Genomic DNA, 144,179 nt, shown 5'->3' with positions numbered 1-144,179 from the left:
GTTCATGCAGTGCTCTTAATTCCTATACTTTGCAGAGTATTGCTGTAATCTGTGAGTGGTATTATGCTTTTCCCTTTTCACAGAAAAAGACAATTAATGTTAACTTTTCAAATGTACACACGCTTAAATTGCAAGCAAGCTGTCATCATAGTTGTCTTTTTTATCTAAAACCAGTGTAAATAATTTTCTTTCAGAGCTTCATATTTTTGTAATTCTCCATTTCATATGGAGGGAAAAAAATGTTGGGTTTTTTTCAGCAGTTGATTTAAGACAAAGACTTTCACATCATTATGCATTATAACTGAAATATAGGCCTTCTTCTTAGAATTCGTAACAGTTATCACAGCAAAAAGATTGATTACAACACAGTGATGGTGAAACACCTATTTTGTCCTAAATACCTATTTGCCAACCAAAAGATTGCTCTTTGTTGGAGCCATGGGACCTAATTTTCAATCAAAGGTTATTATTGGTAATACATTATTATTGGTTTATGAAAATTGCAACGCTATTAGCACCCACCCATTTAATTGAGGTTAGATTCTAGACTAAGCAGAACATCACTAATTCTTTTTCAAAAATTTGTGAGTAGATCCTGACTGATGGTCTCATTCAATTTGTAGCAAAACATGCACTTAATTTTGAAGTTGGTGACAATTAAATACATCTTTAAAGATATGTAATTGTTTAAATGCAATTCTTAATTTGATTGGGAATATTTTAGATTAAGTAAAATGAAGCAAAGCAAGGAGAAGCAGACCATGGCAAGACTCAGCACTATTATTTGCATTGAATGCAGCATGTGCTACATTACCTTATTATCCATTAACCTTGGTTAATCTACATGTGTACTTTACGTCAAACATCTGCTCACATGTATTTGAAGTCTAACTATAGAAATTATAGATACGCTGATCTGGCAGTTAAATCTCTAAGTTAAAATGACATTCAGTGTATAGTTTATAATTTTCAGAGGCAAATCCCTTAGAAATGTCTGAATACTGCAAAAATGCATTTGAATAAATACATTCTTCAGCACATACTGCAAGAATAAAAGTATAATTTTTGTAAACTCTCCCTTCTAAAAAAATTATACTTAGATACAGTTGATTATTCAATATGTATTTCTCTTAAATTGTATTAGTGTACAGACAGTTCTAGTGCTTCCCTAGCAGCACCTCAAAAATAACATGAATATCTTCCTATAGTTAATAACAAGGAAAAAAAGGAAGAACAAATTTTCCAGATGATTAGTTATTAGCACAGTCAGAAGATGAAACCTTTTAAATTCTTAACAGATATTTAGATACATTTGTTCAGTGTATTTCCTATCACAGCACAATTCTTCTTGAGACAAATAAAGAATTACATCAGGAAGTGTTCCTCTCTCCTATTTTCTCCCTCTCCAAAGTTTAAAATCCATTTTGTATATTTCTGCCTTTCAGCTTTTGGAAAGAAAAAAAGAGAGAGAAAGAGACTTTTTTCCCCTCTGTTTATTTCCAGAATGTAGAGAGATATTAATGACTGGTTTCATTTAAAACCAAACACATCTTCAATCTCTAGAAATCTCATTTCCTATTCTGTTCTGGTGATGCACATCTTAATGATCCCACATATCTCTTACAGCTTTACATTTGCCTGAAATCAAGAATTCAAGAGAAAATATATACATACATACTTATTTAGATATATATCTGTCTTTTACTGTCTGGAGGTAGAAACAATAGAGAATACAATTTCCTATATCTGCTAAGAAAGAGAACATGAAATTATTGAGATCTTTCCATGTGAATGAAAAGAGCTTTTGGAAGGAATCCAGCCACTGTCTTTTTTCTCTGTCTGGTGAAATCAGTTCCAACTTAAGTATATGAAGTGCAGAAAAAGTCATTTGATGTCTTTTTGAGAATTCTTATACAGTCCTAATAATCAATAATGAGTGGAGAAGCATCTGACGGAAAACTGTACCATATAGGGAGACATATAGGAAAACTTATTTGTTGCTTTAAGATACTGTGCTTTTTATTATTTCAAGCCTCCAAAAGGAAACAGCAATTCCTATGAATGTTGTCTTTTATCTGCAAACAAATTCATGCTTAAAAACAAATCTGATATTACTTTTCTTGCTTTTAAAATCTGTTAAAGGATAAAAATAGAAGAAACAGCATTTCTATTTAAAAGTCTATAAGGAATACAGATCAGACAATTCCAAAAAACTTCTAAACAGTCCTACAAACAAACACCAGACACACAGAAAAACAAGCTATGGGATCAGCCAAGGGGAATAGTCTATCATTCAAAATGTCTGTCTTTGACACATTTAACAATGTATTGTGGCTATCTGACCTTGATGTTATAATACAAAAATCATATAGTAATTACTAAACCATTCTCATAAGGAAATTACAGAGCACATGTACTGCTCTGCCTCCTTTGAGTGTAAAGGATTTTGAGGTGACTAGTTCGGCTGTAAACTATCAATGAAGTCAGGAGAGATGAGTCGCAGCTTCGGTGAATAACTGCAAACAAAAGCATCCAAGGGAAAAAAAAAAACCACACAAACCAAAACAACCCACATTATAATGTGGCATTGTGCTGACTAAGCAACACTAACAGTTACCTATTGTATTTGGGATCCTGTGACATTAATGGCAGTGGGCATGAGGTTCTGAAGTGCGTATTCACAGACACCTGAATGAATGGGGTTGGATAAATTATGATTCATATTCATAGACCATTGTTTTGAGTAAGTCCCAGAAATATGAAGTGCAATCAGATTAATTTTTTAAATTACTGTTCATTTTGCATAACTCTGAAAACATGACTGCTGTCCTCACAACACAGACTGACAATGTTACAAAGTCGTATATTATACGTCTTCCTGGTATGTTTTGTTTTCATATTTTCATTTTAAAATTATACAGAATGATGTGTGTACAAACTGCACATCACCTGATGGGATATATGGGTTTGCTTCCCCACTTTCCTTTAGCATACCAAATGGTTGAATCACTAATTAATCATTAATTAGTATCACATAGACTTTAAAACATCTGTGGAAAATTATGTATCTTTATGAAGCATTCTGTGTATGATACATCACACCTGGCTATGTCAGTACACACTGTTATACCGAATTATTGGATTGGTGTGCTTCGTTAAATTGAATTAGTTTTAAACATTCTCACCATTTTTTTCTCTATGCTCTTTTTTTAATCTTTTTTCTTGGAATGCCTCAAAAAAAATTTATTCTTTCAAGCAATTCAGAAAGGCCAGCATACCTTACTTCCAAGTTATTTTATCCCTTTTCTGTAAGCAACTTTTCTCTTAAATAGATTTAGACATTTTTCCATGGATTTGCCTTTCTGTTTTTTACCCTAACAACTCTCAAAAGATTACTGCCAGCATAAATATCTCTAGGCATGTCATCTCATTTGTAAGTTAGGAGCATATGCTATCTGTTTAATCATTGCAGAGAAATAGATGCTACTTGAGCATGACTCAGCATCAAAGCTCTGATCAGTCTGATCTGATCACTCAGAGTAGGGTACTGCTGGAAAACATAATAGTTGACTCCATATCATGCACCCGGCTTTTTTTCCCAAGGAAAACCAGATGCAGAGAAGGAGGAGATCCACATTCAGATGCCAGTGTACACACAGCTGGGGTGCCTATCTGTATGTGCAACACAGGAATAAATCCCATAATACATACGTCAGAAGTAACTTTAAAAAAACCTAAGCTATATTCCTAAACTAGATGGCATAAATATGCTTTTGTCTACTATGTCCTTCCAGGCACTCAAAGACAACATAAATATTTTATCTGTTTCTGCTGTGATTCTGAAAGAGTTTAAAGACTAATCACACTCACTCGCAGTCTGTACAAGACATATACAAACCTGTACAAAATAATGAGAGGTTGTACATGTGTACCTGAATCAGTTTTTATCACACTCAAAACTTTCTTATGGGCAAAAAGAGAACACATCTTTTCTGCAGACAGAGGTAGTCCAAGTAATATTTTAGCAGTCTAATCAAAATACAACAAGCAGCTATCGTGAATCTAATCACAATGATGTTAACCATTTTCATTCAAATTGTTAAATTATTCCCAATTCCCATTAATAATTCAGTTAAAAGCACTGTGCATATGGATTTTGTAGTATCTTCCTCTGTTCTCTGTTGCTATACTTACCTTTGTAAGCACCTGCAACCAAAGGTCAAAGGCTATTTTTTCCTACCATGGGATGCTGTGGTGGGTTGCTAGTATTCAGAGTCCTTTATCAACAGGAGTATAATGTCAGTAGTGGTTCACTTTCTTTCCTCTTCAGTCTTGCATGTGGTGTTCTTTTTCATGTTTCCAAACAGTCTGTTGTTAACACTTCTTTTTGCCTGGTGCAAAAATTTAGTTTCAATGATTATCAAATTTTGTTAAACCTCTACCATATGTGGTACAATTGCTTGGTACAGTTCTATAAAGCTAAGCTGAAGCTGCAAGCAACTTAGAAGACAGTCATCGGATTGTTGGGCAACATGGTGCTGCAGCTAAAACTAAGCTGAAAGAAAGTCAAGACCAGGCAAATGCATAAAAGCCTGAAAAGGCATTAGCCCTTTTACTGGTAAGTTAGTTGAAGAACTGTGGTGGGCTAACTGTGAAAAAACTACATTTGCTCTGGTGCAATGCTATACTTGTGTTTGTTCTTATGCGTCCTCTGAAGTCTTACAGAATCTAAGATCTCATCACTTATGCATGGCTTTTGTAACAAATTACAGTCTTCTATTTCATTATCTCACTTCTTTATTTGATGTTTTCCTTCCTACAGTGAACCTTTCTCTGAAGGTAACAGTTTCCCTTCTGCCCACAAATTCTTAACCTGCTTACCCTGCTGAATTCTCTGAATATCTAAGATTCTGTAAGTGTAATTTATTTTTTTTTATAAACTAGGCTTTAACAAGTTAGTTTTCTGAGGCTGAGCTACTCATCCAAACATGCCAGAGGTAAACAAGCACCTTTCCACTTATGTCTAAGGGCACATCCATCTAGCACTGGGTTGTAGTTAAGTACCTTTGTATTAAAAATATAAGTATTTCTTATATGTGTCAGTTTCTGTTTTTTCTCTGTGCAGTGTGTCTAAAATAATGGGAAGATTGTTTTGCAATTCAGCAGAACAGTGTTTTTACAGAATGAAAGCAAGGATATGTCTTGTATGTGTTGGGGGAAGGCACATGGGAATGCTTGAACAGGAAAAAAAAAAAACAAACCAAAAACCAGAAGCCAACACAAACATATACACAAAATGAATCCATAATGTTTATTGTTGCCAGGTTATTGTATTAGATTCTTCATAGTGTAATTCATTTGAGAGTTAAAATATTCATACAAAATACATACCTTGTAAGTAGAGATATAGAAATTCTCATTTCCTTTCAGATCTTCCATCCAAAAAAAAATCAAAACTCCAACCCCATACCTTGAGTTTCTCTTAATAAGCTTCAAAACCTGAAAACCTCTTTCTTAAAATATTAAGTTTTAAAAAAGAAATCTATACATGTCAGACTCCTAAATGCATTTTTTCTGCATATGTTTGGACACGGTGTTGAAGTATTCAACCCTACATATTCTTTTGCATTTGAGTGTTCCTATCAGTAGCGTTTTCATTGGCTTATGCTTTAAAACAGGAAAAAGAGAATCAAATCTGCCATGTAAATACCTCTCTTTTTCAGAGCTTCCTCATAACTGATATTCTTTTTTTGTATTTCCTGATCTTGCAACAGAAGTAAACTCAATTTTTTGGTAGTTTCACACTCCCTTGTGTGTCCCAGCCTGTATCTGTACATTATTGCAAATTATTAATTTATCATAATACAGAGGAGGCTATTCAACAGCTGCCAGTATTGGTCAATATGTTTCCCATTAGCTTCAGTTTAAGTGCAATTATAACAAGGCTGGTTGTGACTGTGAAAACAGCACCTGTAAAGTTTCGTTTTTGCCTTTTTAAAATAAACTCCTAGAGTGAAGTAAGTGGTCTCTACAAAAGTTTTTAAAGAAAGAAGAAATAATCTGAAAACACAAAAAATAAATTTAATAAAATCCAATATAATGTTTGAGATTCAAATGACAAAAGGGAAAATGTACAGGAAACCAGACAAAAATACTTGTTCGGGAACTTTGGGTTTGTTTGGGTTGGTTTTGTTCTTTTTTTCTCTGCATGATGCAATTTCTTTTTTTTTTTTTTTTTTTTTTATAGCACAGACTGCCACTGTAATATAAAGCCTCAGTTAGTTTTGACAGCAATAATTCAGCGATACTTCACACTTTCCTTTGGGGACAGATTCATCAAATCGTTGCTGGAGGCATTCAGACACCCGCAGTAAAAGTCACAACATTGCTAACAACAATATACAGCTTAATAATACCCTATTTTTCACTTAGAAAATTACCATACTTTACAACATAAATTTCTCCATAGGAGATTTTATTAACACTGGTGAATACAAATGCCATCAGCAGCAGCCTGAGAGCACTTGAGTAATGAAAAAGGCCACAAGACACCATCAATGATATTGGACTTCATATCATACCATGTCATAAACTCACACAGAGATACACTTCAGACTGCAGTTGAACTTCCATTATAATTCAAAGGTTTTATTTAAACTTCCTGAGTTTGCCTGACTGCAATTATTTATTTGTTTGTTTGTTTATCCTGGTAAAGCTGCATGAAATCTATTTTTCATTTTTTGTAAATTGATATGAGTTTGTTCTAGTAAATATGAAGAACTGGATTGCTTGTTGGACTGTACATAAACTGGCAGTAAAGACAGATGTAAATCACTTTTTGTTCTGCTTGTGAGCAAGAACATGCATCCAAATATATGGTATTGCTTTGAGTTGCTGACTGAGCGAGCAGCTAGAGGTCCTGGGGCAAGCCAGCAGATTTCAGCTCAGGTTTCGTCCACAGGAAGGCATGTTTTTATGTTATGGAACTGCCTAAGATGCTTTTAAAGTAACACAACTGCATATTTCTCTTGTTTTGGAGTCTATGTGAAAATCAGTTTCAATACAATTTACACTTTTGTTAAAATGGTTGAGGCTTACTTCAAATGAAAATAATGCAATCCTAATTTTAATGTGGCAAGTCCTCATGATCAGTGAATAAAGACAGATAAGTATTCTTTCCTCATGATGAGTAGATCTTTCTGATATCATTCATCATTCACATTGTTTATTCTTTCCTAATTTCTCTGTAGGATGATCATCTTATAAGAACACTGAATTCACACATCATGTATCATCTGGCTTTGTTTCCTCTTCCCTTACTAGGTGATGAAAACTTATATGCATTTATCAAACACACAACTTCTAAATGCCATGGAAACATTTCAGATCTAGTAAAAGAACTTCATGCCATTTATTTTTTCCATTGGAGAGAACAGTAATGAGATGTGCACACTGTGCCTGTGATTAATACGTAGCAGACAGAAAACCCTGCATCAGTTTTAAACACAGGAAAGGAATACTGAAAGTTCTAATGAAAGAATTGAAGACAGAGACTCAGGCTGATTAATAGAAGATTTTTCTAAGATGAATCACCATTTTATAGAAAAAAGAAGATAATAAAATGACATGATTTTTCATCATGGAATTATCAAAATAAAGCTTTTTATCTTCACTAAGCTGACTGTGCTATTAGAATTCAAACCAGGATATAATGAAGTCATCCGTTTTCTATATGGTAGATCTAGTCCATCTGTCCATAAACCTGCTTGTAAGTTTGATATTAAATTTTTTTGCTTTCATGTGCAACATCTTCCAAAGCCAAGCCAAAGGAAAATCCTCCCTCTGGATCTCCACAGTATTTGGTGTCACACAGACAGAGAACAAAAAGACTAGAAGACAATCTGTAACTAACATAGAAAACAAGAGACAACAACTGAGTGGATTCAAAAAGAATGGAAGCAAACCCAAAACAGTTATTAATTCATACTCAACACAACAATCATAGGACACCAATTGTCTAATTGTTAGCAATTGTTTTGAAGAGACTGCAACAACAGAGGAGTCTCTGGGAGAACATGAAGGAAAATAGTAAGGTACACTCCAGCTAATAGTCTTGATTGGCTAGTGCTGCGCAATGCTCTTGGAAGATGTGGCAATAAACAAGCCTAAAGAGCTTCTGTATTAATGTTAAGATTTCATAACACTAAGCAATGGGTAAGAGATTTACAGTAACAGCAATAGCAGTATTTCTAGTAGGCTTGTAATATAAATTAGCTACATTTTGTTGCCGTGTTATATAAAGATTTATTGGTACAAGTTGAACATGGTCACATAGCTCGCTCTTGACAAAGCCATAGATTACTTTCACAGTCCATCTCATGTTAAGCGTGTAATATCTGTCTCACATTACTCATCAAACACGAAGTAGGAGATACGACAATTTCAGGATATTTCAGAAGCAGTCTTCGTGCATATAAGATTAATTCTCAGCATCACGAGTCTTCAAAAAAATCTAGTAACCAAAGTGCTTTAAAAATACAACTTTGTAATGCCCAGTTTTAGCTGACTGCCCCCACTCCCCACCCCATCCCATCCCCCGGCATAATTGAAAACTTACAGCTGCAAATATATAATTTATATATGATCCAGATGTAAAATTAAACATCTCAGAACAAGATCCAACACAATTTGAATAATATATGGAGCCACTCTGAGTTAGCTAATAGACCTATGTCTCTCCTGTGACGTTTTAATAATTCTCAAGCTTCTCTGCCATCTAACGGTGAATGAGGAAGACTGATCCACCCTGTGGCAAGACTTACCTTCAAAGAGAACCTTATGTCTACATTGACTGCAGACAAACACAAATGACAACCTAGGTTATCTATGAGATGCTGAAGCTGAGTAAGATGAATCCCACTTCCTATAGTAATTGGTGAACAGAAATAGAAAGACACAATGTCTATGAAAGCACTTAGTTCCTGAGGCTTCTTGCAGACTCCGTATGGTCAAACTACTAAATCAATCTAGATCTAACAGATTTTAAGGTTGAAATATTTGATTTTCACTCAATTTGACATCCTCTTGTGTTTGTGACAGAATCTGGAATTAAATAGTCCATATTCTTCTGTTTCTTTTGATAATCCTGATTCTCCAGATCTCAACGATTATCTCATTTTATAATTGAAGAATTAAAATAGAAAGGGTGGAATTAATCTGCCTTAACCTAACTGTCTAGAAGATTTATACTGGAGACTAACATTGTCTATGCTCATTTTCTGTATTGCCAATGAAGAAAATCAGGTATTTTTCAGAGAAGAATTCAACCCTTCTCTCTCAGATCTTATTAAAAACAGAGACAGCCTAGGATAACTAAGTTAGACTTATGCATTTAACTTTTTGTGATCTAAAAATTAGGTGACATTAATCCTACTGATCAAAATGATGCAGCCTTTCCTCTCACCATTGAATGACTTCTCTAAGTTTGAAAATGCTAATGTTGCTGGTGCATATCTTATCTGCCTGGACAGTAAGCAGAGACACTCAGTAACCAGTCTTTTAAATGGTTTAATGTGTTAATGCATTGTAATGCCTCAGACTTTTTTCTCCTCTGTTCTAAGCAATGTTCACAACTTAGATTTTTCTTTATGCTTATATAACTTGATAATACTTTTTAAAAAGATTTATTTGATTAATGCATGCCATGCTATTTATTACATTTGAAGATTAGAGAAGTGGCATCCAGTCACTCTAAAATAATAGCACATCTGAAAAGCCACCTGCCCTTCCCTTTATTAGTTTTGCCTTTAAGAAATATGCTGGCCAAATGTAAAAATAAACCAAACTGCCTGAATTTGTGTCCATTTTATTTCCTAAGTGTTTGTTTCAGAAATTATATTTGGATTAGATTTTAAACAATTTGGGTCACAAAATAAAAACCTCATCTCATCTCCTAGATGAAATGAGTATCATGCCACATCTCTACTTATTTCATAAAAACAATATGGCTTTCAGAAAGACAAATTAACTGAAGGTGAAAATTTAATCTCAAAAGATCCAGTGAGTGGCTACAAACTTAAAGGAATGATCATGAACATTTTACACAATTAAAAAGTTGTAAGTAAGCTTTACAATTTGCTTATGCACACCTCAAGAAGGAGCTGTCTGCTGAAGGAATTATTTGAAAAAATTGCAAAACATCTTTTGTTTGTGTGATTGTCATGATTCTTTATGTTAATCCCCAAGTACAAGAAGGATTTAAAATTAAATATTTGGCAACTGGGACATCTAACCTTACTTATTTGTCCTAGAAATACAATTTTTAGAATGGAAAACCACCGGATTCCTTTTTTAGCTAAAAGGAGAATGTGTTTTTTTAACTAATAGGAGGGACAATGACCAGCATAATGGGCGAGTAGGTCATAAGGGATACTGGATGAGGGAAGCTTTTTTAAAAGAACTTAGTCATAGTAGCAGTTGACCTATACTATGAGAAATTTAAAAAAATGTATTACCACATAACCCTGACTTACACACACAACCTTTAGCTGAAATATGTTTTTGCACGTTAATACTGTTAATTTCAGAACAGACAACTGGCATGGCTACTCATGTCTCAAAAACTCAAAGTATTGTGAGGACAAGGGAATATCTGGCAAAGTTTAATCTTAAAAGTCTGAGTAGCAAATAAAATTCCAAAGTGGGGTAAACAACTATGCTATCAGCAGACCAGAATAGACTGGGAAGAGAACCAAAGTGAAAGAGCATTTTTCCAAAGAAGCAGTGTTTTCAGTGGAAGTGACAGATTTGCTCAACGTGTACAAAACTTAGTGCATCACATATATTCTAAGTCACATTTCCATTCAAATGAAAAATAAAAGACAATGATCAGCATTAATTAACTCCCACATATAGACAGAATGAAATTAATGAATTTAATCTCACCTTAGAAGTATGCAGCTAAGGTGGAAAAAAGAAATCCTATTCTAGTTTAAACTGAATCCCTCTGACCTTGTCAAACCCAGGACTTTCGTTTACTCATGACTGCTATTACCTAATCACTCATTTTCTTTTTTTGCCCACTAAGGACTAGTAAACTTGGGTGGCTTAAATCCTTATTTGAACTCTATATTGTGATTCCTGGGTTTAAAACCAAATCTTGCATGAACAATATTTTTCTCTGTATTTCCAGCTTAGTATCAGAATATTATGTCATGCAGAACTTTAGCACTTCAATTTGTCACAAGAATCTGGCATGGAAATTATATATGAAAAATCGAAAAGGGAAGATGGGAAATGTCACAGTTTCCTGAACATACAGAATTTTCCTGTGGAGTTTCAGTCAACATAATCTTGCATGATGCTTTTTCTCCTAAATCTTACATTTCTGGCTACTGTTGACCTCAGACCTGAAACAGTACTATGCAAATTATCAGTGAGCCTCCAAAAACACACCATAAGACTTTTTCTTGTTCAACAGATAAGATATGTCTGTACAACTAGAAGCTACAGTCCTTGATCTGTTTGCAAACCTTTTCTTCCTGTTGGATTCTACTATGTGGCCATTTTCATCTTTAGTACACAAAACCTCTGCCACCTGCTGAAAGCACAGCACAGTCCAGACTATTTCAGATGTATGAAATACAGCAACTTGCTCAACCTGCCTTTTGTTGACTTCCGTTTCCTACCTTCTAAAGATGATCTAGAAGGATCTTTATAACTTGAGGAATTAAATACAGCTTCTTCAGACTAAGCAGGCTGGCCAAGTTGTTCTGTAGTGAATCAGGAATGTTCTATGCTGACCTTTTAAGTCCGGTGTTCTGCCAACTAGCAAATTTCAAACTTTAGCAGGACTTAATTTTATTAGTCACATCTATTAGGTTTGTGGCTGCAAAACAATTCCGTGTAAAAGAAAATACTTTAAACTAGTCGAGTGAGGTAAGAAAATAAATTATGAGGTTGTTCATTGTCCCGTTACTGTATGTTGTAAAACTAATTGGTTTTGATCAGGAAACTGAGGGAAGGAGGTGCTTGTGAAAACTCTCTAAAATGTGATTTTAAACAATATCTGTGTTCCGAGTGGGTTTCTACCAAGAAGGAGAGGATGGATCTGAAAACAAGAATGTCAGGTATGTCCTTATGTAGCCATCCTTAGTTTTTTATGCTTGTACGACTTGTCGAGTTCACACCACTTTGTAGCTTTTATCACTAATAACTCTTCTGCATGGAAAAAGAAAATGAATGCTGAATGGTAATCATGGTTGCAATGTAATGCTCTAAGACAGGACCTTCATGTTAGGGACCTTAACCAAAAAAGAAAACTGTTTTTTAAACTGTTGTAATACATAAATAAATAAACAAACCATGGTAATTCCCACCCACCCTTATTCTTTCAGACATCACAGACTTGTGCTTGTTTGTTTTATGGTATGCAATAATTGCTGTTGATGGGTGAAAATACATTGTGCAGTTGGAAGCGCCTCTTTAAGTGTTACATACATACAAAATTGACAAGATTGTGCAAATCATGTACCAGAAATCAATTTCTTATAGAATATAAGCCCTCTAAGATTTAAGGGAAAGTGAAACTTCTTTTAATTTGCTAAATGCCTTTGTTGGTTGAGAAAAGAATGAATCTTGAGCCAGCCTGGAGCAGTTGATGTACATTTTCAATAACACTCTACCTGAGACTGAATGTTCATATAGGCCAACATAGTTAACCCGTGAATTTTCCCCATGTAGCAGTACATAAAGTTATAATGTTGCTAGTATTCATTGTTTGCTTTTTTGTTTACTTTTTTTTTTGTCTTTTGCTTTTTCAGCTTTCATGTCCTAGGCTAGGTTCCAGAATCCTAAATTAAGATGTTTACAGAGTTGAAGTCGCTCAGGCACAAGAGTATATAAACTCTCACTATAGGCATTGGAAAGTCAGCCTTGAGAAATACTCATCTTGCCCTGAAGGAGGTAATTATACCAAGGCATCTGGAGTCTTACACAAGATGTATAAGGAGAGGCAGAAGGAAGTGTGATTGTTCTGCTTGGAGAGAGAAAACTAAGCAGGATCTAATCTCTTCCAGCTACCTGTCTGGGGCAGACAAGGGGTGTTATAGGAAATACCAGACCAGAACCTTCTCAGAGGTGCATACCAGCAAGACAATTCTATCTAGAAGAAAGGGCAGTGTATGTGTGTGTGGATCACAGAGTTGGAAGAGGATGCCCAGAGAGGTCTACTTTCTTGGACATACTCAGACTTTTATTGGACAAGACCCTGAACTGCATGATGCAACTTTGAAGTTAACATTTGTTTGAGCAAAAATATGGACTACAAATCATTTCCAATGTCAGCTATGAATTTAAATTTTCTTGTTGAACAAAAGCCACTTACATTTAAAAAATATGAGAACCTCGGTTGCTAACATTTTCCAGTTTCTGTAACTGCATTGTGCAATAGAATCAAGTATATTGTGGAACAGCTGCTCTCAGAAATAGCTGGTGGGACAGTGAAATCTTAGTTTTGACAGGTAACATACATATATTTGACAATTTACATTTACCCAAGAATGACTTGAGTTACTGCCATGCCCTTTCCACAGAATTCAAATACTCACTATACAATACTAGTTCAGTATGAACAAATTTGCTGTATAGGTAATTTTCTACAAGCAGCTTTGATAACAAAGATAAGAATACATGGTAAGTTAAAGTATAGTTCCGCCTTCAAATGTCACTTGATGATCATATCTATAAGAAATAGCTTTTTCATCTGCTGTACACCTTAAAACTCTTGACATGGTGTCTGCCACTTAGGATGATCAAGAATTCTTCCTGATCCATAGAAATGCAGAGACGTGTAGGTTTGAATATTCTTTCTGAAGTATTGGATATTAAAAAAAGTATTCCCTCTTTAACTGTAATGACTTTTAATGACTAAACATTCATGCAAAAAACAGTTCACAAATTACACAATAGAACTTGGTTAATGTTAAATGGGCAATATTTTTAATATTTTCAGTAGGGAATACACATTTTAAAACACTTTGTTCTATTTAGTATCATCCTAAATAATGAACCAATTACCAATCATATTTAATCTCAGGATATTTATTTTCATTTTAAAAAACAGCTTTAAAGAAGTTAATTTGCAATAACAAGTGCAGCTCAGCATTTTAATGTGGAAGACTATAAAGGAAAAGTATATTTATTTGAAATTAAGTTAATTAATAGTTAATAGAAGAAGAGGATATCCACTTTAATCTTCAAAATCCTCTAGGGGAGAATATTAATGTAAATACTCATTATGATGCAAAAAAGTGCTTGCAATATTGCTGAAATGAAATTTGTGATAATCCCTTTGTGTAAGGACAGGTTTCCTAATAATCTGCGTACGTCACTAAATTAAAAAAAAAAGTATTATACAAACACATACAAAAATAGATAGATATGTGTATTAAATATTTAGTTCTTATGAGAATTAAATCTACTCTTCTTCAAGCTGGTTGCATTTTCCTAATATCTTCATATATTATATACTTTTGCTATTTATTTTCTATTTTTTACAGTGTAATTTTATTTCCTTGCTCTTCCAGTCTGAATGAAATTCAGAAATTTGTAGCAAGCGTTTTAGGAAGTAGGAATCAGTTTTGGTTCTGTTATGTTCAACTTTCAGTAATGATGGAGAATTTTGAATAGCCAAATGTAAACAGAAACTGTGACCAACAATCAAGGTGGTCTGGGGTCACTGGGGTCCAACTGTGTTTTAAAAATAAAAATCCCAAAACCCACTTAGCTGAAGTTAATGGAAGTTTGTGTGTTTCATAAGAGAAACAAAACCAAACCAAACTGATTTTCAGAGTTCTTCCTATTTAAAAAAAAATAATAAAATAATTTTTTTTTAAAAAAAAAATAATTAAATATCTTTTTTTATTTGAAAAAAAGTAGTTATGTGGTTTTGTATATCAGATTATTTCCATTCTCTTCCGTAGCATTTGTATTGAACTGTTTCCAGTATTATACATGCATGATTCTCATTTTCTTCAGATAGAAATGTTGGTATTTGTCCTTTTTTTTATAGATATATATGTTTTATAATAGAGGTTAAAAATTTTTCGTAACAAATATTTTCCTTCTGATGGTTAATCTTAATCTAACCAAACAATTATTGTTTTAAAATAATTAAATTTCAAAGAGCAAAACAAATCTTTAAAATACTGTTATTAATTGTAAAGCAGCTTTGTTTGGGGCATTTGTGGGAGTGGCCACAGTTTTACACGGTTGTGCAAAGTTGTATGTCTGTAAAGCACAGAAGCTATGGGTTACTTCTTTTTAAAAAAATCTAAAACTTAATTAAGATAAAATAATATTAAACTCACTTCTGTGTCCACACAATGAAAAATGACTGAGTCAAAAGTTCATTGATTTGGCTTAGTTCTGTACCTAATTAATGTAAAGGGTAATGTATTTTAAATAAACAAATGGAAACAATCAAAGAATTCAGAAACAACCTTCAACAACTGGACGCAGTATGGCCTCACCAGCATTGACTACAAGGAGCCAATGACTTCCTTAGTCCTGCTGGCCACACTATTTCTAATACTAGCCAGGATGCTTTTGATCTTCTTGGCCACCTGGGCACACTGATGGCTCATGTTCAGCTGGCTGTCAACCAGCAGCCCCAAGTTCTTTTCCACCAGGCAGCTTTCCAGCCATTGTTCCCCAAGCCGGTAGCGTTGCATGGGGTTGTTGTGACCCCAGTGCAGGACCCAGCACTTCTCTTTGAAGCTCATACAATTGGCCTTGGCCCATCAGTCCAGCCTGTCCAGATGCCTCTTCGGTTTGTTATTCAAAGAACATTTTCTATCTCATATTTTTCTACTCAATTTGTAAAATTTTCACAAATGTTTAACTTTCTCTGACAAGTAATTTAAAAACAAAACCAAAAAAAACCCCAGAAACAAAACAATATAAACCAAAAAAATTGTCCATTCCACAATAGTAGAATTTTTAAAAGGTATTTGCCCAGAACATTTCCACCCATTTCATTTCCCAGGTGTACTTCAAACACCCTGATATCTGCTAGGCACACACAGTCCAGGAGGTTCCGGCAGAGCACTGATGATAACTATTTGACACAGGTGGTGGAGGAGCCAACGTGTCCAGGTGTGCTTCTAGACCTTGTACTCACAAGCAAAAGGACTGGATGGCAATGTGAAGGTTGGAGGCAGGTTTGACTGCAGTGACTGTGAGATGGTGGAGTATAGGATCCTGCATGGAGAAAGCAGGGCAACACATAGGACTGCAACCCTGGACTTCATGAGAGTTAACTTCAGCCTCAAGGACCTGCTTGGAGGAATCCCATGTGTTAGGGCTCTAGAAGGTAGCAGGCTCTGAGAGAGCTGGATAATATTCAAGCATCATTTCCTCCAGGCTCAAGATAGCTGCATCCCCATGAGTAGGAAATTGAGCAAAGAGGGCAGGAGGCCTATATGGATGAGCAAGGAGCTTCTGTCAAACCTCAAACAGAAGAAGGAAGTTTATGGGATGTGGAAAAAGGGACAGGCCACTTGGGAGTAATATACGGATGTGGTCAGGACATGCAGGGATGTGACAAGGAAGGCTAAAGTCTGTTTGGAATTAAATCTGGCAAGGGATGTCAAGGACAACAAGAAGGGTTTCTTCAAGTACATCAGTAGGAAAAGGATAACTAGGAAAAATGTGGGCCCGCTGCTGAATGAGGTGTGTGCCCTGGTGATGAAGGATACAGAGAAGGACAGACTTTCCCTCGGTTGAGGAGGATCATGTTAGAGATCACTTAAGCAAACCTGACACCAGCAAATCATGGCCACCAATGGTATGTGCCACCAATGGTATGCACCACCAAATGCTCAGTGAGCTAGCAGATGTTGTTGCTAAGCCACTCTCCATCATCTTGGAAAGGTCATGGAGGACAGAAGAGGTGCCTGAGGACTGCAGAAAAGCCAATGTCATTCCAGTCTTCAAAAAGGACAAGAAAGAGGACCCAGGAAACTACAGGTCAGTCAGCCTCATCTCCATCCCTGGAAAGGTGATCGAACAGCTCATCCTGGAGGTCATCTCAAAGCATGTGGAGGAAAAGAAGGTTATCAGGAGTAGTCAACATGGATTCACCAAGGGCAAATCATGCCTGACCAACCTGATAGCCTTCTGTGATGGAATGACTGGCTGGGTAGACAAGGGAAGAGCAATGTATGTTTTCTACCTTGACCCCAGCAAGGCTTTTGACCCTGTCTCCTTAACATCCTCGTAAGTAAATTCAGGAAGCATGGGTTAATTGAGCTCTGTTCTGCTCTGGTGATACTGCATCTGGAGTACTGTGTCCAGCCTGGGCTCCCCAGTTCAAGAGAGACAGGGAGTTACTGAAGAGGGTCCAGTGGAGGGCTACTAAGATGATAAGGGGACTGGAGCACCTCCCTTATGAGAGACTGAGCGAGGTAGGCCTGTTTAGCATGGAGAAGGCTGAGAAGAAATCTTATCAATGCATATAAATATCTTCAGGGTGAGTGTCAAGAAGATGGGACCAGACTCTTTTCAGTGGTGCCCAGTGACAAGACAAGGGGCAAGGGGCACAAACTGCAGCACAGGAAGTTCCACCTGAATATGAGGAACAACTTATTTACCTTAAGGGTGACAGAACACTGGAACAGGCTGCCCAGAGAGGTTGTGGATTCTCCTTCTCTTGAGACATTCAAAACCTGCCTGGATGTGATCCTGTGCAAGTTACTGTAGGTGAACTTGCTTTAGCAGGGGTTTGGACTAGATGATCTCCAAAGGTCCCTTCCAGCCCTAACCATTCTGTGATTCTGTGATTATTCAGAAGTGAAGTGGATCAGAAAATTTCTGAAAAACTCCATGAGATATGTTTATGACAGAAATCTGACCAACAAACTTCATATACCTAAGTGTTGAATGATTATGCTCTCACAGAATTTCACAAACACTGAATATTTTAATTGTATATTTAATATCAAACAAATGTTTCTTCTGTTATGCAAGTTATAGCATCTTATATAGATGATACCGGCAGAGGATTAGTTAGTGGCTAGTATATATAACAAGACAAGGGATATATTTGGTACTGATAACTTATTTCCATCAAGTAAGTATCTGAGTTATTCAGAAGTGTACTTTTGGGGGTTTTGTTGCTTCTAACTAGTTCCATTTGCTTGATTTATCATACATTTTACATTTCCCTAGATGTACTAGAGATGAACTTAGTAGAACAGTGTTTAGATTGCTTTATTTTTGAAGATGTTTTATTGCTTATTGAAATCAATGGTATTTCCTAAAAGAATGACAATTACAATTTCACATGCATAATCTAAATTCAATATATAACATTCTTCAAAGATATAACAATCTTTACACTTTTTCTACTTTATGTTCATATAAGTTTCAGTTATATTAATTAAACAGGCTGGGCTTAATGTTCTTTTTTATTCATCTCAGCTCCTATATATGTTGTTGACTCATTCTATAATACCCTTGTTTTCTAGCTAAGGGTTTCAAAGGTATCAACAGCTACATTTGCTAATAGTCCCCTCAGCTCCTAGAAAGGTTGTTGTTATTACTTTGCTGCTGCAGCTATCATTTTCCTTTGAATAAAACATGTTTGGTGTAAACATTGCATAACTGGGACTCATTCTACACTTGTCTCTTCCTACTTTTTCAGTCAGATCTTTAATTCCAGCACTTCTTCCTTCTCTTCCTGCTCTCCATCCCACACACCCAAAATATGCACTCTTTCTTCCCTCTCTTAGTCTCTCCAAATTCACCAAACAGGCAATGGGGATTTGTTTAGGGTTGTTTGAGTTTTTTCAGGAGTGAAATTCTTTGCTGCATCGGTCTATCAATTTCAAAATAAATACACTCACTAATGCTATTAAAATCTCAGGTTTGCTTTTCAGAGTTTTGTTTTGGGGTTTTTGGCATATTAAGATTTATTTCTGAGCCTATTTATAATTAGTGTGCTAATTAGAAATTCTGACCTTCTTCCAAATGAAGAAAATATGTTTACACATTTTCCTGGCAACAGACTCATCATTTATGCAGCTCTACATAGGTAAACAAGCTTCAAAGCATGGTATGTGGACTTCACTTAATTAAATTTGTTTGGTTGTGGTTTTTTGTTGGTTTTTTTTTAATATGTAATTTTTTTAATATGTAATACATAATATTTTTTTAATATGTAATAATATATACAATGGGTTTTTCCAAAATATTTTAAAGTATTTGTTATTTTATCATATGAATCTGATTTATTTTTTGGTTCATTTTATAAAATTCTTATTAAAACAAAAGAAAGTGGATAGTATTCAATTTTTTTAAAATTATTTAGCAGACTTGGAAATAGTATATTCATTGACAGTATTAATGATATTGTAGTTATGATTAAAACATAAAAATTGAATACTGTTACTCTAAGCAACAGCATTTGAGAGAATTTTAATAATATATTTGATATCTATATTTATATTAATATATATTACGTTTCTATTAATTTCATTTGATGTTTTCTCATCCCCTTCCCACTGGCTTTGGAGAAAAAGTGAAACTTAGAACTCCCACACCACTTCCAGAAAATTTAATAGCGAAAGACAAAAAACTGATTTTTCTTTCCCAAATATTTGTCAGAGGAAAAGTTAACATTTGAAAAAGTAACAGGGTTTTTTTACATTTTTTTCATGTAAAATGGTATTTTTGTGAATCACCTTTACTGAGCAGAGTGTTTTAAAATGCTTTAAGTAAATGCAACCCAAACCTTAATAATATTAGTTTGGGTTTCTTTTCTTTAACTGAAAATGTTATTACCAGTTCTTAATTGTAAGAGTATGTAAAAAGCCTGTAGCTTCTTAAGGAAGATTATAAACCAAGGATGGCTAGGATTTTATAGGAAGCAGTTGTTTTTTTCAAAAGAAGCTGTGAAATCATAACATCCAGCAAGGCCAATGAGAAGGATTATACCAAAACACAAAGAGAATTCTTTCTTCAGAATGTAGAAAAATTAAAAGATAAATGCTTAATGTATTTGGGTAATCTTTGGTACCTGGCTCCTTCACTGAACTTCAAAATCCTGTAATTGTTATTCAGTGTGTACATTGTGTATAGGATATTTAAGCTGAACAAAATAGGACCGAAAATGGAGCAGCCTAAACAGGGATGCACAGCTTGACAACCAGGGAAACAGAGATTGTCCTGTACCATCCCACATTCTGCTTGTTTAATGCTTCAAATGGCACAGCAGAAACATTGGAACTTGCTACCCAGTGTCTGGAAGCCATAACAGAAGGCCTGTGTCTCCACTTTCAAAATGTCAGTGTAATGACAGCTTAAAGTTCCTGGGTTTTTTGTGTGACTGGACATGTAGGAAGAAAAGTTAAATTCACAGGATTGCAGAGCCCACACAGGTGTTCTGAATCCCAGGCTAATGGTCTGGTTTGCCATTCTCCTCTATAGGGTGTCTAGGGAGTCCAGCATCCTAACTTAGACATCTAAGTTAAATGCTCTAAATTTTGCAATATAAATATACTCCAGTGAACTAGTCTAGTCTCTAGTCTCTCCTCAGCTTCACTTATTCTTCAGTCCCACTAAAGTTCTCTTGTCTCCACATAACTTATAAAGCCCAAAATCTAGCATGAAGTTCTGAAGATTTTAAAGGAACTACATCAAATCATTCTATGCTCAAAAGGAAATAAAAGGAAGAAATAACAAAGATCACTGGATGCAAAGTAAAAAGTAGAATCCTTTATGATAACAAAATCACCTTGTTAGATTCTAAGTTACACTATCTTATTTCTGGGTTATTATTTTTAATGATGCATTTGTGACAGGATTTGTACCAGCCAAAGCTTTAGTCTGCTTCTGACATCAATGGAATGGATGTTCATTTTTACTAAACCAAGAGAAGACATTTATGTTTTATAATTAAATGAATCCAAACTAGTTATTTTTTTTTGTAAAAGTGAAAGAGTCTGAACATAAAAATTATCTAAACAGAAAATTAGCTTAGAGATTTCACCACAATAGCATGACATATTTCTGGATTCCATTTTTCAAAAGCATTTGTTACTCTCCTGCAGAAAATCAGATGGACACAACGAACAGGCAACCTGAACAAGAATATCTTCATTAACGAGGGTTTGGGAGTGATGATCTACATCTGGATGAGCAGCATTTTTGTAGCAGTGTTGCTTTCTGTCAGCTGTTATGTTAAGTTGCAAATTTAATGTTCCTGATACCTAAGCATTGGTGACACAAGGTACTGCTGAACTTTGTGCAACTTAAAATTTCAGCTAATGGCTGCATAGAACACTGGGGCTTGGTAATGATTACACACATTAGCCACAGATGTTTAAGATCATGTACATTTTTCCTGACCATTGTACATTTTTCCTGATAAGCAGAACTGCTAACTCTGTAAGGTCTATCGAGGCAGTATATTAAAGTCTACTGGACTAGAAAAGGCAGAATTGCTATTGTAGTAATAAGCTTTGTGCTAGTTAGCACAAAGGAGTTCCTCGAGGTTTCAGGATTAAGACTTGTCAAGCTTGCTGAACTTGGCTGGCCTGGGCTTGCCTGGAATTTTTCTTCAGCCGGTTTAGCTGCAGTATAGCTACTTCCACAATGAGCATCTGAATATTACATTTTTTCTTTTAGGGTTTTTTTTAAGTTTTTTTTGCAGGAGTGGGCTGGAAATTAGGACCATGCGTGGCAACCAGTTAGCTGAGGGGAATGTGCTTCAGCTTGTATAGACACAACCATTAACATGATGAGTCATGCTGAGAGAGCATAGGGGAGTGGGGGACGGATGGCGCCAAGGATTGCGCCAAGGAAAGGTAACACCTTGCTGTTGATTGATGGTAGTTAACCACCAATTGGAGATTGCCTAGTATGCAATGCTTAGCTCAAAAGAACCAATCTGTTTAAAAAGCGTGACTTCTGAAAGTGTATATACCCGTGTTTCTATACAATAAATTGACATTTGCTTGCATCAAGCTGCGTCCCGTCTCTCCATCGCAGCAAATTAGTGACCCCGACGTGATCCGTTTAAGGATCTAATGTGATGGTTTATGAACCGCCAGGCTGAGCGGCAGGCTGTGAGTCCCACAGAACATTGAATGAGCTGCTGAAAGGAAGCAGGAATTGAAAAAGAAGTCCCTCTGGAATTGAGAGGTGAGCTGTGGGAATCAGGTGTCTTCCCCTATGAGAGATGTATATGGACTCATAAAGGGTCTTCTAGTCAGATCCGGGAGTCCATGCCTCAGTCTCCTCAAATGGTGACCCCTATGGTGGTGTTCCGAAGCCTTGGAAGAATAAGGATGGAACTGGTCAATAAAAAAGACAGCTCGTGGAAGAGGGCTGTGTTCCGGAGGAGACTTCTTGGCTGAATGATCATCTTGCTGGCTGGACCAGGCAGACAGCCTGCATTGAGACAGGTGAGCAGACAAGAAACTTTAGAGACTTTGAAAGAAATGAAAGTGTGTTCATACAGCAGCCAATTGTATGATGCTGCCGCGGAGGGGAACTCTGTGTTGGGAATGCATTTAGCACCTTGGTGGCAAATTCTGACTACTCTTTGCCAAGTGTGGACTAATTCTACTAATGGTGCTAAACCAGAGGAAGCTGTAAATTCCACCGACAGCGCGACTCTTCTCAACACACCATCAGTGATGGTGATTCTGTCCACACCTCCTCTGCCCCCAATGCTTCTGTCACTGGTTGCAGTGACCCTCACAACACAGGACCAAACACAGGAACAGGACAACTCAGACAAGGATTCCATTAACACTGATAAACCTTTTGATCCAGGTCCTATAGATCTGGAAAAGAAGCTAGACCTTTCCGCCACCCCGGCACCCACCCCCTCTTCTCTCCTGATACATTGATTGCATTTTTGGGGAGTGTGAAAGGGGGTCTGAGGGATTGGTGGCAGGAATGCAAGTGGGAAACGTTTAAGTGAGGGGTTTGGGGAGTCGCTATGATAAACATGGTTATCTAGTGTTTAATAGGTGTCTGCATGCTTGTAGAGATATATAGCTATGTAACTACATGAATGATTTTTGCCCTGAGCCTGGTGGTGCATACAGCTGTGGTTTGTATCCAGGCTCAGAGATGTAAATATGGGCTTCTCTGTTATGGCAAAGTGTCTCTGGTTGCATAAAAACAGAGGGAATGAAGGGAATGACCCCAGAGGTATGTTCAGAGAAAGCATGCTATGTTTCGAACTTTTTGACTGAACCAGTTCTTGTTTGGTGTGCCCTTCCACCTATGTATAATGTTAATCCAAAAGAAGTTGATATTTTTTGCACTTTGAATGTCGATAATTGTCTTTCTGTAGATGCTAGTGTAGTAGGAGGCTATGATGGGAACGTATTGCAGCGGTTCTTCTCTTATCCAGAGTAACAGCAGAGAAAGCATTAGTTAAATCACCTTGTTTGGTAGGCAGTTAAGAATGTGAGTCAAAATTGCCACTGCTTTTTGTTGTTGGCTCAAGGACATGGCTGTGAGGATTTTGATGGTATGTGTTGCGTGGATTTTAGGCGACCCATTGCAGCAACATGTTCCCAAAATCTGAGATAATGTCAGCCTTTTTGGCATCCATTCACTCAATTGTCAGTATTGTTTGTTTGCTATTACCTTGGTTGCCGTCACGTTTGCAAGGGCCCTGCAGAACATGGCAAATCTGGTACTAGCTGTTCAAAAACAAAAAGGGGAAATTGTAAAATTGTACGGAACAGAGACAGTGGGTTATTTTGACACTGATAATATGTCTTAGTTGCTTTTTTTATTTGTTCTATTACGAAAACTAATGACTCGTTTGGTTTCAAAGGTTCTTTTTGTGCAACAGGAAGGGGGAGATGCAGGAGCAGGCTGGAAACTAGGACCATGCGTGGCTATCAGTTAGCAGAGGGGAATGTGCTCCAGCTTGTATAGACACAACCATTAACATGATGAGTCATGCTGAGAGAGCATAGGGGAGTGGGGGACGGATGGCGCCAAGGAAAGATAACACCTTGCTGTTGGTTGATGGTAGTTAACCACCAATCGGGGATTGCCTAGTATGCAATGCTTAGCTCAAAAGAACCGATCCGTTTAAAACGTGCGACTTCTGAAAGTATATATACCCGTGTTTCTATACAATAAATTGACATTTGCTTGCATCAAGCTGTGTCCCGTCTCTCCATCGCAGCAGTTTTTTACTGTTGTGTTGCAAACATATGATAACTTTGTCATAGATTTTAAAGTAATAGTAATGAGACTTAGTTATTCTCTGTAGCATGAACTGCCTATTATGCTACAGATCATAAAACTGCAACTTAGAGGGTGCAGATATAAGATGGATAGCAAAGGCCTTCAGAGCAGGGACATGGGATAATACCAGAGGCCTCATGCAATGAACAACTCACTAGTGGCCGATTACTGGTGTCTAAGTGAATCCAGCCTGGGGACCTTGGTAACAATGACTTTAGGGGTAACAAAGAGAACAAAGAACAAGTATTCAATATAAATAGAAACACAGAATTCATAGTATATGTGTATGTTAGGTGGAATTGCAAACCACTGAAGAGCGAAAAAGAATCAGTCTGTCAGAAAATATATTAAAATAGTCCCAAACAAATAGTATAGTAACGAGGAAGACCTCATCATCACCATTACACTCCTCTCCAAGGACTTAATATGCTGATGACCCATTAAAACTCAATACATCTTCTTGAAGACTCAAGGGTCAACCTAAGTACACAAAAGAATAATGGGAGAGTGAGCACAGCAGAGAAAATGAGTAGACAATAGAAAGCTTGTATACAATGATTTTAACTTGATGTTTATTGAGATTTTTTTTCTGTAATAGTGTTTTTTATTTTCCTGTGATAGGTGGATCTAAGCAAATTATATACATATATACACATAATTAGGCTATTAAGATTTCAATTGACTACTAATAAATTCTTGTCCTTGCATGAGGTGTGTTCCTTTGGCCCCCCTGGATGAGTAAATCTAGGCTGTTAAAATATAGCTGCAGCTATATATACTTGCATGCTGAACTGATCGTAAGTAAAAATGAGGTCATGCCAGAATATAAAAGTTCCTAATGCACCTACTTTGTGACTGTTGTGATTATTCATACCCATAATCAATAGATTAGTTAAGACCACTGGACTTCTATGTTTACTAGCATCAATACACAATAAGGCTACAGGGAACGGGTAACAGTGTCATCTCACTCTTAGGTTGTGTGGCCAAAGGAAAATTATTAAGACAAAACCTTATAATTCCTCACTGCTGCATTACAGTCTATTTGTATTTACCTTTTTTAACATATTTTTATATATGTGTATTCATTATGCTATTAATGCTAGGGCCATTACTGAAACTCCTAGATGATCATAGAGTCTAATGAATCTAATTGTGTGACAAGCTATAGACCTAGGATAAATTTTCTAGATCATTGTTTTGGTTAGTAATGATAGCAATAGTTGTAATTACAAGACTTAGTTACTACCATTCTTGGGACATTTTAAACAGCTAAATTGACACTGATGTTTGAAAGTTTTCCGTTATACTCTGATGCATAATCTTTATTTTCATACACCAATATAACATTTTAATATAACAGCATAAGATGAAAACTTGCAACAGATTTTGTCTATAATGTGCTATGAGATAGAGTTTATAATTATGAATACATTAAAAATGTTAGCCTACATTTCCCCATCCTAATCTTGTCTATGAAGAAAGGACTATCTCAGCGTGCCAGTTGTATTTCTGATGTGACCCAGGCAACACTTCTTCACTGTGAAGGACTGAGGCATTAAGCAAGAACAGAATGAAATGAGTGAATTGTGACTGCCAAGTAATAATAGGGTATTTGACTGTTCAGTAAAGCACTAGCCATTAACTAATTAGCAGGCCATCATGTCTTGAATTACATCATCTCTCCAGAGTGAATAATAATGCATACCTAAGTATTTGCACAGTTATAGGAAGAATAAATAATTTGTATAATTTACAGATAAGCAGAGAGATATTATCATTCAGTATTTATCAATAATCTGCAGGTAAACCATTCATAAAAGTTGACAAAGCATCTTCTTTCTGTCAGGGTTTCCACATCCAAAACCATTTTATTTTATACTCATTTCAGCTTAATGTTGCACTTCAGTTTCTTAAAGAGGGAAATAAAATAACTAGCAGTTGCCTGTAGTATAAGAAGACTATACATTTGTGTACATTCTTAAAGAGAGAAGTACTCTTAATGTTCAATAAAACATTTTCATGTGAAACTGAACTTATGATGATTTTTAGGTGTTTCAGTATGTGTCCCTTTAAGAGAAACACTAGCATTTATAGTACTAACTTACTGAAAAAATCTTATTTGGCTACTGATGAAGAAATATTGTGCCATTTTATACTAAATGTAATATACATAAAACATGCTATACCAAATAATACCAAGATTTACCATGGTTTTCCACACAGGCCAACAATAGCTACCTAAAAAACCCTGTAAGTATATAGTGAGTTAATTCCAGAACATTTTTCCATTACTCAGTAATTTATGATTCAGGACAGGAACCCAGACAGATTCTTTTGGAACTAACTACACCAGTAACCAGCCTTTTTTCACTGATGACATTAATTACTAACCTGCTTCTTTCAAAAGTTTCTCAGTTGTTTCGAACATTTCCTATTATCCCATAGGATTTCCCCCCACACACACACACCAAATTTCCTGGTTACCTCTAGGAATAATTCAGTTAAGATCAGTTTCAGGACTTTACCACCAGACAATGAAGCCAGTTATTGCCTTAACAGTGCTATTTTTGCATAGAAAGGGTTGAGGACAGACTAGATGGTGGAAGACCAAATACAGATGGTGATGAATCTCTGAGGAAGTATAGATATTTAGTATAGGTGGAATTTAGTATAGATACTGCTTTTCTATGGACAAAAGGTCAATCCCTATGAATATGCTTGAGCTATAAGTTTTTTTCTCATTTTGTCTAGTTTTTCTCATTTCCCTTACTTTTCTTACGCTAATGCTAGTTATCTTTTGTGTGTGTTCGCTAAAAAATAATTGTTTTATACTTTTAAGATGCACTTATCCGACTTGCTGTGTGTCTTTGTGCATAGCTAAAGACATCATAACTCAATAGGTTATTGTAATTGAGTGCTTTTCTTTCTCCCTGAAACTCAGCTAAAAACTTAAATATTCTAAATGCTGCAGTTGATAAACTGGTCCTAAAACAAATTCTTAGATGTTACATGAAAGATTTCTACCTTAAGACTGGAAATCCACATGTTAAGTCCTCTATGCTAATTACAGTTTCAGTGAATTATAGCTTTATTGAAAAGGTTTATCAGCCTTCCATTAGCTAAACCTTATGTTTATATTCGCACTAATGTAGTCTGTCCTGAATATGCTGTTAATAGCTTCTCCTGATAATAATTAGTACTTATATCTAGGGCTAACTCCTGAAAATGTCTTCAAACTTTTATGCTCACATGTAAAATTCAGGTTTTAAGTCCTTTGTAAATTTTTAATACTGGGTACAGCTGCATGGATAAACCCTTATAAAATGAGGTTGAGAATGTACATATTCAAATTTGTACCTTTTTTTTGCAGCAAGCCAGTGACAAGGCTCCCTCATGACCTTCTAAACCGGTGAGTTCTTAGATACATATAAAGTACAAATGACACACCTTTAGAAAAAAAAAAAAGTCTTCAGTGTTGTTGCACAGTTCTGGATGCAGAAAAGGTAGTGAAAGTGAATTGTTGAAATCTAAAAGGGATTCAGCATGGCATAAAATAACAGGTCTGGGTATTGATTAATGGCACTTGAGTTGATGTCAACACAAAGCTCAAATTCAATTATTTCAGGGCACACTTCATTGTTGGCATAGCATAGTTCTAGTACCTTCACTGAACAATATTGAACCATAATATCACCAAAATCAGATTTATTTACCTAAGCTTTTAACTTTCAGATTTCATTCCTGCATTGTCAAAATTCATTCCTGCATGACAGCCATAGAATAATATGATATCCATGAAACTACCAGGATAAAGCAGATCAAAGGTACCATGATCAGCATTAGTTTTATCAAGTGACACAACCTACATTGTTTTATATAAAGAAAAGTGTTAAGTGAAAGAAATACAAAATCTTATTTTTTCTTGATGTATATAAAATTGAATAATTGTTAAGATACTATTTTTATTCTACACAATACAATTTTATAAAAAGAAGATAGTCTTCTAAGATTACTTCAGGATTGAGAAAGAACAGTAATGGAAAAAACTTTTGTATTATGTCTTCAGTAGCTCCCTGAGAATAAAGTGTTTCCTTTAGGACATTTATAGCATCTGTTAACATATAATTCCAACACGGTACATTCATATAATAATCTTATACTCATTTCAGTCATGGAAATGTAAATATTGTCATGTCACATTTGGAAATGATCATGTGATGAGACCGTTCATCCATTTCTCCAGATTGCTAGCCCTAAGGTTCTTATGTGATCAAATCTAGTTTTGAAATTAAATAACCACATCCCTAAAATGTTTTAGTTTTTCATGGTAAACATCCATAGGTTTATACAAATGGTCTCCCTCATTAGAACTTTCAGAAATCTAAACTGAAAAAAAGAATCCCTTACATTCTTTTTTGAAGCCTGTTCTCCTTCCCAGCTAAGTTTAATGCTATAGGGTAGTGTAATACCAGCATAATTAGAGCATATAAAGAACCAGAGAATATAAATAACAAATTATATGTGTACCAAATGTAATTATATATGTGGCTAATATAATGGGGAAGAAAGCTGGTGCTCGTAAAGCATTAGTAAAATATGTTCAGGTATAGCAAACAAATGTGAATTATGATAATGAACAAAACATATACACAGACCAAAACTGAACATACAAGTAATATTTTGCAGTCCTTTTTCCATTGTGAGAGGACAAGGTGAATTTATTCTGCATCTAGTCATCTAAGCCCTTTGTATGTGAACTTGAGAGATGTGTACTCTAATCAAAATCAAGGAGGAAAACGTTTTCGAAGTAAACCTTACATTCTGAAAACTATTAACTAAAAAATGAAACATGAATAAAATTAAACAATTTAGTTAATAAATTTGCTTACCTAAATGTAGGAGATGGAAAAGAAAAATGACCCAGTCTCAGTAGATATGCCATTTTCTCCTCAGTCTTCACTAACAACGTCTCCCAGGCTTTTGTGATTAATGAAAGCATTTAAGGGGAGGAAAAACATCAACGGTCATGAGGATCAAGCCAGGGATTACTTGAGAAGCTTTTACTCATAAAAACCTATAGCACCTGACAGGCTGCATCCCATGGTAAGAGAGGTGGAAGATGTCCTTGTGAAGCTATTGTCTACCATCTTTGACAGGGAATGGACATTGGGGAGGTCCCTAATAATTATAAGAGAAGGACTGTTGTACCACCTTAAAAAAGGCTGAAAGAACAATCCAGAGAGCTATAGGCCAGGCATCTTCATTGTGGTCTGTGGGGAAAATCATTGAATGGCTCATCTTGGAACACATTTCTGGGCGTATGAAGGAGAAAAGCATGGTTAAGAATAGCTAAGAATAACCAGCATGGATTTACTGAGGCCAGTAAGTCAAAATGGAGTGCTCATGGTCCTTACACAAAGGACATACCTAGATATCAGACCATGATGTTTTATGACACATTTATGTTCCCCTAAGTGACCTTTTGTACTGCTAAATAGTTCCTGACACAATGTTACATTTGTTATGAAGGAAACCAGAATTTAACAGGTAAAGAAAAGAAAAAGCTGAAGAGGTGGTAAGAGAATGATGGAGAGTATGAAGGCATGCTGCATATTCAGATGTCACCCCCAAATCTCATCCACAGCATAGATTAGGAACACAGCAGGTGTATCTAGAGAAAAAAATTGAAAAATTATACCTAACTCTATGTCTGTGAATACAAACAGAAGATTATATCTTAGGTTCATAGCTGAAACAATGTTTGTAAAACAAGGTAGTAGTTTACCTAATTGCTTAAATGTGAAGGTAAGCTGAAGGTTTTGGAGCATTTGATAGTGTGAGAACCACAGTGGTCACAATAACATTGAAAATTAGTAAAGTTCAAAGAATATACATAGTGTCAGTATATATTAATATGAAAAAAGGAAAGAATTGGATCAGAAGGAGAATCAATGAATGTCTCAGACATTTGACTAAAACTTCAGATGCATAAAGTCTTTTCCTTGTACTCAGGAATGCACTCTATGTTTTCAGTGAATTTCCACAGTATCTCAGATGATTGCATTGGAATTATGGAAGCTTTTATCTGAGTCAGAGAAAAGTGAAAGAGGAAGAATGAATAGCTAACCTTTAAAAAGGTTATACATCCATTTAAAAGCTATTTATACTGCCAGTTTTACTTAGTCTGAACATAATTCACTACCCTTGTCATGTTACACACTTCTTAACCTCTCACTGAACTTTGCAGGCTTTCCTGGTCTGATAGCTACTGGTAGTCAAATAATAGAGCTCCTGCGTAAGATCACTATGCAAGTAACTGATCAGGCAGGTAGAAAGGCAAAATCAGCCCAAGGAAATTCAATGTAAATTTAAACCCTTTGTGTCAAACACTTGAAAAACACAGGTTTATAGCAATGCTCAGGCTTAGAGTACATAGGATCAAGCCTGGTGATGGGAATCAGGGTCAGAAACAGTCCCAGGGCATTCAGGCAGGACTGTAGTGATGAGGTTGGGCTAAAGTCAAGTCAGAAAAACAGTCCACAGGTCAGGATAAACAGGATCAAATACTGCTAGAGCTGAGCTAGAGATCACAAACACTGTGACGCAGCTCAGATAACAACTGAAGACCAAGGCTGAAATGGGGCTTCTGGGCCCACAGGTAGGGTGTGCAGGTAGAGGCCCCAGTTGAGTGTGATCAGGGACATTTAGGTTTCTTGGTGCCCTCAGGAAAACCGTGTTTCTCCTTTGTCTCTAACCTAAATTTTAAAATCACAGAATTTCTCAACTGGTGTGCTATACACATGGCCATATACAGCTATTATTATTTTGTGAAGGTTAATATAGATCTTCCCAAATCTATGGGGAAATAAAAAATAATAATTAAAAAAGGTTAATTTTGTTATACCCTTTATCAACAACTGTGTTAAAGAGGAAGTGCTGCCAACAACTTCAAGTACGTTTCATTAACTTTTCTTTCTTGATAAGAGTTATTAGCTGTGAACTAAAAGTCTAATTTTTCTTACATCTTATGCCAAACTAAAGAAATCAAATATGTCTAAAATGAAAATACGTTTTAATATAGTCTGCTCCTATTGGCTCTGTCTAACTGCTGTATGCAAGAGGAACAGGAATTAATCCTTAACCCTATGGAAATGGCTTGCATCCACAGCATATACGCAAACTTCAAAGCCTGCCCTTTGCAGAACAGACTGCCAGTGCCCCTATTACCACAGCAGTGCCCTAAATCCAAAATGGCTCTTTTTTGTAATTTTCCCATTTACTTCACCATCTCACCAGTAGAATGCTTAACAAGGACTCAGCAGTTGCTGAGGCAAGCAGCTTTGGTGTCGGCATGATGTGCAGTGGAGTGCTCTACATGGTGCACAGGGGAGTTCCCTGGGGAAATCTCAGGGGAGCAGAGAGAGCCCCCAGGAACCCACCATTCAACAGTGACCAATGGAACTCGGGTGGGGACAGGAGCAATGGCGACTGAGCTCCTCCCCTACCCTATAAAGAAGACCCTGAGGAGCACTGGTGACCAGAATTGCCATGACCACAGGAGGAAGACAGGGTGTAGTGCACCAAGGACTTGGCATGGCAGTTTGTGTGGCAATTCCTGCAGAAGGGCACTGAAGCTCTGCCAGCTCAACCAGGGAGCAATGGTATTCACCCAGCAGAAAGCCATGCCTACCCCAAACTCTGCACCCACCACAACTGATGCAGCTGCCCAGAGAGCTCTGGTGGGAACACGCAGCCACCCAGGTGCCGGCTGCCAGCCATGCCCTGCTCTTACGCCAGTACTGGACAGCAGCAGCGAGCACAGCTGTGGGAAGTGTGCCCGGTAGAGGAACTCCTCCGCTCAGTGACAGAGCTCCGGGAGGAGGTGAGTAGGCTGAAGAGTATCAGGGAGTCCGAGAGAGAGAGAGAGAGAGAGAGAGAGAGACTGCTGGCATTGCACCCTACCTTCCCTGGGACAGGCCTGTCAGGCAGACAGGACACATGATACAGGGGTTTCCCTATCCTCTCTGCACTTGGCAGAATGTGGTGACTTACAGGATAGGGGGCAATTGTGACAAGTTCCTGCCCAGAACAGAAGGCGTGTCTCCCCTGTGACCACCACTCTTTCCCAGATGCCCATGCTTAACAGCTGTGAGGCTTTTCAAGTGGAACTGAAAAACAATGAAGGCGTGGTTCATGTAGCTTGAAGCTGTTGCTGAGGTTAAGCCGGCCTATGTCCTGCATCAAAACCATTTCCATAAAGAAATAAAGACAGGTCATTGTCTTAGGAAGCTCTTTCCTGAGGGGAAATAGAAGGCCCAGTATACTCATTAGACCCACTTCTTAGGGATGTCTGCTGCCTCCCTGGGGCCCAGGTTAAAGATGTGAAGAGAAATCTTCCTAGCCTGGTACGTCCTTCAGATTATAATCCATTACTGATTTATCAGTATCAATAATATTACTGATTGTTCAGATAGTTGTTGCAACAGATAGAAGTTGCAACAAGAAATCCAAGGGCAATTAAAAAAGACTTCAGGGCCTTGTGACAACTGGTTGAGGGATCAAGTGCACAAGTAGTGTTCTTCTCTACCCTTCCAGTTCCAGGGAATGATGAGGGAAGAAGCAGGAAGAGCCAGCAGATCAATACCTGGCTCCAAGCCTGATGTCACTAGCAGAATTTTAGGGTTTTTGATCATAGGTCAGTTTACATGACACCAGAACTGCTGGTGACAGATGGGGTACACCTGTCTCAAAGGGGAAAAAAGGATCTTTGCACGGGAGTTAGTAGGGCTCACTGAAAAAAAATTAAACTAGATTTGAAGGGAGAAAGAGATAAACCAGGCTTCCTAAAGATACATAGGCCTGGGGGCAGCATGCCAGTGTTTGAGGACAGTGTGATAGCGAGGTCCTTTGGTCTGTCATCTCAATGGAGGCAGGGGATGGAGATCCATGCGACAGCAAAGACACTTTTTTTGATGTGTAAGAAACCATGAAATCACCTGAGAATGGTCAAGTAGGGATTAGGGCTTCCCACCCCAAAATGGTAATGGGATCAGAAGCCCAAGAGAAGTGTATCTATAACAATGCATGTAACATGGGCAACAAACGGGAGGAGATGGAATTGATTGTGAAGTTGGAAAACTATGATATAGTTGACCTCACAGAAACATGGTGGGATGACTTGCACAACTGGAGTGCTGCAATGGATGACTATAAACTCTTCAGAAAGGATAGGCTGCGAAGGAGAGACGGTGGAATAGGCCTGTGTGTTAGGAAGTGTTTTGATTGTCTAAGAGCTTGATGATGGTGATGGTTGATAGGGTTGAGTGTTTATGGGTGAGAATCAGGGGGAAGGCCAACAAGGCAGATATCATAGTGGGAATCTGTTACAGAGCCCCCAACCAGGGTGAAGAGGCAGATGAAATATTCTATACCTAGCTGGGAGAAGTCTCACAGTCACTAGCCCTTGTTCTCATAGGGGACTTCAACTTACCAGATGTCTGCTGGAAATACAGTAAGGTCAGTGAGACAACTAGGGAAGGTGCCATTGTGAACAGAAGGCTATCTTGGTCATAGTGAACATGAAAACATACTGGTTTAGATTCTTGGAGAGGTCAGGTGGGGAGTCAGCAGAACTGGTACCCTGGATTTCCAGGGGGCAGACTTTGGTCTGTTTTAGGAGCCTGGTTGACAAAGTACTTTGGGAGGCTGGCCTGAAGGGCAAAGGGGTCCAAGAAGGCTGGATGATCTTCAGGAAGGAAATCTTAAAGGCACAGAAGCAGGCCATCCCTATGTGGGAAAGATGAGATGCTGTGGAAGAAAACTGGCCTGGCTTGAACAGAGAGCTTTGGCTGGAACTCAGGAAAAAAGCGGAGAGTTTATGACCTTTGGAAGAAGGGGCAGGCAACTCAGGAGGACTACAAGGATGTCATGAAGTCATGCAGGGAGAAAATTAGAAGGGTCAAGTCTAGGTACTACTATAAAAGACAGTAAAAAATGTTCCTTACATTAGCAACAAAACAAGAGCTATGGACAATCATTGTCATTTTTTGGATGAGGGGGGAAACATAGTGATAAAGGCTGAGGAAAAGGCTGAGGTACTTAATGCTTTCTTTGCCTCAGCCTTTAATAGTAAGGCAAGTTGTCTTTGGGTACCCAGACCCCTGAGCTGGAATGACAGGGACAGGGAGCAGAATAAAGTCCCCATAATCAATGGGTAAACTGGTTAGCAACCTGCTACAGCACTTAGACATACACATGTCTGTGGGCCCAGATGGGATCCACCCAAGGATACTGATGCAGCTGGCTAAAGTGCACACCAAGCCACTTTCAATAATTTACCAGTAGTCCTGGCTCACCGGGGAGATCCGAGTTGAAATTAGTACATGTGATACCCACCTACAAGGCTGGCAGAAGGAAGCATCCAGGGAACTACAGGCTTGTCAGTCTGACCTCAGTGCCAGGGAAGGTTATGAACAGATCATCTTGAATGCCATCACATGGCACGTACAGGACATAACAGGCCCAGCCAGCAGGGGTTTATGAAAGGCAGATCCTGCTTGATAAACCTGATCTCCTTCTACGACAAGATGACCCCCTAGTGGATGAGGGAAAGGCTGTGGATGTTGTCTGCCTAGACCTTAGTAAAGCCCTTGACACTGTTACCACAGCATTCTCCTGAATAAATTGGCTGCTCATGGCTTGGATGGGTGTACCCTACACTGGGTAAAAACCTGGCTGTATAGCTGAGCCCAAAGCGTGGTGGTGAATGGAGTTAAATCCAGCTGGCACCCCAGTGGTGTTCCCCAGGGCTTAGTACTGGAGCCAGTTCTGTTTAATATCTTTATCAATGATCTGGACAAGGGGATTGAGTGCACCCTCAGTATATTTGCAGATGACACTAAATTGTGGGGGAGTGTTGATATGCTTGAGGGTAGGAAGGTTCTGCAGAGGGATCTGGACAGGCTGGATCAATGGGCTGAGGACAACTGTATGAGGTTTAACAAGGAGAAGTGCCGGGTCCTGCACTTGGACCACAACAACCCAATTCAATGCTATACAGGCTTGGGGAAGAGTGGCTGGAAAGTTGCATGAAGGAAAAGGACCTGAGGGTTTTTGTCAACAGATGGCTGAATATGAGATGTCAGTGTGCCCAGGTGGCCAAGGCGGCCAATAGCATCCTGTTTGTATCAGAAATGGTGTGGCCAGCAGGACAAGGATAGTGATTGTCCCCCTGCACTTGGCACTGGTAAGGCCTCACCTCAAATACTGGTTTCTTTTTTGGGCCCCTCACTTCAAGAATGACACTGAGGTGCTGGACTATGTCCAAAGGAGGGCAACAGAGCTGGTGAAGGCTCTGGAGCACAAGTCTCGTGAGGAGCGGCTAAGGGACCTGGGGTTGTTTAGCTTGGAGAAAAGGAGACAACGGAGACCTTATGGCTCTCTACAACTACTTTAAGGGAGGTTGTATCGAGGTGAGTGTCAGTCTAATCTTCCAAGTAATAAACAATAGGATGAGAGGAAACAGCCTTGAGTTGCACCAGGGGAAGTTCAGCCTGATATTAGGAAAAATTTCTTCACCTAAAGTGTTGCCAAGCATTGGAACAGGCTGCCCAAGGAAGTGGTTGAGTCACTATTTCTGGAGTTATTTAAAAGACATGTAGATGTAGTGCTTGGGGATCTGGTTTAGTGGGACTTGCAAGTATTAGGTTTATGGTTGGACTTCATGATCTCAAAGTTCTTTTCCAACCTAAAAGTTTCTATGATTCCATATACTAGAAAAAACTAAAAGACTGTGCATGCTTGGAAGATTAAAAATACAGGTGAATCTTCATCTAAAAATTATATGAGCTTTCAACAAAATACGTATTATTATCAAATGTCACAAATATATTATGCTGATTTCCATGGTAGTCTTCTCATGCACTTCCACACTTCCTGTCTTCATGACAGAGCTTGCTGGAAGTGGTGAGACAAATTAATGAACACCTGAATGATTATATAAAGTTCAACAAGGTGAATTCCATATTAATTGTGTAAGAAGCTGCTTCTAGTACATTATCTGCAAGACAAACACCACTGATTGGGTGATATATTTAATGCAGGTTTGGTTTGGTATTTTATTGAGTGAATAAAGTAATAGTTACTCAAGTTGTTTCAACTTTAACATAAACACATCCTAGAATGTCTGGGGAAAATAATTCTGCATGACTGATGAGAAGGAATGGCAATGAACAGTGTATAATCAATTTTAATTGTGTAGAGCCATGTTTTTCATACAAGGCAGTCCTTTGGAATATTTGTGTGGTAATATAAAAATGACAGAGGGTAATCTTGGGTTTGATCCTCCAAATGATGGTAACGTTCCAGAGTGTAACATTTAGATGTAAGATTAAACCCAGAATCGTTACTGGTTTATGTTTAATGGGCTTTATTATATAAAGGTAACAGTTTGAAACTGCCACTTTTCTTTGGGCAAGATTAGATTAGCACGGACTTCCCATCAGAAGGCTGATTTTGTTCAGATGTAGCAATCTTTAATGGCATTGTAGATCACATTATAAATCTTTTTGGCTGTTTATGTATTTTTTCCATTGTCCTAAACCTTTCCAAACATTTTCCTTTAGAAGTTTATTTTTGAAAACACATAAAAGGTATACATGTTGAAAGAATTCTAAATTATTTTATCACTTGTTTATTGTCCTACATAGAATGATGGAAGACTCTGTAGATAAAGACATTATGTACAAAATCCAAAATTCTTGTGGCATGCTGATAGCACACAGCCTTATTTTTCTACCAGATTTTAATATATATGTAATTTCTTTATAGCTCTCCCATGTATCTATTTATAATTCCAGGTCATAGCAAATAAAATGGGGAAAAATCTCTCTTTTACGCTTCCTTCTTCTCCAAGAGTAGGTAATATTTTATAGAATAGGTGGAATACTGGATCTAGACACTTTTCTACTTTTGAACTGCACATGATTTAGCATAATATCAATTCAAATGCCAAAAATTCTGCAGCAACAGCATTCTTGTTTTACTGTTTTAGCCAAATTCATTGAGCATTTACACTAAGCACAGTTCAGTATGACACGATTTTATAATTGATCTCATGCAAATCAAGAAGTACTTTAAATACAAAATAAGGCTCTTATCATCATGTATGTTCTTGAATTATTTTTAACTAATGCCTTTTTAAATCAATATCTTTTTTCAGCACTATTCAAATGAAGTTACACATTGCACAGTCAGTTCTTCTGCAATATATATTTCTGTTTATGATTTTACATAGTATCTACAAAAAAAGTGGTAGTAGTTGTTGACTTATTCTGTTTTGACAGTGAACGCACCCATAATAAGCATCAAAGGGATATTCCAACACAGATTATTTACAGTTTTAGTAGATTTTCTAGAATCAAGATTACTTTGGAGGCAGAAAATGTCATTTACATAAAGCTTATACAAGTGAAGGACAGAGAACCAGAAGAAAGCATATAGAAACTCTGCCAATTTAAGAAAAAAATCAGTTCTGAAACACTCAATGCAGGTTGTACTATATGATGGACTACTTTTTATGTTATTTTGAATTACAGGAGTTACATCAGTGGAACAGTTTCATTACCTTGTTGCTTTTATAATGTCTTGCTAACACTGATGGAGGGGGAAAAAAACAACACAGAAACCATGAATTGCCTTTTATCATGTGACTGTCACTTGCATTCTTAAATACAAAAAACAGAAATGTTTGAAACATCAGATATTGATAAAATTTCAAATTCTTCTGCATGGTTATTTATTTTGAGAGGTGCACAATAAGGTAACAACAATAAAACTAATTTTCAAAGACTGAATAAAACAGGGGTTGATGGCACACTGAAAGGTTTCTGCCTCCCTAAGGCAGGATAAGCTATACCTAACCTATATGAATTACTTCTGATGGTTGACTTAGTTTAACTTTTGAGCTTGGAGATGGTATTTGAGTCTGAGTAACATGCTTAGATTTTGAAACACCTGAGAATCAAAAGCATAGCTTAGGAGAATCTGATCAAAACATGACATGTACTTGCTACTGAAATACAAAACCAATGTTACAGATTATCATCATCAAAATATTATTTTCAGCTACTTATAAACATCAAAGAACTCTCAATATTTCTGGAATGAAGAAAAAGGAAGACTGTATCAGCTAAAAGAAAACTATACACAAAAGGAATAGCTGGTACCATCTTTGTGTATGACTCAGTAATTTTCACCAAATGCCAGTCAGAAAAGACACCACACATGAAGAATCTGTACCAAATAATCAATAGATGAGACTTTAAATCACATTATCTGCCATGTCAATAAGATGCTTCCTCACTAATACCACAAAAAGTTTATTTGCCAGGAAAACTGTTCAGTGCTTTCAAGGAAATGGTTTGGGTTTTGCCATGTCATGTTATGCATTAATATGAACTCACCTGAAGACATCTTTACTAATGTAGATTTTTTTAAAAATACCACAGGTTAGGACAGTGCCATATATAAAACAACCTAAGCATAAGTCTTTTTGATTAAGAGAACCTAAAAATTGCATGGTAACAGTAATGCTATTCTGACCTTGACTCAGATTGTGGTTTTAATGAAGTCATTTTGCTTATCTAGGCTTTCCTGTTCTTAACAAAGACAACCTATACATCACTAGAGACAGTGTTAGAATGAATATTAGGTTTCAGCTAGTAATTTAAATAGTTGTATAATCTCATTAGAACTGATATAAATTTTGTTATTTAAATTAACGTTGAATTGAGACAGAGTTGAAATATATACGCTTCTCACTGGAACAGTTTGGAATGTGGCAATGGGTGTTCTAAATGCATCCCTCAACTGTGATAAAGCAACTGATTAAAAACAAAAAGATGGAAATTAAGGCAAAATGGGCCCATAAGTTATTCATCAACAAGTTTAAGGGGAGCTGTGGAAACCAACTAAATGTAGAGAAAGATATCTGAGAAAGAAAAGTAAGAGAGAATGATATTTCTGAGTTGTTGAGTCTAAAAAAGAAAAAAAAAAAAGTGTTTTTTTGCTCACAAAGTAAAGAAGTTGAAGGATTAATGAGTCCCAGATGGAAGTGCTACAGCTGTCAGAGAATCTACTGGGTTTTCCAGTATAATTTAGTCTTCATTACCTTAAGAAAGTGAAATACAGATACTAAATGATTTTTTTAAGCAAACAAAAATATTCTTAATCTCAAAATTTTAAAATAGATGTAAAGAAATTATTTTAGGTCCTTCCATGTCACCCCCCACCCCTTAATTTCAAGGTGTCATTATGGTTCAAACATCAAAACAGGTTAGTGTTGGTGCACAACAATGGTATTTTTAAAGACCTCATTTAAACTTACAACTTGGGGTTTTTTCCCCCCCCAGTCCTTTGTAGAACATATAAGGTAGATCATTTGTATAGAAAACAAGAATGCAAAGCAAATGCAGATGGACATGAAGTTCTCGGGGAGTTTCTCAAATGTCATTGTCAAGATTTTTGTGTTTAACAGGTCTATGACTTCTGCAGTATTCTTAATTTGCTTTGATTTGTTCAGTTCAGGTATAAAAAAACCCCACAAACAAAGCACTTTCTAAATCACCTGATTATATAAACATCAGTGAAAGTATAAGCTTAGTTATGGCACAGGTTATTTGTGATGCTTAGTTAAACCTGCATTTCTCACTGTGAATGACAGTGTGATACACCAGCTGAAATTACAATAAACATGACAGAAGGTTTTATTCCTTAATGTAGACAAACCCTGGTGTTGATGCTGTTGAAAGAATTTCTGAAGCCACATGAAATCAAGAATGGAATGGTACTGAGCTGCTTGGAGTGAGTTGAAATCCTGGACATAACATTTTCAATAATGTAAATACAACAAAATGAAAATCCCATACTTACTTGTTTGATCTCCTTTCTCCTTATTCTTCATTTCATGGAACTGACCACAGTTCTGGTGCAGTTACGCTTTCCTGTAAGACTGCCTCTAGCCTCTTGGCTTCGATGTATCTGATTGCTCTCTGATTCTTCCATTCAACTGGAAATTAGCATTCACTGCATAGCAAAATGGAATCAAGAGTGAAGGGAGTGTTCAACAAAACAGGTTACTGACAGATTAAAGAATGATTGTACAGTATGTCAGTTATTCTGTGATCATTTATATGCCATTGCTAAGACACCTGGCAGCAAACTAACAAAGAAAAGATCATTCATGACTTAAGGTAAATGATAAAATTCTACAATTTCACTGATGACATACACATAAACAGCCACAATTTCATGGCAGTTTATGGCTCGGCTTTAGCTAAATATATGATATATATATTACATACAATGCATTATACAATGTTGAGTGACATTTCAGTCTTGATTCAGAGCGTTCATACCATTAGTAAGACCCAAAAAAATCAAGGACCAAAAATTATCTCAGAATGACCTTTTAACACTATAAAGGCAAAATTATGTATTTCAATGCTGTGACTAAATTGACATAATCTGAGATAGTTTTATAAGTCTCTGGAATTAATATATTTCAGTACAAGGTATTTGAGAAAGTAAGATAATATTGTCTTTGTTTTAAAGAGAACCAATGACTGTACATAAAGGAAAACAAGGATACTGATGTATAGAAGGCACATGATAATTCTGTAGTCATTGGAAAGAGGAACAGTGAAAACGGGCAAACAATTAAGAACCATAAGAACTGACAATATAAAAACATGAAGAAATAGAAGAAATAGCAATATCTATAGAGTGTGCTTAATATGCATGTTGTTATGTACATACATATTCACATGTATGTACATATATTTAAATGCTATATGTATATGCTAAGAAGATAGCTCAATCCATTTGTATGCATTCTTACATTTTACCTTTTTCTGTTTCTTCAGGAAACATGGCTGTTCCCTGAAGTGTTTTCTAGTAAAGGAATGATGTATGCTGGCATATAGGACCAAAGGACCTCTTATTTTTAGGACCACACTCAAAAACCCTAGTAAGGATTCCTCAGTCATAACCCTTTCCAGGGTTCAGCTATGTAAAAAGGAGATATTTACAAAAAAGTAAAAATGTTTTAAAAATCTGGTTTTAATTTTGTTGTACAGATGATGTAAGACTCAAGCTTCTTTATTAGACTGATCTATTTCTGTTACAGCATCTGTTTAACACCCTCACCTCCTATCCCCGCTACCACTTCCGTACCCCAGTTGTAAGTCCGAAACTGTTGGCTGTTGTAGAAGTCATTAAGGCAATTGTAGAGTAAATTTGATATTTGACAAGCAGTTGCACTGTGACTCTCCCTCAAGACTGGAGTGACACGCTAAATTGCTTAGAATGAGTTAAAATTCTGGACACAGCATTTTCAGTAATGTGCAGCTTAGGCAGTATTTTCTTAGACATCCATATAAATAAGACTGAAGCTGTTACAGTGCTTGTGGTTACTGAAGGCCAGAAGTCTCTGAAAACACTGGCCAGTTTTTTTATTTGTATTAAACTTGCAGAGTTGTGAATATTTTTACATAAAGATTTTTAAAGGTTGTTTAAAAAGTGATGTTCCATTTCAGAAAGTTTTGGAAAGAACCTTTCATATTCAGAACTTTAATCCTCCACCACTGTGTGATAAAATCTGATGGTTTTGACTGTCATAGAGGAAAGAAAACTGTGACAAGTTTTTGCCTTCAAACAGATAAAAATACTTTTATTGCTTAAAATATTTAAAATCACATTCCTGCTTGTCTTGATTTTATTGTCTAAACAGACAGGGATCTAATTTTTATTTATTTTTTCCCATCTCCTTACACACTTAAGCTCTGGAACTTAAAAAAAAAAAAAAAGCTTAGTTTTGCCTGTTTGTATAGATCATTTATCTACTGTTTCAGAGCCAATAATCATCCCTAAACTTTTTTATGATCATCTCTTCAACTACATGTCATCTCTCTAAGGCAGTCCTTGTTGTTACATTTCCCTATGGACATGCAGGGATCTCAGACTGAAGTAATGACTGCTGATAATTAGACTAAACCAATCACTAAATAGAAGAGGAATTTCTGAGAATGTTACACCTTACAAACTCTTAAAGCCCAGAGAGAATCCTCCAGTTGTCAGTTTCAAATGGACCGATTCCTCACTGTCCATCTTCACCACAATTGGAAAACTTACTTGAAGGTCCATATGTTAGCAAAAAAATGGTCTGTAAGGTCAGGAAAAATTAAGTACAATCTTGAAATGTAAGTAGGACTTCACAATGCTTCTATGTAAATTGGTTCTTTTATATTGTGACATTTTATTGGTGTGACTTCTGTGGCCTTAAATTTTTATTGTGTATCATTAGATTTTATCTTATAAAACAATGTAATTTCTGATATTTGAATAACAAGACTTGTTACAAGTAGAAATTTGAATATTTTTTAATAATTTCTCGAATGATAATAAGGCTGTGCCTTTGCACTTTTTCCTTCTAGTAATGTGAGATGATGTAATTTGGGCAATGATAAAATTAATAAACAGAGGACTGTGTAGATGAGTATGTTTTTTCTATTTTCCTCATATTAATTCTTTGATCTCTTAGTGGCATATATACCATAATTCAAAAGTACCAGAAATGAATGTGTAGCAAGAGTATAGCTTTATTGTGCAAGCATATCATCAAATAAAACCTGAGTGAAACAGAAACCTAGAACACAGGAACATATTGCAAAAAGCTTCCCAGTGTTCACTGACAATGAAGAAACTTTGAAAAGTTGCCAGAAGAACTTACTAAGTATGGCATAAATACATTTGTCCTTTACTGCAAGGCTAACACAGAAATGGCAGAAATACAATATATGTGTTAGTGAATAAATTGTCCTTGGCTAACAGAATTTTTCTAAAGATTTGCTAGAATACTTCAGAAAAGAGCAACATATGAGGAAACTGTACAACACCAACAGAGTAGCTATGTATGTAATACCAGGGGAAGATAATCATAGTCTTCCACTTAACACTTCCTATGCTCATTAATTTATACTAAAACTGCAGTTTCAGAGATGCAACAAACACCTGGGGGTTTTTTTGTTGTTGTTTGGGGGGGGAGGGTTGAGGGTTAACTGTCAACTGTTATTACAAGTATGATTTTTTCCACTTATTCTTGCTAAATGTAGCAATGTCTAATTCCATATTCTTCTTGATGGGTGTTTTAACACTCCCATTTTTATTAAGGGAGGTTGCTATTTTTGTGTCTAAAAAAGAAAGCAAAAGCAAACAAACTTATAAACAAAACCAAACAAACTATAAAATGGGTATTAACTAATTGTATCTTGTTCTCCTCATATTTTTCAGCCTGGACAAAGGAAAAAGACATGAGAGGGCACTCAGAGGACCCCTGACAGTTCATGCTGCCTCAATACAAGAAAGCTAACTAGCTTTGTTATAAAATACTGCAGCTGCCTTTCTCCAAAAAGTGCCATGTTATAGATGGGAGTAACCCAAAATAGCATAGACATAAGCCAATCAGTGCCACATGGCCTGTGAGCAGATGTCTGGACTTTTTATTTCCCATTGCAGACACAGTCTAAAGGATATTCATAATTTTTTTTTTTTTTTTTTTTGGGGGGGGGGGAAGATCTGAGCCATTAGATTTAATATTCTGGGGTAAACAAACTTACTAGTAAACATGGAAAATAATCCTTACACATAGAAAATAGAAATTGTGAAGAAAACTCCCTCTACCACCATATGAGAATAACATTTCACTAAAAGATCTTATCTACAAATCAATATAGCACCCTCCAAGCTTCAGAAGAGAAGGATTTTTCAAATGTTATGTGTCATGCAATTCTCTTGAACTGCAGAATTTGCCCCACTGTATATTCATCAGGTATACCAGAAAATCCATGCAGCCTGAATGTCTCACCAGGCTTGTAAATCAGGTATTTTTAGGTGGTGAAAAGGAAGTCCTTAATAGTTTTGAGAATGGGGAAGGGCCTTGACAGCTTCGTGCAGGAAAAAGTGATTAGTGGTAGATTTATTCCATCAAAAGACACTTTTTAAAACAAAACAAACCAACAGTGAGCTGTGGAGAAAACCATCTTTCCTTTAATAGTGCATGGGAAGCAAGTTGTTAAAATCCAGTTTGGACTATCTCTGCAGGTAAGGAGGGGAGATACATACTTCCTTATGAGTATCAGCTTTCCAAGGAAAATCTTATCTGTTTCCTTGCTACTGAGAAGATGACACTGAGGTTCTTGACTTTATATTTCTTTTTTTAATCTTTTGCTACATAAGCTTCCCTCAGCTATTTTATTTGTGCTTCATAATAGTTTTCCATTTGTCAGTCTTTATGCTAGGAGCTCCTACTCTTTTTAGAGCTTATTTAATGACCAGTATCTTTCTGTGGTGTTTCTTCAGGTACAGACACCATCTCTGTAAACCTTATTGTCAATTACTTTATCATGGCAACTCTTTGGTTGTAGAAGAGAAGAAATAGTATCATTTTAAAAGGGGAGATAAAGAGAGGTTCTAATAAAGGAGTAAGATAACGTAGGGTGGGTTATGTTAAGGGTGAAGAAGCAAAATACAGCAAAGGTGGAAAAGGATTGGGAAATTAAACATATGGTGGGTTACAGGACAGAGAAGGGTCCAATATGTGCAGCAGCACCATGAGAGGGAGATAATTTACACACTTTTTTTTATTTTTTCATGAAGTGTCATCTATAAAAACTTGAGGGGAAAAAACTTCTTTATGGATGTTTGAAATTCTAAGATAAGAAAATTCATTCATTCTGGCTGCAATACAGAGCTTATTTGTTTTTAAATCTTGAACTGGACACATTGCCATTTTAAATGCAAACTGACAAATGTCACATCATAATATAATAATAAACTTTAATTTGGGGGCATTTATGCCTGTGGGCATCTGACAATAGTAAGTTGTAAATGAAAATATAATGAAATGTACTCAGATAATATTCCTTTTTACATCAATCTTCTTATGCCTGTGAGACAAAATCTAAATCAATGTAATGGAGACAGAAATATTGCAGGATTTGATTGGATTAATCCCAGTGTTTTTAATAAGAAAACTAAATTCTGCCTGTATCACAGCATGTGTTTTGTTTTTTTGTTAAATTAAAATACAGTAATTGCACTAAATAAGAATAAACACCTAGATTTTACTCCTCCAAAATCTGTGAAATCCATAAAAAATTTTAGTCACACTGGGACTAATCTTTTATTGTACAACAAAAATACAATTAGAAGAAAACTTCAAACAACATATAATGGAAAATTTCAAACCCAAGAAATGCTTAATGTCAAGAAAAATAGTGTTGTACATTTTGCTGATGGAAAAATATCAGCATAGTGATGACTTTCTTGTCTGCTCAAATAGAAACCACAATCATTGATTCAGAGCCTCAGTTCACTATAGAACAATTATAAATAAAATACATTTATATGTCACAGCAGATGTGGTAATTATCATAGATGTTGAATAAAGCGGTTGTTCCTCAGAGCTGTTCTCAGTTTCAATTGTGAACATCTTTCAAGTAAAACCATGCCTTTCTATTTTGATTATAATAGTGCTACCACTTTACCCAAAGTATATATTTGTATAGCTGGTACTTGTATTTGTTTGCAGGCCTAATGGGATTGGTATCTGAGAAAGCTGAATTTCAGGTTTCTTAGAAAAGCAAGATGGAGTGAACAAGGTTCTCCAGAGTAAATTGAGATTAATTTTGTCAAAAGATACACGGTTCTCAAAAAAAAGAAGGTTCTATCAAACATGTATTTGCCATTCTTTCCATAAGTCTTTGTAGAAAATGAGTTGGCGTTAATTTCCCCCTTGTTTTTCAAATTCAGGATTGTTTTCTGCAGAACCTAGTGCTGCGTAAAGGATTAATCTTGAAAAGAAGAAGTCGTCCTGGGTTTGCCTTTTAGTCAATCTTAATGCTATCTAATGTTACATGAATCATGCCCCAGAGTTAAGATGGTTTTGCCCCATTGATCATAAACTGAATCTAGAATGGTGAAAGGGATTTTTTATTGTACATGATAAATACAAAAAATGCCACTCATTTTTTTTCTGTCAGGAAATGAAGCCTAAAACTTATCTTCTCACTTCCTCATATCACAGCCCAGGGGAATCTCTTCCCTATCTTTGCATGAAGGTTTGTTATTTTTATCTACAAACCTACATAAGCTCATTTTTGTACCTCATTTTCTTTTAAAATCTTCAGGCCAAAGTATGTCAGCATTTAATAAATTTTGTAAAATATTGATAATAGATACTCCTGATCTCTTTGTTTTCACATTTGTTCTGGTTTAAATATTGAAATAAAATATAGTGTTAAAGAGGTATTATCACTGGTAAAAAAAAACATTCTGTAAGAAAATTCTGGTTTTGTTTTCATTTTGGTTACACAAAAATGGGATATAGATGTTTAATATGCTACAGACAGGAGATCCCATTCTCTGAGCAGCTCTACTATACATGCTTTGGTTTATTCAATATTAAGGGTAAACGCATTTTATTATGAGCTGTTAAGAAATTTTCTTTTGTCTTTTTTAATTTGTGACAAGGGTGTAAGTATCCGATTTGCATGATAATATTTCTTTGATTTTTTTAAGAATCAGCTAATTACAAATACTAATGCAATGAAGAATGCAGTCAGGAGTTGTCTGTGCTGAAATTATCTGATTTGCATTAACTAAAGAAGCTACACGTTATAAAAAAAAAAAAAAAAAAAAAAAAAACCAAACAAATTGCACTTTCCTGACTTAAGAATGTATGTTATCTAGCCCAGGGACAGCTATAAGTAGATAGATCCAAAGATCCACAAAGTCTTCCATTTTTTTCCCATCAAAAAGTGTGTGTTTAAGGAAAGTTATAAGAACAAGACGTAAATGTAAGTTTACTTTCCCTGAAAACATCTCCTATTTTCAGAAGCCGCTGATTTAGGAGCTTCCTGTGTGGCAGCTGAGTTGAGCTGGGCCTGGCTGACGATAGTGTTAGCATACAAACTTCAGTTAATCCTATAGCATAAAGAGGTAAGCATAGAGTAGTAGCTTGAGCATAAACAACCTGTTAATCACTGTGAAAGTTGCAAACTATGGAGAAAATTCTCAATGAAGTATGTAAAGGGAACAAAAGATAGATGAAAAGTTGACCCCGTCAGAGAAAAAATTTGGAGAAGTCTCAAAGATCAAGGAGAAAATATGGAAAAGAGGTGTGAACACCTGTGAGCTACAGGCCTGAGCTGAGGAGTTAAATGAACAGATCAACAGAAAGAAGACACATCTGCCAAAGGAAGCTGCAGGCGAATCTTTCCTTCAAGAAAAGATTATTGATGACTGCTTAATGATGCTGTGGGAAACTGACATCCTGTGGTCTGGGTGCACCACTGCTGCCCAAGAAGAGGAGGGGGATGTCTGGATTTTGGCCAGGAGACTGTTGTATATTGTGGAGTTAGCGATCTACACAACAGAGAACCTGAGTAGGTGCACATCCAGTATGGCTTTCAGGCTGTGCTATGCTGCACAAATCAATTTGGCTGCAGGGTAACCTTAGCCAACTCATTGTAAAAGAGAAACCTGCAGGCAGCTCCCGTTTGGTACCAGTGATTACAACCCTCTACATGACTTTCCCTTTAAAAGAACGGCAAGAAGTTCTCATAAGAAAATCTATTAGGAATAGTTGTTTTCTTGCAATGAAGTTATATAATAGCTAAAATGACCAAAAAGGGAGAGTTTCTTTCCACAGACAGAATCTGAGCAGAACACTGTTGGAAAATCCATGGGCTGTCTAGCACCGCACATCTAGAGGATGCACATGACTGGATGAAGTCAACTTGTGCAACCACTGTATACTGTGATCCATAAGTGGAACCAGTTTAGGAGCATATCCAACCAATCAGAAGCCTTCCAGCAAGTGAGGCCAAAAGTAGTGTGGGCAACATTCTTGGCCCCTGTCTAAACTTGATGGGGTAAAAAATGTCCTCTATACCTCCTCCGAAGATAGAATCCCTGAGAATGCATGGCAAAAGAACCCTGAAGAAATCAAAGTTCAGCCACTGAGATTTTGGAGCCACAGCTATTGGGGATCAAAATTATTAGAAAAACATACATGGAAACCAAAACAAACCTATAACAAGAAAAAATATTTTTTAAAAAAATACTATTGAAAAGCTATCTAGTTAAAATGTTTTGATAACTAGGCCTATTTTATCTCCACACTGTCAATTTTAACATTAACTATGACATCCTGAACCAAAAGGTTTTGTTTTGTTTTAATGAGGTTTTATTAGTGGGGGTTTTTCTTAGGACTTTTTGTGTTTGGGGTTGTTTTGTGGGTTTTTGTTGTTTTTTTTTTGTTACTGAATAATATATAAAGGAGTGAATGTAACAAAAAAGAAAGGAACAGGAATTCCTATGACTGATAGCAACACAGCTTTTGACAAGATCAGTTGGCTCTATTAGTACAGCTGTATCAGAATTAATTGAAATTTTCTTCTGTAGCTTTTTAATCACAAATGAAATAGCCTGAATCCTAATCAGTTGGTGGAACAGAAGCTATTTTTAAAACACACTGAAATCCTTTCCCTTAACTCACAGAGGTTTGCCCAAGGACCTAGAGGCCATACATAGAGCAGTGTGGGGAAATATATATTTTTTTTAAATGATAGTAGGCAGTTCTGGATCGTGAGTTATTCATATTCTTCTCAGTATGATAGTGCGTGATACTTAGTGCAGTTTTCTTAAGAAAATAGCTAATTAATATAAAATTCAATACTATGAGGAAAAAGGTTGAAGCAATTTCAAAATCAAATAAAATCTGTATTCTGTATGTTGTTGAAAAGTTGTTTAGTCTGACATGAAAATGGAATGGACCAATTCATGCTTCTCTGTGTATAACATTTAAATCCAAAACAATTTTTACTTCTGTTTCTTCCTTCCTTATACATATAACTCATATACAAATAACCATGGTTACAACTTGCTGCAAACAGTCACAATGGAGATGTATTTCACAGAAAACAAGAAAATAAGCAATCAGGGAAATAGATTAAACCTGTGAATGAAGTGATGACATACATACTATATAGTTTCCATGAAGCTATTCTGTAAAAACTAAAATAAATTAAAAAAATTTAATTTCAACCAGTTAACTGAGAGATTTAATCTATACTGATTTGATTTAATTTTCTTTAAAATCCTGTATGCTAAAACTGCTTGACCACTTTTTTCCTTCTTTAAATGCAAAATATTAAATTATAAAAAAGTATTAGAAAGAAGATATTAGCTTACATTTCAGAGCTACATCCTGAAAATTATTAAGCTATGAAAAGCAACATTCCTTGTATTTGAAGCACAGAAATGAAACCCCACATGTGATAAAATCCAGCTGTTTACTGGAATGTAGGTGTCACATGGAGCTCTAATGAGGGTTTAATCCTGAGTCTCCAAGTAGTTTTACAAATCATTGGATAGTGAAGGATACAAATTTGCTTAATTCTATATGATTCAATCTAAAATTAGAGACTGTTTGGGTAGTAAAAATATAGCCTTGAGGAAAAGTGCTTTCATCTCCGTTAGAGTAAAATGTCAACATTAAGATTTAACAAGAATATAAAGCCTTAACTTCTGAGTAATAGCTACAGAAATTAACAGCTAACTACGAACACTGTATTTCACACACACACATGAAAATAATTTATACTTAAATTAAAAAAGCTTAAAAAGCTTTTATTAAAAAATAGAATCCCTTGTTTCATTAAACATTTTTTCAGGGGAGCTAAACTGACTCATGTCTTGATATACCTACTACTAGCACAGTGGCAGTAAAGATGCCACTCTGCAATGTTTAGGTAATCTCTGATAATATTATAGACCATATAAGCATTTGCAACCTGAATAACTACACTCAGAAGGGACTTTTTGGATGCATCCAGGAGATAAACTTGCTCCTGAATTATCTTTCTTCCTCCACATGAAAGGAAAGAACAGTACCTTTGTCCTTTTGGGAGGATTTCACTGGCCTCTTTCTCTACTAAAAAAAATTTATATTTCAGGTTTGTGGATGACACCAAGCTGATTTATGTGGTTGATTACCTAGAGGGAAGGGATGCCATCCAGAGGGACCTAGACAGGCTTGAGAGGTGAGCCTATGTGAACTCATGAAGTTCAACAAGGTCAAGTATAAGGTCCTGCACTTGTTTCAGAGCAATTCCAAACATGAGTACAGGCTGGGTGATGGGAGATTGAGAGAAGCCCTGCAGCAAAGAAAAAGCTGAATATGAGATGGCAACGTATGGTTGCGGCCTGGCCCAGACAGCCAACCACATCCTGGGCTGCATCAAAAGGAGCATGAGCAAAAGAGGTCATTCTCCCCCTCTATTCCACTCTCATGAGACTCTACCCAGAGTACTGTGTGCATCTCTGGGGCTCCCAATATAAGAAGGGCACGAACCTGCTAGAGTGAGTTCAGAAGAGGGCCATGAAGATGACCAGGGGACCGGAGTACATCTCTTATGAAGACAGGCTGAGAGAGTTGGGGTTGTTCAGCCTGGAGAAGGGAAGGCTCCAGGGAGACCTTACAGCAGACTTCCAGACTCTAAAGGGGGCCTACAAGAAAGCTGGAGAGGGACTTTTTACAAGGGCCGGTAGTGATAGGACAGAAGAGGGAAAGGCTTTAAACTGAGAGAAGGCAGATTTAGATTAGATGTTAGGCGGACATTCTTTACTGTGAGGGTGGTGAGACACTGGAACAGGTTGCCCAGAGCAGCTGTGGCTGCCTTATCCTGGGAGTGGTGAAGGCCAGGCTGGATGAGGCTTTGAGCAACCTGGTCTACTGGAAGGTGCCCATGACAAGAAGTTTGGAACTAGATGATCTTTAAGGTTCCTCCCAACCCAGACCATTCTTTCTATGAAGACAGGATTAAATTAATGAATAATCACTGAATATCTTAACCAGATTTAAAGGACAACTTCTGAAGTCATTCCTTACAGGAAATTTAGTTCAGTGGCGTGTGCATACAAGTATGAGCTGTTGTAAGTAATGGCTTGAATAGAAGAGCAATATAATAAATTATGATCATAAGATTTTTATATATATATAAATCTTCAAAATTCTACAAGCTGTCAAAAAGTGTGAGAAAAAAAATATGCTTTAAGGGGTATTTGTTGATCATCTACATGATCTCTGAACAACAGTTCATCTTAATATCAAGGTAATACATATTAATATTCAGGGGGTGAGTTTTTCCTATTGTTGGTAAACACCACGGATTCATTGGATAATTAATTATATATAAAGACTGCGGAAAGGTAGACTCATGTAACCACGTCTGTGTAATCAAGACCCATAAAATTAAAATGTAGATTCAAATGTCTAATCTCTTACAATAAAAGCATTCATGGAAAAGACTGACAACAGTAAGTCAGGGCAATCATTATAGCCAAATGAGAACATAGCATAATAGCCTCAACTATGTCTGGAGGGCTGATTTTATTTTAAAATATTAAGGTTAAGGACGTTTATTAGAGGTTTTGTAAATTTCAATCTTTAGAAAACTAGAAAGGTGATTTTAAAAACATGTCAGGATGTACTTAATTAGAATGTATGTCCAAGTTTTAAGTCCAAAAAGCTTTTTACAAAAATTATACCACATTAAATGCATTGCTAAACAGAAAAAAAAAAAAAGGCCTCCAAATGGAGATCAGTGCATGTGTCCACCAAGAATTTGACCTTATGTGGGTTTGTAATAGGATCATATACTTACATATAGTTTCATTTGCTAAATGTATTATCATAATGCAGCTGATAGCAATCTTGGAAAGAAGGATATAGTTTCTGAAGTTCCGATTTACAATACAACGCTTTCCATTGATGCATGAAAAGTATAAACTCGCATTTTCTTAGATTCAAGAACTCACCTCTAAAGTAACATTAACTTATATTTTCTTCTTCCGTAAATGTTCAGTTACTCTCTGTAAACATGTCTGTGATGCATATTAGAGATTTTGATCACTAGTTAATAAAGCATTGACAGAAGTCGACAATTACCCTTGGAATAACAAAACAATTTCATGGAATTTAGAAGTAAGATAGAGTCATCAGATGAGTCATCATGAGAATATCTGCCAAGGATGTTCATTTACTTGAAGAAAGAAACCTATGATGTAGTCATCTTTATCAGTATGAGGTCAGTCACATTTTGAGAAGTGACTTTTTCCCCTTACTATATGTACATTTAGTAAGATGAATCCTACCCCCATAGCCATAATATGGCAAAATATGCCTAAACTGAATTTGCTTTATTCCTTTGTCTTTTTGTTCATGGCAAGTCTCATGGAAAAATGTTGTTGTTTTTTTTTTTTTAAATGAATGAGATAATAGCCCAAGGCTGACATTCTCTATAAGCCAGCATTGTGCTTTCTGCAAACAATTCTTAGATGAACGAAGTATTGGTTTTACTCATGGCCTTTCTTATTGTCCTATAGAAGCAAATGCATGTCATCCTGATTTCTTCTTTTGTTTTATCACTCATTAATATTATCTGGATTAATTATATCTATATAATATAATTATAAGATATATATATTAATATAATCCTTGCTTAAGAAAAAAAAAACACACAACAAGACAAAACAAACTGCAGACTCAGATATTTTTCCAGTTAATGGCTTTTTCATTTTTCAACTTGATGATCTCATGAATAGAAATACGGTACAAAATAAAACTAGTGCATGGTCTAAACTGCTTCTTTTCATGTGTCAATGAGCAATATTTTTTTTTTTAATCCCTTGGCTCCTTCTTACTTCCCCAACAACATCCCACTGACTTTCTACTGACTTTAGCAGTTGAAGTCAAGAGTATGACTTAACACATCTAAATCAGCTCATGGAAATCTTACATATTTAATTGGATATCTATAGCTACTACATTTTAAGCTTCTTGTAATGTCAATATAGAAAAACTGACACCTCCAAATCTTGTTCATATGACTTTACAAGAGATGCTCTTAACTGTTGGCACATCAATCAACCTTCTAGGTCCCTATTACTCCTATTGATTATATGAAAAAAATAAAATCACAAGCTCAAACTTAAGTCTGAGATGACTACAGTTAGGTAAGATGAGCCTTGCATCCTGAAAGGGATTATGATCAACCCCCAACTCCCTCACCTTGATGGAAGGGGGAAGGGATGGAAAAGAACATGAACAGTTTTTAGGAAAAAGAGACACAGTGGGCTTCAGAGACAAAAAGACTGGAAAAGGCAAGCTTTTCATCTTGAGTAAAAGAAGAATCAGAGGTGAATTGGGCAGTTTTTATGTAGACGCTGCAGAGAAAAGTGATAATTTTAGAGTAATTATTTGTGGCTTAACTGAAAAAGAAACAGACAGGCAAAGCAGAAACTGATTCAAGAGAGGACTTAGCTTAGGTTTTTCTTCTTTATGACCTGTATTTCATTCTGAGAACAGAACACAAGCCAAAATGCAAACACAATTTGTTAAATTGCTTTCTTTCTTTATGCGTGAGCCTAGAAATACTGCATTCTTACATAGGCTGCTAATGGAAATTTCCTGTCTTTAATTAGAAGAGTTAGTATTCTTAATTACAGATATAACAGTCTACAACCACAATTTTATGAGTCATTAAAATATTGTAGAAACTTCCGTAATTCCCTCTTTTTGTAGCCAGGCTACAGTATACTAGGTTAATAAAACTGGTTGATCTCTTGCTCTGAGAATTCTTTCAAGCTGCATTCTATTGTGATCATCAAAGATCAGTCTTGAGACTTAATGTGCCGAGAAGTTTCAATTTTAAAAATAAGGGGATACTCTTGTGATACTGATGGAGGTATTGTCTTCTCTCGTTTTGAGGAAGTAGACTTTGAAATCTACTCAGTTATCAACTTCATTTAAAAAAGGGTAAAACTAAGTCACTAATTCTAAAGACGTTATTAAATTCTGTGATTTCTCTGAATATTAAAAGAAAAGAGAAAACGATTGATAAAGATTACCCATCTTTTCTTTTTTTTTTCTTTTTTTTTCCCCGCCTTCTTTTTGTCCCCTTAAGTTCATCTGATATGCTTTTTTGCTTTGCCTGGAAATATGTGTGTTTGCACTGATTTTCTTTGTGTCATTCCATATCTATCTTATGTCATGCATAAATTCAGTAGGCTATGCATCAGCTTCTGCAGTTACTATTTTTCTTTTTGTACACAGAAATTCCTTGTGTCCTGTAATTAAGTTTAGTTTTAAACCTTGGAGTAAGCTCATGTTTGATAAATGCCACTTGGATTCAATTCCAGATTTAGACACCTTAAGTTAAGTGTGGGCAATGTGGACAACTACATGTGAGTGAGGTATCCAATCACCCACTGTACAGAGTGAAAATAAGGGGGTGGTTCAATTAGTAGACTAGCTGAAGCACAATAGGGATTTAAGGCTTAGTCTTTTTATTCTAGTTGAGTGACTATTTGTGCAACTAGTTCTTCATTTTCAAAGCAGAAGCATAAATCCAGGCTCCTAATGGCAGTGCATCCAACCATGTTTGTACTGTATCTGTATTTTTGTACCTAGAAATACTACTTTTTCTCATAAAATGTAAAAGAGCAGAAACCTTCCTCCTCCCTCCATTTTTGTGAATTTTTTAACCTTTCATAAAAACCTTTTCCAGAAGCGCCACCATTGTGGCTGCGGGCATCAGTCATGCCCTGCAGTGGGTCTGTTTAAGCAAACTGGAAGGGGCTGTGTCTGGCATCGGACAGCCCCAGTCACTCCTCACAGAGGCTGCCCTGTAGCCCCCCTCCTACTAAAACCTTTGCACCTGCACCCAACACATTGTCACAATGGAATTTTAAACTGCTGCCCATTAAACAACACCTAATTAGAAATTTCCTGTGACAAAAGGAGTGAACAGCATATGTTATAATTAAAAAACACAAAAAAGAAAGTCTGTCACTTTCAGAAAGAAAAGAAATATTTCCTTCCCTTGTATTCCAGCTGAGGACAGTAACAGCATTTGGAGTCACGGGTGCTACAATTCACATTTACAAATTATTTACAAAAAAATTTACAAATCAGTGATCCACATTAAGGCAGGGTCACAATGTGTGAATAAATGCTGCCCACATTGAGGATTCATTCTGACTATAAAAAATGTGACAATTCTTACAATAGGCTGATACACAGTTTGGGTGTTCTATAGTCTAAACAATGTTTGACTACTTAAGAGAGCGAACAATGTGCAAGGCTGTATCCCTGTTATCTTCTATTTTTTTGCTGTTGTTGCTGAAAGGTCTCAATAAGATTTTAAATTTATGGAATTTCCTTGAGAATGTAGGACATTATTCTAGTCCTGGAAATTGGTTAATGCTCTCAGTAGGGCTAGAATATGTGCTTTCTCCCATCTGCTCCTTTAATTCTCTCTTTTTTTTAAATGTAGAAAATATTCACTCCATCTTTTACCCTTTCCAGCTGAATACAATTTTGTTCTTACTGGTGGCTTTCTTTCCAGAATGAATGATATCTGTGTAGTGTTCACATTAATAAAATATATAAAATGCTGATGATCTGAAAGTAGTCAGTGAATTTTTGGAGTTTTCTTCATACTCTTTCATTACGCGTATTTTTTGTATAGTAATCAAGGACTTGGCTTGACCTGTTTGTATGTTTGCGTTTAGCTTTTGTAACATACCTGCTGTGTTTTCCCATGTTAAAGAAATGAAGGTCAAATTGTGCACATACTCAGGCTCAGAGGTGTTGTAGTCTGTGCTGATCCTTAGCTTTTGTGGAAATGGATGTCCATCAGACACTGATGCCAGTTACCTGTCTTACATGACCTCAGCCTCCTATGTGATGTCCATGTGACCTCAGTGCTCTCTGTTCAGTACAACTGAATGTGCATTGTGAACACTTGAACATGACCTGACTATTGCAGGCGAAGAGTAAGTGCCTATTATATTCATGGTTGTCAGGTTATGCACAGTAGCATAAAAAAATTATTAAATTTTCCAGAAAGCTAAGCCCATAAAGAGGTAACTATGACTAATGCTAGTCATCATGCATTGGGATGCATCTGAATCTGTTTAGCCAGTCAGATTATACAAAATATTTATCAGGCTGTTGCTATGTTACCTCATTTTATGTACTAGTATGGAATTCAGAAATATACTCAAATTGCAGATAAAATTTATTGTGTGGGGCTTTCTGCTAAAGGAAACTGTACCAGAGCTGTAAGTTATTTTCTCTGTTCCCTAGTGCAATTCATTTTCACTTGAATTAAGTATGGAAATCTACACTGCTTTTTTTGTTGATGTTGTTCCTTCATTTTTCAAATTTCATAATTATTTGATTTCTTAGACACTTTAATTCTTAAAGACAAAATTTGACTTTGTCTAGAGAAAGAAGATTTTTAAGAAGTCCTACAAGGAAGGTCCTGTAGTAGAAATGTCTTCTATGTGTTCAGCCATGAACAATCCAGGAAAATTGAGACTGATATATTCTTTTGGTATCTCTGTCCCTTGGATATCAGGATAATGATGTCTCATGATCAGCAATATCACATGCTGCTGATATGCAAGGACAGAAGCTTACACATTTCCTGTCTTTAATTGTTCATCACTGCTACTCAATTTGTTTCTGTATCATGCTCTAATTTGAATCAAGATAGCTGAATATAAACAACCTGTAGGATTGTAGTGGTATATCTTAATGCAGAAGACAGCATCCTTCATCATAAATCAACTATTTCCAGAAAATTATTTCTTTTTGAAGAAGCTAAGACAACATCAAAAAGGCAGCAATAGATGTGAAACTTACTGATATTATTAGTGTATAATTTATCCAAGAATAAATAAAATTAGAGAAAAAAAACAAACAAAAAACTTTACGTTCTAAAAAATATCCATGCAGTGATGCAGAAAAAAGAATCATAGTGACATTTTACAATGTAAAGATAACAAACTGATGGGGGGGGGAGGGGATTTTTAAAAAATTAAAAGTAGGAAGAACTGGTAAAATCAAAAACATTGCAGTGAAAAAATAGAGTTGAGAATGCATTCAGACACAAGAAGGATTTGTCACCAAGTGTAGAAAACTGCATAGTAGATACATCTGAGGTAGTGTATTGGGTTTGGCTAGGATAGAGTTAATTTTCTTCATAGTAGCTTGTTTAGTGCTATGTTTTGGATTTGTAAAGAAAACTGTGTGGTTAACACAGCAGTGTTTTAGCTATTGCAGAGCAGTACTTACACAGCATCAAGGCCTTTTCCACTCTTCATGTCTCCCCACCAGAAAGTAGGGTAGGAAACCAGAAGTTGAGAGGGGGTAGAACTGGAACAGCTGACCTCAATTTACCAAAGGGATATCCTGTGCCATATGACAGTGTGCTCATCAATAAAAGCTGTAGGACAGAGAAGGAGTAAGGGTGGAATGGCATTTGGAGTTATGGTATTTGTCTTCTCAACTGTTACACCTGACAGAGCCCTGCTTTCCTGGAGGTAGCTGAACACCTGCTTGTCAATAGGAAGTAATGAATTAATTCCTTGCTTTGCTTTGCTTGTGTGCGCAGCTTTTGCTTTACCTATTAAACTGTTTCTACTTTAGCCCACGAGTTTTCTCACTTTTTACCCTTCTGAATCACTGGTGAGTAATTTCTCTGTCCTGGACTGGACTCGACCCTGACAATGGGGTCAAGTGTTCTTGACCCACAAGTTTTCTCATTGTATTTTTTTCCCTTATCCTGCTGATGAGGGGGAGTGAGAGAGCAGCTGGGTCTGACAGCCATCCAAGGTCAACCCACCATACAGTCACTATTACTGAGGACAAGGCAGAAATTGAAACAAAGACAACCACTGAGAACTCTCTTTAGTTCTAAAACTACTCTAGGTAAGCTTAAGACCATAATCTATTTCCTGCTAGTCAGAGTCTTGTCCTGTATCTCAAGTAAAGAATACTGAACCAAGCCTTTGTTTTTTAGGAAGGCTGACTCAGAGTTTTGAATGTTTGGAGCTGATAATATTGAATATATCAAATAGATGTGTCAGATATAAAATGGAAGCATGGGTAATATTTTTTGCCATTTTGCCATCCATTTGAAACTGAAATTTCATTGCAAAGCCCACAGTCAGTAAAATGTTTAATTTAAAGTATAGCTATTCCAATGTATTTTATTTTTCCTTTATAAGTGCTTAATTAAATTCAGCATTGTGGTTTTTGAAAGAATATGTTTTGAATGTCTGAGAATATGTAATTTTATCATCAGCTACAATATTTTTAAAAACTATATCCATTGTAACCTTCTGACAGTTGTACACACCTATCCAAAGGGAATAGCAACCAGTATTTGACTTAGAGCAGATACATTGAACTAAAAAACCCAACATTTTTTTTTTTTACAGAGCATTTCAAGATGCAGGAGATGGTAGGGTTTCCTGTCTTTTTTTATGGTCCAAAGTTTAAATTTTTTATGTATGCACAGATGTAAGTACTTAGCTTAAAAATGTTTCACTTTTCGTAAACTACTCGGTGTCAGAAAATAAGTTTTCATTTCTAAAGCTGTGTTTTCACCCATTGACATGTACATTTTAGCAGAGATAAAAATCTTCAGAAAGAAAATGGAGCTAAACAAGCATGAAAGGTTATTATTTTCTTATGCCAGTGCTAGATTATATTTACCTAAGCCATTTTAATTGTGTTTTATCTGTTCCTTAAAAGTAAAATAAAACCTTCCAAACAATCTTTTAAAACAGACCATTCCAATGCTTAACCATTATTGCTATTAAAGGTTTTACTATAATTTAGTTCTGGCTTACTGCATTTTATGTTACTAATCACTGTCCTATTCACTGTGGAGAGCAAGCTGTTTCCTGCTCCTTTGATGCATCATTTTACATATTTGAAGTCTATTATGTTGTATTCTTCTATTTCTTTTAGCCAAAATCATATTCTTTTTTTCTATTTTTAATGTATTTCCCAAAACATATCAGGGAAATAAGCCATTAAATTTTTTCTAAATATCTGTTTCTATAAGGAGGAGACCTTCATTGGTCTAGCATCGAATGGTTAGACTGGAAGAGCAAGTGTTCCAGTTCAGTAATTTAAACTTTCTATAAAACAGTGCACTACCCATATAATTCCTATTTTTATTAAGTAGTAGATTCAATTCATAATGTTATGTACAGTTCCTATCCACCTTAAAAATAATTTAAAACCTATTAGCAGAAGTTTTGGTATGGTGTTGTGGTTTAATCCTGGCCAGCAGCTAAACCCTACACAGCTGCTCACTGACTCCTCACCAAGGGGCTGCAGGAGAGAATGGGAAGAGTAGAAGTAAGGAAACTCATGTGTTAAGGTAAAGACAGTTTAATAGGTAAAACAAAAGCTGTGTGAGACAGGCAAAGCAAAATGAGGAATTCACTCACTGTTTTCCATCAGCAGGCAGGTGTTCATCCATCCCCAGGAAAGCAGAGCTCCAGCATGTGTTAGATCCCCAGAATTAATGGGAAGACAAACACAGTAATTCTGAACATCCCCTCTTCTTCCCATAGTTCTTATGGCTGAGCAGGATGTCATATGGTACAGGATATCTCTTTGGTCAGCTGGGGCCAGCTGTCCCAGCTGTGTCCCCTTCCAACTTCTTCCCCTCTCCCCTGCCTTCTTTCTGGCAGGGAAATCTGAGGAGCAGAAGAGGCCTTGGTGCTGTGCAAGCACTGCACAGCAATAACTAAAACATGGGTGTGTTACTAACAATGTTCTGATCACAAATCCGAAGCATAGCACCATACAAACCACTACGAAGAATTAAAAAAAAATTAACCCTATTCCAGCTGAAACCAGTGTATATGGCCAGGAAAACAGGGAAATGCAAATATATGCAAATAACATATAAATTTGAAGAAGTATTTTTTAGTCAACCTCTTTACGGAACTGCATAAAGTACAACTAGAGTGGTATGTTTCTAATGCTTTAATGGAAACATTAAATTAAAAGCAACTGTTCTGTATATTCAAATGCCAAAGGGAAATTAAAGCTTCATGTATGGATTTCAAAGTTTGAATGGGTGTCAGATAGGTATACACATCAATTTAGTGGCATTCTCCAGAATCTCTTCATGTTACACATTAATCAAAGGTAATCAAAAGATATTAAAATAAACAAGAAAATCTGAATGGAAATGGGTTCCTCCCTAGGAATAACTGTGAGTGAATCCCAGATATATGGGATTCAATTAATTTGACCTTTAAGGAAGAAGTTTTCCCCTTCTATTTTTGCTAGTATGTTCCATAGTTTTATTGTCATCACTTGTGAGCACAGTAAAGTAAAAGTTTCATTTTGTGATAACACGCTATCCACAGCTATTCTTTGGATCACTAGTTTCTCTCAGGTTTACACTGTTAATGTATGGTATTGGTAAACAACAACGTAACAGGAAGCCAGTCTGGAATGAGCAAGACTGCCACGAGTGAAGTAATGATTACAGTCTCTGCATCATCCTCCAAGCCTTGTTCTTGGAACATTAAATGTTGATGAGATCTTTATTGCCTTTATTCTCTGGGCACTCCCATGCTTTGGGGAATGTTGATGAGGACCAAAGTATGTATCATATGTATGTTTATGCAAGTTGTGCTATCACTTGTATGGTCACCACAGTGGAACAAACTGGTAGGTTAATAAACATTAATGTAGGTTTCACAGAAGAACGCTTGAAGCCTAGATTTCTGAAATTCCAGCTTTGGCCTTTACAGTGACAGAACCTTTATTCTCACATGTATGCTTTTGGTGTTCAGGTGCCTGTTTTCATCATTACAAATGTTGCATACAATTTACTCTGCTGAGTTTAGGCAACAGTGGAGCTTGTGTCTGATTTAGCTGAACTCTGACCACATATGACATGGACTTTGAGTATACTTTGGTTGGCTGAACACCATGTGATAAATAAGACCAAATGCAAAATCAACAAAGGTCAACAAAAGCAAATGCAAAGTCTTGCATCTGGGATAGAATAACAATCTGGTACCAACTGCATAGAAAGTACTTTTTTAGAAGATACCTGAGGTTCTTCATGGGTAACAAGTTCAGTATGAGTCAGGACGTCAGATTCCTGGGCTGTATTAGGAAGAATGTTGATAGTGAAGTTGAGGGAGGTGGTTCTTCCCCTTTACTCAGAATTGCTGAGGCCATATATGGAGAGCTGGGCCAAAGGTATGTCCTCCTCAATAAACTAAAAGTTTGATGTATGAGTGCGTCCAGCAGAGAGCTTGGTGGCCCAACTTGAACAGTGAAGCACTGGATGCACCAGGAGAAACTCAGGGAAATGGTTTACTTGGGCCTCAAAAAAAAGTATCACAGAAGATACTTATTTATCTGTTGTACAGAGAAGATGGAACTAGTATCTTTTTGGAGGTGAACAGTATAAGGACAAGAGGCAACTATAACAATGGGCATTTCAAATAGCAGGAAAAAAAATTCTGATCAAACACTAGAGAAGCTGCCCAGAGAGATTGTGTATTCTCCACTCTTGGTAAGCATGTGTTTGACCAGGTGACCTGTAAAGTGCCTCCCAACCCAAATTGTTCTATGATCCTGTGACACTTCTTGTGTAACATGATAGACAACCGTATTCCCAACAGACTCAGTTATGGGTACCTGCTGTTCTCGGCTCACTGCCTGTGATGGTAAAAGTAAGACTATCCATCCTGACAGGAATAAAAAAGCATTTTAGTTTTTTTTGTGGTGACCATACAAGCAAGCAATTAGGACAGTTGTATCTACCATACTTTCTGTACCTTCTTTCAAAGGGGGCACATACAAATGCTGGATATCCAAGAATGGACTAAATAGGACTGGAGAAAATGTAATTGTATATAAATGGCAAATGTCATAGGGTGAATAAAAGGCAATAGATTGCCAACACCTGTCTCTCTAACTTGTTCCCCCCTTCCTTTTCCCTCTTCATAACCTAATTATATTATCATTACCACTTTTTTGCACAGATGTATTGAGTGTGTGTTCCCTGGGCCTCTTTGTATTTTTTGACATTTTCTGCATAGTGGCATGTGCCTGTGTTGTGGTTTAATCCCAGATGGCAACTAAGTACCACGCAGCTGTTCACTTACTAACACCCTGCCCAGTAGGATAGAGAGGAGAATCAGAAAAAAGGTAAAACTTGTATGTTGAGATTAGAACAATTTAATAATTGAAATAAAGTAAAATATAGTAATAGCAACAACCATTGTAATGAAAAGGAGAGAGAAAGAGAGAGGAATAAAATTCAAAAGGAAAAAATGGCAAGTGGTATACAATAAAATTGCTCACCATCCTCTGACTGATACCCAGCCAGTGCCTGAGCAGCAATTGGCCAGCCCCAGCCAACCCCCCCAGCTTATATACTCAGCATGCTGTTCTATAGTATGGAATATCCCTTTGGCTAGTTGGGGTCAGCTGTCCTGGCTGTGTCCCTTCCCAGTTTCCCGTGCCCCTCCAGCCCTCTTGCTGGCAGGGCCTGAGAAACTGGAAAACCTTGACTTCCTGTAAACATTACCCAGCAACAACCAAAACCATCAATGTGTTATCAACATTATTCTCATACTAAATCCAAAACATAGCATTATACCAGCTACTGAAAAGAAAATTAACTCTATCTTAGCTGAAACCAGGGCAACCTGAAAACACTGTCTCAGCAGAAGACAGCTATCTTACCAGGACCAAGCAAGTAGCTGGGAAAAAGTGTATTAGTAAAATGTGTGCAGCATGCCAAGCAGGAGAAAGCAAGAGGGAGAATGAGGAAAGCTTTTCTTCATCTGCAGTTCTTTAGGAGGTGGTAGGAAAATATTGACATTTGACTGTCCCCTGTCTGGGGAGGCTAAAACAACTTCATAATGGCTAAAGAAACAGTTCCAGCTAATTAGGCCCTGAAGATCAGAAAGTAAGTTTTCACCACTCTTGCCAAAGAAAACAGTTTCTTCCTTGATGAAAGAAATTCTTCTGTCCTCTTTCCATTCCCTTTCCTTTACACTTCCTGTGAGAAATGATCCATTGGTCATGTACCTTAGCTTCTGGCGGAAACTCCCTATTAAGAGAAGACCACACTTTTCTACCTCACACATTCTCCTCCAAAGTCAGTTAAAAGAGGAATTTCCTCCATCCCTCCCTGCACAAGAGAAATCAGCACCTTTCCTTCCCAGATAATCTTTCTGAGACATGCTGCCGGTCCATGAAGTGTCATGAAAGCCTTGCAGTCCATGATCCCTTCTGTAGCACTCCACGCAACACACCTACTAAGAAGGCACAGGGTAACAGACAACAGTGAAAAATCTGCATTTAAATCAAAAATATGTCACACACACATGATTTACTGAGAAAGCCAAAATCACCTATAACTTCGTGAGACAAACATGGGATGGGAAAAAGAATCTAGAATTTTTGTGAAAGAAAGATATAGGAAGAGATTTCAGGGGGTGCCCAATTATCCAACACCACAAACAGGAGTGAGTGGGTGAGCAGGATCCCTGAGGGAACATAAGTAACAGATTTGCCAACATTGCCTTACTTTTGTTTCCCTCAGGACAGAGGGTGTATGGGATGAGCTCATTTTCGCTCCAGTCCATTTCTCCGAAGGACCAGTGGAGTGAAGCTCTGAAAAGAATGAACTACCAGTTACTGTGAAGTCCTATGAATGTTCAGTGTGCTGGTTTTTTTGGGGTTTTTTTGTTGTTTTTTTTAATCTCCAAACGTCATCGTTAAGAGAAGGCAGAATAGCAGAGGTTAAGTGCTCAAGTGATATGTGTGTTGGGTGAAAACTGGTGTCAAACTGAAATGGAAAAAAAAAAGTGTGCTCAAATATTAATGCTAGTTCTTTCCTTTGTTTTTGTGGGTTTTCCTGAATGGAGACCAAACAAATAATTTCTTACTCTTCCAACAGCCCAAATATACTGAATGAGACCTTGAACATAGTAGAGGCCTTTTGTCAGTATTTGTCATGATTTTCCTTCACGATATGCTACTGATGGTATTCATCATAGCATCAATGAATAATTTACATTGTAAGTGACCTCCAGAGGTCATATAGTCATCACCTTTGTGCAGTCATGAGCAAATAACTTTGTTCAAATTCCCTTCAAAGTTCCCTGTAACTTCAAACTAAAACATTACAGTCCACGAGCATTAATATATTTACTTGAGGTGATCAGTTTCTTGAAGTTTTGTACAAAGCTACAATATTTCAAAGCTGAAGAATATCTGTTTATTTTACTGCCTCACCCTTGCACTGATCCTATCGAGCTATTGACACTATACCAGAATTCTCAGACATTGTTTGTGTAGTCTTTCTGATGAAAGTTGTTACCTTCAGTCTTCAATTTTGCACAGCAAGATATTGAAAGAGTAAAGATCCTTTTTTCCTAAGACAAAAAGTATAAACACAGAAAGATGTCATTAGTTATAATTTCTAAAAGAGTGACATAGAGAATGATGAACAAAATTCCATGTTAATAAATAGATGTGTAAAGGAAGCTAAGTAGGAAAGCTTGCACCATTTAAGATTGTTGTACTTGTGTTAAGCAGATCTGTAAATTATACTAGCTGGCCTCCTTTTACTCTCCAGCAAGCAAACAAGCTTGTCACAGAATTTAGTGTATCCAGTTTTTAATCATGATGATCTTCAGAACAGATGTTCTCCCCTTGTATTCTTAACATCAGTACAATATTACTGTTCTCTTCTTCATTACTGAGAATGAATGCCATTGAACTAATCACTTGTGCACTGATTACAAAACATTTCTATTCATTCCTTATTAACCTCTATGGAACCACTGAGAAATATTGAGCTGACCTGACATATTTTTATCCTCTTTGTGGCTTGTTAGGTGCTTAATCACTAAAAGTTCTGTAGAAATTGCTTACAACTTTATCAGTGTAAGTTTTTATTTTCACATTGTTATAGCAAAACCATGAGTATTTGGAACGTTCACATGCAGGTCAAATAGAACAGAATCTTTTTTTCAGAAATGATAGTTGCAATATGGAGCAAACTGCAATGACATTAAATAGTAACACAGAAACAGAAAGTTCAGAAAGTAATCTTTTTTAGATATGGAAAATATTGGCCATGTCAGCACTGACAATATTTCAAGGAATAAATTTGTTGCTTGGGTATAATTAAATAAATTATAGCTAATTAGAGCTAACTTGAAAGAGCTAACCCGAAAGACTTAACAAGGCTTAATGCACAGTTTGCTTCACTCTCCTGAGTGTGTTCTTGTTTTCATGTCTTCTAGTTCATTTCTCCAAGATTAATTGCCCACATCTGAACCTTGTTCATAGTCAATGAAGGGAAGTTCAGGCATAATTCATCAGAGCAAAGGTATGCATCTGTCTTCGATGAATCACAGGACTACCAGACTTGACATGCAGAAAATAATTTATTAACAATTGATAACAAGTAAGATAGAAATAGAAATAACAACAAAACTATAAACACCTTCCCCTGGACCCCCTTCTTCCCAGGCTTAATTTTATTCCTGAGTCTGTCATGGTTTAACCCCAGACAGCAGCTAAGCACACACAGCTACTCGCTCAATCCCCCCACAGTGGGATGGGAGAGAGGATCAGAAGGGTTAAAGTAAGAAAACTTGTGATAAAGAACAATTTTAACAGGTAAAGCAAAAGCTGCTCACATAAGCAAAGCAAAACAAGGAATTCATTCACTGCTTCCCATGGGCAGGCAGGTGTTCAGCCATCCCCAGGGAAGCCGGGCTCCAGCACGTGTAAGGGTTACTCAGGAAGACAAACACCATAATGCCAAATGTCCCCCCTTCCTTCTTCTTCCCCCAGTTTATATACTGAGCATGATGTCATATGGTATGGAATACCTCTTTGGCTAGTTTGAGTCACCTGTCCTGGCTGTGTCCCCTCCCAGTTCCCCGTACCCCTCCAGCCCTCTCACTGGCAGGGCCCAAGGAACTGAAAGGTCCTTGACTGAATATAAATGTTACCCAGCAACAACCAAACCCATCAGTGTGCTGTCAACATTGTTCTCACACAAAAATCCAAAACACAGCACTATACCAGCTACTAAGGAGTAAAGTAACTTTAGCCCAGCTGAAACCAGGATACTCTCCTACCTCATCCTCCTCCCTGAGCATTGCAGTGAGGTAGGGAATGGGGGTTGTGGTCAGTTCATAAGGCTTTGCCTCTACCACTCCTTTCATCTCACTTTCACTGCTCCAACATGTGCTCCCTCCCAAGGTCTGCAGCTTCTTTCAGGGCACATCCACCTGCTGCACTGTGGGGTCCTCCATGGGCAGCAGTGTGGATACCTGCTCCATCGTGGTCCTACTTGGGCTGCAAGGGAATGTCTGCTGTGGTGCCTGGAAGCACCTCCTTTCCCTCCTTTATTGACCTTGGTGTCTGCAAGGCTGCTTCTCTCACATTTTCTCACTTCTCTCACACAGCTGCTGCACAGTGGTTTTTACCTTTTCTTAAATATATTATCACAGATCCACCACAAGCACCACTGACAGGTTTGGCTTTGTCCAGTGGTGAGTCCATCTTCGAGATGGCTGAAACTGGCTCTGTCTGACATGGGGGCAGCTTCTGGTCTTCTTTCACAGAAGCCACCTCTGCAGCTGCCCCCTTATCTAAACCTTGCTATGTAAACCCAATACAGAGTGATATTTCTGTCCATGTATTCCTCTATCATAAAGTATGCAAGACTGTATATAGGAGGTGACTCAGGATGCAAAGCAAGACTGCCCTTAGACAAGGGTAAACAGTTTCAGACTTTTCAAATATATTTACATTCTGTTCTTACAGAGGTAGTAGAATATTATACCTTTCCCTTTTTTTAACAGTGAATTTTAAGCCTGTTTTTAAATAAGTTTCTAACACAAGCTGTGAGGATTTTCTCAAGAAGCACACCAAAAAATATTGAACAATAATATTCTTTTATCACTATGACTGTTGGAATTGGTTATGGATAAGACTGCATTGCTTCTATTCAGATCTTCCAAACTAGTCTAATTCAGGAAGAAAAGATGGAGACAAAGCTATAGTTTATAACAAATAACAAAAAGTCCTGCATTTTCATTAGATACCATTTATTGTTATTTCTATTGAAAAAGAAACTCAGTTGAGATCTGTAAGAATACCAGAGAATAAAATTATTTTGCCCTCTATAAAGCTTGCATCCACACTTTACAGATTCAGCACAGTGAAATGATGAGAGTCTATGGCAAAAACACAGTCTCTGGCCAGAAAAAGCAGCTGAAACATAGTTCAAAGTGTCAGGTTTCTGTTGTATAAAGCCAAGTTACTGTTAGTGGATACAAATCATAGCATCACAGAATACCAGGTTGGAAGGGACCTGAAGGATCATCTGGTCCAAACTTTTTTGGCAAAAGCACAGTCCAGTCAAGATGGCCCAGCACCCTGTCCAGCTGAAGCTTAAAAGTGTCCAGTGTTGGGGAATCCACCACTTCCCTGGGGAGATTATTCCAACGGCTGATTGGTCTCATTGTGAAAAATGTTCCTCTTGTGTCCAGTCCGAATTTCCCCAGGAGTAACTTGCACCCGTAACCCCTCATCTTTTCCATGTAACTCCTTGTAAAAAGGGACTCTCCAACTTCTTTGCAGCCACGCTTTAAATGCTGGAACATGGTGATAAGGCCTTCACTAAGTCTTCTTTTCTCAAGGCTGAAGAAGCCCAGTTCTCTCAGCCTTTCCTCGGGTAGCAGGCTTCTCAATGCTTTGATCATCTTTGTGGCCCTTCACTGGACCCTCCCCAGCCTGTCCACAACTTCTTTGCATAGTAGGGACCAAAACTGAAAACAGTGTTCCAGGTGTGGCCTGGCAAGCACTGAGTAGAGTGGGATAATGACTTCTTTATCTCTGCTGGTAGTGACGTGCTGACATAACCCAGAACCCTGTTGGCTTGCTTTGCCGCAGCACCACACTGTTCACTCATATTGAGCTTGTTGTCCATCAGGGTGCCCAGGTCCCTTTCCAGAGAGCTGCTTCCCAGCCAGGTAGATCCCAGCCTGTGCTGCGCTCCTGGATTATGTTCTCCCAAGTGCAAGGTCTTACACTTGTCATTGTTGAACTTCATAAGGTTCTTTTTAGCCCACTCTTCCAACCTATCCAGGTCTTCCTGCAGGGTGGGTCTCCCTTCTGAGGTGTCCATTTCACCACTCTGCTTCACATCATTGGCAGATTTCATCAGGGTACACTTGATCCCATCGTCCAAATCACTTATAAAGCAACCAAGCAGTGTTGGGCCCAACATCAGTCCCTGGGGGACCCCACTTGTCACAGGTTGCCAGTTTGGAAAGCAGCCATTTTCCACCACCCTCTGGGTGTGGCCTCACAGCCAGTCCCCGACTCACCGCAGAGGCCACTTGTCTTGACTATGATGCATCAGTTTCCATAGGAGAAGGCTGTGTAAAACCATATTGAAAGTCTTGGAGAAATCAAGACAGAAATTGTTCAATGGTCACCTCATATCAACTGAGCAGGTCACTTTGTCATAGAAAGCAATCTGGTTTGTCAAACTCAATTTGCACTTTGTGAATCCATGCTGGCTTTTCCCAATCACATGCTTCATTTGACTTGTGATGGCCCCCAGAAGGATTTGTTCCATAATTTTCCCAGGGACAAAACTAAGACTGATGGACCTAAAAATTTCCTGGATCCTCCTTTAAGCCCTTCTTGTAGAACGGGGTGACATTAAGCTTCTTCCAGTCTTCTGGACGTCCCCCAATATTCATGACTTCTCAAAGATTATGAAGAGTAGCCTCACAACTTCAGCCAGCTCTCTTAACACTCTCAAGTGGATGTTAGGGGCCATTGGTTTGTAGGGGTTAAGGTCCTGTAATAGTTCACACACCAACCCCTCCTTCACTGACAATGCATCTGTGTTTGCATCAACCTGGATTTTTGTTGCCAAGGCCAAATATATATCTAGGATAAAGTAAAAAAAAAAAAAAAAAAAAACAAAAAAAAAACCCCAAACATAATTGTCATCTTGAAATCTACTGATGAGAACTGGTGAAATAATTAATGTTAAATGATATTAATAATCTACTTCAGACGGACAACTTCCACTAAGGTAATACACTTTGAAGTAACAGTTAAATCATTAAATCAGCCTTTGCTTATTCATGGTAAAGAAGACCATTAACCACCAGAAATCCCCTTGTTTTTTTTCCTTCTCAGTTGGCATCACATTCTGGCACAGAATCTAGCAATGAATGAATATGCAAATTTGACTTCTTCATGATTTTTTTTCTTCTAAAGACTAATCATTAATAAAGGCTTAAATACATAAAAGCAAGGGTAGATCTGAAATATTTAACCTAAGAATTCCTTAAACAATTTAATTTCTCATCCTTAATGTAAAGTATTTTAAAATTTATAAAGGGTACTATGAAAGCATTACGCTTTTATGCTTATGCTTTTATATGGGAACTCTATTTGTATTGCTCTATTCCAGTTGTAGTGGTAGGATCATGGCAATATTATTTAAAAGGGAGAATAAGATTGTCTTAACTTTGAATTATCAAAAGAAGTCAATGGAATATTTATGCATTAAGTAATGTGAACAGGCATAATTTTTTCAAGATTACATTGGTCAGTTGAATTCAGTATACATGTTGTTAAATAATAGTTATATGAATAATAAAGAGAAGGTTGTTGAATATCTTTAAGAAAATATTTAGCTAAGAGCACTAACTAGGAGCATTATAACAAAGCAAGCTACTTTTTTTCCCCAAGAAAAAAAAAACGTTAAGGCTCTTCGTACTCATTAAATCCATAGCAATGTCTCTCTAGCATCACTGAATGCAAATGAGTTAATGATGGTGTACTTAGGCTTGATACTGTGTTGTGCCTGGGGGAATTTAAAAGACTTCAAACCAACAGAGCCAGTTGCAGATGTCTGTTTTGGTGTATGCTCTGTGGGAGGGGATTTGGTGTATTTAGTAGATAAGTGGAATTGTCCTGCTTTGTCAGATGCTTACTAGTTCACTAGCCTGCAGCAGGAATATTTGCTACCCTGAGTATTAGGACATGTGCTTAAGATATTCACCCATAAATAGTGAGCTCTAGCTACCAGATCCTTTTCTAACAACCCTTTGGAAATAATTCAGGTGCCTGAAAACAAGTTCTTCAGTCTAGTACTATAGAAGATTTCTCTGTCTGAGATAGTCTATGGGTTTAGTAAATACGACAGGACCTCTGGGAGAATCGTGTCTTTCTGGAGTGACAGCTGTAAGGGTATATACAATCACATTGACAGCTATGCTTAGGAATCTGAATCCCACCATTTCTTTATTCTTCAATTACTGTTTACTAAGTAAAAAATACATAAAATGTCCAAAGAATGGGAACTGGAATCCAAAATTTCTACATACCTTATACCCTAAACATTGAATTAGGAACTTAACCTACATTTTTTGCAACAGATTCTTTCTCTCTCCTATGTATTTCTACCAAGAGAACAGCCATGTAGCCTAGTTTATGTTACTCTTCTGAGCAGAGTAGAATAGATGTGTAGAATGGAATAAAGTAGAAGAGATGTGAATGTGCATTTTTACAAACCAAAAAAAAAGCATTAATAGTCTTTTGGGTAAAAGATTTCTCCTTCCTCCTTTAATCTCTGCTTATTTATCTATGACATAGAATGAATGTGAACACAAAGATTAAGTCTACCACACCTAAGACCTAGATCAATCTGGCTTTTGCAGCCAGATTTGTCATGTATTTCCTGAATTTTGGTCTTCCTGAGACAATATAGCCCACCCCCAAAAAAAATCTCCAGTTTTGGTTTGCCAAGACATAGACAAGAACTGAGTGTCTGGCTATTTGGCACAACCAGGGCTCTGAACTGAAACCATCTTTCTCACATACTCTGGAGTAGCTAATAATCTAGCCTTTACTTTGAGGTTTGTGATTTTAAACGGAATTTCCATGTATCATCCAGAAATCACAGTTTTGTCTGCATTGGAGGACCACAGAGAAGCTGGGCTTTCTGCTGGAAGAGATGTGTGCATCCACATTTGAAACAGGTACTCTAGAAAGCAAGCTGTTGGGCAACTTCAGGCATGGCTGAGAAGGGAAACCACAAAAGAAATAGCTTTAAAAGCATAAGTAGTGTAGATTGTGGGCCTGATAGCTCCAAATATAGCACCAGATTTCACCTTCCAGATCACTGAATCATTAATAGGAAAGTCCAAAAGGACTCAGAGGCCTAAAAATTGACTTCTCTTAATTTTGACATACAATACTTTAAACATAAATTGTTGATCATTTGATTTGTCTAGAAACCTAGTTTCCTGCCATTTAATATATCAACAGTCACCAGCAGTCTGGCAGAATTAAACAGTCCTAATCCAGCTGGGATTCACATACCTGAGACTGGATTCAAGCTAACTCATGTCTTTTGGGAATTAGGGATGGATTTCACATCATGCAACTTTAGACCTTTACCTCTGTGAATGTTTACATCTGAACACATACCTTTTATTATTTCAATGGAGAGATATAAAGATTTTTTAGTTTATGACATGTCTGACTGAGGCAGACACCAGCATTAAGGGTTTCTAAATGAATGCAGTAAGGCAGGAATCAAAAAACCCCTAGAGGTTTGGGAGTTCAGAGACTTCTTGAATTGCTTGCTATCACCCACTTTAGGCATATTCTGTTTAGTTTGCTGATAGCTGTGAATCCAGTCTCATTTGAATACATAATTACTAGACACCACAGGGCAAATCAGAAGTGTCATTTCAATCCCTATATTCAGGCCACTGAAACAGGTGTGATGCCATGGATTGCCCTCAGGCTCATGTGCTTTTGTGTACCCTGCCTGTATCATTGATGATGAGACAGAATTTAACAGGGTAGTGGATTTGCATGGCAAGGTTATAGTAGCGGGGAAGTACAGGCGTGGCTTCTGTGAGAAGCTGCTAGAAGCTTCCCCCTTGTCCAACAGAGCCAACGCCAGCTGGCTCCAAGATGGACCCAGCACTGACCAAGCCAATCAGTGACAGTGGTAACACCTCACTGATAACATATTTAAGAGGAAGGGGGGCAACATATTTAAGGGGGTTGGGGGGGTGGGGGTTAGGGGACCCGCGCAACAAATTGCAGAAAAAGAGAGGAGTGAGAATATGTGATAGTGACAACTCTGGAGGCACCAAGGTCAGTGCAGGAGGAGGGAGGGGAGGTGCTCCAGGCACCAGAGCAGAGATTCCCCTGCAGCCCATGATGAAGACCATGCTGAGGCAGGCTGTCCCCTTGAGGCCCATGGAGGTTATTTGTGGAGCAGATATCCACCTGCAGCCCATGGAGGACCTTCTGCTAGAGCAGGTGGATGCACCCAAAGGAGGCTGTGACCCTGTAGGAAGCCTGTGCTGAAGCAGGCTCCTGGCAGGACCTGTGGCCCCATGAAGAGAAGAACTGATGCTGGAGCAGGTTTGCTGGCAGGACTTGCGACCCTGCTGGGGACCCACGCTGGAGCAGCCCATTCTTGAAGGACTGCACCATGTAGAAGGGACCCATAGTGGAGCAGTTTGTGAAGAGCTGCAGCCCGTGCGAAAGACTCATGTTGGAGCAGAGGAAAAGTGGGAAAAGGAGTCCTCCCCATGAGAAGGAAGGAGCAGCAGAAACTACATGTGATGAACTGACCACAATACCCATTCCCCATCCCCCTGTGCTGCTGTGCTGAGGAGGCAGAGAAAATTGGGAGTGAAACTGAGCATGTGAAGAAGGGAAGGGTGGGGCCAAGGTATTCTTAAGATTTGGCTTTATTTCTCATTCTCCTACTCTGATCTGAACTCTAATAAATTGAACTAATTGCCCCAAGTTAAGACTGCTTTGCCTGTGACAGTAATTGCTGATTGAACTCCCTGTCCTTATCTGGATCCATGAATGTTTCATTATATTTTCTCTTCCCTGTCCAGTTAGGTGAGGAGTGATAGAGCAGCTTTGGTGGGCACCTGGCATCCAGCTAAGGTCAACCCATCACAAACAGAAAACATTCCTTCAGAAATTTTCCAGATCAAATCTTGAATAATAAAACACATAATAAAGTTGCTATGTGTTTAAAGTAATTGTACTTTAGTTGAATTCTATTCTCTGCTGATGAAAAAACCCAGTACTCTGGCTAAGGAAATTTGTAATTAAATAGAAACTGCTCAGTCTGTCTCACATTTCCCATGATTGGTTCTAGAACATCACATGACATTGACAATCCATGTATCATTTTCTTCTTCAGGGTTACTTGGTTAATATAGAATTCCATAACTTAATTATTTAATGTCTTTGTTTATGTTTCAGTCCGGTTTTGGTCCCTACAGACTGTTTAAAATTAGTAGTTAAATTACAAATAATAAAGTCTGAGAAATATGGTTGTGTTGTGGTTCAACCCCAGCTGGTAATTAAGCTCCACACAGCCGCTCGCTCACTCCCCCCTCACCCAGAGGAGAACTGGAAAAGAATGCAAAATCCAAGGGTTGAGAGAAGAACAATTTAATAATTGAAATAAAATAAAAATGAAAGAAGAACAATAATAATAAAACCAATAACAGTCATAATGAAAAGGAGGGAGAAGGGGAGAGGAATGAAATCCAAAGGGAGGGGAAGAAAGAAAGCAAGTGATGCACACACAATATAACCACTCACCGCCTGCTGGCCGATGCCCATCCAGTTTCCAAGCAGCAATCGGCAAGCCCGGGGCAACACTTCTTCAGTTTATATACCAAGCATGACATCCCATGGTATGGAATACCTCTTTGGCTAGTTGGGGTCAGCTGTCCTGGCTCTGTCCCCTCCCAATTTCCCGTGCCCCTCCAGCCCTCTGGCTGGCAGGGCCTAAGAAACCAAAAAGTCCCAGACCACACCTTCCCACACCAAATCCAAAACACAGTACTGCACTAACCACCAAGAAGAAAATTAACTCTATCCCAGCCAAAACCAGGAGAGGTGGTTTGGGGATTTTTTCTGGTGATTTTTTTTTTTATTATTCAGAAAGTTTTTCTTGAAGATACTTTATTAAAGTCTACACATGGAACACAAAGCAATTATTTATGAGTGTATTTGTCAAGACTGGACAGCACCCATCTTATTGAACAACTGCAATCATCTTTTACTGTATGCAACAAATGATGAAAGTTCATTAGCATTTTTTAGGGGGCAAAAGAGTAATTTTCAAAATATCATTTGAAAAGGGATTCTTCATAATAGGTTAATTAATTTCACTGGTAAGAATGTAGACTTTGAGTCCAAATTACTCTACTTTTACTTTTAAGTTATTGGATCCTGTGACTTATTTTTTTGCTTAAATTAAACCAAAGATGTGTTTTTTATCAAAGTTCCCTCTCCTCATTCATAAAGATATGATAATTTGCAATTCCTGCTGATCTGTTCTAATAATTGTTTTTCATACCTAAATATTGTAAAATTTGATAAGCCATGAATGGTCATGAATAAATTAATAACCTTTTCAGGAAGCAAGAATCAAAATTATTATTCTGGACAGATGGAGTGAGCCTAGAAGAGCTTGTTGGTTCTTATTCCTAGGAAGTTGCTAAAGGAAAGCAACAGGGTGGCTTGTTACAGTGACTAGTTACAAGTGTTGGCAGATGCTGGAAATCAGTGGGAGGGCATTTCAAGTGGGACACAGGTACAGTAATAACAAGCTAAAACAGCAGCAGAGGGATTATAACAACATGTTTCCATGTGGCCCCTGATATAAGGTGAGGAGACTGGAGAGACTCCTGTGAGAAGAGCAAGAGGACTCCGCTCCCAGTGAGGAGAGTGTTTAGAGAAACACAAATTAAAGCATTTGTGCCCTATCAGTGGTTTAGGGACTTTGTAATTGAAATTGTTCCATTTTGCATAAACAATAAATAATTCCTGGATAGAAAACATATATAGTAATATTTGTAGTAATATATACAGAGTAATGACCAATAAGAGAATATTCGCTCCAAAAAATACTGAAATTCTACTTTATATAAAGTAAAAGAGTTTCAGCCAAAGAGAAAAAAATGTTAAGGAAAGACTATTCAGAAATATACTACAATTTGGGATTTAGAAGACCTGGATGCCTGATCTAGGCAATAAAACTGGGGTCTTGAAACAGTATTTTTTAATACTCCATAGAAGTGCTCTTCTCAAAGAAATAATATATAAAGGTTAGGGATATCAGCTTTCAATGTGTTATCTAGGTTGATAGACATATTTTAACACTAACAGTCACCTCGGATTTCCAGATTTGAGCACTTCAATAATTAGGGGCCACATTAATTGTTCCTGTCAGTATGTGTGTCCATACACAGGTCTTGAAGAAGAAATTTACATGCATCTAGAAAAAGTGTAATTTTCACCCACTGTTGCTTTTGAATAGCTGTTTGTAATTGACACATCAGATGTTAGTTAAAAAACTTAAACAGCAAAATGCCTTTTTCTTTTTTAAAATAAACTTGCAATTTCATTAAAATACCAAGTTTGTTTGGTTAGTTATTTCCTAGACATACAAGTTTATTAATGATTTATTATATTTACTGGTTTACTTCTGAGTTAGCTGTTACTTTATTTTGCTAGAAATATATATGAGACTGACAGTTCTAAAACTACTTGGTCACCTTTTTTTGCCAGTTTTTCATATAAAAAAAATATACTCATTTGTTTCCTCAGACCCTCAGTGTTCTTCCAGCCTTATGAAAATACATACTGATACTTTAAAGAGTTTCTTGTCTGAACTATTTACTTAAGTATGTAAAGGAAGCTGCACCTGCTGATTAAAACAAACAAACAAATTTTCTGCTCATTGAAACATTCTACTACTTGAATAGATTTATTTTCATTGTATGGGTTGATATAGTAGAGGAAAATACAACAGGTGAAATTATTAATGAGGACAGAGGAAAAGAAACTGTAAAAATAATCTAGCCCACAAATACAAAGACATGACTTGTTAGTAAAAGAAAAATGATTTGTAAAAGTAATGACAGCACTTGTTAATAGTTTCCTGTAGAGGACATGGGACAGTAATGAGAGACAGATCTCACATCTCAAGCTTAATGGATGAAGCAGATGGTAAAATCAATATCAGGTAAACCAAAGCTGTGATATAAGAAGAAAAGTTCCACTTTCATCCATTTGAAGCAGCACAACTCATTAAAGTTGAGCTGCTTGTAAAGTATTGAAAACTGAGAGATATATCTACAGAAGATATTAATTGGAGTCCTCAATGACTGATAGCTGAAGTAATTGGAACAGAGAAGGCACCACAGAGGAGAAGAAACTGCTAAATGTACATCGTAGATAGCATACACTACTTCCACTACAGGACTACTTTGATCTAAAAATATTGAGAGGTATCCAAGTAAACTTTCTGTTTAATATTATACATTTAACTTCGAAGTGCTTTAAACTGAAACACTTTAAAATACTCAGAAGGATTTCTGTTTCTTTCCTGCTTTTCTGAAGATCAAAAATCCTTCCTATCCTTTTCACTGACACACAGAGATAGTTCTGACAATGACAGGAAACTATGTGAATCATGTCGCCAAGTGCTTTGAGTCCTCAGGAAAATTTCAAAAAATTCACTTTAATCATCCATTGCTCAAATACCAGTTCAGCTGACGACACATATTTTCTTGGGTGTTCTGCAGTAAGAAAGGTCAATGTCCCCAAGTTACAAACTATTTATCTCCTGAAAGTTAAACGTGCCCATGTATTTCCAGCCTAAATTCACCCAGGTGCTCACTTTGTAACCTCAAACTGCCCCAAGCAATACTAGTCTGCTAGGGTTTCTAGTTTTTTGGGTTTTGTTTTTTGTAACTTCTCATTAAAATGAACTCCATATTTATTCAGTAAAGAATCAGAAAACCCCTCACCACTAAACTGTATCTTACTTCTAGATAATTTATAGTGAATTATGACTATTGTAATTTGCTATACTTAACTCTGTTATTGATAAAATAGCTTGCAGCTGTATAATAGAATCAATGCGTCATAACTAGAATTTACAAGTAAGGCTTTACTGTACCTATTTGAATTAAGTGATTTCTGTCCCAAATAGTCAACATGTTGCATAGCCAATATTGAAATGCATGTTTTGGAAACTGGGGGGGGGGCGGGGGGGGGGGGGGGGAAGAAGGAAGAAAAAAGTAACATTCCATTTACTTTCTCTGTGTCAGTTAGAAGACTATCTTTTTATAACATTAGGCTTTCAAAGCAGCAAAGAGACTACACAATCAAAATATGATAGGAGAATGTCTATATGTGTGTAAGTATATATGTTTGCATATATATATATCTAACAGAGAGAGAAGTGAGAAAGGAAATTTGGTTAGAATTTTGTTAAAAAATTAAATTCTCCTTAGAATTTCATATCAAAACCTTTCTCTGTTTCACCTATTTATTCTAATGAGGTGATTGCCAGCAATGATACTGGCAACTTTCAAAATGTGTTGCACTAAAGTGATTTTTTCAATCTAGCAAAAGAGAAACAAGTAATCACAGAAGCTTGGGACATCTCAGACAGACCTGATGGTCAGTCACATGACAGTGACATTAACTTTTTCCAAAGATTTTGCTTCCAGATCTTTTAGACATTTAATTTGAGAAAGGTTTGAAGTATGAATGATTTTCAGTTCCTGGACCTGTACTAGTTTTGCTGAACACTGTACCAAAGCTGCCTGTTTAGATTTCTAACCTGAGAATTGTTTACAGTTTTGTTTTGTGTATGGGACTATGCTCCTACTCAGTCCAAAGAAAATGCTATTATATTGTCAACAGGAATGCTATTAGCTTGTTTGTTTATTTCATCCTTATCTTGTCCTAGGTTTGATAAGCTTAATTAAAGTACAAGGTATTTATGTTAATACGACACATATCAAATCAATTAATAGCTAATAACTCGTTATTGTATTAGATTATTTATGAAGTCAGTGTTACATTAATGATGAAAGAAATTTGCAAGTGGCATTTTATTCTTCTGTTTGGAAGTGTTGTGAATACAGAAGATTTTCATATGCAAGTGATGGGTTTGGGTTTTTTTTATGATGCTGGATTTAGGATTTTTTTTTTCATAAATGGAAACATAAGTTTTGAGAGTGGGTTTGTGGGTTTTTGGGAGCAGGGGCGTGGTGACTTTTTTGTTATGATTATTATCAGCATACCAATAATCTTGTACCATTCCATTGGCCATCTGAAATAATCCATATAATGAATGACTAGTCTGTGAGTCACATCATCCTGATAAAGTAGGTATATATACATTGTAATCAAAATGCTTTTGATGAGAAGTCTAAAACAGGTTCAGATACTTCTATTTTGGAGCTTTTCATTCTGGTATTTCATTTTAAAAAAGACTCTAGGCTCGTGCAACCAATTGGGGTTTTTTGTTTTCAGTTTTGTTCTTTACAGCCCTAACCTCTGGTCTATATTTACTTCCTTTTTTTTTTTTTTTTTTTTTTTTTTTTTTTTTTTTTTTTAATGAATTATGTGGTTTTGTAATTCTATAAACAGAATTAAATGTGTGCATCTGATTATCTAATTAACTGCATCTTCTATCTACTTTATGAAATGTGCCTATTGAGCTAAATATACTAATGAAGCAAAGACATAAAAATGTAAGTTCCAGTATGTTAATAAACACTGTCTACATGACAGTTTTCAAATTTTATTTCCCCTTTCTCCCCCAAGAACATTATTTGAAGCCCTGTATGTAGTCTTTGACTGTACTGCTATGGAACACAATTTTCTTAGAAACATTCCCCCAAGAGCACTTAAAATTTCTATGTCCTATGGTGAGTTCAATACTAAATTCTTATTTGATATCTAGATACTATTTGAAGAATTTTCATATTATTTAATTGTTTCTTTTGGAACATCAAGTTTCAGTGCAAAAGGTGAAAATATCTATTTATTTTCTAGTGCTGTGAGTGTTCTCCAAGGTTCCTGAAGACAAAAACCTTGGCTCCTTGATTTTTTAAAGGCACATATATAGCTAATAAAACTATATATTTATATATATAGTTATAACTATATAATATATATAGTCCTATATTAACATATATGTATGTGTATATATATATATATATAATATAGTATGCTGTAAATTTAGATTTTGTGTCAAGAAGCATCATCACATTTTAAAAGCATCTTGGAAGGGTTTTGAGCCGTAAACCTTTTGGTGGGAAACCAAATGCCTTGCTCAGCCTTTACTGCTCTCCAGTACTAAAAATTGTTGCTCTTTACCTTTTTTAATAAAGAATTACAAACAACTTATTTAATCCTTTCTTTTCTTGTTTTAATTGGTTTATGTCATTGTTACCCTGGTGATTGCAATTACCAGCAGTTGTCTCTCTTGCCCAGATGGTGGTATAGTTTCAAGGCAAGTGCATAAGCCATTTACCCATTCTGTTTTATTGATATATGATGCCTTCATCATAAAATGTCTATTTATGAGTTACTTCTTTACACTGAACCAATGCAAGGGAAAAATAGTTCCCCTAATTTTAATCATCAGACCCTTCTAAATTACACGTTATATATAATAATCAATCAATATGTTAAGTTCATTGCTCTATGAACAAAAAAATCATTCACATTCCCATTTTATCTAAAGTAATGAGGACATTCAGCTAATTCATAGTAGATAAGAACTATTATAGCATTATCATAAACAAAGTAAGAGAGTCTGTTGTTTGAAAGCAAACCTATAGACCTTGTGAAAATGCTTTTAGAGCAGTGAATTTAGAAGATTAGAGCAAATACATTGAAGTTTTCCCCCAGATTTTCTTTATATTATAATCCATTTTCCACTTTCTTATAAATTATAAATGACTCATTCTAATTGTTTTTAATTCGGTTTTACTCATTGTAATTACTGTTGTTTCCATGGATGTCTTAAGCTTATTATTTGTATACAACATTATAAAGTATTTGCTTTTCTAGTTGAGTTGCATGATACAATAACTAACACTGCAAAATAATCACAGAATCACAGAATTATAGAATGGATTGGGTTGGAAGGGATCATAAAGATCATCTAGTTCCAAAATCCCTGCCACAGGTTTCCTTTCACTAGAACAGGTTGCTCAAAGCCTCATCCAGCCTGGCCTTCAGCATTGCCAGGGATGAGGCATCCTCAGCTTCTCTAGGCAACCTGTTCCAGTGTCTCACCACCCTCACAGTAAAGAATGTTCTCCTAATATCTAATCTAAATCTGCCTTCTCTCAGTTTAAAGCCTTTCCCTCTTCTGTCCTATCACTACCGGCCCTTGTAACAAGTCCCTCTCCAGCTTTCTTGTAGGCCCCCTTTAGAGTCTGGAAGTCTGCTGTAAGGTCTCCCTGGAGCCTTCCCTTCTCCAGGCTGAACAACCCCAACTCTCAGCCTGTCTTCATAGGAGATGTGTTCCAGCCCTTTGATAATTTTTGTGGCCATCCTGTGGACTTGTTCCAACAGGTCCATGTCCTTCTTATGTTGGGAGCCCCAGAGATGAACACAGGGGTCTCATGAGAGTGGAGCAGAGGGGGAGAATGACCTCCCTTGACCTGCTGGTCATGCTTCTTTTGATATAGCCCAAGATATGGTTGGTTTTCTGGGCTGCAAACACACATTGTCAGACCATGTTGAGCTTATTGTCCAGCACATCCCCAAGTCCTTCTCCTCAGGGCTGTTCTCAATCCATTCATCCCCCAGCCTGTAATGATACTGGGGGTTGCCCTGACCCAGGTGCAGGACCTTGCACTTGGCTTTGTTGAACTTCATGAGGTTTGGACAGGTCTACCTCTTAAGCCTGTCTAAGACCCTCTGGATGGCATCCCTTCCTTCCAGCATGTTGAGTACACCACTCAGGTTGGTATCACTGGCAGTCTTGCTGAGGGTGCACTCAATTCCACTGCCCATGTTGCTGACAAAGATGTGGAACAGCACTGGTCCCAGTACCGACACCTGAGGAACACCACTCATCACTGGTCTCCACTTGGACACTGAGCTGTTGACCACAACTCTTCAAGTGTGGCCATCCAGTCAATTCCTTATCCACCAAGTGGTCAACCTGCCAAATCCATGCCTTGCCAGTTTAGAGAAAAGGGTGTTACGCAGGACAGTGTCAAAAGTTTTGTACAAGTCCAGGTAGATAACGTCAGTCCCTCTTCCTTGATCTGTCAACACTGTAACCCCATCATAGAAGGCCACCAGATTTGCCAAGAACTATTTGCCCTTAGTGAAGCCTTGTTGGCTTTCACCAATCACCTCCTTATTTTGCATGTGCCTTAACTTAGTTTCCAGGAGGATCTGCTCCATGATCTTGCCAGGCACAAAGGGAGACTGACCAGCCTGTAGTTCCCTGGGTATTCCTTATTTCCCTTTTTAAAAATGGGGGTTATGTTTCCCTTTTTCCAATCCATGGGAACTTCACCAGACCTCCTTGACTTCTCAACTATGATGGATAGTGGATGTAGTAAAAAGAACAACATGCATATACAAAATATTGCCCACAGTTGTATGTTTAGCATGTCCATTCTCATAAACCTATGTGGGCCAGGAGTGAGTTGAAACACCAGACCTTTGACAGTCTACCCTGATTAAATATTAGTTGTCTTTGTCTCTGTTTCAGATCCCTCCAAATGTCTTCTCTGCAATAGATCTGCTCTAAGGTGAGCTTCTGAACAGGGTGAACCCCAGTTGGTCTGTACCACAGGGCCGGAGAATCCCCACAGTCCTTCTCTTGTACAGTGTCAAGGACACTTATCAGGTTTAATATTTCTGACAGCCCTTCAAAACATAATCAGAAAAAAAAATGCTAATTGGTAAACAAAAATAATAATACTGTTTCATTAAAATTGTAGAGAAAATATAAAGGCTAAATATTAACTAGAACCTCAAAGTCACACATTTACTTCTATCTGAGTACTTTCAGTGCCATCCACTACAGAGGGATCAACTTCAGTTCTCCATGCACCTGTCACAATCCTCAAAAACAGAATTTGGGACAGATATGTCCACATTTGTATCCTCTCGGAAAAGTCAGGTTTAGTTTTATTTCCTCACAAAGAATAAGTATTACACTGTACTTTAGCCCCAGTTATAAAGTATTAGAAAATACTATTTTTAAGTTGTGTTTGTGTAGAATGTAAAGGCCACAGTGTGAAAAACCTCATTTAGGAATTTCAGGAGCAGGACAAGGCCTCCTGCCTTACAATTTGGTTAGGACTTAGCCAAGTACCAAGAGAGCTGCAAACTGACCCTTCTTACTGAATAGGAAAGCAGTAATTGTATAGCCATGGTAGATTCTATACAATTCTTAAATATAGGGTTTGGTTATAAAAGAAAGCTGTTTTCCAAATTCCAGTAGCATTCCATGAAAGCAACTCTCTGGGGCTGCATAGGACCTGGATCTGAATCCAGGAAACTATAAATGTTTTTCACCTCTTTTAACTAAATTATGCACGAGAGAAAATCTTTGGAGTTAATGTAAATACCAGATTAATATTAGTATATTTTCATTCTTATTTATGAATTTTCCAACTGGAAACCTTCCTATTGTAAGATATCAAATGTCAAAAAGAAAAGACTGATAATTTAATACTAAATATTTTTGAAGGTACAGGTAGAAAAAATTCTGGTTTTTTTAAGCCGAATCTGAGTCCTGATGTTTCTTCCGTCTTATACGGGCACAAAACCAAACCAAACCAAACAAATGTTTTCAAAGTTTTTGCTTTGTTTTGTTGGTGGTTTAGGTGAAAATGAACCTTTTACCATCACTATTTCTGCGTAGAAACGTAACACTACTTTCAGATAGGTGAAGGTGTTTGTGTAAAGTGGGACACTTCAGTTAGTACAAATAACTAGGACACTAACTTTGAATGTAGAACAATATGTTGAAGTTCTTCTGAAAAATATGGAACAGTGCTTTTCATCTCAAACTGCTCAGACCTGAATGGGCAAGGATCCCCATGTATCCCCTGTATTTTAACTGACAGAGCAACTACTCTTCTGAAATTAAATTTTCTATGCCCAAATACTCCTTGGCAAAATTACCTTGTTTCCATAAAGTATTTTAAACTGGAAAAAATAATTAATTAATTAAGCAAATTATGTTGAGCAATGTCAAAATACTTACCTCCTTTTTCTGTTCTACTATAATGTTTTTTAATTCCATGTTGGCTTGAATGCTCAATATTTAACAAATATTTTTTTTTCTTAAATATTCAGCATAAGCAGTCATTTTGTGATTTATATTATGTTATTTTGGGCACTGGCAAAGTAAAAGTTTCGATTCAATAATGTTAAAATACAATTTTTTGTATGTTAACATGTTTTTTTTGCAAATAAATCAACTTCCCTTGTGCCCTCAAAATTTTAACTATTTTACTGTGCCATGAAAGAATTTAATGAAAAGAGAATCAGACAATGAAACTACATTTTTTACTGATGTCACTGCTTGTATAAAACTACAGATAAAGTCACAGAATAATTTTGAAACCAATTATATAATCACAGAATGGTTGAGTTAAGCTAGAAGGATCTTCTGGAGGTCATCTGGTCCAACCCCCTGTTCAAACAGGGTCATCTATAACCAGTTGCCCTGGACTATGTCCAGAAAAACCAAAAGGAAGAAACATCCACAGAACTTCACAAGATACACTACCTTTCTTATTAACAAAAAATGGTATTTGATTTTTTTGCTTATTCAATAAAGGAGAGATTTAAAATTTTTCAACGCAAGATAAAGTCTTTCTGATACTAGAAGCAAGAGTTCTGCTACGTATTTCAAACAGGAGAGATAGTTTTTTGGGTTTTTTTAGTTGTTAATTTCACATAAATGAAGTTTTCAAAATACATATGAACTTTGTAAGGGTTTTACCTGCTTTTAGTTTGTTCCATATTTGTATTCTAACATTAATATTCTCCAGATGCAATGACTTTACTCATTAACACTGACAGCTGTTATAGCAAAAATGTACACTTCACTCATTTAACTGTTTCAAGACCAAACTTAGAAATGTCTTCAGGAGCAACAGAACCACTTGAAAAATAAGAAAATTTTAATTTATTTTAATAGTTGAACTTGACAGACCTGGTTTTCAAGGATTTGATTCATCCCATGTAACAGAAGACAATTAATTGAGATGCTTAAATTGACAATAAATGAAGTCTGAAGAAGTCCCTAGGCTGCTTCTCTAGTCAATGAAGGCAGTGAATTCTCTTCAGAGAGCAATCAAATTCTTACATGGGCTACATTATAAATTACTCTCTCACTTCCCCCCACCCCCCAACCCCTCTTTTTCTTTCTTTTCCTCGACTGAACATAAAAGGAGCTCAGGGGGTTATTAACCTAGTTTAGGTTACCTTAATCTAACCTGAAAATTAACTTTATGAACAAGGTATATACCACAGCTTAATTAGGTATACACAGTAATATAAAATCAGTTTGGCTATGTGGATACTATGTCTATACTAGCAAATTAAATAGGGCCAAGGCCCATTGTCCAGACCTGGGCAAAGTGGTATAGCACTACTTGTACCCATTTTACTAAACTTTCTTCTCCTCAGAAAAAAGACTTGTCTATGCCATCTTTTGCAAATAGGCTCTAAGTCTTGATACCTGTGAAAAAGTGACCAGGAATTGCCAGAGAAATGATTCCTGGAGAGACCAAATCTGTGTTACAGGCCATGTTAACACTTGACAACTTGGACACTCATGCCTGAGAAGTGGATTGCTATTTTAGTAGTATACACATAGTTTCCAAATCTGATTTCCAAAATATTAATCTGGGACTACATATGATGCAAATTTTCTTAATGAAAGTCTGTGGTTTCCAAAGTCAACATCTTTTTTCAACATTTTTTTTTTTTTTTGTAAAATCAAGATCAGTTGCTCTGCTCAAAATAGAAGAAGTATTTGAAATGGGGTGGATAGGGCTCTGAGACAGAGATATAGAAACTGAAGTAAAGTCTCTTTATCTCTCCTTTATCTGCCACCCTGGCATGAATATTTAGAAATGCCTTTCTAGGAGAATGCATTAACAGTTCTAATTTTGATGGATATCAACTAGGACGTTACCCTTTTAGCAATTTCATTATAATGTAGCAATTTAATAGGCAGGAGAGATTTGAACAGATGAACAATTATACAAGGATAATTTCAGTCATGTGTGCAGGGATATCATTGATACCCTTGAGGATTTGGGTTTGCAGTTACAAGCTAGCCCTAATTACAGGTTTTGTAAGTGAGAATTTTTCTAGTTGCTCCTTTCTGTACTGCAAGCTTTGCAAAAAAGATGTTCTCCTTTCAACTATAACTCACTGTGTGTTGGATTAGCTTCCTACTTATTCAGGAACTTAAATATCCCAGTTTTCATTCTTTATCATGACTTTCATTAAGTTATTATAAAGGGGGAGAAAAAAAAATATTAGCAGCTTACCTTTACTATCAAAACTCAAAAATACGTAAGAAAAAATATGGGTTGAACAAGAACATAAAGTTTTGAAATAATTTACATGTATTTCAGTGTGGTGGTATTACTAACTAGTATCTACTCTTAATGAGTACTAGTCAGTTCTGATGTTGTATTTCCCTTAGCTTCTTCCTTCTTAGTAAGTAATATTCCAGGTTTATTTTTTTTTACACCTGTGTGCCGTTAAGAGTATAGATCTGCAGATTTAAACCCTCTTCCCAGAAAAGGTTCTTCACTCTTTGTATCATTAATCCCTGGAGTTTATCAAGCAGTAAGTGATTACAAAAAGAAAAATACAGTTGAAAATCTTCAGACCTGTCCTTGAACCTCTTTGCTACCTTTAATTCTGTTCTTCCCCTTTCCCCTTTCTACTTCTAACTGCCCTGACTTTCATCCTGTGGCCCTGGACATACTTTTTTCTACTCATTAATCTACCACTTTCCATATTTTTGCATAACACACAAGTCACTTCCTTTCAAACTATTATGAGGACAGATCTAAAAGTTTCTAAATCTCTCATGAAATGGTTTCTCATAACATTTGCATTGTTTTGATTCTAGTCAGAAGGGAAAGATCAAAATTACAAAAATGTTGTAAACTAGAATTTGGTTTGTTAAGGAATGAAGTTCATGATCTAACTCTGATAGCAGTAGACTGGAATTAAGTACTTGGGCGCTCTGAGTTTTTGGTTTAATACACATTTTTACTACCCATTACAACTATCCCAGTTAATGACCAAAAAAAAATTACACTGTAAATTGTGATGTTATAATAGTTTTCATTATCTTGTTGTACAAACATTGTCTCCCTTCAGAATTCTGCCAATCAATTTAACTTTTCTTTGCAACACAATTTTAGGGAACATTTTATTCCCTCATTTTATAAACAGTGAAAATTTTGAGAAGAAGGAAGGAAATGGGAAACTGTTCTTTTTGTGTGATAGAATTAACTACTGTTAGTTGATGAATCACAAAGGTTAAAAAAAATTGTTGAATTGTCTCTTGTATGCAGTGTTTCCTCTTATCTTGGCCATGAATTCAGTAATTAGTTTACTTCAAAACAAGCATTACAGGGTGAAGACCAAAGATAAGTTTCTGAAAGACCTCCCAAAGACCTCCCAAAGTCCGTTACAGCTGAAATGCTTCCTAATATTATGTTGTCTATGTGATCAGAAAAGTGTACAAAAACTTCCTTTTTTTGAAGTAATTTATTTTTTCAGAGTAATCTTAATATTTTTGGTAGGATTTAAAAGAGAAAGGGTGTGTGAGTGTTTGTGTGTCTGCCTGTATAACATGATGACTTTGATAATTGCTAAAATTATTTCAAAATATTTCATGATCTTTTTTATTAAGAAGAAAGACTCTTTCTTTTCTAGAATTAATAATAAAATAAGAAACATTGCATATCCTGAGAAGTAACACCTGTGAAAAAAAATGAATAATCAAATTTAAACTTGCAGAATGCTTCTTAAGATGTGCAAGAAAATATAGTTATTATAAAATTCCAAATAATCAAAAAATTCCAAATAAAGAACCGAGAAAATTTATCATAGGCTTGGTAAGTCATGTAGGTTAAAAACACTTATGTGAAGATGTGTCCTGGTTTCAGCTGGGATAGAGTTAATTTTCTTCTCAGTAGCTGGTGCAGTGTTGTGGTTTGGATTTGGTGTGAGAACAATGTTGATAGCACACTGATGGGTTTGGTTGTTGCTGGGCGATGTTTATGCTCAGTCAAGGACTTTTCAGTTTCTCGGGCCCTGCCAGAGAGAGGGCTGGGAGGTCACAGGGAATTGGGAGGGGACACAGCCAGGACGGTTGACCTGAACTAGCCAAAGGGATATTCCATACCATGGGGCATCATGCTGAGTAGCTGAGTATATCAGCTAGGGGAAGAAGGAGCAAAGGGACATGCAGTATTATGGCATTTGTCTTCCCAAGTAATCATTACGCATGATGGAGCCCTGCAGAAGTGGTGAATTAATTCGTTGGTTTGCTTTGCTAGGGTGCCTGGCTTTACCTATTACATTGTTCTTATCTCAACCCTTGAGTTTTATATTCCTTTCCGATTCTCCTGCCCATCCCTCTAGGTAAGGGGGGAGTGAGTGAGTAGCTGCATGGTGCTTGGCTGCTGGCTGGGGTTAAACCACAATAAGATAATATATTAATTAATAAAGACAGCCTTTCTAACATATACAATGAAAAAATAAGTTATCTGCCAAACATCTATAGTAACCACAACTACATCTCAGGTTCTGTAGAATCCCCTAACACTCACTGGAGAGATGCAGTTACTTCAGGGCTGTCCGTATTAGTAACTTAAACTATACCGGAATGTGAAAAGAGTTTTGGGCATGCTTTTGTTCCATACATTGACCACTCAGGCAGTTCTCACAGAGGTTCCAAACATCCCCAGGACATCCTCTAAAAGCAGTCTAAAGAAGGTGACAGTTTTAAAGGGAAAGAAATTTTATGAGGTGTTATAAGCAGCCACCACCTCCAGAAATTCCAGGGCCTTGTGATTCCTCCTGCCAGGCCACTGGAGCCTATACCCCCAGTTCGATTTCAGTAGCTGGCATCACCCCTATGGGTCCACCCACTAGCTGGCACTTAGTCTCTGCAGCATGCACACATATCAGATAAAGTGTGTGATTAAACAAAGAGAAGTTAAGAAAAGATTTAATAAGAAGATACGAGAAGACAGACAGACGGCAGTAATCAGGTGCAGGGCTTGGTCAGACAAGTGTACTAAGGAGCCATGGTTTACATGTAACCAGCTCCTTTAATAACCTTTCCTGTCTGATCCCTGCTCTGCTCCTCCTCATCCACTTACTCTAGACTTTCTTTGGTAAATTTTGCTAGTCCCACAGACATCCTTTGAGTGTCTCCAATCCTCATGTTCCTGTTGTTTTCCCCTTCTTATCAGTTACAAAGTCCAGCTGGCTCTTTCCAAAGCTGTTCCTAGAGTTTCATAATGGCCCATCAACTAGCAAATAGAAACATTTGATCTTTCCAGTGTCTTTGTTGACTATTGTTTACCAAGATTTTGACTCTGTGTGTTCCTTAAAGGTCCTTTATCAGATGACTTGAAGGGATCAGAAGCTCTCGCAGTCAACACACACTTGCAAGAGAGTTTACTGGAATGAACCTGGCTTTTGTATGTCAGTTGACATCCATGCCTGCAAAAGTTTCTGGACACAGGTAATTTACTATTAATTTACTAGCCTGTGAGTGCTATTCATGAGAGAATTAAGATATTCAAACAATATGTATGTCGAAGAGATATCTAGTAAGTTATATATATGTCATATATATGTATATATATGTATATGTGTATATATATATGTCATATATTTATATGTCATACAAATAGCAATTGAGATTGCTTTTGCAGTCAAGATAATTCTTTTTCTCCATTGATTATAAAAGGAGCTTACATGATATCTAATTCAGAATTTACTTCTACAGTAAATCCTTTAAATTTAATCAAGGGTTTTCATACCATGAAGTTACTGAGGCTACTTGTCCCTGGATGGCCCATACCTGTTCTTACGTTCTCTTTTAGTCTGCAAGGCAATATTGGGTATGAACTGCCTATGCTGTGTGATCCCAGAAGTGCTTCAATCCCTGGAATCACCTGGGAGAAGCAATTGCAAAAAACATCCTCAACAGTAAAGAAAGCCATACTCCACTACTTGGGAAAGGCTCCTGATGCTTTAGTTTGCAGTAAAGACACAGCCCGAGACACCATAGGATAATGAAGCCTGGGTCAATTCTCTCCTTTTTTCCTTTATATAATATTTTTAAAAACTATTATATCTCTAAATTAATCAATTCTGTTCATATTAAAGACTTCTGTGGAAGACATTTCTTCTAACAGTCTGCACTACGTTCTGAAGATGCAAATATCAAAGGCCAATTCACAGGACATATCAGATTTATAATGTCAGCATTCTGCAAGCTTTGCACAGCATTTAAAACATGATAACACTGAGAGTGAAACCAGGAATGGAATACTTACACTAACACCTTTCTATACTAATGGAGTTTTTAAGTGAACATCCTTCAAGATGTCACAGTGTTACTGTCTTCAATTGTTCTTCTGTGTAGCTGCCAATGAAAGACTTGGTGTATTACCAGTTTGAAGCATCAGTTTCCAATACATAACCTATTGCTTATGGTTATATTCTCAAAATTCTTTTATATAATAAGTCTAAAATAGGACATTAAAAACAAACTTATTTTTTAGAAGTTTATTCTGCTTACAAAATGTCAGTTTACACTCTTCTTGTGTAAAAAATGAAATTCTGACAACCCTGAACAGTTGCAATAGTTTCTACTAAAGGTCTGATTTTGAAAGTTATCCCCTTTGAGTACTTCTATGGATGTCGCTGAGGCTATTTGGAGAATAGACACTAATTGAAGTTAGCAAGGAAAAAAATCTGGCCTAAGTATGCGTTTAGTAATTTCTACAATACTTTCCACATATTGCCTAAAGAAACAATTTGGAAAAAATAATAAAAATATATTAAAATACATGTTTAGAATAATTTCTCATTAGAAACAGCTGTTGTTTCTAGGCCCACCAACACACAGCAGACTGTAGGTATTTTAGTCATCTATTCAGAAATCATCTGTCATCTTTTAACTCTTCACCACAGAATCCAGCATCTCATATAATATATTTCATTCTTGTAAGTTCAAAAATAAATTGATAATGTGAATCAAGATTGTTGCTACATCTTATTGAAATGATTTTATGAGAATGCATCACAAATTAGTTACATTTATTGAGCTGATATGTTTTACTCTTTCAGTTTTGGTGCTGAGCTTGCACACTGCAGTACAGATTTGTTTGTCATTATCATCATCCATAAATAAATGATACCTTAAATACTATGTGAGCTGCAGTTTCTTTGATGGATACAAATGCTCAGTGGTAAAGTAGAACAAAGTATGTTTCTAAGTATGTTAAATTTTCTTGTCCAGTGTTTTATAACAGCAATCCTAAATGAAGTTTATACCCTATAAATTCCACGTTTATCTTCCCAAGCAAATTTAGCTTCTATGACATGCCAAAACAGTCTGTCTCTTCTACTGTGTTACATTAAAATTGGTATTTATTGTTCATTTCTTCTTATCTCTTTTGCAGACAATGCAGTAAGGTCCAAATACCAAGTGCAGAATAATGTAAGGATGATACAGTTACAGCTTTCAAATCCAAGAATCTCAGCAAAAGCGTTAATGTATCTAAGACAATAACAGAAAAACATTATTAAGAGTATTGCTGCTGTCCTTGACAGTTTAGGAATCAAAACTTACAAAATGATTGATGCAAATTCAACTGCTGTTCTTTAACATTAACTGTGTACAGCTAAGATCACAATGTACCAAGGACAGAAAAAGTAGAAATATTAGCTACAATTTGTCTGCGATACGTTACAGACTGTGCTATTTTTTTCGATATATATAGTATACTAAATCTAACAAATAGGTAATGAGTCAGTGGTAAAAGTACATTTACTTTTATTTTTAGTTGACGTTGCTTTGGCTATGGTATTCCAAAAGTTTTTTGTTATCTTTTGTAGTCTTGGCTCATATTAATATCCCATAGACAGCTAAATTCAGGATTAGGTATGATGGACAGTGGTACCTCTGCTTTCTCAGACAGTTTTCATATATTTATAGTCTTCAATTTACAAATTAAGAATTTTTGCAAAGTAATAAACTCTGTACTCAAAACACTTGATTATTTTTAAAAACAGACAACTGGTCATCTCTTAAACTTTAATCAATACTGTCCAGTCTTACAGGTACAAAACAATGGTAATAGTTATCAGTTAAAAATTCACCTGACATTGTCTAATAGTGGGATGCTGTGGTGGGTTGTCTCTGGCCAGCAGCTAAGCACCCATCCAGGCACTCACTCACTCTGTCTCAGAAGGATGGGGGAAAGAATCAGATAGATGTAAGATGAAAACTTATGGGTCGATATAATGGTGATTTAATAAATCAGGTAGAGCTACATGTGCAAGCAAAACAAAATGAAGAATGTATTAACTACTTCCCATGCCAGGTAGACATTTAGTCACATCCTGGAAAGGAAGACCTCATTACACGTAACAGTTATTCAAGAAGATAAGCACCATAAACACAAACAACTTTCTACTTCTTTCCTTGAGTTTTTTGTTGCTGTGCACACTGTCATATGGTATGGAATACCTCTTTCGTCGATTTGAGTCAGCTCTTTTGGCCATGTGCCCTCCCAGCTTCTTGCGCACTCCCAACTTGCTTGCTGGTTGGGCAGAGTAGGAAAAAGAAAACCTCAATACTGTGCAAGCACTGTCCAGTAACAGTCAAAACATTGGTGTGTTATCAACACTGTTTTAATCACAAATCCAAAATACAGAACCATATGGGCTCCTTTGAAGAAAGTTAACTCCATCTCAGCCAGACCCAGTAGAGGTGTCAATGAAAATGAATGATAAAATAATGAAAAATAAAAGAAATATGCATAATATTTCAACAGATATTCTTCTGTTCTGTATTTCAACAGAAGCTCTTCCTAGCTTCTAGATAACAGCAGTTCAGAAGCCTTTCAAGCTGAGGATGGTGTGCTCTGTAGGTTGTAACATTAAGTGTATTTTATTTCCATGAGTTGTTTCCAGTGGTTTTTGCGCTGGTGTAACTTCACTTCTGCAAGGGCTTTCATATCTTAATTGTGTATTGTGTAAAGAATCTGCTTTCTTTTTCATCTTGAATTTGGTTTATAGGAGTTCACTGAATAAGATCTTCTGCTGAAAAAATGACCAGTTGTTTCCTATTTCTCATGTTTCTTTGTTATCTCCTGACAATCATTTCTTTTACAGGCTTAAGTGTTATTTTGTTTAGTTTATCCAGTACAAAAGTCTGCCCTCAGTCATCACTGTAATTTTTTTGTTGCTGTTGGTTTTCTTTTCAACTTTATTATATCATTTCTGTATTGGAAGTACTGTGCACTGTATTCCAGGATTTGTTATCTCTGCAGAAGGTTAACAATCTATGTATGAATAAAATGACATAGAAGATAACTAAAGACTGTGTTATAATCCAAGCATCAAGGCAAATTTGAAGGGGTATGTGAAATATTAGCTTTGATAATTTGTGACCATCTAATAAAGGAAAATATAACATCTAAAAGGAAATCTCTTTTCCTTACAAAAAAAAGGACATTTAAAAGACAAATGAATTACCTTTTTTCCCCTTGGCGTTTGGTCAAAATAAATGATAATTTCATAGTTCTCTTATTTTGCCTTAATATTAGATAATATTAAATCTATTAAGCTCTACTGTATTTTTAAGTGTGTTAATTGTCAGCTATTTCACATAACTAGCTTTTTGCTACAGTGTGAGAGGAAAAATATTATTCTTGCATTTGCTGTTAATGGCAGCTGGTGTCCCAGATAGTGCACATTTCTGAGTTCCAATTAAGTTCACTCCATTAAATTGGTCCTAGATAGTGCACTTTCAGCTCTAAGTAGAAAAAATTCAGTTTCTATTTCTTCTGTTCAGCATGAAGTATAAAATAGTTCATAACAATCTGACTTCTCAAGAAAAGGGAAACCTCATATCAAAGTCTTTGCTCTAACAAGATTAAGGGTATTGGTTTTATCTAGAAGCAGGGATGATTTGAAGACATTTTTGAAGTAGAAAGAACCATAGAATGGTTTGGGTTAGAAGGCACACTTTAAAATAATCTAAACTCCCTGCCATGGCAGGGAACACCTTCCACTACATCAGGTTGCTCAAAACCCCCATTCAACCTGACCTTGAACATTTCCAGTGATGAGTCGTGCACAGCTTCTCTGGGCAACCTGTTCCAGTGTCTCACCACCCTCACAATAAAGAATTTCTTCCTAATACCTAACCTAAATTTACCCTCTTTCAATGTAAGAACATTATCCCTTGTTCTGTCACTACAGGCCTTGGTAAAAACTCTACATCCTTCTTGTAAAGTCCCTTTAAGTATTTAAAATCTGCAATCAGTTCTCCCCAGAACCTATTCTCCAGGATGAACAATCCCAAATCTCTCAGCTTGTCTTCATAGGAGACGTGGCCCTCCCCAGTACCCTCTCTAACAGGTCTATGTCTTGTACTGGGGACCCCAGAGCTGGATGCAATACTTATCATAACTCATTTCATATATATGGGTACTAAATAGATTTTAATTCTTTCATAACAAATGTATATAACAGAAAAGGGTTTAATAAAGGGATATTTGTGTTAAGGTAAAAATATAAAGCGGAAGCAGCGCACCACATTTCTTTGGATTGAATTTATTACAGACCCTGCAAGAGCCACAAAACCTAAGCTAACTGTATTGATATAAATACTTATGTTATTGCACTGTAATTTGCATCTAAACAAAACATAGGTTCCCACTTAAACACTAAAACTAAGTTCTCCAAACTTTTAATTTTTATCCCAATATTATAACTTGATCTAATTTATATTGCAAAAAGCAATTTCATTTACTAAATTCCACTTCCATAAAATTGTCTGTGCTTCCTTCTCCTTGGACAGAAGATATAGTTATGGGTGCTATAGCACTAAAAGAACTTTGAGATATTTACTACAATGTACTTAAACAAAAAATATGGAAAAGCATATAAAAACCCATAATATAAACATCAAGAGTCCACTACATTTTTTTTCTTTCATGAATATTTAAAAATATTTTACTTATGATTAAAACATTAGCCAAATCCATTCTTAAAAATTATATATGAACATGGATTTACTTCAAGGTACATTCTTAGTACTTGTCTCTCTGAAAAAAACTTATGCAAGGCAAGTGAAGCCAGACAGTATTTACTTTTCTCTTTGCCATGAACTGAAAAGGCTTAAGGAAAATTAAAGCCAAGCCCTTCTAAGCATGCTTTCCTTGCAAGGACATCTTTTCTTATTGCATTTTAAACCTCACAGACTGTGATTTCAATCCAGCATATTAATCAGGCTTTAGATCACAATTTAAAATTTTCCTATGCAAAGACTGAAGTCCCAAAGACTGAGATGTCACAAATATTTTGAATAAATTGCAAAAGAACTGAAGTCAAGTAAAGAAGGAATGTAATGCCAGTGTCATGACAGAAAGTACTACAAGTTATTTTATGTTTCTTTTAGGAAATATTGAGTACCTTTGATGGCAATCTTCAGATCAAATTTATCTACCTGAAAACGATTGTACTTAGTAAAATGTCAGAAACGTTAGACACAACTATTTGAAAAAATGCACTTACTAATTAAGATATAAACCATGGGAAGGCACTAAACCTGTAAACTAAGACATAAACTAATGTCCTAGTGTCACAGGAAAACAACCAAAACCATGAAGGTCAATCTTCTGACAAGACTTCATTAATCTTATCTTGCCTAAGCACCAAACAAATCTCTGGTCAGGAAATCACTGTTTCTTATGTTAGAATTCAAACACATGTCTAAGGCTTCAGTGGAAACCTCAGGACTGACATGAGGTTGATTTACATGGTTTAAATTGTTCCCATTGGTCTTTAATTGTTTCATTTAGTTGTCTAGTTTAAAATGCTTGCCCAATATGTTACAAGTCAATGAAGAGACACTTGTACCTATAGGTCAGAGCTCATCCTTTCCTTGTATATATAAGACATGGAGAATAAATAACACTTTTGAGAGGCGAACTATAAAACTTACACTAGGTGCCTAATTTTTACAGCGCTAAATGTAGACGAAGCAAGTTCCACCAATAAAGCATACAAATCCACAGACATGTTACAACCCTCAGGTTTCTATGCAAGAAATGAAGGAAAAGGTGAACTCAAAAGGGTATCATAATACCGTGTCAGGATGGAGCACCTGGAAAAATTTTCAACAAAATTGTCAGGGCTGTTTGTGCCCACCACACACACACACACACAGAAATACTGTCATGGTTTAACCCTGGCTGGTAACTAAGTGCCAGCCGCTCGCTCACTTCCCCCTCATCCAGAGGGATGGGAGGACAATCAGAAAGGAATGTAAAACTCAAGGGTTTGGATAAGAACAATTTAATAGGTAAAGCAAAAGCTGTGCACGCAAGCAAAGCAAAACAAGGCAATCATTCACCACTTCCCATGGGCAGGCAGGTGTTCAGCCATCCCCAGGAAAGCAGGGCTCCATCACACATAACGGTTACTTGGGAAGACAAACACCACAACGCCAAATGTCCCTGTCCCCTGTCCGTCCCCAGTCCCTGTTCATCCATCCCCAGTGCCCCGTTAGTTTGTCCTGTGTTCCATCCCCCACCCCACCCACTTCCCCCAGTTTATATACTCAGCATGACGTCCCATGATATGGACTATCCCTTTGGCTAGTTGGGGTCACCTGTCCTGGCTGTGTTTCCTCCCAAATCCCCGTGCCCCTTCAGCCCTCTTGCTGGCAGGGCCCAAGAAACCAAAAAGTCTTTGACTTGGTGTAAACATCACCCAGCAACACCTAAACCCATCAGTGTGCTATCAACATTGTTCTCACACCAAATCCAAACCACAGCACTGCACCAGCTACTGAGAAGAAAATTAACTCTATCCCAGCTGAAACCAGGACAAATACTAAAATATTGGTTTTCTGAATGGTTTCAGAAGAAAATCATAGAAGAAATGAAGACCCAGTTAGTGATGGCTTTTACCCCCTGCCATAACTCTATCAAAGCTTTTCCTAGGGTGTCCATTTTGCTTTTCTAGGTCTACTTTTAGCATTGCATACCTGTACACCCTGGGCTCAGATTTCTGAGAAGGAGGTTACATTCTCAGAAAATTATATGAGGAAGGGCTGTGCAAGAGAGAATTGCAAAACCAAATTGCAGGCAGAAGTAAGATTATTGAGATACACATAGCTGGTAAGTAAAGGATTGAAGAACAAATGTACTGACATGAAAAAGTATAAAAATATCTTAAAAAAGGAAGCAAAACAGGGAATCAGCAGCTTAGCAATACTAAGCATCAGGACATTTCAAATAGCAACAGAGTGTGACCCTTCCCCACCTTACCGGCAAGTGCCTGGTCAACCCCTCTAGTGTCTTATTGGAGGTGATGACAACACTAAAAGCCCAGCTTTACAGTTTATTAGTCTTAGCTGTCTGTTATGTAGGTGTTTCCAGTAGCCTTTTATTTCTGTGTTTAACCTACTTAAACATGGCAAAAGTTGACCAAGCTTGGTGCCCGAGAGAGGCACCAAGGAACCACTCCATCAAAAGGTTTAACCTCATATTAAATATCCATTACTTCACTTCTGTTAAAAGTGTTTTGTATAACAAAAATTAGTTATTAACTGGGTACCAAACATCCTGTTCTTACCAGCTTCCTGAAAGAACATGTGACTTTTTGACTTGTCCATGGAATGCAGAAGAAGCAATTTGGCATAAGCCTTTTTCTTTCCTGCCTCACAAGTTCCTCTGCCAAAACAAAGGGGAAAACAAAGTCATTAAAAATACCAAATGCATTCTGGGGAGAGAAACACACTGGTATCTGTGGTTCAAGCTGACTGCTACAGGCCAGCAATAGCACGGAAGCCAGAAAGCCACATTAGTGAGGTGTTGGGTCAAAGCTAACATGCTCTACAGGGAAACATATAATCACAAACATCTGCAGGACTAAATATATAAATGTTGTGAAAACTTTCATCAGGATTAGAGATGTAAATGATGCTTTAATTGTGTCCATTGACTGAGTGTGACTCAATGATTTATCTGTGCAAGTCAGATTCTGAAAGATAGAGGGAATTCAGGGGAGTGATGTTTTACTTTACATGACAAGTTAAATGTAAGCAATAGACCTGATAAACTGGTAAATGATTCATCCAGAAACAAAGGAGAAGCAAATCATGTTACTTTCATCCACAGAGTATGTTGTTAAACCACCATCTTTTCACTGAGTTTCCTTCAAATTCCTTTATTTCTAATCTTGAAACTGAAATTTAATCATTGCACATTTACTTTTTTTTTTTTTTTTTTTTAAATGAAGGAGTAAGGGTCATTCTTTCATTTGTAATTTTGCACTAATCTCAGTTTAAAATACATGCCAGAATTTAAACAGTCTTTTGGTATGTCTACATCTTCTACATTCCTGTCCTAACATCTTAATCTGCTGTTGAATTTTTTTCAAAGCAAAAGGAAAACCAGCAACTTGGTTTGATCCTATTACTTGTCAGATGAGATTAAATCACTTGCAGACTCCGAACATCATAAAAGTTGAAATGACCATAGAATTATCCTATCAAAATTCTTAGGATCAAACCAGCTGAACTGTAACAGTAGTTGTTTCATATATATATATATATATATATAAAGCAATTGGATCACCACAGCTAATTTGTTATAAAGGGTACTAAACAACATCAAAGTGGATAACAAAACGGCTGTGCTGACTCTGCACCATAGGAAAGGAAACTTCTTACCATCTTAAAACAATTCAATACATTTTCCACTAATGTTATAGTATCCAAACTTAACAAAAATAGTCACAATTTAAATATGTACTTTTAAGGACAGAACTTTTTGTTACACTTTTGCAGGATCTTGGGCTTCTGTTACTCTGATATGATTCTTATGGTGAGAAAAATAAAGAAAATTATGATGCCAAGAAAATATTAACAATGACAATGTTGTATACATCTGAAAACTGTGTCTTTGTTTCCAGGAAATTTTTGTTGTTGTTTTGGTTTGGTTTATAAGTGGATTTGAACAGATAGAGGTGGAAAATATTACAGAATTAGTAATGTCATCCAGTTTATCTTTGTTTTAAAAAGAAATTATTATGTTTCGTGTATTTATCACCAGATAGCAGTAATCAGATTTCAGATAATATTTGTAATTGTACCTAATCAGTAAATAATTCATAAAAATCAAATATTGTTTGTGTAGAATCTAATTGTTCATTTTAGGTGAAAGTTTGGAACTGCTGAGGATAAAGCACAAACTGTCCTTTATGTGATAAAAACATTCTAAATCACAAAGCATTAGTTGAAAAAAGGGAAGAGGTTGGATTAAAACACATATGACTCAATTCAATTGTCTAAACATAGACGTCTCAATCAACTTGGGAGTTCCTAGTATAAACCCAGCTGGCTTTAACCTACTGCTTCAGGAGGACTCTGGTCTCTCACAGGTATTGTGCCATAACTTTCAGACTCATGGAAATGTTTAAACACTGTGGTATGTTTCAGTAGCATTATTTACCCAGATTTACAATGAGTCCCAAATGTCTGTCACAAAAGACGTGGTCAATACTTCCAATACTGTCCAAAACAACCCAACATACAGAATATACCACAGGTAGGATTCAGATACTTCACTATAGATTTTTATACTGTGTGAGATAACGTAAGGTATCCCACAGATCTTCACCTGCAAGTTTCCAGAAGCGTAGTTCCTAGGTCATGCTTGCTAGCTCAATATTTAGAAAAGCTCTAGGATATATCAAAGTGGATGGATGCCAGTGTTTGGCCAGCAATGTTCATCCTTGTATTTCTGAGGTAACTTGGAGTAAATTAATCCAGTTTGATATACATATACATATACATATACATATACATATACATATACATATACATATACATATACATATACATATACATATACATATACATCATATACATCATATGCATCATATGCATCATATACATATACATACTTTTTTTTTTTTTTTTTTTTTTACAGAGTACAGTACATCTTACCTATTTGAAATGCCTGCGGTAGGAGAAGAAAATTCTTTTTCCAGAGATGTCATTATTTCTGTTTCCCTACAAAGGAAGGTTAAGCTATATATCTCAGAGAAGTCTAATAATGAATCCAAAATAGTAACAAAAAAAACCTGTTCAGTTTCTGCAATTTTTAAGGGTTCCTAGAATTTTCTATGTAAGTCCCATAGCCCTGGATGTTTAGCTTCTGAGACTCCGTTTCAACATGTCTGTGCAGGCTGGTGACTAGTTCAGCTCTGAACTACAGTGTTCAGATATGTTGTTCCTCTACACATTAATCATCAGAAGGTTGTCTCAGTGGGCATTTTTAGAGCACGTCTTATCAAATGGACTCCACAAATGTGAACTGACAGTAACTGTCTTCCAAATGTAGCCAGAAGAATCTCATATATATTAACCCCATTCTGTTGATGACTTGCTTGGGATTTAGGAATCTGAGGGCATTCCTCATGGGATACCATGACATTTTAATGTTGAGGGAATAAAAATCTATAAAGCCTTCTTAATCAAAGAATGCTTGAGCTACCAAATCAACGTGGAGGTCACTCTTCTTCTGTCTAAGTTATGTTTCAATAACAAAACAGTGTTTCAGGTTTTTTTGACCAAAGAGAAGGGAAGCAAAAGGTTAACTGTAGCCAGATGGTTATAACACTGGCATTGCAGTAAGTCTTCAAATTATTTTTTTAAAGCTACTTGGTTTTTCACAAATGGAAGATTTTCACATAAAAAGGAGAGAACAGATTTCCCTCTTTCCTGTGCTTTCAAATTATTTATATCCTAGGGTTGGAGGATAGTTGTTATCAAATTCCTTTTTTAATAATAATATATAAAAAAAAGAAAGTATACAAGGAAACTGAACAGTATAGTCCTGTGAGAAGATATAAAGATATATTTGTAGATGACCCCTGTATCTGTTTGCCTAACTTAGTCTTGACAACCTTTGAAGAGTGAGATTTTACAAGTCCCTAGGTACTCTTGTTGTCATGCTTAAATCCTCATTCAGAAAATCTTTGTTTTGTTTGGGTTTTTTTTTTTTCCTGTAATATCTAACCTTATTCTATGTAAAAGTACAATAATTTCTTGCCTCATCTCAGTGTACAAGGACATTTTATTGATTTTCCCATTTTAACAGTTTATTTTTAAAAAAGTTGCCATGTTTTCACCCCATTATTTTCTTTTTAGCTACTTTCCTCCTTTTTTATCTCCTGCCCAACAAGACAAATTCCATCAATGGTTAATCATGAATGTGGCTTTCCAAACTTCTGATGATTCTCTGGTTTCTCATTAAGACTCAATGATTTACTAGGAGCTCTTTACAATGTAGAGCTAACATTACATCTAATATTGCAGCTAATTATTTATCAATATCATATAAATATTTCATTATCAAACTTTACATTTTATATGACTATTAGTGTTAAAATAAGATTATTTATTCTATTTTGCATTGACATCACATTTTTGACTCTTTTAGTCTGAGGTCTACTAGTATCCAGAAATGTAAAGTTGTTTTGGCCACGTTGTTTTTTATTATTTATGCATTTTGTTATCACATATAATACTTATTTTTGTCTTCATTGATTTAATTTTTGTAATGTAAGTTATGATCCTATACTTTAAAAGTACTTTCCATTTCTTCCAATTTTTTGTCATTATTTGTCATCATTGTATGTTCTCTCATTCTTTTATGAAAAGTATTTAGTGGAAGTATTTTAGAGAACTGGGCCTTGTTCTCATGGTGTAAATCTAATTGCCTAATTTAAACACAAACAGATATAATTCCATAGGCTTTTAGAAGTTCCTTTTCTAAGCAGGCAAGGTGAAGGTAGAGACAAGAGAGTCCATATAGCACATATGAGCAGAGATTATGCTCACATATAGAAGAGTTCTTTGAATAACTAAGTAAATGAGAAAGGGATAGCCTAATAAGCTACATGGACAAATAAAAGATATTATTGTACCCAATCACATTATGCACACCAAACAGTAGTACTGGTGATAAATAGTTACCAGCAGCACTCCAAAAAAGATTTGTCTCCCCACAGGAGAAATAACACCCTCAGGGTCTATGAGTAGTTCTCTGAGTAATTCAATTAATTTCAAAGTCATTCATGCAAACTCTTTAAAATTATATGTTAATACCTTGAATTCACATCTCAAGTTTCAAACTATACAGATATTTAGTTACTAAAAATAAAATGGAGGCTGAAAAATTAATTATATTTAAAGAATACCAGCAAAATTTTATTCTGTGTCTATCCTGTGCATCTTCTTTTACTGTATTCATTTATCTTTCACCTCTATGAACATAATACTAATCATGTTGATAATGTAGAATTTTTATAATGTTACAGCTTAATCGTAGGAATAATGTTAAATTAGTGTTTGCATGAGAAAAGTATGAAGGCAGCAAAAATAGTTGGTTTTTTCTTAAAAAAACCAACAACAAACAAACCTTCCCAAAAGGCATAATTATTCTTTCAGCAATAAAAAGAAGAAACCTGATATTGATTTGACTTGCTATGTCAAATACTGGAAATTAGTTTATTGAAGTTTATGAAATGAAGTTGTATTGGTCTCACAATAATTAAAACTGGGGGTTTTAATTAAATTTTGCGGTGATTTCATAAGAATTCAAAATGAAACTTGATCCTAATCTAATGTAACTATTTCTTGGGAAGTTTTCAGGATGAAAATGTGTTTATATTTTATCTTCTTTTATTGAAGTTAAAAGGAGGGGGAGAAATAGATGGAGAACTATTTGCCCTCTTTGTAACTAGCATACTATTTTTTCTAATCAGTGTGATCAAATATGTAAGCCCATGAATGAAATTAAGACCTGAATACAACGAATCATATCAATGGATTATTTGAAGTACTCTTTCCTGTAGATATTTTGTGAGTGGCTGCATAGAATATTTCAGAAATAACTATCCTGATATTACTCAAAAATCCCATGAAATATGCCTTGTTTCTCCCTTGTTAAGTTTCACAAAGTGATTTGAAAACTGACAAAAACATGGTAATGCAAGGCACCCACTTTATGCAGCCATGGGTAACTGGCTCAGGAGGTAGTAAATGGTCAGGAGATGCTATAGTATCACACATGATATACTTACACATGTGTAGTCATTTATGATTCAAAGATCCCACTGATAAACTGTTGTTTAACAAAATAATACGACCAAACATCATAGTGCTTTCCAACCTTTGATAGGTCCTAGCAAAAACTCTTTGCTAGGCACAATTGTTATAAATGATAACAATTAAAAAAAAATTTATTTTGGGTTCAATCAATTTAGGTTGAGAAACAGTAAGAAAAAACAGCTCTGGGTGCGCGGAGAACTCAATTAGTTCCACCACTCGCACACCTGAGCCCTAAAAGCAGCGTCTTTTATCCCCGGATCTTGACCAATCTCTTCTCGCCGGATGTTCGTCCTGCTCTTTCCCCACTGGGTCGTTAGGGTACACCTTCTCCTTCTATTGGCTCTCCTTTGGCGCGCTTTTTCAAATCTCAAGGTCTTTGTCTCTGTCGTGGGCCTTCTTCTCTGGCACGGTTTTGCTTTCCTTATCTGCTTTGGCAGGCTTTTCCAAGCAGCGATTGCCTCAGGGGAAGGGGAAGCCATCCCATTGTCTCAAAGGAGAACCACACGTGCCCACTCACCACAACTGCGATACAGGTCCCAGATTTACACAGGGTACAACAGTTACACTTATCACAGTACATTCTATTTTTGACATGGATCATGACTGCGTTTATCACACTATGGAACAATTTTCAGCAAAGCCTGCAGTATACTCCAAGTAAGTAATGGATAACACCAATGGATATTGATTGGACAAGTTCAGTTTTGTAACCAACAAGTTCTGCTTGTTAGGAAAGTTCTAGGGAGTAACATTCAGTCTTGTTATGTATTCAAAACTAATGAGTTCTGAATACAAACAGCCCTAACTCAGAGACAGAGGTGCAGCTGTATAAACACAGAAGCCTAGTGCTAGGGGAGAATCCAGCAGTGTCTGTCCTGGCACCCAGCTGTCACACCACAACTTTGGTCCACTGTATGTCCACTGGTCGCACAGACATGGATCATGGAAATTCCAGGACATCTCAGATGTTATTGAGGGCCTGTGTCTGGGCAACTGAACCAAAGCCTAAATTACAGAAGAGAAATTATACATATAAGGGGACTGTAAGTAATTTAAAAGATAAAAAAGGAGGGAAAATGTGGAGAATCATGAGAAAAACAAGGGTTGGTTTCAGATCCAGACTCAGACACTCATTTTGCAGGGCTTACAATGCAGATACTTAAATGTGACCTCTAGTACTAAGCTCACAAAGAACCAGTGAAGATCTTGTTCCTAGAGTTAATGAAAGTGTGGGAAGCTGAATATTCAGCTTAACCAGAAGACACATCTGATCAGTTGAATCACTCCACTAAACAGGGCTAAGGTTTATTTCCTGAGTACAGACATTCAGTGTTTTTTTGGATGTTAGAAATCAGAGACAGCTGCATAAAGCTGTCAGATATGAGACCTGGCAAGCTGAGGGTAGGTGGGGACCTTAATTGTCACTTTAATGGAGTCAGTGGATCACTATTTTTAGACAATTGAGTCCTGTCTCTAGTTCACATGTAGATGTCTATATTTAGGTGTTCAGAATCTCATTACATAAACCAAAACTACAGCAGGTGTAAATTTACCATGTGATTTAAATAAATAAATCCTAAGTAAATACTGAAATAAATAAATCCTAAATAAATACTTCTGAAGGAAAAGTGTAAAGACATATCAAAGGAAACTTAAAACATGCATCTCACTTATTCTGTATTTCCTTTCTTAATTCTGTCCCTCTAGCAATATCTTAAAAATTCCACAATCCACAAACAAGTTTCTTGCTTTAATTGCAACATGCTGTACGGTAGAGTAAGCATCCATTTTATTGTTGTTTTTTTAATAAGCAAAATAATTTTTGGGAGACATATGCAATTATTTTGTATATAACTTTTTGATGACAACATTAAAAAAAAAAAACCCTATTATTATACGATGTTAATTTTTTTTTTCTTTCATCAGTTGCATAAATTGGTGAGTAAGGTAGATTTGAGCGTAGAATCTGTAAATCGGTTTACAGACTTTCTGAACTTCTACTAAATGAGGTACAGAGTAAGTCTACAGAGTTTCACCCCTACCAAGAAGATCCGGCAGTACTTATCTGGCTAATGGCCAGACAATAGCATAAATGGTCTTTGAGAGGTTATGTAAATTGGCATGCATACCAGAGGACGGGTGAATGTCCCAAGTATTTAACAGTCTTTAGAATTAAAGACCTTGCCAATTCCTTATCACTTCAGATATATAATTGCCTTGATTTACATCAAGAAGACAAGTAGTCTTGTTTCACTGTAGAGGAATGAAGCTGGGTTAATTAGCATTGATAATATACAACTGTGGACTGGCTTCAGGGGTGTCGGGTTGGCTGTTGTAGATAAGTGCAGCTGTGGCTGGTTCTGTTAAGTGGTTGGGCAGCCAATAAAGAGGGAGCAGTCAAGGAAGAGAGGGGAGGAAGATGTAGAGAGAATACATGTACTGGATGAGGGGAGACTAGGAGAAGGCAGTAGAGGGACTGGCATGAAGAGCATTGTTGGTATGAGATGGTAAAAGACCTTGTTGTAGCCAACTAGTTTGGAGAGTTCTGTGACATTTCACTTTTTGCACATAAAAGCTGAATAAATGTATTTTTAATCCATAGCCAATATTCTTTAGACTGTTTGTTTAGTATTTTATCAGAGAAGCTTTAATGATTCAAGGCTAGTAGCATTTCACCACCTTTGTGCACCAACCAACAGCACAATTTACAATGTATGAATAAATCTTATCACTTCAACATGATAAGCTCTTACTTAGTGTCTCTTTTACAGTCATTGGCTGCACAATTAATTTGATAAAGTGTTAAAATATGATTTTTATTTTTAGTTGAATAAGAAGTAAACAAATGCCTATGTGTATTTTATATATAGAAATATGTAGATATCACTGTAGAGATGAATAACTTTTCAATCAATTCATTAGTCTGAGAGTCAGAGAAAAAAAATGTGTGGAGTTTCTAGTTTTTCGTAATCCTTTTTATAACCTTTGTCCTAAAACAGGGTTCCCAAACTGTTGTAGGACTGTCACAGCAAAGTGAATCCTGCTGAAGACCTAGATGCTCCTGTTTTTTTATGGATGCTGCCTAGGATAATTACTGTAGTGCTGGCTGTTGGTGCTGCTACCATTGTCAGTGACATTTAAGTGCAGGAAATTTTGATATTTAGGTGTGGGAAGGTTCCATAAAGAGACTTAACAATTTAATACTTGCATTAATAACAACTAAATATTATCTTACCTAACTCCACATGCTCTGGTGTAGAAAAAACATAGCAAAACTAATCTCTTGAATTTTCTAGTCAATGCATTCCTTAAACGTAAGTGCTTAATATAATTTTTAAGACTATGGTGTCTGAGATACTTATATGAGCCAAGCAGATATCACACAGGACCTAAGGGAGAGCCAAACCCTGCAAAATGACAGATGGAGGCCAGAGAGATACCACAGGGCATCTCAGATGACATTAGGTGCCTAAATATGGGCAATTGACTTAGGTCCAGAGCAAAATAGGAAGGTTAGGGCATGATTACAGTTGGACTCAATGATATTGGAGATCTTTTACAACCTAAACAATTCTATGATTCACCTGACTTATTTGAGACATCTCCATTAAGATGAAATTACCATCTGCCCATTGGCCAAACCGTCAGCTTTAATCCAGCTCATCAGTTTCCCATAGAGAACGTGGACAAAGTCAAACTTTCAAGGCAATATGTTCAAAAGTGGGGAGCACAACTCTTCTAGATGGTATAAGAGGTATACTTGGCCAAGCCACAATCAAGCACCATGAAGTAAAATATAAGGCTTGCTGTAGGGCTATCCCTAAACTGGGAAGACAGTGATGGAAGTATTTGTGAAAATTTTGATAGCTAAAGTTGCAGCTAAAAAGTAGTTACCTGCACTGTAATAATCACAACTGATGTAAACACAGATTTAACACAGCAATGCAGCTAAAACAATACAGGGCTTAGGATGGTCTTACAGCCAAAGTGCCTCTTTCGATCCCTTTTTGAGGGAGTTTTATGGGCCATGAAAAATCTTTGTAGCTCTGCTGTCAGTATGTGATGTCCTAGTGTTACCTTCCCAGAAAACAGTCATCTTGGAAACCACTGAGTGTAAGAAGATGTTTAAGATTACACATAGTGAAATCGTTTGGTGTTTTATCCTGAACTAGAGCTAAATATCATTTTTCTCTCAAGATTCTCAGCAACAGCACCTCTGAAAAAGTCAGACATCACAGTCATGCTGGCCTTTCCAGCAAAAAAGAAACAAGATATTGATGGAGATCAACAGCCCTCAGTATTTCCAAGAAGAGAGGCTTAGAGACATAAAGCAACACTCATACTAATGTAGCCAGGTAGTCTCTGAGAGTCTGTAGTTTCCAGAAATGGCTGCTCCCCGGGAAGATATACTGGTCTACTCAATATAACAGTGTTTTCAAGATGCTGTGTCTTACTGGAGTAATTTTGAAAACAGCAGTTGGAACACAGAGGCTAAATATACAGCATCCTGACAGCTTCTTAATATATTGTGTGCTTCAAAAGAAAATCATAGTACACCAAAAATATTTCATACACGGAATAAAAATGGAGTACAAAAGTTTCAAAGCCATAAAAATGTCATTATGCTTTCCTAATTCTCTGAATATGCCATGAAAATGACACCCAAAATAATAGAATCTACTGTAGTCAGTGTTTTCCCTCTGGAATGGCCTATCTGTCATTAGTTATAGACTGTTGTTTTATATTACAGAACAATCGTCCTTTCCTGTAGTAGGTGATATGCTGACTATCAAATAGAAGAAAAAGAACCATTAAAAAATAATATCATTTATTGTAAAAGTATTTTAAATACATCATGGCTTTATTAGCAGACATTGATTAGAAAATAGTATGGGCAATTAAAGTAAGTGTCAAATCTCATAGTCTCCTCTTGTTCATAGGTAATCTATATTAAGTCAAGGAAAGGTCTATGTGAATAATTATACTAAGTACTGTGGTAAAATTATAAACCTTGAAACTCACATTTTTCTTTGTCTTAAAAAGACCATTTTCCTTAGCACAGCATGTTAAGAAAATGTCTGAGTATATGACTAATGTCTACCTGGCATTACAGTATTTACTTTCATTCATAAATGTGCTTGATGCGTTACACAGGGGTAGGATTTAGCACACCCAGATTTAGCACTATAAAAAAGCAGGCATATAATCTAACCTAGGAGCCTCAGCTCCTTACCTGGTCGAAAGTCAAAGACAGATTGCTCCAGAGACAAAACCAAACCATTTCTTTTAAACAACTGTCTTAATGGTGGAGGAAAAATGTTGTCTGTATGGGACTAACTTTTACCATTTTTAAGCTGAGGTCCATGCAACCATATACCCAAATTTCAAATATCTGAGTAATGACCTTCCACCCATGATATCAAAATATTCCAATCTTGGTAGCACTGCTGTTTCCAACTTTTACAAGCTTGTGCAGAAGACAAATAACCTTTCCAGCTTAGGTAGTGAAAATGTCACACATCCCAAGTTTGTATTATATGAACAGTAAAGCAGTCCCAGAAAGAAAAAGGGGGGGAGCAGGTGGGTAGAAAAAAGAAGAAGAAGAAAAAAGTTGTGATTAATATTAAACAATTATGTATGTCTGTATATAAAATAATATTAATTATATAATAATGAAATAAATTAGCCACCAAAGTCAAATAATGAATGGCATGAAACAGCTTAGCAGCTGTTCTACAGAATAACACCTCTTTATACCAATAGACATTTCTGACTTGTATTTTACTTCTCTAACTGTAAAAAAAAAAAAAAAAAAAAAGAAAAAAGTAGGTCGTAAGTTTGCCAGGCAATTGATAACAATTAGCATAATTAGATCCAGATAGATACATATACAAAGAAAACCCTTTGTTTGATTTTTATGATTGCCAAAAATAATTCAAACACTGAATTTTCAAATCCCAGCATTTAATCAAATTTGTGAGTCTCTAGATGTTTTCTAACTGGGCTTTGCAGAAGTCATTAGGATAACAGTTACATTATGATGTATGAAGTTGTCTTGCTACTGATTGCCTAGGGACAATGAACTGCAGTGCTGACAAGCCATTTTATTTATACAAAGAATAAAAGTAAAGGGAATCAAGCAAAAAAACCTTAGACTTTAAAAACTTAAGTAGGGTTTTTTCCCCCTGGATTTTTAGAAAGTATTTCCCCATCTACTTTTTTTTTTTTTTTTTTTTTTTACTTTTGAAATGACACGGTGTACATCTTCAAATTAAAAGTATGCAGAACAGTTGATGTAATTCTGGTGTTTTTCCAAATAAGCTTCTTTCATGTTGGAAATCGCCTTCATTCTGTTTAAATGCTGAGCAGAATATTAGTCTTGAAATATACAAGTAAAAATGAGATTTTTCAGTAAGTTGACAGATCTGCAGAATACTTTTAGCCTAATCTGTTGCATCCCATTGATTTAATCCCCTTTAATTTAAGACGGTCAGACATTTCCTGGATAATTTGCATTCATTAATAATGCCATTTATACATAGGACATTTTTGCTTTGTGTCCTTATAGAATTATTTCATCATCATGTAGTGCAATGGTACCATTTTATCCATATACAGTTCTTCTAAGCAGAATAGTAAAATAAACTCTGGCTAAAAACTTCAACCTGACTGTAAATTAGTTATATATAAAAAGATACCAGAAAGTTCTGCATATTATAGTTCGCTAGTGCTGTGATATGAATGTTAAAATCTATTATTTTACTAGCTGTACATATATTCCATTAATGTTTCCAGATAATCTGTGTTTTCTGTCTTGCTTTAAATTTTATTGGGACAGAATATTTTAGGCCTCTTATTCCTCTAAGAATATGAACTCTCTCTTTCAAGCAGACTGAAATTGATGCAGAGAATGTGATACTAATGTTTATTACAGCTGTATTAGTTAACATTTCTTTTTTCCTATTGACAGATGAAAGATTTGCCAGTCATGACAGGAGAGACTATGTGCCACTTACAGTTCAAAGGTAACTTTTACTACATAGAAAATGCAGACATTTTAACCATGTGTTGAGAAGCACCAGGAAACCATTTCCTGCAGGAAAAATAATCAGAAAAACGACTGTGATTTGTGTTCATTGTTATAAATGGTTTATTTCTAAAGAAAAACAAAATGCACAACAGTAACAATAATATTATATAAAATGTAACATTGGTAGGTATTAACAAAAAAATTCCTCTCAATTTAGAAATGGGCTCATCTGAAAGATGTTTATGTTTCTCAAAAGGAAGGTTTCTCTGTTGAGAATCTTTCAGCCAGTTCCATATAGTGCCAAAAGGAGTACTGGAGCTTACTGTGGTAACCAGCTCTTGCTTTTTACCTAATCCCACTGTTGATAACAAAAAATGTTATTTCATTTTGTTCTCTTGGTGACAGACCTAAATTCCTTGTCAATTCAAAAGATCTTTTTGTAAAACTGGTTGAGTTTTATAGTTGTCTTCAACCATGCTTAGCTTAAGTATCAACATATGTTTTTTGGCATACATTGAAGCAGACATTCCAAGGTAACTATCTTGGTCTTTCTCTGGAGTAAACAGAGACAGATGGACACCTCTGAATTCCCCCAGCAACTGAGTCCAACTAAGCTTGCATAATAGGTAGTATCCAATCCAGAAGCCTTCAAAGATATCCAATCTTTTCCACTATGCAAGGTTCTGAGGTATATAATTTAGGAAAATTAAGTTATTAGATAAAAAAAAATGTAGGTTTAAATTAGACATTTAAATTTACAGCTTGTTCACGCAAGACTAGATCACTTCTTACTCTAGTGAAGAAGTGTTTACTGATGTCCAGATGGAACCTCCTGTGTTTCAGCTTGTGTCTGTTGCCACTGGTCCTGTCACTGGGCACCACTGAAAAGAGCCTGGCTCTGTCTTCTTTCCACCCTCCCTTTAGGCATTTATCTATGTTGATGAGATCAGCCTTGAGCCTTCTCTTCTGCAGCCTAAACAGTCCCAGCCTTTCCACAGGACAGATGCCCCAGTCCCTTAACCACCTTTGTGGCCCTTTTTTTGTCTCTCTCCAGTATGTCAATGTCTCTCTTGTACTGGGGAGCCCAGAACTGGATACAGGACTCCAGGTGTGGCCTCTCCAATGCTGAGTATAGACAAAGGATGACTTCCCTCAACCTGCTGGCAATGCTTTTCCTAGTGCAGCCCAGGATTCAATTAATTTTCTTTGCAGCAAGGGCACATTGGTGGCTGACGTTCAACATATTGTCTACCAGGACCCTTTCTGCAAAGCTGCTTTCCAGTTGGGTGGCCCCTGGCATAGATTGGTGTATGTGGTTGTTCCTCCCCAGGTGCAGGACTTTGCACTTCTCCTTGTTGATCTTTATGAAATACATGACAGTAACCTGACTTAATTCGCTTAGATACATGAACTTCCTTGTCTATGTCATTAGTTCCAGGAGATGATTTTCCAGACAGTAGTGGAGTTTGCTTACCTGTAATGGCAAAATGGTGCAATTTGTGACTTTGGTTGGTGTCCTCATACCTAGTAACTTGGCTATTTTGAAAAAAAAAAAAAAAAAAAGTATGTTTTTCCAATTATTTCATTATTCTAGACTGACTATAGCATTACTCTACAGGGGGAGTCTGATGCTTTCCAGTTGATGGAGGGTTCTTGTGCATTGCAGTGAAGGGTTACTGCACAGGCACAGAGCACTTTGGTAACTATGCTGCTGAGCTTGGTGGTGGCATGTGTATTGTTGGCTTTCATGATTAAGTCAAAGAAAATCGCTCAGAAGGACTTTACTGAAATGCTCCCTGATAAAGTTCTGACAAGACAGACCTAATAGTCCCGAAGAAAGAACCACTCCCTATTATCTGGAACTGCCAATTTATACATACTAAAGCCATCAGTGTACTTCCTTCTTCCTTCTTAATGCTGCAGTGCTGCATACCATGAAGAGGCACTTAAAACTTTATGATCTCTTCTCTTGATTTTCTGACTTGAAATATAACATTAACTTACAGTGTTATATACCAAAAGCAACTTCTTTACTTACTGAGTCTCATTGATAATAAGTTTCAAGATGGCTTATCTGTCTGAATCCTTATTTGTTGGATAATAAACCCCCTTCTTTATAATTCAATAAGTTAATTAATAAATAAATCAGGCCATTTGCCATAAATATTCCATAAAAAGAGTATAAACTAAAAAATCCTTTGTTTCAAGAACCTGAGTAGGTTATGAATTTTTACACCTTCTGTCTTCCAGTACTTAGACCCAGTAGCAAATGCACACTTTTAACTCAAATTTCTCATTTTTATACCTTTGTTGTAGAAACATAATTTATTTGAATTGTGAAGCTGTTTGCAAGACAATATTGTTAATTTTTCCCTTGGCTCCTTGTAAAAAATTGAAATGCATTACAGCTACAAGAATCTTCCCACAAAGTTATCACTGTTACTTCATAAACTACAATTTTCAGCATTATGTTTCACTGCTAGCTCATTTAATTTTCTGCTGTCATTTATATATAACACGCTTCACTGAATGTATATATTGTAACAAATATAAAAAAAATCTTTCTTTTCCTGCCTTATACAATGATTAATAAAGAATACACTGTCCCAATTGTTATCTTGATGGGAAAAGTGATAATATGGATTGGGTACTTGGGATAAAATTTTTGAAGTGATACTTCAACTTTGGAAGAGAATAATTTTTTTTACAGATATTTTCAATGTTTACTTCTAAAATATTTAATTATTACTTTTATTAGTAATAATATGTAGAAGAATGGCTGCAGAAGCATGGCCTTAGAATCTCTGAAGATCTGCACAATCCAGGCCTGGTATTAGAATAGGCCTTGATCAGAATTGTACTGAAGTTGCTGTGCTGAAGTTAACAAGAAAGGTAGCCTTGAGCTATTGAATCCTGAGAGCAAGTAATTATGTTGTGCCAACAGGCCGTGGCTGTAACAAGCTACAGCTGCTGGGAAAGCAGGTGCAGGGCCAAGAGAGATAGGGAGCAGTATGGGAATATAGGGAGTAACAAACTACAAGGCTGAAACATAGCAACACAATTAGCTACATGGATAGAATGCTTATTTTAGTCATGATAATTAGGGGTGTGAGAACCGCGCACGCTTAGAGACTAATAACCAATTATATTTTTGCTTTATGAATATGCATGTGTATTGATTCTATATAAGTAGTGTTAGAAACTAATAAAGTTGAGCAAGATGCATAACTCATATTCAGCGTCTTCTTGACTCCGGCGAACCCTTCTTCCAACAATAATAATTTTTATTATTACTTTTAAAGTTTCCTTGTCAAAATTCTACAAAAGAAGCTGGTAGGAAGGAGAAAAGGCATCACCACTGATGGACTGTGGTGGTACACCTAATCCCTATTAACAGATACTGGGGGTAGGCTAAGTACAGGAGACATTGCAATATGGTATGGAGTTTTCCAAACAGTTTATTTTACATGCATTAACTGAATTATTGTTCCTAAAAATAAAATTTCAATTCTGGAAAAATGCTTGGACCATTAAAGCAGCTAGTTGCCATATTATTGCTTATGAATAGAAAACTATAAACTATAGAAAACTAGATGTGAATAAAAATGTAAAAATCATTTTGTTATTGTTGAAGATTAGTTGTAAAAAAAATACAAGAACTACTATGTGCCTTGATTCTGGGAAAATGAGAACTCTGGAAGGGTAAAAATTATGTCTTTCTCATTCTCTGTCTCTGTACAGTATGTATGTACACATGCATTTTCATACATACACATATAAATGCATATACACGTACATATGCATCAGTTTTGTATACATATATATTTATATATATGTTTTAACCTTCAGAGTGCATGGAAATTGCTGGTTTCTAGTGAATTATTACATCATAGCAATTCATGTAAATTATTTGCTAGATCCAGATCAATGTTCACATTGTCATAAACGCAGTCATGATCCATGTCAAAAATAGAATGTACTGTGATAAGTGTAACTGTTGTACCCTGTGTAAATCTGGGACCTGTATCGCAGTTGTGGTGAGTGGGCATATGTGGTTCTCCTTTGGGACAATGGGATGGCTTCCCCTTCCCCTGAGGCAATCGCTGCTTGGAAAAGCCTGCCAAAGCAGATAAGGAAAGCAAAACCGTGCCAGAGAAGAAGGCCCACGACAGAGACAAAGACCTTGAGATTAGAAAAAGCGCGCCAAAGGAGAGCCAATAGAAGGAGAAGGTGTACCCTAACGACCCAGTGGGGAAAGAGCAGGACGAACATCCGGCGAGAAGAGATTGGTCAAGATCCGGGGATAAAAAACGCTGCTTTTAGGGCTCAGGTGTGTGAGTGGTGGAACTAATTGAGTTCTCCGCGCACCCAGCGCTGCTTTTTCTTATTGTTTCTCAACCTAAATTGATTGAACCCAAAATAAATTTGTTTTGTTATCGTTTATAACAACATTGACTTTTAAAGATGTTGAAGCCACAAATTCTATCAATATCACATCATCATTTCACATTCAATGGATTTAATTTGAACATTAGCTTTGGAAAGAAGAAAAGTAGAGAGAAAATTTTACAAAGCCACTCGTTCAATTATTTTCTGAAAGACTTCTGCAAGGTATTTTCTTAAATTGTTTTCAATGATTAACACAGTACCTTAAATTCGTATTTAAAAAAAAAGAAAAAAAAAGTACCCTGAAATGCTGGTTGCCAGGTAGTATAATGATATCATGCACTGCAGTAGAAAAAGTCAAGTATAAAAATAAAAACTTAATACCAAATTCAAGTAAAATATGAAAAGTATTACACAGGCACACACACACACAAATACAGATATATATATATATTTGTAAGAGTAAATCAAAGTTCTACAGTCTGCCTATAGAAAAAGTTTGGATCCAGTTAGAATGTGTGGTGGGGGTTTTTTTGTTTGTTTGGTTTTGTTTTTTAACTGCAAAAGTGGTAAGAACTTCAAAATAGCAAGTAACAAAAATTTAAACAAAAAGCCCCAACCAACTACCCAAACAAACAAACAAACATATCGTACAGGAAAAGTCATTGCTGGCAGCAGCAAATTCAAGAGACAGATGGCAAGCAGAGAATTCCCCTGTCATGGAAGTCAGATATAACCCTGCTTTTTCTTGTTTTGACATTGCAAGGTTTATTGTGCATTGTCCATGTATTATTACATCAATATTACAGAGGATGGTAAGAAGGCCACTTGTTGCATTCTTCTGGACCTGAAGAAGCAAGCTAATGTACAGGCAGGGAGAAAGCTTGAATGTGATTAATTTTCAACATGCCAATCAAAGGGGGGAAAAAACTGAAAAGACAATAAACATGCTAAGGAAAGAATTATTGCAGCTTGCTTCCTGCATGGTCCAAATAAAAAGCAGGAGCAAAGGCTGAATCACAACTTCCAGTTCATTTTAGTGTTGACTTTTCTCCCTGGGAAATGAATGGAGGTGTTGCTTTCTCACTTTGCATAGGTTTCATGCTATTTAAAAAGGAATAAAAGCCATTTATAAAACAGTGAAATTAGCTGTTTAGTCTCGATTGTCTCAAAGCATTTGGGTTTATATGTAAATAAATGAAAGGCATTATCTAATTCTAGATACAAACTATTGTGGGAAAAAAAAAGTCAAAACAATTTATTAGTATCTTATTTTTCATCATACTATAGTGCTGATATAAACAATATAATTTAGAGATTAATTACATAATACATAATTTCTGCTAGGTCATTCTATACCATCTTTTTGCCAAAACTCCCTCAATCACTAAAATGTAATTTTATATATATATTCAGAGCCTTTTTCTTATTCCCGCCCCCCCCCCCCCAAGAAGCTCCACATATTGCCACATATTTCTCAGCTTAGTGATATATCATTTGCTTGTTGCTAATGGCAATATTCTATATTCTAAATAAATCAGAAATTAACACTAATATATCTGAAGTGGCTTGGCCATCCTTTCCTGATCACAGTAATATGGTAGTTCCCTCAGGGTTTTTTATGTCTTTTACTGCTTTGTTAGATTAGTGTTTCATGTCCTTGCTCAATGAAATATCCACATACACTACAAACTCATAAACATGCAATTCAAAACAATATTAGATCCAGAATGCAAAACAATTTTTCAAGTATAATTTCCCTTGAAAAGGATTTACTATTTATAGATTTTTACTGTTTGAAGAAATGAATCTGTTCTATAGTTTTCCACAGCTATAAAGATATGGTGTGTTTCTGTGTTAAACAGTCAGCGTGCAAGCCTATAGCCTAAGGAATGGCAATTAGATTGATTAGAAATAGCCCAGCTCTGGTCAGGGATGAAATATCTTTCTCTTCTTTTTTGTACCTGATATCATAGTCAGGAAGTAAAAATCCCCTGTCAGATGGATATTTATTTTTTTGGAAAGTGGAAGTTAAGATGTATGATATGGAAAGGTATTTTTTTAAAAAATAGGTTTGAATTCATAACAAAAACATGGAGTCTGCATTTTACAAGTCAGTGACAACAACAGTGATTCTTGGGCATTACAAAACTTCAGCACAGATACTTACAACATCACAGTGATACTCCATGGATCTTATTAGTGCTGTACTTTGCTTTAACAACCAAATGCAAGGTAGATGGATGGATGAAATGTGCTAGGATGAAATGCATCTCATAGAGTCGCTAGATAATTTAATTGATTTGAAGTTCTTAGTAAGTATTTCTGTCAAATGTAAAAGAATTAGTCTAATATTTAACTACAATATTCTACTCCTAACATTTTTTGAAAGGGACTGTCACTGAAAGCTGAAGTACATGTCCATTTTCCCATACCGATAATTGTGTCTATATATGTCAAATATTAATTTCTCCAGTCTCTCCTCCCTTTCCCTTTCCCTTTCCCTTTCCCTGTCCCTGTCCCTGTCCCTGTCCTTTTCCATTTCCCTGTCCTCTGTCATACAGCGCAAAGCCATGTTCCATAAAAAGATCTATTTGCCAGGCCTGTATTTTAGAAATGCAAGCATTTTCTATACTTCATTGTGGCTTTCAAAGCATTTTGTAACAAGGAATTCAATACCAATGGTTTAATTTTTATTAAATTTTTCTTATGTAGGGAACTTTACTCTCCACTCTATTCAGAAGACATCTCTTTTCAAATTACATTCTCTACAGCAATATAGCTAATACATGTACTATGTAGTCACATTGAAATATGTGTCACTGGCCCATCAACTTGTATATTTTATATGAAGTCAAACAGTGAGATTTCATTTTAGTGGGACCAAGATTTCAATACATACTGGTGTTACTCTACGTGAATTGTGTAGTACTGCAATTGCATACCAAAACCACGTCCCATTTCTTATTCAGCTGTAAAGAATGAAAAGTGAAATTGTATTATAAATTTTGAGATTTCAGAAAAGCAGCCAGTTTGAACAATGTGAAAAAGTTAATTATAAAAATTCTTGTTAAAAAAGATCTTCAAAGTATTTTTTTAAATTAAGTAAATATGAAGATATTTGCTAGATTTATTATTAGGTGCTAAAATGTTATTTGCATTTTAAAACAGAAATACTTTTCTATTATTGATGGGCAATTACATTAAATTTATTTCAAAATCTTTAAGCCAAGAAATAAATTGGAATTTTTATTTTCCCAAAAGAAGCACTTCATTTTTTATAGAATATTATTTTTCACTCTCTGCGCTGGTGTTACCGTCAGCTCCCAGGTGACCAAACCTCATAGCCTGCAGTTCTGCTCTCTGATAACAGCCCTAGTTCTGATAAAAGCCATTTAACATGATTTGTTTGTGAATGTGAAAAGACTTTTCAGAATAGTTATGTAGAGAGCTATATCAGTATTTGGATTTGGGATCAATTATCATGTAGATAGTCTTTAGAAATAAAAATTGCCATAAAATCTTAAGAAATATATTGATATCTATAATCTTCATTGCCACACCCAAGTAGTACCTTCTTCAGCAATTAATAATCAGTTATTACCTCATCACCCTCACCAGCAAATTTTTTAAAAGTGTGGGTTGGAGTTCTGACAACTACAGCACAGATCAATAATGCCAAGTAGAATTTAATTTGATACAGGATCTGTCATTAGCTCCACCAGCCTGAATAATGTATGTTGACCTTCTCATTTTCTAAATCAAGAAATGTCTGAAATAGTTTTTATACTAGGACTAGTCACCATATATTTTCAAATCGTATAAATCCCTCCAAACACAGGCTTGAACAAGAATCACTCATATTCCCCCTTCTGTCACTTTGCTAACAGAGAGCTAACCATACCTACCTTGCTTCACCCTAGTACTTTGCAAGCTCACCAAAACAAGACTCTAGTCTTTTTCTCATGCTTTGATCTTCTTCCATAACTCAGAGCTAGAAGTGTAGACATGGATACTCAGTGTAGGCCAAGCATCACCAGCAGGTGATTTTATCACAACATACCAGCTGGAACTAGCCCAGATCATAATAGAAATAGATTAATGAAAGTATAGGTTTCAATATGCGAAACCACCCAGGTGTCTGGATATGTGTTTAGTTTTCACAGTACTACTGATTTCATTTAATATAATTTTATTTACTTGTTTGACCAACATGAGTATGACTTCCCTTGGGTTTTTCAGAAATAAATGTATAGGTGTAGTGATAATTTAAATATGTGAACACTCCAATAAGGAAAGAAAAAAAAAAAAAAAAAAAGAAATACAAGCCCACAATAACCGCTGTGCAAAAAGATAGATGCAGTAAGAGGAAAAAGAAAACGCAGCAACTTTACATGATTTTTTTCATAATTGTCCTTTTTTACAAAACATATAAGGTGTCAGATGTCAAACATTTTCAGTTCCTTGCTACACCAAAATTCTCAGCTGTTTGTGGCCACCACCCATGAATTAATCCTTCAGCCCTGTAAATATCCAGCGTTTGTGCTTTTTGTCTGTTTAGCATTTTCTTTTTCCAGCTTAAACACATGCAAGGCAGACAGAGAGAAACTTTTCCTTGCATACATATACAGATGCATCTGGAATACTGATCATAACTCCAAGAATCTTCCACTTTGCTTCAAATTATTAGCATGTAGGAAAAAAAAAAGTCAAATGTGATAAACTGCATTCTGAGATCATGGAGGTGAAGCAGTATGTACCTTCTGTGCGGAGATATAGCAAGGACCCTGTTTAGACTGCTGCAAAGAGAAAAGATGCTTGAAGTGGTAGGTGTCCTGGTAAACATTCACAGGCAAGCCTTTTGACTGAAGTGACTCATACATATTTTATCAATTGATTGCAAAAAAGAAATAAAGGAAGGATCACCTGGAGAGTAAGTGTGATCCTATATAATAAGTAGTGGATTTCTAATAGTCTAAGTAGATTCAAGAAAAAAATAAAGGGGGAGACAAATTTAAAATCGTAACTATTCCAGACACTTTAATAAAAGTAAACCTTTAGACTGTTCCACATTTTACTCAGTACAATATGCAAAGGACTGATTACAGTGAAATTTCAAATGGAAAACCCAGGACTAGTGGCTTAATCCTGTCTAGCAACTAAGTACCACACTGCAGCTCACTCACTCCCCCTCCCCCAGTGGGATGGGAAAGAGATTTGGAAGAAAGATAAAACCCATGGGTTGAGGTGAGAACAGTTTAAAACCTGAAATAAAGTATAATAGACTACTACTACTAATAATAATAGTAATAGTAATGAAAAGAAAGATAACAAAAAAGGAAGATAAATAAAACTCAAGAAAAAAAAACCCAACCAAATAAAAAATCTCAAGTGATGCACAATACAATTGTTCACCACTTGCTGACTGATGCCCAGCCAGTTCCCCAGCAGTGATCGGCCCCTCCCAGCCAACTCCCCTCAGTTCATACACTGTGCACGGTGTCATATGGCATGGAATATCCCTTTAGTCAGTTAGCTGTCCTGGCTGCAAACGTTCCCAATTTCTTGTGTTGCTCCAGCCTTCTCACTAGCAGAGCATGAGAAAGTGAAAAGTCCTTGACTTAGTATAAACACAGCTTAGCAACAACTAAAAACATCAGTGTGTTATCAACATTGTTCTCATACTAAATCCAAACCACAGCACTGCACCAGCTGCTAGAAAAAAAAATTAACTCTACCTCTGCAGAAACCAGGACAGTTGTAGGAGTGAATAAGTTTATAAAGGACAGAATGATTGAAGTAGAATTAGTGCAATATAATCCATCAAATATAGATTCTTAAAACAGGTACCATTTCAATGATATTTTGAAAAAGTGGGAGAGGACAGACAGACCAGCTGAGATGAGGCATCAAGTTTGCACCAGGTAGGGAACTATACAGACGATGGAGGTTGTTAGCTCCTGTCAAGACTTGCAGAGGAAGCATCTGTTTGGAAAGTTTACATATTCATAATTCTTCCAAAGGGTTATTCAGTCCATTTTTGGAGATTACTATTTTGTTTTCATTTTTTATGGTCTGACAGCCTAACTTCAAGTTATTGTAGTTAGTAACTTCACGTATTATACTGATATTGGCAGAAGCCTGGGTCTGACGTGATGGATGGTCATGGCTGTACTTCAGAGCAACATGTTATATTAGTTTATCAATGTATTTAAAACCAAAACTGAAACCAAAACCAAACAGTCATGGAATGAAGGCCTGTGGTTGCAAAACTTTCTCAGATATGCAGTCTTCTCTAGGGGAGCACAAGGCCCCCTTGTTGTTTGTCCTCTGTACAGAGGAATGCTGGGCTAAGTCTGGAGTAGTAAATTAAATGTGGCAGGGACTCCTCTCTTGGACCAAAGCCAACTAGTAGGGAAAAAAATTATATTTACCATATTAAAGTTTCCCAATTTTCAGAAAACATTTGGAGTACTTATTGGTAAGGGTTTCTGGCACATGACTGTTCCAAAACCATGCCTGGGTACCATTTTGGTTGGTATTGTCACAAACAACTCATGCCAGGGATTTTTCTAACCATCTAAACATACAGACAATCAGTTTGCAGTTCCCATGACTGTTCCCTGGATCTATCTAATTTACTGGTCTAGATGTAGACTTGCAGTCTTGGCTGCATAGTGGCACAGCTCCATGAGGCTGGAGAATGTCATTCTGCAGGGTACCTTATGACCTGGTGAGTTCCATATGCAGATACCTATGTTCATATATCTGCCTGGGAGCTAGATTTCTAAGTGCCTGTGATAGCAGATGAAAAGCAGTCACTTAACTTGGTTACTTAAACATAGGCTTCTAAAAACATTTACATTACCCCAGGATGTCCCAGATTTCCTCCAGCTATAACAACTCCATAGTTCTCTCACAGATTCTGTGTCTTATCTGTCATTACTTCATGAAAGTCACAAATATACTACAGTGTCTGAAATGATACTACATGTCAACAGTTAAGTAGCAGACTTGCCAGAGACTAAATGCAGGTTATCCGGGTATTTCCTGAAGTATTTGTAACATCTACATAAAGAAAACAGGCTTGACACATGATTTATGGGATGCCTACCAGAACAGAAGTCAGAAGCATTTCAGGAGACCTTAGAACATCTCCAGTGGGTCTGGGCCTCTTGTTTAGGTGACTGAAAGAGCCCCGGATTTTGTGACCCATAGGCTTCAATAGTCCAGAAAAGCCGTTGATGCTTTATGGAACAAGAAACATTCTGAAATAAGTACTGACACACAAACCCTGAAGTATCATTGCTCTGATGTTGTGGACCAAAACCATGTGGTCTGATATTCAGTGTCGTACAAAGAACAATGGGACAGGCTTACATGTACTACTTACTTGCTATACAAAGGATGATGAGCCAGGATTACATGGCTTACATACATTTATTTACAAGGTCCATGGCTGATGACACACATTGACTCTAATAGTAAAACTTTGTTAGAATGAAAAATAATAAAAATAAAAAGGAAAGAGAAAATAAAACCTTTCCTAATTGCCAGCTAGGAAGGGAAGCAACACACGTCGCTAGACATGCATCTTCTAGTAACCTGAGTGTATCAAGTTTTCCCTGAAAATACTTTTTTTCACAATAAGTGCAAAATTTCCTTGGGACTTGCTCAAACTCTATTATCATTCATTATTGTGCTCTCATTCATCGTTATGCTACTGAGTGGTGCACACTTGATCAGGTGCAGTTGTTGAACATGCTAATTGGATGTTAAAATTGTGCACATATATCCTTGGGTAGTACTTATTGGATGTCTTATAGGCTATTATCTACTAATATTTTTCCACTAAGCTCTGTTTTTCTCTAGCAGAAATTAGTAAATTAAAAGCTGCAAAGCAAGGTGCAAAAGAGGAAGGGAAAGAAGGGCAATTCAATGGTGATTGTTTCCCTAGAGGAACCCAAAAACACAGACACAGCAGCAATCCGTAGCAGAGCTGGAGGTTGCAGGTGCAAGGCAATGAGGATAAGAGCATTTGGGGAGTCAGGTGTAGTAGCACTACCACTACAGCCTTGGAGAAGATAAATGAAAGGTCACAAAGTTGCAAGTAAAAGGGAACTTGCAAAGTAAAATAAATTAATATCGAGCTACATGAATGAGTAGCAACATATGTAATTGTCCTGGTTTCAGCTGGGATAGTTTATTTTCTTAGTAGCTGGTGCAGTGCTGTGTTTTGGCTCTGATGTGACAACAATGTTGATAGCACATGGATGTTTTAGTTGTTGCTGGGTGATGTTTATACTAAATTAAGGACTTTTCAGTTTCTCAGGCCCTGTCAGTGAGAGGGCTGGAGGGGCATGGGAAATTGGGAGGTTTGTGGGGTGGGGTGGGCAGGGAATACAGCTAGAACAGCTGACCTGGAAAAGTCAGAGTTATTTCATACCATGGGACATCATGCTTGGTATATAAACTGGGGTTGGGGTGGGGTGGAGGCTGGACGGGGTCTGCTGATTGTTGCTTAGCGACTGGCTGGGCATCGGTCAGTGAGTGGTGAGCAGTTGTACTGTTCATCATTTGTTTTCTTTTCTCCCTTCCCTCTGGATTTCATTCCTCTGCCCTTCCCCCTCCTTTTCATTATAACTGTTATTATAATTCTTTCTTTTATTGTTTTATTTTATTTCAATTATTAAATTGTTCTTATCTGAACCCTCGAGTTTTACATTCTTTTTTGATTCTCCTCTCCATCCCTCTGGGTGACGGGGAGTGATTGAGCGGGTGTGGGGCTTGGTTGCCAGCCGGGGTTAAACCATGACAGTAATCAACTAGGAATGGATTAAATCTGTCCCAGAAAGGTAAAAACTTTAAGTGAATTCTGAGTGAAACAAGGCAAATGGCAAGTAAATGGCAATTATTGGCAAAGAAACAAAATCTAAACCAGTTTCAGTTGAGTAGAAGGAAGAACTAAATATATAATTATTTTTCAAGGGATCCCAAAAGCATAAAAGCTGAGCAGCAGTCAATGACAATAGGAACTATCTACAGAACTTTAGTCAGCTACAAGTTTCTATATGTGAGTTAGATGTTCTAAGATGCCCTCACATTCACGAGAGATAAATAAATTTGTTTAAATTATGATCTATTTGAACTATTTTAGCTACTTACTTTAGGATTAAATGTATCATACCCTTCTTGTACTTCCAGTAGTGATCTAGTATAATATGAACAAAGAATACCTGAATTCTATGTACCTTATTTCAGAACGATTTTCCCCACAAAACTCAATACGAGTTTCAGACGAAGATATGTATAAAACTGGTGCAAAGTCAGCTTCTGCCTATTCTTCACAATCTCCAGTGTTCCTCTGAAAATTTTACCACAATCCTTCCTATCGATAGACAGTCACAATCTCAAGTTCCTCTACTATTCCCTCCCTGTTGCCATTAAGTCCTCTCTTCAGTACCTCCTCCCTTCATTAGGGAGTGGTTCTTGGCAGAAAGATTCCTTATTTTGAAGTTCCTTAGAAGTAAATTCTGTAATAGAAATATTCTTTATATCACTCCAGTTATTACTCAGTTTTAATATTAAACCCCTAACATGCTGTCTCAGTAAAAAGGGTATCAGTTGTGAACCATAATTCCTCATAATAAAACCCAAATTATAATTTGCAATAATTTTCTTTCTTCTCTTTTGTTACAACACAAGGTTGAACAATAAGAAGCTGACTGCAAGTAGCATATTTATTTGCATTACATGAGATAAAAGCACTATTCCTAGTTTATGCTTACAAATGTAAGGTTTAAAGTGCCAGCTTAAAAGAACTTTCAGCCTACACAGTCTACATAGACAACATTGAATACTTCCTTGAATCTGGAAACAATTTTAAAAAAAAACTGATACTCCCATTACAACAATTAGGGTTGTCAACTCACTGCAAGAGATGATTGCTGTTCATAGTTCAAAGATGATTCACATGTAGATTCATCTTGAAAATATATAATGCTTACATCATTGTTTTATGTGTCTGGTATCTACTTCTTTGTAGAAACTTCATTTCTGTAAGCCCTTGAGTTACATAGTCCCAAATCTGAAGAATATACAAACTTGTCTGAATTGTCCAGGTTTCACAGAGTTTTTTACACCTCTTGCAGAGAAAATTCATTCTTTTGCAGATGATAATACCCAGAGTTTTTACCTTTCAGGTTTCTCATTAAGTTCCCTGGTATTTTCTAAACATACCAGACTGACCAAAAAAGTGGCACAGTTAAGGCTTTCCCCAGTGACAGCAAGGAGGACATAGTTACACAGTCTAAGACAGCTGATGGTGCTGGGTGGTGCTGATGGTAATAATAATTTAGTTGTCATAGTGTTTTATATTCAGGATGATTAAAGCACTGGAGTCAAGGAACAATCAAGTTCTATCACTTTCAAAGGCAGGAAAAAATAGGTAAATTGACCAAGATATTTCAAAGATGTATCAAGAATGTATTAAGGATCACCTGTCCTGGATGACAAAATGTAGAAAAACATTTGCTGGATAAGAAACATAGCAGAAATAAACTATTCCACCACCCCCACCCCACCCACCCCTTCCTCAAAAGGGATGAGTTGGTAGAGAATTTGAAGACAGAAGGTAACTTTAATAAAAGCAACTGTGGAGTTTATGAACCTTAAAATGAAGAGAAGGAATACTCGTAAACAGAAAACACTGGTTTTCAAGGAGGCAGTCATAAATAAATTCAGGAAGTAGAAACAGAAATCATGTAGGAGTTAAGTGTAAGGTAAAAAAACTTTAAGGAGATCTGTCTTACATAAACAATACCTGAAGATACAGCACAAGACCAAATGATCTAAATGCACCAAAAGTATGCAAGTGCAATCAACTAGCAACTAAGTCAAAATAGGGGGACAGTTTGAAAAACTGAAGAGAGAGATAAAATAGTGGGAGAAAATAAAGAATAGCTTAATCATACGGGGGGGGGGGGGGGGGGGGGAGATACAATGAGACAAAATGGGTAAGAAATTTTTATATAAATACAGTCTGGTTTTCTACACAATGTGCTCCAAACATGTATATACACAAATACACACACCTCTCTGACACTGGTCCACCTTAACAACTTCTCTTCTTCTTTCAGGTCTTTAATAATTTTGAATTCAGTAAGTTTCAGAGTATGTCAGATAAGTATCTCATACGTTCAGTTGTCTCTTCCTACCAGTACTTCTGGTTGAGTGCTCAAGTACCTTGTCATGCCCTATATCATGCTGAGAAAAATGTTATACCTCTTGCAGAGGCATACTTTAGTATTCCAAGAATATATGCAAAGGATCCATGTCTGTAGAGTTTTTGTTTAATGTAAGACTTCTGTGCTCTGTTTAATAGGTTCCATATTTGCATAAGGATATGCAAACTATGTAAAGATTTAAAAGGTTAAAAAACTGGTTTCAGTAATATAGGAAGAAAAATGATACTCAGTTCATTTAACTTGAAATACTTGAACATGTATATGAACAGCTAAATTTGACATCTTGAAAACTCCCTTTTCAAGTAGAGAAATACAGGCATTTCTAGGGCAGATTCATTAGCCCAGTAGACATCTATCATTTATTAAGTGAAAATGACTTTATCCTCCTGTCCAGAAATTACAGAAGAGACCCTGGGAATTAGCTCACCTGTAAATATCTACAGTATCAAGTTAATCCCTCTTTAATCTGTAAACTTTGGTTCTAAAATCAGAAATGTTACTGCAGTGTAGAGCCTTTGGTTTTTAAACACTCTGCTGGCAGAATACAAGTTACCCAGCAAAACGAGTAAGTTTTGAATGCTGATTTGGCAGCATAAACAGAATGCTAAAATATTTTTAGCGCATCTTCATGTTTTGCACATGGCATATATGCTGTGTCTTATTCATCAAGATAGTAGATTTTGAACATAAGATTGTGCCAGAAGATTACTGGAATAAAATATTCACTTCTCACCTATACTTCAATCTGTTACAAAACAAAGTAAGTTCTACTTAGATGTTCATGAAGGGAATTGTATTACTGAAAATTTCCATACGCCCTTAGGAGTCAGTCTGGCAGAATGTTTTTTCCAGTGCATTTGGCACAACACATAAAAAACAATTGTAAGAAAGATGCCAACTGCTTACTTCAGGTAAAGCATCTGAAAGATCTAAGAAAGTGAAATACCAGAAAAAAAATCCCCTAAAGCATCTATTTAAAGATGACAAAAAAATCGAAAGAGAAGTATCTGCAAAACTGTATTACATATAGTTTATTCCTGAAAAAATATGCATTATTTGCTAAAAGACCAGGGTTACCCACTCCATTCATACATAGAGGGAAACAAAACAGAATACAAAAAACAGAGCTACCTACATAAATGAAAGGTTTCAGATGTCAACATAAACTTAAGGAACTTGTCTCTTAAGAGACAGAAAATGCAAAAAGAAGCAACCAGTGACTTCTGTACCACTTGAAAGAAAGAGAAAATGACCAACCCATCCATCTCATCTGCCTAAACTTCCTCCTTCCTATATATCTCTCTTCTGAGACACAAGGAAGTGTTCTGTCACCAATGCCTCTGATAGCCTCTATCCTAACTTTATATGGACCGTGTATTGTGATTATCTGAGGACATGGGTTGTCTTGGAGCTTACTGTACAGTTTCAGAACTTCTAGAATGGATTATTCAGAGGCACATGTGAAAATTGGAAAATGTTATTTGTTAAGAGATGAATTTTGGGGCAAAAATTTTGTTTACTCGCTGCTATATTTGACAAAGACTGAATAAAAATAATTAGGATTTTAATTTTCTTTTTAAAGGCTTGTATACTATAGCTATAAATAAGAATCTATGTTATGTTATAGTACAAAATTTAAATACTCTAACACGAGGTATTTATGTTGTAAAAATTATGATATACATTTAAGGTCAAATTACACATTGCTGTCTTCAACATTGTGTTGATTACAGTTATGCAAAGTTTTTAAAAGTCTTGAAAATTTTCTTGATTATGAAATTCATAAAATATGTAACCACTGAATAAATAAATCCACAAGTAAACAAAATATGCTGATTCTGGGTTTGAGTTTTAATAAAACATATTATGAATTCAGTCAATTATACTGATACATTTTGTAGAGTTCTGCACAAAATTAGTTTACTCTGTAATTAAATAGTACTTTAGGTTTACTGTGTACTTTCAAAATACAAAAAAAACCAGGAAAACACAAAATATAATTTAAAAAATAGAAACTGTAGCATTTAAAAGATAGTTGAATGCTCAGAGGTAATCTACACAAAGAAATGATAGATGTCCAGTTATGTCCTTGCTATCATTATGAACTAGATGGGAAGAGTGACTTCCTCAAGAAGTCTTTTGGGGGCTCATATGCCATTCCTCTATGAACTAAAATTAAAAGTGTAAGTGGGAGCCATTCTTAGCTGCTGGAAGTAACATACAAGTTAGTACTAGAAACTGAGATATTAAGGAAAAAAAGAATACATGGAGAACAGGTAGAGCTTTGGTTCCTATGCATAAATATATCAGGAAACATGCAGATAATTTCATAACAAAACAAAAATCTGCTTTCAGAAAATAATTTAAAAAAAATAGTTTTGAAGGGACCTCTGGGGACCTTCTGACCCAGACTTCTGTTAGAAGCAGAGCCTCAGGTGATGTTGTCCATCGCAAGACATCAGAAATTTTGTGAAATTCATTCAAATCTTGATTTTTACCTCAAGTAGTCTTACTCATTTGAGACAACCTTTTAAAAAAAATAAAATAAAATAAAAGGTTTCTTTTTTTCCCTTACCACACTGGAATGTCCTATGTACCTTGCAGGGGAGCTGAAGAACAATTTTAGCTTTAAACAGACTAATTTGACATGAAATTTGTAGAATACAAAAAGTGAAGAGGAGTTGGAGACAGTAATGGTGTCCCATACTTACCCAGAACATACCCAAATGGAATCTAGTTACAATTTTTGTTCTGTTTTGGGTAATTCAAAAAGGAATAATGTTCATGTTAACTTATTTAATTCATCTTTTTTACTTTCCCTTCTGTTTTCATAACATTATAATGTACAAGTGATATCATCAGGTTAAATCATTCAGTTTGTGCCATAATATGAACATTTTCATTAACTTATTTGAACCTGGGGATATTAAACACACAAAAATAATTACATGTTTAATAGAAATATAAGTATTTTTCCAATTGTGTTAGTTAATAAATAATTGTGCTTTCCAAACTTGTTCTCGTCCAGATTATATTAATCACTATATTTCACAACTGGTCATATATGACCTTTGCAGTTAGGGTTCTTCAAGAAATATTTTGTATAAACTGTTTATTGGCAGTTGTAGGAGAGTTGTATTTCCATTTTTGTTGTGATCTGTGATTAAATAATGCAACTCCTTTATTTTTTGCAAGAGCTCCAAAGAAGGTAATAAGTTTTTCCACAAATCAAATCAAATATTGTTAACAAATTACCTCCAAGACGTTCTCAAAGACTTGCAAAAATGTTTCCTCTGTCTTCCTTAATGTTTGCTTTTACTGCCTCATTTCCACTTTAAAATTTGCTACAATATCTACAGAATGACATGTGTCATTAGTATTCTGTTTCTGTCTGCCAGATAAAACAGACTGATAAATTCAATGCAGTCACCTCCAACATACTTCACAGTGTTAATGTTATGTGCAATTTAATTGTCTAAATTAACTACTTTTTAATGTAAAACTAATGAGAAAGGATTAATTTTCTAGATAATTTATGTGTTCTAGATGGACCATGCCACTACAGATGGAGGATATTCAGTCTAATTGCTGTTATAAAAGCTACCTAGGTGAAAGGGATGGTAGCACCTGAGTATGTTGTTTGCTTGTTTTGAGTGTCTGAATCTGCTAAATATTCCAGATGGTCAGAAGGTAAACAAAAGAGCTATTAGTATCTTAAGAGATTGATTCATAGTGTTGATGTGGTTGTAGTTACTGTATTCAATTGTGACTGTTAATAAAGCTTTCTAAATATTTCATATTCAAGGACTTGGTGTACATCTGTTCAATGAATACTAACATCTGAAGCATTTAGACTGCAGTATGTTCTTTATAATATGCTCTGCCTTACCTCCAGGTATAATTTACATAGATAAGCAGGTTTTGCATGTCATATTTGCAAATTAAATACAATTACCTATTTAGAAATGTAAATAATATAATATAAAACATACATATCAGCTATTACTTCAACACTGCAAATAATTAAACTTTATCAGGATACTTTAACATTCATGTTTTCTTTTTGGAGAACACAACTCAGGCTTACAGATAACATAATTTTCAGTAACTGCAGTGACATTCTTCCAAGAAATAATCAAGCTGAACTAAAATAGGAAACAATATCCCCTAGCCAGATGCAAATATTGGAATGTTTGCCTTTCTGCAACAGAGTATGAGGGAATATGCTGCAATGAAAGGCAGGTCTATTAATTTATTTCAGCTAATAATAGGCTGTTTAGCTCGCTGTATGCTTCTACACTTGGTTAATCCACTTGCAACTCTTTCAGAATCAAAATGGAGAATTTTTTCAAAGCATGAGCATATATATATGTCTAAAATTTTCTTATATATATATGTCTAAAATTTACTTTCAATCACAGTGGTTTGTATATCATCATTAACTCAAAAATATAAAATAGTCTTTTCATGTGACAGCATGAGTTGACAGCAGATATCTTTTCACACAAATCCTTTGTTTTTGATCCACAGAACAGCAAAAAGATTATCCTAAATTAGAGGGATGATGACATTCAAACACTTTCAGTCTTCATACCTGCTTTTGACACTTGCTCAATTTTTACAAAATAAGATTCAAAGAAGTAACTAATAATTTTGAATTTCAACCAACTGAAAACTGCATTTTCTCCCTGAAAAATAACAACCCCACCCCACCCCCAACCAAGATATGAGCTTTGGCTAATCTTCTTTTTTAATGTTCTCAGTATTATTAATATCATGCAATTTGAATACTTAACAACTTAAAATATTGCTGCTGAAACATCTAATTCAATAATATCAATATTTAACACAAAATTGTTAACAAAAATTGTATATATCACATAAAAGAATGCAAACTTCTTGTCTCTGCCATAAAGCAGGGACTTTTATGCAGTAATTATGAGGAAATAAAAGAAAAATGGCATAACTATGGTATTTTATTCTGTTGTATGCAGTGGTTTTTTCACCAAAAACTGTTGTTGCATAGATCAGAAGTGTTCACTAAAAGCCAAGGTCTTATTTACACAGAGCAGTACTTATACCTCAAATGAGTATTTAATTCTGTGAGACTGTGGAAAGAATGACATTCTAGCTACATTGAATATAATTGAAGGAATTTGTTCCTCTGATCAGAAAACTAAATATTTTTTATACAAACACAAACACTAAAAAGAAAGAAACTCCCATTAGTTTTTCTTTGAAAATATTTAACTTCAGAGAACTCTACTGTAGCTTTGGATTCTGGACTTTCGTTTTTCTTTTTATTTAAAAAAAATGCCTCTAATTTGGGATAGCTTATAAAACGTAACAAAACAACATGGCTTTTCAAGTAATTACTGCAAGCGTATCTTTTTGTTCTTTTCTGAAGTAACAGAAAGAATGGATTGGTTTTTGTGAGAAGTCAACCACATCAACAGTTAACCAGTTAAACTTTTTAATTTCAAGAGGTTTTTTTTAAATGGCATTTGATAAATTCTATGAAAGTATAAATTTTCCAGCCTATAGGCTACAGAAGAGAGCAGTGAACTCTAAATTTTCCCTTTCAAAAATCACTACAAAATGCTCAGTTTCTTGGCTAGGCTTATTCACCATCAGTTCTATTACAGTAAGTATTCATTTGCAAGAGTTGTCTCAGGCTTCTTAGACTTGCAGATGAAACTCCTGAAAGGATGAGAATTTAAGGGATAGGCAGTCCTCCTGTTGCCAGAGGAGGGGCAGGGAGAAGGAGCTGAACAAGTAAGCTGCTTGTTAGGGAGCTGTGCCTTCTGCTCTAGCTGAAGTAAGGTGGAAGGTGAATGGGAATAAAGTATTGGGGCGAAAAAAGAAGCAATACTGGTCAATAACCCCAGGACCATGTGCTTCCTTACATATTATGCCATTCCCCTGTTGAGCAAGAGTGGCAGCTATCAGCTTGGCTTTACATGGTTTCAGCATAGGTAAATTTGGCAGCCTATCTATAGCTATTATGCTGTTCTGAGAGTGTCTATAAAATTAGAGTCACTGTAGGTATGGACTATATATATCTTAACATTCAGAACTGAATTGGGGTCCACAAATGGGTACATACTTACATTTAGGTAAGGGTGCATACCTGAGCTATATGGCTAAGCTACCATTACAGTCAGAGGAAATCTGTTGTCTAAATACAGGCAGCTTCCTAGGATATTTGCAACATCTTTATAGAGCTGCACAATATAGAAGAGAATTGTTCTGTACCTGAGTAGCAGCTTGGGGCTTGATATACCTGGAGAATCTTGAATAATATTAGACATATATGCTTAACAACTGAATTGAGCTCCTAGCATGTCCAGGCAGTGAAGACAGAAAAATTATTCTGCAGACCAAATGTATCTATTTTAAGATGAGCTGAACAGAGTACTCTACTAGCTTCAAACTGAAGCATTCCAGAAGAGCGAGGGTCTCTTGTAGTTACCGTGTCATATCTGCCAAACTCATGCAAATGTCTTGGACGCATTTTGGTGTTGGAAATAGTGCTAGACATTTAATCAGGCAACTGAATAAAATCCTGCATTTTCTTTGATGAAAATGACACTTAAAGAGACCATATGTACACACTTGCATATAGAGATCTACAACTGGATATCTGAATCTTTAACTTTAACCTCCATTATGCAAAACAGAGTTCACCTCTGCATGGGCAATAGAGTTTGATTATGCATTTCTGAGACCTGACTTAAAGGAAACAAATTGCTTCAGGCAGAGTTCCTGCTTCAGTAAAGCACAGTGTGAAAAGCAGTAGCAATACAAAACCCAACATACCATCCATTAAAAATCAGATGATTCTGTATCTATCATGTAATAAAAGAAGAAAAAAGATTTATAGAGAGGATTCCCTTGAAGGGGAAGAAGCTCTTGCTGAGGTATTATGTAGAGGAATGAAGCTGGATTAATTAGCATTGATAATATACAACTGTGGGTTGGCTTCAGGGGTGTTGGGTTGGCCGATGTAGATAAGGTGCAGCTGTGGCTGGTTCTGTTAAGTGGTTGAGAGTCAATGAAGAGAGAGCAGCTGAGGAAGAAGTAGAGAGAATGAAGAGAACACATGCCTTTGATGAGGTGAGAAGAAAGCAGCAGAGGGACTGGCATGAAGAGCATGCTGGTATGAGATGGTAAAAGACTTTGCTGCAGCTTGATAGTTTGGAGGGTGCTGTGACAGTATTACATGTGCCAGTATGGATGCTTGCATATCACATTGTTGATACTATTAGAGTGAAGTAAAAAAGTCACTGATGATACTAGTCAGTATCCTAGATACTAGGAATGACTGATGCATCAATAATAGGTAAAAAAGAACATGATTGCCAAGGTTCATTCTTCTGTACTGTTCTCTGCTAACTTTGGCCATTCCTAAAGTGGTAAGGTTTGTGTACAGACAGCTAACCGTGACCTGTGGCTACACTAACAAGAAAACTATACAAGGAATGGCAGAAAGAAGAAACATTACAGATAACAAGAAATTAATAGCATAAGATGATTGCTTACCAAGGTAAAACTTATCAGGGCAAGAGTTTTGTAAATGATAAGATTATAAAGCCAGTAAATCACAGCCAGTGGGGTAAGGGTAAGCACAAGTGTATTACTTATTTAGAAGGGGATCACCATGGTAAAAGGAAAGAACTTAAGTGGGGAGAAAGAGGGGAAAAAGAGAATATAAGAGGAAGTGAATCTTGGCATTGAGCTGTGTGTGGGATACGGACAATGCAGCCTTAGCCAGATCACCACAGTTTGGAGAATACATTGATCTGAAATATGAACTTCTGACTTCTTTACTCAAGGTAGATCCGGTCTGCTCTTCCTAATGTCAGCCAGGGAACATCCAGAAAGGACTTCCTAATGTAAGAATAAGGAGGAAACATGTTTTTTCATCTGCTGCCTGTAAAACTCACTGTTGTTGTCAAATAGATGTTGTTAAAGTCCCTAGGTTAGGTAATTATTTTTGTGAGGTTACCATTACCTTTGTTTTACCTCTCTTGCTCTTTATTATCTTTTGAACATATTGGCAATATATGGGTGAGATTCAGACTGATTTTAAGACAAATAACTTCAGCTTTCATAGGTTCATGTTTATACAGAAGCCAGATATCCGGGTTGTCACTATCCTTCTTGAGCCATGGTCGCCTCTTCTGCAAAGGCCTGGAGACACAAGAACTGGAATGCATTAACAAAAATATTACCCATTTTCAGGGAAAAACAAGTTCACCTAGTAGCAATACTGTAATTTTGTGGTTAGACTAAAGCCAAGGAGTTGCAAAGTTCACTGCTAACTCTGCAAGTAACACTGATGATTCATTGAGTAAACTTCTCATTACATAATCTGTGTACAGGTGTATTAACCCTATTTTGAATATTAATTTGTGACATATCTCTAATGGCCCTATAGTGCTGTAGTCACTATGAACATTTAAAAAGAAAAATATGGGCCCTGTCTCAAGTAGTTTGTAAGCAAACTATGTAAGCAGAGACACAATACAATGTTAACATGAACAAATAAGGAGAAACACAGGAAAGCATGACTAAGGATGATGTATCTCAATACAGTTGTGCTACTATTGGTTTTTAAGAAATACTAAAGGTTCCACAAGAATATCACATTGCAGCTTTTTATGAAATGATCTTCCCATAAAAGGAGCTCAATATAGAGGAAAGCAAAGGGTATATAAGGGCTGCAACTGAAATAGGAATAACAACTTGACAGGAGAAAAAGACCTGTAACACCACCTGAAAATTTAATAGAAACTTATTTTTCGTGACACTGAATTGCATGAAGTCAAATGTAAGCCTTTAAAAAAAGTTAAATTTTATATATATTTTTTATTTTTGTGTATGCAAACATAAAACAAAAAGTTCAATAGGAATGAATATACAGTGGTGTGCTGATTTGCACCAGCAGTTACTATTATAAGTCAATGTATTTGGCTTGTAACAGCAGTTCATTTTTCATCTTGTCTTCATCACCGTGATATCTGAAGGTCTGTGAGTATTCAAGTAGCTAACAAACACATATAACTTGGAGACTAAATAACACACCTCACTCAGACAGAATTATTCAATTATAAATTGACTCTAATAGTCTTTCTGACATTCATGTTTACTTCTCATAAAAGTAGAAAAGCAGCAAAAAATGATTGTAAAATACTTTCTCTATGTTTCCATGCACCATATAATAAGTAATATATCATCACTGAGAACATGATGGAATTACTACAGAATACAGGAGAACAAATATACTGTTTCTTCCTGGGGCCTCTAGCAACAGAATATTCTGATGGAATTCAAGTGGCAGAGAGAAGTTGGTGTTGCTTCTCAGCAATGGAGCTGGAAAGCAGGTAGTGCATTATGAGACTCTTTGCATTAGGTAAGGAGAAAATAACCAACCGGTGGATTTTTTTTTCTTTTAATTCTCATTTTTTTGGCTCAGCAACTGCATTTTTTCCAAAAGTGACTCTGTCTGATCCATGGAGTTTATTCTCAGCTTCAACAGAGAATATGGGTGGCTGTCCCTATATGTAGGATTTTACATGTGAACATCTATTGTTGAAAAGTTGTTCAGTCTAGTTAGTAATGTTTACTGCACTTTCACTCCCCTACATGTCTGGAAATTGAGATGAGGGGATGGTTCTCACACCTATTATTTTTGAATTATTTTTGTCTTTAAAAGGCACAGGGTACTATATAAGTAAGTGCTACTTTGAGAATGTCTTACCGGTTGAGGCACTTCTGTTTAAGGAAGTGATCATATAATGCCAGACTGACACCTCTGCACAGCCTCCCTAATACGTCTTGTGGCTGCTGAGCTAAACCAGTTTGATAATAATGATGCTTTGACCTTGGTAGCCAACCAAATCCAAAACGCATTAAGAGTTCAGCTCATCAGAGTCTATGTAAAGAAACACTGTCCTTGCACAGAATAACGCTTTTTCTTGCCTCCAGATTTAGAGTTACCCATTTGGACATTTATCTGTGCTATTTGTTCAGACATATGACTATAACAAAAAAGATATCAGAGGAGACATCACTAGATTGACTTGAGCTATATAGACATATAGATACAGATACATAGTGTGCTTTATTTTCTTTCTGAATATTTATTTTCTGCAGGCCATTTGCTATCTAGTTTTTAACATATGAGTGTTTTTCAAATGAAAAACAAACTAGAAAAATGTTATTTTTCAATGCAAGGTGGTATTATGCAAGTAATTAAAATTACCAAGTAGCAATTGCCCTCCCTAACTAAAAAGCAAAAAAGCAAGTAACCAGCGCAGAGTTATATCAAGTTTATATATTTTGCATGAGCTTAATATTATTCCAGTCCTTTCAAGTTCTTTCCTCAATTTACAAAAACAGTTTATCAGTGGTTTCTGAACTGGATAAACCAAATCAGCTCTTGTACTAAATTTCTATGTCCAAAAATCACTTGAAAGATTAAATTTGCTAAATTTGTTTGATTTTCAGATGCATTAAAAATACAAAATGCACAACTGTTTTCTCACAGGAATATGCATACACATAAACAATGTATAATAATAAATAAAAGTTGTTCTTTCTTTTTAAACAATGGTATATGCCATACAGTGAGATAGATATATACATAAATAGTGAAGCATCTTTGTTAATGATTAATGTCCCTGATCATAGGATCACAGGAATACTTGTTTGTGTTTTGTTCACTGTATGACATATACCATCTCTTACAAAAAAAGAGCAACTTTTATTTATTTTTTTGTAGTATATAGTACATTATGTTTCAACAACAGTGGCATGGCATCTTCCTTGACTTTCCACTGACTTTATTGAGAAAATATGTATGTACCAGGCTGTGTTCACAGAAGATACACTATCTTTTCCTAGCATTGGTGTAAATGCAGAAAAGGGAGGTGCAATGCACCTGTTAAGTTTCTGTTAAGTTTTCTGCTCTGGATGATTGGAGTAGCCAGACTGTAGGATGAATTTGAGCGTGCATTTGGCTGGCTGATGGAACACAGGCAGTGAGTATACCTGTTAGTACTTCACCAGGTGAAGCTATAGGTATTTGTATTTATTCAAGGTTCTTTGCGCCATGCTTCTATGCATAGTATAAAATCAGTTATGAAAGCTTTTGTACTATGATCTCAAATTAAACAATGTTTTTCTGTGTTTGGGTTTTGTTTTTTTTTTCTTTCATTTTGTTCTGTTTTGTTTTTTAAATTATATTTATCCTTAATTCCATTTGATTGGCTTCCAACTATGGACAAATTAACATTTTATTGTCAGTCAATTACAAAATAAGACTCGCACATTTAATGGACAAATTAATACTTTCAGATTAATGGTTTTATGTTTGATACTCATTTGCAATGACATCTCTTTCCACTGTTTTGATAATGTAAAGAAACATAAAAGTGAGAGTAAATCTAGAATTTTTACTTCATTCACATCTAAACTACCTTTACTGTCCTTAAACCTTCTCAGACAGGAAGTTTTGTACTTGACAGGACAAAGTGCAAAGGCTTTTCCATAACAGGGGGAATGGACTATTGTACACCTATACACACTATGAAAAACTCCAGAACATATTTTTCAGAAGTCAAGAAGGAATATTCAATGTGGAAGCAGGGGTTAAGACTTCTGCTGAGTGATGTACACACAAATTCTATTTATCTTTACTTATGCGTTGAAAGAGAGAGAGAGAGAGAGAGGAATTGTCTGTGTATATTTATGCATGTGTGTATACAGAAAGTATTAGGATTTTCCTAAGGATTACTGTGGTAACAGCAGCTCTTAATTAAGGCAGCATTATTTGTCCTACAAATGCATGTACTTTTGAAGCAGTTTTCTAAAAGAAGATTTTTTTCAGCACTCGGACAAGATAATGACAACTCCTGTTTTTTCTGAATCGGAAAAGGAAAAGTTGCTGTGTATCTAAGTGCATGAACAGCACTAATCCAAACTACAGTCATATAGGATTCAAACTTTTAAAGTTCTTTGTTATAGCTTGTACGATCAGGGGGAAAAAATCTTAATGGAAGCATTTTAAAATCAACGGACATTTTCCATGTTTTTCTTTTTTGTTAAATGAATCCTATCAATAGGCAGGAGACTTACAAAGAAGCTCAGCTATTTCCTGGTGAGGGTAATTTAAGGAAAAAAAAAGTTATGCTTGCAGAATTTATTTGCATGTATCAATGTTTATGGATGCTAAGCAGTAGATAAAAGGTACAGATTCACTTAATACATTCTGCTAATCAATATCCCACCCTATCAAAGATGAAAAAAAACATCTCCCCAAAACCCAGAAGCCTCTAACAACGCTTTATGATGATAAAATTGAGTTAATTCCAGGATTGTCCTTAAAACTAGCACATACTTTGATATAGGGCATACTGTCCCCTTCTGTATAGGGATGCTGCACCTGATTCATAAAAATTGTATCTGCACAACCCCTATTAGAACAGTTATGTAATTATTAGAGCTACGTTGAATTTAAACATCATAGAAAGAAATTCCTGGAGGTGAGGATTTCCTTTATGTTAATGAAGACGACATAATATCCTAACAGTAACTCTAAGGAATAATGTCTGTTCTTTAAAAAATAACTACAAGGAAAAAAGTCTATGAATTGCAGTAAACCATTAAAAAAACATATTATAAAAGTATACTTACTAGGAGTAAATAGTGAAACACTCATTTAAAAAATATTTCTTATCAATCAAACATCATAAAATTTTGGTCAACTGCACAAATATTTTTGATTCCCTGGAGCTTTTTTATTTGGTTTTGATTGTCAATGTTATCAAATAAGAAATATGTGAAGAGAAAAATTGTTTTGCTTATAAAATTTGGACCAAACAGAAGTGTGACAGCTCTACCTGGAAGTCAAGAGTAAGTATCAGGAAGCAAAATACAAACTGGGGAAGGAGATATCCAGGGAAGTGGCACCACTGTGCTGCTTTCCATCTTAATCTGCTGAGGTTTTTCCATGTATGTCTTCAGAGTAATCAGGAGCTGCGAGAGGCCAAAACACTGGGTTATTCAACAGAAGAAACCTTTTCATCAGGTAAAAATACATAATGCTGATTAGATTAATAAGGACAACCATACAGTAGGTTTTTTCTGGTCCTGAAAGACCATTCCATTTATAAACTGTCAGCATAGTAGACAGTTAAGTATATTCTAGAGGTAAAGAGATTGTAAAGTCTGTCCTTCATACTGCAATTGTTTATAGGGAATACCTGTTAAAAATAACTTAAGGCAAACATATTGACACAGAAGTTATTCATTGCACATTAATCTTAACCAGGAGCTAACACAATATCAAAAAGAATTAGATCAATAGCCTAAACAGCTTTCTTCCTCTTTCAGAAATAGAGGAAGAGAAAAATATGCTATTATTGCCATGTCATTCATATGTATATTTGCATACATGATGTCATCATTCAGTTATTCAGTAACAAAAGGATAATGAACTCATCTCTTAGAAACATCAAGTCATTAAAAGTCAGTATTTTTTACTTTTCTACCAGAAATTCAAACATTTAAATTACTAAAATACTGTTATTTTTCTAGCAGACTTTAACTTTATAGAGGCAAGTTACACTGTTTTGTTCAACAAAAAAATAGAAAAAATATTTATATGATAATTATTAGATTTTACTTTGTTATAGAGAGTATGTGGTATTTATTCCAGTAACAGCACACTACAAGGGAACACAATGAGAGTTTTATCTTTTTGGCTACACTGTTAATGAAGCCTGATTAGCAAAGTAAAATACTACAATAACAAAGTGTTAAATATTGATAATTACTGATTTTTCTTTTGGAATATCAAACAGGATAGCAAATACCTGAGACTTATTGCCCGTATTATTTTACTTACCATGCAATGGAACCATGACATTTTTTATTTTATGTCATTGGACTTTCACAGAAAAATAGAGTGCAAATTAAATGAGCTTGAGAATGTGAAAACAGCAGACAACATTTTTATCTCTGAATGGTTTTTGGTCATAGCAAAATAAAATACGATCTGAAAGAGGAAAGGGAGAGAAAAATAATTTATGAGACTAGTGATTAGATATTATGTTTTATGTATAGGGCTAAGCTGTGCCCTTATGATCAACCACAATTACGGAGATATTTGTCCTCAGAATGCTGAGATACAGTACATGGTGTCAGACTTCTGAAATAGAATGGCTTTGTGTGCTTTTCACATGCAGAAAGGCATAATCTGAGAATTATCTTAAACAGAAGCTGCATGTTCCTTCAAAATTTTCCTGTTCTCTGCACAACTTCAAAGGAGAAAACGTTTCTTCTTTTGCAAGGAACACAAATCCACTTCCTCCCCCTTCTTCACAGCAGAGTACTTCTGCATCAGATTTTTTCTACTCTCTTAAGCACTCTGAATTGAGAAATACATAACCTCTGGACATCTGAAGGAGGTAGGAATTCTTGGGTTTTTTGCTGTTCTCCTTCCTGTCTATGTTAGAGAAATTAGAACTCCATTCTTTAATATTTATATTGTAGTTGTGTCCCAAGGTTAAAGTCAAAATCCGTGGTTCTTTATGGTAGCTTTCCTGCAGAGCTATGAAAACTAAGCTTGTGGATAAAAAGCAATGGTTTGATACATTAATTAAAACTATACTTGTTCAGGATTATTTTAAATATTGAAAAGGCTTCTTTTACTGTAAATGTCATCATACAGATTAGATAGGAGAATTTATGTTTTCAAGGATATTGTTAATTCATAGAAAGCTGAGATAGATTGGCATTTACTAACGTGAAAAATGTTTGAGATACCATTCCCTGGGAGTTTGGACTTTATATACATACATATGTATGTGGATAGATAGATAGATAAATAGAATACATATTTCCACTTTTACAGGTAAAATGAAAATAATTTACAATATAAATATGATGCAGTACCAAGTTTCATCCTTATTTGGGGTTTTGGATTATTTTTTCCAGGGAGAATCAAACCTGTTTTCAAATATAGTTAGAAATGCTTTGATAAATGGTGAATGAATATCTGAATCACTTGGTATGCAGACAATGAAAATGTCTTTTCATTGCACACATACAAGAATTAATAATTTTTCTTTTCAAGGTAGGGGTTTATTTTGTCTATTAGTTTTATATATTGATGTTTAGTCTCCTGGATGCTCATCTTTAGCACAAAATTAAATACAGTTATCTCAGGTTAAGTTTATTCGTTGGTTTCTGGGTTTTGGTTTTGGTTTGGTATGTTTGTTTTTTGTTTTATAAAGTGATCCTGTGTAATGCATTTAATCTTAAAATACTGTCCTACATGACTACACCTTTATTAAAACAATCTCCTTGGTATAGAATGATAACACAGTATTTCTTACAGAAGATAACTCAGAAATTATAGTAGCTATAGGAACAACCAATTCTCTGTTTAACACAAGTGTATCAAACACAGTGGTGGTTGGAGTCAAACACAACAAATGGAAATGGAAATGTATTTTCCTGTTACATACATGCTGTTCATATTTGTAATCACTCTAGGCCTCTCAAAAGCTAATTACTCAATAACTTATCTTGCAAAGATCTAGAAAAATGAACTATCTGCATTGCGGAAATTGTCAATAGAATAAAAAATAGAGGTATAACTGACCTTTTGTTTTGATACAACAAAGACTGCAAATAAGAGGCTGTGAGATACATATTTCTACATCAGACTTTCAGCAGTGATTTCTCTGTAATTTTCATTAATTAGTGGGGGTTTTTTTGTGGGAATTTTTTTTGGTAAATTATTCACTATTCCAAATTCACTTTTTTTAACTAATGACTTTAGACTCTGACACAGATATATAATATCTGACATAATATGCCAAGCAAGTATTTGTACAACTTTTTTCAATATACAGGACAAATAAAGTTTACACTGGAATTCCTATGCTGATATTGCTACATCTCTGTGTTCAGTGCTGGGGTCTCAGTTATATTTAGATATCTTTCTAAGGTTGATTAATTTTTGTATAAATTTTTCTCAGAAGTAAACTTAGTAATTCAGAATTCTTCATCTTTAAAATGAGCTGCTAAATGAATCCAAATAAAAGTTAGGCAATACTATTTAGTAGACTTTCAGATAACAGAAACACAAAATTGAGAAAGAATAATAATGAAAAAGTTTAGGCATATTAACTGAAAAGTTATCACATATATTCTTACGTGGGATTCAGCTGGTCAACAGCGTATGTCTAGCTTTAGAGTCAAATTAACTTCTTCCTAAGGTAGTAATCTAAAGATTCATCATCACACACTCAAAAGTGATTATATTTCTTTTTTGATTTAAAAGGAATCTTAGGGTGACTAGCTTAGATTTAAATACTAGTGCCACAGAAAACTAGAATTAAGTGAGACAATTCTATTTGCATATACCAGGGGTCCTCAAACTTTTTAAACAGGGAGCCGGCGCACGGATGAAGTGGCAGGCAGTCATCTGCGGCTGCTTGGCTTCCCCCCACAACCCCTGGTGGGGAGTGTGTGTGTGTGGTGGTTCTGTAAATACTGGGGGCTGGATTGAGGACCCTGGAGGGCCGTATCTGGCCTACGGGCTGTAGTTTGAGTTGACCCCTGTAGTTGACCCCTGGCATATACCAATTCTACTAAGAGAAGTCCTTGAGATACCACTAAAAAGAGCCAACAATAAAAAGTTCTTTCCAGTAGTGCCCAGTAACAGGCCAAGGGGCCATGGGCACAAACTGCAACACAGGAAGTTCCATCTGAATAGGAGGAAAACTTTCTTTACTCTGAGTGTGACACAGCACCGGAAATGGCTGCTAAGAGAGGTTGTGGAGTCTCCTTCTCTGGAGACATTAAAAACCCACCTGGATGTGATTTTGTGCAACCTGCTCTAGGAGAACCTGCTTTAGCAGGGGATTGTAATAGATGATCTCCAGAGGTCCCTTCCAACCCTGACCATTCTGTGATTCCTGTTAAGTATGTGTTGATAGGACAAGAGCTAATGACATTACAGATAGATTAAGTATTAGGAAGAAATTCTTTACTGTGAGGGTGGTGAGACACAGGAATAGGTTGCCTAGAGAAGCTGTGGATGCCCCATCCCTGGAAGTGTTCAAGGCCAGGTTGGACAGGGGTTTGAGCACCCTGTTCCAGTGGAAGGTGTCCCTGCCCATGGCAGGGAGGTTGGAACTAGATAACCTTTAAATGTCCCTTCTAACCAAACCATTCTATGATTCTATTCTATTAATATTGTGATACATTTTCCAAAGACTTAAGGCATACTCAAAGCATGTGCAACTGATCTGTGTTTGAGGCTGCATAATGGGCCAGTGCTTCTCTGTTCTATCTCTGCCCTTGGTAAAGAAAGTATTCCCTTTGAAACTTTCAGTAATTAATATTTGACAGCCAAATAACTTTCTGTAGGAATACGGTGGTTGAAAAAGGTAAGAACAAAGCAACACTACTTTAGAATTAGTTTTTCATGAGAAATAAAAGGGATTTGGGTCTTTATCAGGTTTTAAGAAATACCTTAAAATCTATAGTTCTACACATATACAACCTGTACCTGTTTTTTGGGGGGGAAGCTGAAACTGAACATAAAGTCTGCAATGGAGACAATATCTGAACTCCTGAGACTCTTCTTTCAAATTCAAGTCAGGACAGGGAATCCAGTCTTCATATTTCATGAAAAATAATGAAATTATGTGTGAGAATATCAGGGAGAAACTCATTACAATGTGTTCTGGTAAAATGAAATTCACTAATAATCCAAAGAAGTATAATGTTTTTATTTTCTTTTGTTCAATTTTTTAATGCAGCAGCTCTGTTGAACTCATTGGGGATTAGCTCAATTTGATGTTAGAGTAGCTCTGAACACAATTTGGCCCACAAGAGGTAACATAGTTGTCTAGCTGTTCATTTGAGACTATGAACTTACTTCATTGTAATTTAAGCTTTTTGTGTTATTTTCCCTGCATTCTTATCTTTAAAAAGTAGATTTATTTAGCATTGTATCATTTTCCCAGCATTTAGTATTCTGAGACTATTGGTTTAGTACACATAAAAATATTTCAGAGCTGTTAAAGAATGGCATTGTCACCAGGGAAGATGCTGCTTATATTTAAAGCACGTGTTACTTCGTTGGTTTTAGATTTTTGTTCTGCTGCTGACAGATGGCTTCAGTTAAATAAATATATTCTCTCACACAAATGTGTATTTGTGTGTAAAAGAGGGGAAAAAATAAATATTGTTTTATTAAAAACAAATAAGGAATCTATAAGTTAACAGATCATAACAACTCAAGAACAGCTATTTTTCATCCTTAGCTTCAAAAGAGAGAGGTATACCTAGCTGTTTTATCATTTATTAATATAGAGAGTTTGACAAAAACAGTATAATAAAGAGTTGTATTGTAGTAATAAAGCTATAGTGTAGAACCAGATTCTCAAACATTTTGTTTTCCTGGGAAGGATTTGCTTATCCACATCAAACAGTATTATCTGTTAAGATCAGGTTATTAAGATCAGGTGTTAGTAAAGAATGGTTGAAATGAACCTAGAAAGATTGCAGGAATAAAAGGAAAAGTATTTGAATAAAACGATGAAAAAGGTGTGTCAGAGTTGCAAGAAACAAAGGAGAAAAAGCAATGGAAGACCTTATTGTTAAGCTAGAGTAAAAAGCAATTTAGAATATTTGAGAGTAAGAGTGAAATGTAATGTATTGCAAAAAATAAACAAGGAGAAAGCTGAAATGTAGAGGTATATGGGAGTTCCCAGGAGCATAAGGGAAGAGGAAATGGTTGTAAAGTATGGAGAAATGGTGAGAAAAGAGAGA

Source organism: Falco rusticolus, chromosome 2 (genome assembly GCF_015220075.1).
Source record: "Falco rusticolus isolate bFalRus1 chromosome 2, bFalRus1.pri, whole genome shotgun sequence".
Lineage (NCBI taxonomy): Eukaryota > Metazoa > Chordata > Aves > Falconiformes > Falconidae > Falco > Falco rusticolus.
This window is presented reverse-complemented; position numbering follows the sequence as displayed.